Raw genomic sequence first — 101,813 nt, 5'->3', positions numbered from 1 at the left:
TAAAACATAACTGCAAATCAAAAATAGAAAAGATGTCCTGGTAGAATTATTCTATGGATGTTTTGTTGTGTCATTCTTTGAAGGGAGGAACAATTTTTAATACTTAACATCTAAAATATTCTTATGCTTCCAACATCTCTAAAATTACAGAACTTCTACGTTTGTGTGTAGAACTCTGTGTGCATTAGCCACACACAGAGTAGGAACTGCTTTTGCAAATCCGTGAAATTACATACGCTGTATGCCTTCATGGTCGCACACTTGTTTGCATATCCCAGCTCCAACCAGGGATTGCAAATTGTGTCTGTAAATGTAAATTAGGTGGATACGGAGAGTTTGCTGTCTTAAGGTGAAAATTCTGACAAGTTTTATGGCTTTTCCATAGGCCTATGAACTCCTCTGACTGAGGAAACTTTCTGATGTCAGAAACCGGAGTGGAGTATCTGCCCACTACACTGTAATTTGCTGGATCATAACGCAAGTGAATGCTTTTGTGATGTTGTTCTGTCTCAAAATGTAATAGTTCTGAGAAAAAAGCACAATATTTTGGAGAAAAATGCAACTACGTTGATATAGTTTGAGCGCATTGTGTTAAAGCGCTTTGTATGTTGCTTTCAGAAATCTTTACTGTGACGTATTTTGGGTGTGTGTGATCTAGTACTGAAAGTGTGATTTGTGCAGTGCTAGGAATGTGGTTATTGTATCTAAACCCCTGAAACTGCAAAATAAAGAGAAATGTAGTCACCAGGTGTGGCCGAAGAGCTTGCGTGAGCTGCATTACTAGCGTATTAAGCCATCGTGTGCATGTGTAAAGAAGGTAACTCTTCAGTGCTTTTAAAATACGTCAAACTACATTGATCTTTTTTGACAGGGTGATGATCCTTGAGCCCAGCAACCTGGAATCACTATGCAGATTTAAAACAGAGTGAAGAGAAGGATTATTTGACCAATAAATCTGCAGTGCAGTGTTTTAATTGTAGTCGAATCACGGCTTTGGGATACTTGTGTAACTAGCAAAAAGAAACAAAAGCTTCCGCCTTGGGGAGCAATGATTTTGAGCTGTGCTGCAGGTATAATGGAGTGCCTCAGTGCAAATAATGATTTCTCAGCTCAGCAACTCAATGGTAAAAGAAAATGGATTCAGCAGAAATGAAATTTCCGGTTTTTTGTATTACTTACTTTTTTTTTTTGCATAAGCAAAAAAGACCTTTCCCTTTTCTACCCAATATATAATTGTGTTTCATTGTGTTCCAGTCAAGTCAGATGTGTTTGGTTTTTTGGTTTTTTAAGTCCCAGGCCCTTCAAGCTAGCATGGGCAGAATTGGTTTTTAGAGCACAAGCTAGCAAGTAGCTGTTCCCAATTCCACCCTGCCCGATATTGTATATATGGAGAAACCTAGTATTTGGTGCAGAAAGCCCATAGAGTTTATTTCAAATAAGAAATCAAATCATCACAGGCAACTGACACATAAAATATATATTAAACAGAGAGATGTATCTCATTGTCTTACATTTGCATTAAAAGCTGTGAATGAATACAGCTTTGTATGAGGAAGCCTTTTGCCTGAAGTGGCAGGCAGCTGATTTCTGTATCACCAGTGAGTCAGTAGTAATTGTTACTTGTATTAACTTGTGAGAGGTAATGTTGTCAGAGCAAGGGAAATAACAGCCAAAGACAACCCCAAAATTCTTGTATAGAGCCTTCCATTTCACTGGCAGTCGCCTAGGGTAGTAGTGTTGATAAAACAGGTTACAAGATAAAAAGAGGGGTACTAGAATGTGAAAGGAAAAGGGTGACTGCTCTTCACAAGCTTCTCTCTATGGCTTGTACAATACAGCACTGCTTGTGCAGTTCTCCAGAAAAAGCCACACAGGAGGCTCTGGGTTAGACGTGGGTCTTGGCTTCCATCTTGTGGAGAAACCAAGCACTAAAATATCAGGTATACATACAATCTAAATTATCATCCCTGTATCTCAGACAGCCCCCCTCATTTGCATTAGCCTCTGATCCCTTAGCTTAGCTTTCATCACCTCTTTTGCAGTCAATATAGACTTACACACAAGCACACAAAATAGCTAACAGCACTGTTATTACAGGAATAGCAGACTACTGAACAAATGTGGAACGATGCAAAAGAGAAGTGATAAATGCAATGGCAAGCTTCCTAACAGCTCTCAAAGCCTTACAAGAAAAAGGATCCTGGCAATGTATGCCATTTGGAAACGCCAGCTTCAAAGAGCATTACGACAAGAGGAAAAACAGCATTCCTTTCAAGACTTGAAATTGCTATGTCGGCACTGCAGTTTCATAGGGGCGAAAAAAGTATATTCACAAATTGGAAAATGCTGAGACCTACTGAACTGCAAAGACTAGGCCATATCAAGAATAAACACAGTCTTTTCTGTTAAACAGTCATGGGTACAAACTGTAAACTATTAACGATACCATTAGAGGAAGAAAAAAATTTTAAAAAATCAGCAGTCAACAGTAAGCATGTACTGATCTCTCTGAAGACCAGCTGTACTGCTGGTTGAAATAAAATTGCAAACTTAAATCTAGCTCACTTAATTGTTGAACAATGCCAGCTGAAAGCTGGTGTTGCTATCGAATCAAGTCAGGCGTTTTGACGCCGGAATAGTCACATTTCTTTAAACTGATTCAATGTGGTTAGGTTCGGTTTTTCTAACGTCCGCTGAGGGCGGCTGATGACAGCGAGCCGTGTCTTCGTGCCAAGTTTCGGTCTCAGGTTCAGCGCGTTTGGCTCGACCCAACCGCCCGATTTCACTGCCGGCGATGTCCGCTGGCGAGCTGGGCTCGCAGATGGTCCCCGGCCGTGGTAGTTCACCGACTCGTTTTCAAGCTGGACCGGCGACGTGCCGGCCGCACGCATCCGCTGCCCTCAGGGGACTGCGCATGACTCCGCTGATTGGGCCTATCAAAAGTGAGCGACAGCTAATTGGCCCAATAGTTGAAGGAAATGAGAGAAGAAGGCTGGCCTCCACAAGCTGGCGGTTGGACTATTCCAACACAAGAGCAGGGGGGACAGCTAACATAGCAGGTGGGAATAAAAGTCGGACTGCGACGGGACAGAGAAGAGTTCCCGGGATCTGGCTCTATTCGTCTGTCTTTCCCTGCTCCCCCTTAGGTCTCTGTCCTCTCGGTTTGATTTCTGAAAGGGGCTGCATTTCCCTCCGTTTCTCTCCCCGTCTATGGTTTCCCCCACCGCTCTCACGCCATCAGCATTCTCTTCCCCAATCAGAGCCCCCCCGACCAAGAGAGGGCCTGGGATTGGTCCGTTTTCACCACCTGGCACCGCGGTGGGCGCTGACTGGCGCGGTCCGTAGCCGTCACAACCGTCACCGCTACTTCCTCGTGCGGCGGAAGCTGGCCGGGTCGCGGCGGGGCGGGGGCGGCTGGCGGCGGCGGCGCATGCGCAGTCTCGCGGCCGCCTTCGCACGGAGGGGCCGAACATTGCGGGCGGGGGCGGGGGCCCGCGGCCTGGCGGGGCGCGGCTGGCCGGTGGGTGCCGTTGCCCAGCCGCTGTGGTGCGGTGCGACCGTCGCCATGCCCGGTAGAAACAAGGCGACGTCCAGCTACAGCTGTCCGGAGCTGACGGTGGGGCAGCAGGCCGGGGAGGGCGGCCGGGACGCCAGAGGCCGCTCGCCTCACGGGGAAGAGGAGGACCGCGGAGACATCGATTCTGGCGCCAACCTTGGCGACCCCGACATCGTCAAGTCCCCCAGCGACCCCAAACAGTACCGGTGAGGGCCGGCGGCGTCGAGCCTCCCCCGGAGGCCGTTGGCCCGGGAAGGCTTAAGGCGGGGTGGCGGGAGGACGAGCCGCTGCCATTTGCAGCCCCCGGCTGGTCTCACGAGTAGGCTGGGGCCTCCCCTCCTCGCTTGCCTACGGAAAACCAGCCGCGGCCGGCGGGAGGAGGGGGGTGCCAGCCTGCCCCGTGTCCCGGGCACGCCGGGCGCTCCGCCTCGGCTGTAACCGCAGGCGCTTGAAGTCGGGCTCGTCTTGGTGACCGGGGGAGTTGGGGCCTCGCTGTGAAAACTGGGGACTGGGGCCTCGTGGGTGTATTTCTGCTCAAGATGAGCTGTCAGGTTTGTCTACGGGATTAGGCTTGGGGCTTGCATGGAAAGCGAAAATCAGTACTTCTTCAAAGACTCTGCTGTGGCGCTATGTTTTCGAGGCACAGCGATACTGAATTGTTACTTTGCAGCCCTCGTCCAGGCAGCCCCGTTCCAAAAGTGCTAAGCTGAAGTGTGAAATGCGGTTGAAATATTACAAAGCAGATACCAACTTTAAAAAAGTCTGTTACTCTTCCAGGTTTTAATGCAAAAACGTCTGTGAGTTGAGACAAAAATTACTTCTGTGCTGCCATTTTGTTTGTTGTTTTGTTTGTGTGTTTGTATGTTTCTGAGTAATACCCCTGAAAGTGCTAAAAGAGATCACCTTCCCTTGAGCGCAGCCCGCAGCGCCTGTGGCCTTCTCGCAGTGAGGGACTCCAGTGAGAACGGCCAGCAGAGGTTGAACACTTTGGATGCTGTAAGGCAGTCATTCTTGAAGGGACACTGTTATAACTTCTTTCTGTTAGACCCCTGTTAGAGATGATTATTTTTTTTATTGTTGCTCTTCATGATGTCTAATCTGTGCAGCCAGTGGAGAATCTGCCTAAGCCTGGGACTGAGTTTTGGATTTGCAGTGACATTGGTTGACGGGGAAATTCTCTGCTGGCTGCATGAAAAGGACTCTGCCCATTGGCTTAGGGAGAAACTTGCTCCCTCCCTTCTTGCCCTAATTCTTTGCTGCTTCCTCTGGCTCTCTGCCTGCCTCTCCTGCTGGCATTCTTACTCATGCTACTTTGCAGGAGCCTTGTCTTCCTGCAGAGTTCACAGTTACAGAGACTGTCAGCTTAGGAAACTTGTGCCTGTACTACTTGAAGCAGCGCAGTGATGAAGCTTGGGAAGTGCATTGAAAACTGTCCTTGGCTATCTATTTCAAGGCTCAGGAACCTTTCTCTGCACGTAGAGAATTGGCAAGTGTGTTTGTTTATAGCATAAAATAAACTAATACTGGTGCCTTCCAGAAATCCTACTCTCTGCGCTCAACAGATTTTTTTTTTCAGTTGGAAGCAGAGTCTCACATCTTTTCAGACTGATTTCCATTTGTGGGAAGTGAGGCTTGCGCAGAAAGACACAAACGTTGCCCTCAGGAAGGAGAACTTCAGTGTGGCTGAACATAAAGCCTAACTATGTCTGCTAACTATATACCAAACCTCCTAAGGAAATGTAATGGCAGCTGATTTGATGATGCATATACACTTTCTCCTCTGTTCATGCGTCAGTGATGATGTATACTGCAGACCAGTCACAGCGGGCTTAATGTGACCGTCTGTTGACATCAGTCTTAACTTAGTGGAAAATGTTATATTTTATCTTCTCAAATACAGTGATCATAAAAACAAAAGAGTTTTGCCAGAGACTGCAGAATGTATTTTCAAAAGTGAGTTTGTTGGGACAAAAATTATCATCATAATCAAAGTTGGTTTTGTTCACTAGAGCTATGAGTGGGTAGTTATCTTTACCAAAATGTATGTTTTATTTAAATTCATCCATATATGGAATTTCATGGGCTTGCATTGTTTGTTTTGGGTAACTTGGGAAATTAAAACATTTCTTTTAAGTGTTTACCATGCATTGATATGTATTTCAATATTTACTTAACTACTAAACAATTATCATTGATAGAAGACAAAACTTGGTATGAGAACAATCCTGTTTAAACGTGTCAAGATGTTTAAACAGTATCTCTAAGAATTTTAATTTTATTTTAAGCCATATTTGTATCAGTGCCTGTACAGTCCTTCAAAAAAGCAATTGGGCTGTGCTTGCTTCTGTTGCTACATTAAGTGATTGCATTTTTTGTACTGTATTTTGCATATTAATGGATACTCACGTATGGGTTACATTTGTCCTTTTCCATTGGACTGAAACATGGAAAAAGTAAAGAACACCTATGTCAGCTGGTGCCCCTGCTCAGTTTAACCTATACTGTTCTAGATTTTCCTGAAGTGAAATCTGATAGCCTGCAAGAGTGGCTTGGTTCAATTGTTGCCTTACTACTGGGTGCTTTCTGTCCTACCATGTAACACCCACAAGCTTGAAGACAAGTAATGTAAAATTAGTATCATCTGCTCCATTAGTTTAACAGAGGTATGTGGAAAGGATCAACAAGAGCTACTGGATACACCTGGATAAACAGCTTTTATGGCAAATCATTCTTCTGGAAGAATAGCGGTATTCTGTTCTCTGCTTTCCATGACTATCTATTGATCACGGGAAATGGGCCGTGAAAACCTGAAGAAGATGGTTGTATGCAGAGGTGAAGATGGTGGTTGTTTTGGAAGACATGCTGTAGCAAAGTTGAATTGTAGCTGCCTGGCGTTCTTGCTCTGAGCTCTCCAGGGGCTGAGGTGCCCGAGTGTACAGTGTATCTGTTTTTAGGACCCCTGTTGTGCGTCCAGAAGTGCTGCAGCTGCGTAATGCAACACATGTGTATGATGCAAACAGTTAGCAAACAGGCTTTCAGAATGTACGGATGATTAACTTTGTACCCAGACATTAGCGTGTATCTAGTACTATCTGTACCGCCTGCAGTTAGTCATAGCACCTCTGCAAGTTATGGACTATGTGCTGTCATTTGAATGAGCAAAAATGCACTTGTGCTTTTGATTGGAACAAATTTGTACTGCTCAGCGGTCCTACAGCAAGCAAAACGGGTGTGTTAATGATCATGCAACCCTGGCCCAGAGTAAGTGCTCTCAATTCCTGTTGGATGAGTGGTCATAATTCATAAGCTTAACATGACTATTAAACATTTGTTCTTTAACTTTTTTCATAGACTTGATAGTCCAAGAAGTGTGTTTTTTTTCTTTGTCCCAGAGCTGATTAATTCTTGTCACAATACCCCCTTTACCCCTTTCTTCCAAAGACGACCCCATGAAATTCAGTTAGGAGAGAAGTACTCGGAGTAATTTGTTAACAAGCTGGTCTGTGGTTTGCAGAGCCAGAGCTGGTGGCCCGCAGCTCTAGTAAAAAGCAAAACTTACACAGTCTTCATATTTTGAATTGGAATATCGATAGTTACACATGCTTTTATTGCTGGGAAACATTGAAATTGTGTAATGATAACCATGAGAAATCTCTTGTGAACAACTTTGGGAACCATGGCATTGGAAAACACACAACACGCCTTTCGTTTTTATTTTGCATACTTACCAGGTAGCTTAAGCTGGAAATCTGCTTTGAAATTCTGCTACTTAATTACGTTAGTGGCCACATTGCAAAGTTCTGATCTGATACAAACTTGGGGGTTGGCCTAGATGACCTTTAAAGGTCTCTTCCAACCCAAACTATTCTATGATTCTACGTTCTGTAACTCAGATTTTTCTGGAAGTGTGGGATGTGACCATGAGTTTGTTGCTAGCATTTTTTTTTGCTGGATCCGATACCACCTGTCTATGCCACAGTAGTTCTTAGGTTGGGCCAAGTATTTTCTGGATCCAGCATTCCTTCCTTTCTGCAGCTGGCGTACTAGCCAGCGCAACCTCCCATGGAGGGTGCTGGGGCTAATTTGACCAATTTTGACTGGCTATTCTGGATCTGATGGGAAACGAGTACTGCTGAGAGATCTTGTGGTGCAGAGGATTGGTGCTTGCAGTCCCACTCGGAAAAGTTGTAGAATGGTGCTGAACAGAGGGCTTGTGGATTTTTTTATATATATATATATACACACACACGTGTGCACACACATATAAAAAAAATTTCTATGTATGTATACACAGATCTCTCTGTATATTGGTTCTTAATAGGAACCCAACAAACCCACTGTGACTTACTAAGCCTGCAGAATAGCTCTGTCCTTTCTAACATATGCCTGCTACATCTGTGGACCCTATTTAACAGAAAGCATTGGTAGAATAAAATAAAATTAGGTTTCTGGGACCTATTTAGAGGCAAAGACTAAGTTCTTAATTTTGCCACATAATATATGTTTCCAAGAGCCTGAGAAACAACAAGCTATTGGAAGTTTGGGTTTGCCTATTCTAAGTACATGGAGTTTTCTCTGAGCGGGTGCTAGTAGCTTAAATATTTCACACAGAGAGAAATAAAAGTTTAAATCAGTGTCCCTGACCTTATGGGGAAAAGGGCTTCTGCTGCTACCTTTAATTGCTTCTTTCTTATTCTTACAGCTGTTGAATAGTGGAAGAGTGTTTTTACTTTCCCACTATAAAACTGCTCACCTTCTTAGCTACTATTAGATTTTCATTAGGAAGTCTCAGTTGAAGAGCACAGAATTATTATAGGAAATACAGAAATTTTTGCAATTCTGAAAATTCAGATTTGGGAAATGAGGGTTTTCATTGTAAATAATTATTCTTTCAGGTATATCAAACTGCAGAATGGCTTATGTGCACTTTTGATATCAGATTTGAATTACTTGGATGGTGCCCCAGCTGCTTTATCTTCAGAGGAGGAGGAGGAGGAAGACAATGACGATGATGAATCTGAAGAGGAAAGTGATGATGATGACGACTCTGGAGCTGAGATCGAAGATGGTAGAGAAGGTTTTGATGATGAGGACTGTGATGAGGGGGATGAGGATGAGGATGATGATGGAGATAATGAGGATTTCAATGATCCTGATGACAGTGAATTAGAAGAGCTAGCTGAAAAGGAAGAGACAAGAAAGAGAGGCTGTACAGAAAAGCAGGTATGTACTTAAAGCTGTAGGGTGAAAAAATACAGAGAGCTTTTTTGTCCTCTGAAACCTTATGATTAGGCATTCAGACTAGACCTTTTTTTATTGTGCCTGCCCTGATTGATTTATCTTGTACTTCTGTCACTTTGCTGAAGTATTTCTTGAAGCAGCTTTTACTGAGAGCATTGTATTTTCTCCAGTCTGCAGCAGCCCTCTGCGTTGCTGTTGGCAGTTTCTCTGATCCCGAAGATCTGCCTGGATTAGCACACTTCCTGGAACATAGTACGTATTTGCTCCTATTTCATGTTCTCCAGCTTCAGTGCAAAATGAGTGCTATCTAGCTCTGAATTTTTGTAGTATTTTAGTGTCATTTCCTATTTCAGCTATCCCAGAATTTATTTTCATTAGTTAAATAAATTTGTGATTTTATAAAAATACTGACTCAGTAAGGAACTCTTAATACGGGAGGTGTCTCATATACCCTTTGGCGGGCTATGAACTAATGTATATTAACATTCTTCGTTATCCATTAAATATAGGAGGAAGCATGTTACCTATGGCTTTATAAACTAGGCTGGAGCTGCAGACCTTTATCTCTCTAGTAAAGGATGATGAATTAGTAATGCAGGCACAGAAAGCACATGACATTTCTGACCAGATGTATCTTAAAATGCCACTCTGGACTGATTGATGCCAATCATGCCCAGAAAGGCCCTGTTATTTCCAGACTATTTGGGCCTCTACATGGGAACTGTGGGTCGGTTGTAGGTAGCACTGTGCTGGAGAGGAGTTACCATAGCTGCACTTAGGGATAACAAATGTCCTCTTGGTAATGTTGCTGATTTTTGTTCCAGTGGTTTTTATGGGCAGTTTGAAGTACCCAGATGAGAATGGGTTTGATGCGTTTCTGAAAAAACATGGGGGCAGCGACAATGCTTCTACTGACTGTGAGCGGACAGTCTTCCAGTTTGATGTGCAGAGGAAGTACTTCAAAGAAGCGCTCGATAGGTAACTTCATATAAATGGTGATTAAGTGTTAACAAATGTTTGTATGTGCATTGGTTGGGTGTAGCTATTCTTAATTTTGGGGTGATTAAGGCTCTTGCTGAACTTCCATAGGTATTCCTACTACTGCAGAGGATTTTAAATATAAGGAAGTATGATTTCCCTTTGGATATCCTACTGGTTTTCAAGGTAGTGCCTGTGTAGCTGCTGTGGGGTTACTTAGGATCCATGTGTAAGTCTTAATGCACGTAGCTTTTTGATTGTTTTACCACCCTTAAACTAGTAGCATTGATGACAGGAGAAATTTTATGCAGTGTGACAACTGTTCAGCGGGGAAGTGCTCCCAGAATCCCACCGATTCATCCTTTGAAATACCAGTCCTGGGAGAGTTAGTGGGTTTTTTAAAAGGGTTTTTTTTTTGGTTCCAAGTGTAATTCATCAAAGCGGGTGGAAGGGCAGCCTTGAAAGTTATGGTACAATGTGTGCATCAGAAGGATACGTTTAACCCAGTCCAGGTTATTCAGTCAAATATGTATCTTTTGCCAGAAAATATTTAACTTGCTCTTTTGTCGTGTGGGATATGTTAGTACAACAGAGCTCCACCTCTTGGCACAGTGAGCCTCTCCTTCAGTGAGAGGAAATTACTCGTTCGTAGGGGCATGTCAGCTGAGTATTCTCGATCTCAGGAGGAGAGTAGACTCCGCTGTGAACTTACTTTGATCAAAGTACATTCCTGTGATGATGCCAAGTGTTTGCACATTTTACCAGGTATTGCCTAAATTTTACTTTACTGGGCTAAATTCAGCTTTCATTTGCAAATTAGTCCAGTTTTTAGATGTTTGGAAGTGCAAAGAATCAAAAAATACAATTGCAGTCTGTCACAACAGCTCACTTAGTGGAGGGGAAACACAGAAATAATGAGTTCTGTAGAACAGCGTCTTATACAAAGAAGACAAACAGATGCTGCTGACGATTTCTGAACTCTGTCAACAATGTATTACTGTTAACCTTTTGCTTCAACAAGTTCAATGCATCACTAAAAAAACTGAACATATAAAATAGAAATATTAGATTTTCTGGCAGCCAGCTGCAGAGTCTTCATTCATTGAAGATTTGTCCCTTTCCATTGCTTAGTTCTCTGTCGGTACAGGAGATGTGTATCTGAATGACAACACTGACTTTTATAGTAGATAATAAAATTGTAATGGATATAAAAACTTATGTTTCAGGACATAAATCAACGGTTTGTTGCCTGGAGTTAGGAAGAAACTTTCCCTATGGTCATGTTGTTCCTAATGAACAACCAAGGATTTCCTCTGAGGCATCTGATACTGGTCCGTGTTAGAGCCAGACTAGATGGATCACTTGTCTGATCTGGTATGATCATTCTTAGGATGTAAAGGCAGATACTCCTGCATCCATTAGTGTCATACCCTACTGTAGCCAACCAATTTGTTCTTACTCTATTGAGCATGGGAGCCCTGCCCTTTCGTTTTTGAAGCTATCGCAAAACTGGCTTTTATCTTTCCTTAAGACAGTACAGTCAAGATGACATAATTTGTAGTAAGACAAGCAACGTTATAAACTAAAAATAGTGGAATTTGGTTTTAATCGTTGCGGTTTTTTGCCCTAGCTTAATAGACACTGAAGAAAAGCATAATAATTTTTCTGTTTCGTAGGTGGGCGCAATTCTTCATTCACCCGCTGATGATCAGGGATGCGATAGACCGAGAAGTCGAGGCTGTAGACAGTGGTAAGAGTATCTTTCACTGTGCGTTTACCCCATCTTCTTAAATAAATAGTGAACAACATGCTTATAGCTCCAGCATAGCCCCAGTGCTCTCTCCAGTCCTCTGTGGAGTAAATACAATAAGTCGAGGTCATTATGCTTGTCTTCTTTTTCTAACACCTTAATAACCACAAATTTGTTTCACAGAAGAAAATTGAGCCTGGCATAGAAGTGAGTGTTTACTTGATTTTCTAGTATGTTATAAATACTTCCAGGCTGCCTATAAAACTTCACTGTTTTGGAAAAAAAAATATATATTGGCAGATATACTAACTGTTTCAAATATGTATTCCACGTCTTCTTCATCTGTCCTCTGACAAGGAAAACTGAGCAATTTCATCTTTGAATTTAAATAAGTGTCAATATAAGCAAGGACCTGTCTTTGAGTTAAGGTGTGGTTTCTTCAACAGCTTAAGCCAACTTATGCCTTCACTTGCACTGCCTTCATCATGCAGGTCCACTCCTTCCCTTGTACTGACGCTGTAGTAATGAGCTGCCCAGTAAACTGTGTCAGCTTGATGAAGTGGCTGCAGACTAACCCAGCCAAAATAATTATTTTACAGCTTCCCTGTGCATGTTTCTTATTACCAGCAAAAAGAGGAACAGGAATATGCAGTTCGAGAGAGTGAATTCTTGATTTTGGCAGAATCCCATATTTAGATTAGAGTAAACTGATTGTAAAACTGCATTTCTGGAAACTGTCTTGCTCAGCTTTCAATTTCTTATTTTGTTACTAGGCTAGAAGTTTTTCTGTGTAATATATGGGAGAAGCAGGTTTGTAACTGCTCTCTGGCCCTTTCTGCAGGGCCTGACTCTGTAGAATATTGGTGGCCTTGTATTCCCATTAAATTTATTGGACTGAGAGCATTGAGATGGGACAGGTTGGGGCCTTACACACTTCCCCTTCCTTTCTGTACTTCTCAGCAATGAGCTATGGTTTTCCTCTTCTCCTGACTTATGTTTATTACTGCTAGCAAGTCCTGTTTCTTATCCTATTTCACTACTTCATCATACATTAAAACAAAACTATTTCAGTCTACATCTGTGTGGTATGTCTCCTTTTCAGTTTGGTTGGGCTTTTTGCTTTGTTTTGTTTTGTGGGAACGTGACCTCAAATTTTGATACATGCCACTGCAAATTATTAAAATCAACAGAGTATCAGCTAGCAAGGCCCTCTGATGCAAACAGAAAGGAGATGCTATTTGGGAGTCTTGCCAGGCCTGGACATCCTATGAAGAAATTTTTTTGGGGTAAGTTCTGAATTTATGTTCTAAAGTGGTGATAATACTTAAAACTTTTAACCACTTAAAAGATGGACTAACATGAGCTATCTTATTACAGCAAACACTAGCCTTGCTCAAAAGTGTTAGAGCAGTTCTTCATTTTACAGTAAAACGTTTGGGAATAAAAGCAGCTGTCTGCTTCTTGAGATACTTTTCATTCTGGTACTGCTTTTTGCTGATGTTAAAGCCCTAGGTGTATTATCATGTAACTTTCTGTTAGTGTAAAGGTGGTGCTCTCTGAGGCATCTCTGCTTGCTTAAGCTTGTTTTTTGCTATTAAAATTCCCTGGAAAGTAAAGTATTTCTGGATTTGTGTCTCAGGAGGCTTTTCAAAGTAAAGAATTCACTGTTGAACTTGCAGAAGTAGACCTTCATAGCCATGTGAGTGGCGCAGAAGGGAAATTTGTCCTTCCCCTCCCGGACATTACAAAGTCCTAGCTCCCTCACACTTGTGATGCTGGTGAGCATGTAAATTGCAGTGTGATGGGTAATAGAGATAGTCAGCTTTGAAATGTAGATAATTTTTATAAAATTCTGTAGTGACATGTACTGAACATCATATTTTCCTCTCTTTTCCCCTCCCCTATTCTGCAAGTTGTGCTGGTGAGGCTGGCAACACAGAGTGAGCTGTGTGATACACAGTATGGGTGATCTCATAATGCAAAAGGATTCTGTCCTCCCTTGTCATAGAAATGTCAACTGTCCTTATAATAGGAACTAAAAATTGGAAGATACTAAATTTCACTTAACATTCCTTTAATTCTGAATTTCTATTAGTTATTTTTAATGTCCCGACTATGACTAGACTCAGTGCCAGGGGAGGAAAAGAAATTCTCAGTATAGCTGGTCTTGATGTAACCGGTGTCTAGATAACTAACTACCTTTTGATGTTCGCAGGTAATGCGGATACACTCAAACATGAGCCTAAAATGAATAATATTGATACCTACACCAGACTGAGGGACTTCTGGCAGCGCCATTACTCTGCTCACTACATGACTTTAGTTGTCCAATCTAAAGGTAACATCAGTTGTTCCTTAAAAACAGGCTCATTGCTGGTGTTGGTAAAGTGCTTTTGGCACCAGTTCGGCTGTAGCCCAAGCCATTTTAGTGGGTTGTCCAGTCCTGCAGGAGGTATTTATATGTAGATTTTAGCCTGGTTTCCAAATGAAACTTGAGCAATTGTGCTGTGTTATTGTCATCCTGCCACTTCTTGAGAAACTTTTAACTGAAACTGTTGAATAGGTTCTAGATTAACACAGAATGTAAAATCTCAAAGATATATTTAAAAAAGAATCTTGTAGGAATGTGGAGTCAGACCACTTAAATTACTTAGAGCTGCTGGTTTCTCTGCTATCCACAGTGAATCTCCACAGAAAATAATGGGGAGACTGACACTGGGTCTCCCAGTTGTCTTGTTCTGTTTGGGGCTCTTTCAAAAGAGGTCTTAAAATAAAGCACGTTTCTCTAGGAAGAATAGATATTCTAAGTTTTTTTCTGCCCTGTAGCCTGAAAAATTCTATGCAAATGGAATTGAGTTTCATTTCAGCAAAGAACTTCAGACCTATGGGTTGTTTCTGCTGAGAAGAAAAGTTTCTTTAAGCATGTAGTAGACACCTGTGCTGAAAAGAAATAGTTGTGTGCTTTCAAGTTAGGTTTGTGCTTCGGGGTTTTGTTGAATGCTAAAACTGATCGCAGTTCCCATCTCTAAAATGGAGATTGTAATAATAGAGGTGGTAATTCTTTTCTTCTCCTATGCTTTTCTGTCTAGACTGTAAAATTCTTAGGGCATGGAATGCCTCTTGAATAATTGTTTACGTAGCGATGGATTGTAATGTTTCTTTTGATGATTGGGAAGAAAAGCATGGGGACTGATAGCAAGCCAGGCCAACTTTGTATTTCTATCTCTGTTAAAACAAAAGAAACTGTGAGTCCCGTGTCCTCCCCACTGCCTCCCCACCACTTTTTGTTGTTGTTGTTGTTGAGCATCATTTTTGGAATACAGAATGCTTGCTTAAACAAGCAATCTCCTATTGGTCATTTAAAAAAAAATTAAACTCCTGATTCTTGACACATTTCCTTTAGGAAAGAGGATGGGGAGAAGGAATTCTTAGCGCTGTAGGACTGTGTTTATGTGTGAAAACTGCTGCGTATGTTCTGGACATAGAGTCTAGCAAGTACTGGTGATCTTGTAGTTCCCTAAGCTGATAATTCCTTTTCGCAGTCACACCAGCTACTACTGAACTTTAAATCCCAGTTGTATCAGCCTGAGATTTCAGCAGTGTATACAAAACCAGAGCTATGACCAAAGATACAGTTCAATGAATATTAAGAATTGGCTCAAAGCAACAGCTTTGAAGCTTATAATTTAGAACTTTACAATTTTAAAATATAGTGACTTGCAGCCTCTTTAAAATAACTGAACTGGTGAGATAAGATAAAGAATTTGTCTTAGATCTTCAGGAAATTACATTTCAGGCTTTCTTTTTTTTCTCTCCTTGTTAGAAACACTGGATACATTGGAAAAGTGGGTGACGGAAATCTTCTCTGAGATCCCAAATAAGTAAGATTCTTTTGATCCATAAAGGCATTACAAATTATAAAATTATCTGTTCTTAAAGTAACCATGTTTAAAAAACATCCCTTACTGGAGAAGCTAAGGAAATCAACATCTGTTAATTAACATCCTTATCCAGAAAAAAATGGGCAACTTTGGAAATTAAAGACTGGCATTAATTGTTTCAGGTAGACTTTGTTTATGCTTAACAATTATTTAGCCTGCAAGCTGTGTGGTGCTAACTTGCAGCAGTGTTTGCTTAATATACACAGATACCTTGATTTTAAAATAAGTCATTCAAACCTAGATTCTAGTTTTACATTCTCATCTTTGCTTTATGTCAAAAGTAATTAGCAGCAAAATAAATTAAGACCATATCTTGAATTTAAGCGTCATCCTTAGGATGGTAACTGGTTAGAGCTTGGTCTTTTTTTTTAATAATTCACTCCAATGTGCTCTCTAAAAAGGGGGTTCTGCAAAAGCTTATTAACTTGAAAATCACTGTATTTCCCCTCTTTTTTTCTGCTTTTGCAAGATGTTTATTTCTTTGGTGCATGGAAATGCGCTTGTGAAAGTCTAATGCCATACAGAGACACACTTGTCTCTCCCAACCCCCATCCCTCTTGTTCCCGTTCCTCCTTCCCCACAAAACAATCCGTCAGGATTCTGTGAATCCAGGACCAACTCAGGAGGTTGCTTACTGTGCTTGGCTTTCCTTTCCCTTGTTGCGAAAGCAAGCTTTTTATTGTTACCGCCTTGGACAGAAGGAGAGGGAGGAGTTGATGTGGTATCTAAATCTTGAGTAATTACTCTGTTGTGTGGGCAGAGTACAAGTGAATCCCAGGTTGCCTTCCACTTCGGGCTGGGTGGAGCCTCGGCTGCACCCTTTGTCAAGGGCCATTTTCTGGTGTCCCACCTCTGTCATGCCAGAGCTATGGATGCTAACGTCTTGTGATTAACTCAGTGTAGCCTTGAATCCTTGCCAGTAACATCACATTTTAATTTTGCTTTTAAGTGGTTTACCCAAACCCAGCTTTGGCCATCTGACTCAGCCTTTTGACACACCAGAATTTCACAAGCTTTACAGAGGTAAGTAAAATAGATTTGTTTAAATGTTTTGAATACATAGCTTCGTATTTCCTCTGAGAGGTCTGGATACTTTGTAGAATAATTCTGTGGGGTTCTGAATACATTTTAACCATTCTGTCTGCATTATGTAAATTTTCTTATCTATGTCTATTCATGTATATTTATATTCAAAAAATGTATTTGTATTCAGTTGTTCCAGTCAGGAAAGTTCATTCATTGAGTATCACTTGGGCACTTCCACCACAAGAACAGTATTACAGGTACAGTGATGCTGCATTTTACATCTGTCATGTTTATGTTGTGAATATTTTTTTGACTTTCACAGCAGACCAAAGAATCCCGTTGATTTGTGGTACAGATTACTTTGGTTCCTGTAGGGGAACGTTTTTTTAAATGAATTAAACTGATGCAGTTACAGTTCCTTTTATAAACTGGGTGGAACTGGTACACAGCTGGTTTAATGTTATTCCTCACTGACTCAGATCAGTCATTAAGTTCTGAACTCCCACATTTTTAGCTTATTATCCTAATGCTGCCTGAAAATGTAAGACTTGCCATGAAGAAACAGTGTATATTTTAGTCATTTGTCTAGTAATTTGAGTTCTTTCTGTGAAACGTATTACCTCCTGGCATTTAATGTCCTTCAAATTTTCTTTCAGGGTGAAGCCTCTTCATTATATTTCCTGGTTGGTGGGACATGAAGGCAAAGGCAGTGTTCTTTCTTTCCTTAGGAAAAAGTATGTCTTTTTAAGCATAGCTATCTATTTAATGCTTTGCTGTCATTAAAATAAAGGCAAAACCTATTATTTGTGTGTATATTTTCTATATATATAAAAGCAGGCCAAGTCTGCTTTTCTCTATCAGCATTTTGTAGTGATATTCTCTAAATTGATGATACACCCAAGTAAGTTTCTGGTCTGTGATCCATGGATACATAGTATCTGTGACTGTTCTTTAAGAGATCTCCAAAAGGTAACTTAGTTTTTTCACTGTTTTTCTTAAATTCTGTATCCTGAGGTTCTTATGTTGGAAAAGCTTTGTGTAAATTGTGAACAGATTGAAAGCTATTGAACTAAAGCTGTGATAATGCTAATTGTAACTAAGCTCAAATAAAGCTGAAATGAGCACCTAATAAGTACCTTTAACTCTTCCATAGATTTTGGGCTCTTGCATTGTATGGAGGAAATGGTGAGACAGGATTTGAACAGAACTCCACTTACTCCATCTTCAGCATTTCTGTGACTTTGACTGATGAAGGTTACAAGCACTTCTATGAGGTATAGTTTACTGCAACTTGATTTTCTTACTGTTTTTCTAATGTTTGGAAAAATTAATCTGTTTGTTTCTGTCTGCAGGTGGCCCATGTTGTATTTCAGTACGTGAAGATGCTGCAGAAAAGAGGGCCAGATAAAAGGCAAGTGGTTGCCACTGCAGCAGATATTCGCGAGATTGTCCTTCTCCATTAGCCTTTTATTTGTAGTGTTTGCACTTTTTGTGGAGTTACTAGAGCATAAACAGCGAGTCAGTAGTAACATTTGTCTGTGTGGGAAACATACCAGTTTAAAAAAGTTTAAAAATTAATTTCCTAAATGTTTATGCATCTTTCTTGGTGCTTTTAGTTAGATTTATTGTGATCTGACTTCTAATTTTAATAGGCTGAACTATTGTAGATGTAAGGTGCGTTTTTGCATTTACTTAAATAAATTTGTGGAATAAATCTATGGAAGTCAGGTCTGTGGTGGTCTGGTGTTAGCCTTTATGACAGTTTGGTATCAGATTTTACCTCTGTAGTTAAGTCTCTTCCTCTTCGGAAAATAACAGAACTTTCTGCCAGTTGAGAAATGCCCTTTTGGGTGGATGGGAGGTGTGTGGAATACTGGCTTCTATGTCTCGTACCTGAATGAATCACTGAACTCACCCTTGATGTCTTTCCTAGAAGATTGCTTTTTTTCAGATTCTTGATAAGTGTTGTGCAATAATGGAGGAAATCCACTTTTATTCTGTCCTCCCTCCTTTACAGAATATGGGAAGAAATCCAGAAGATTGAAGCTAACGAATTTCACTACCAGGAACAGGTATTTATCCACTGTTTTGTGTTGATATATGTAAACCATAAAAAGGATTTCTTGTTAACCTTGAAACACATTTTCAAAGTTCTATTCAACCAGAAACAGATTATACACTTAATGAGGCTGTATTTTGCTGAAATTATTTGTATTCTAGGCAGAGAAATATTGTGACTTTTTCCTTATCAGAATTAAATGTTACTTTTTTCATTCTCTACTTGGTGGGTAGGCTCTTTTTCAGTTTTAATCAATAGGCCCTTGTGTGTGAAGTTCTGTGCCCATTAATAGTGCTCGGCAAATTGTTTGGGGCTTTTCAGTATTTTTCCCTAATTTCACTTTTAAGCTGCTTTGGCACTGCTGATTTCTGGGAATAGACAAGCAGCTTGTGTGAAGGGTGTGGCTTGCTGGTGACCTGGCCTCACAAAGGCTAGGATGCTAATGGCCCCCTTGTCTGCTGTTACAAGATTACACAGTTAAATGTGGTTTACTGAAATAGCAGTTAGCAAAACTCTTACTTGTTTTTATTAAAGAAAAAGAAGGGAACACCATTTAGATAATTTGAGAAGCCTCATTTCATTGACTTTCTTTCTTACTACAGTTAGCCGTGTTCTGTTTCTTATTAGGTAACTAGGTTTTTTGAATGGCACTAAAATTTCATTTTGGGAAAACAGATCCATATACAACATATATAGCTTGAAAACGTCACTGAGGTTTGTTGGTTTCCTTAAGGTACACAGATGCAGGAAGGAGGAAACAAAAATAAAATGGGAAATACTGAAAGTGGAGTTTTTTTCTTTCCACATGCTCCAAGTATTTTCAGACGCTCTAAGACCTGCCAGTCTGCTGTGAGCATCAGGATGTTAGAAATGTCAGTTTTAGCAAATCTGTGCATCTGTAGCTCTGCCTTCAAAATAGCATATGGAGGATATTGAGTGTCTTGAGTGGCCTTTGAATAACAGCAGTGGTATTTGCAAGTGATACAGACAGCAAGGACTGCTACCAACAGCCCCAAGTGATAGATAACAGAGCGGTGGATTTCTTTGGTAGGAACAAGTTTACACCGATTTATAAGTGCATTTTTTAAATGTCTTGTGGTGTTTTTTTAGTGGAATACAAGTTTTATTAATTCGTTAGCAAAGTTCAACTACTACAAGATTACAACAGATTGTCTTTGCCTAACAAAAGCTTTCCCAAGAATAGCAGGGAAGAACTAAAAATCCATGAAGTGTGGCTATTTAGTATATTGGACATAGCAATACCTGTTGCCCTACATACAGTTTTATGATTCTGTCTTTAGTCATTGCCAACAGAGGCTGTCCAATTTGAAGTTTGACTTTTTCATCAAAATTAAGCTATTTAGTCCTGAAAGGTTCTTGGTGGTCTTGGTTCTTTTTAGTACTCCCAGCTAGAATTTTGTGTTCCCCAAAACTGTAACTGCTCTAACAGACTATGTATTTCATGGTATCAAGCCAGGTGGAGGTAGAAAACACCTGAGTTTACACTGGAGAAATACCTCGTGTTAAGAGTCCTGTCTTTTTGGCCAGTTGATTTTGAGTGATCATTAAGAGATTACTGACAATTCAGGAATTTAATTCAAAAAGCAAGGAACAGACACCTGTATGTGCATTTGTAACAGGGTTGTGCCTCTCAGGGACAGATGAATGACTCAGTCATGGTATGACACTCTTCTGGTTAATGGAAAGAGCTGGTATGTGACCATCCTAAAGAATAATGGTCACAGAGGCATGGTTTGAGGATAAGCAGTTTTGTGCCCCAAGAGAGGTTTAATGTTTCCTCAGATGTACAGTGTCTTAAGAAATTCTTGGTCATGTTTTCCACCACATTTATAAGACCCAGATGTGTCAAACTCGCCTCTTTTCAGGCAAACTGTGTTCTGTATCTGGACACAGAGTCTGTACGGTGTGATGCTGGCTAGTTCAACAGAAAACCAAAAGCACTCAGCAAGAAGCTCTCCACTAGACAGTCTTACCCAGTTAAAAGGCAATCTATACTTTCATGTCCAAATAGGAGAATCTCTTCCTCCTCACACTGCACATCATGGCAGAGAACTTAGGAAAGAAGTAGAATTCGAGATACTCATGCAGCAGCAGTTCCTCAGCTTCCAGATCACTTTAAATCTTGAATTGTGTGACTCTGCTGATGTTCCCTGGAGGCAAGGAGCACATTCTATTGGGTTAAAGACCTAACCTAGTAGGTTTCATGACTGTGAATGCATGCTCAAGGCCGTTTCTTCTATAAAGATGGAGTCTGGTATTTTGGGATTCTCACAGGAGTCCGGAGCATTAGATATAGTTATGAAATATATTTAGTTTAATAACCAAAATTAAATGCCATAACAAGCACAGCATGCATCTCATGCTCAACATGCCTGACCAGTCAAGCTCGTCTCAGAACAGGATATTGGTATTTTAGTTGTCTGGTTATGTGAAAAATAGCTTTATTTATTTACTTACAGACAGATCCAGTTGACTATGTGGAAAGCCTTTGTGAGAACATGCAGTTGTTTCAGAAGGAGGATTTTCTGACAGGAGACCAGCTCTTGTTTGAGTACAAGCCTGAGGTAAATATTCTTTGAACCCTGATTACATGTTTTGATGTAAGGGAACTATAGGCGTACCATACAATGTGGGCACATATATAGGCATAAAATTAGGCACAATACAGGCACAGGTTTTGTATTAATGAAATCACTCTTTCTATACTCAGAAAGCAAATCTCCTTTTTTGTAAGCTTATTATGTCTTGTTCTTCATATGTTCAGACTAAGAAGTCTTTTCTGGGTCAGGCAGAGCCAGAGTTGTATTTGAACTGAAATACTGTCTTGAACTTGTAGATCATTGCTGATGCCCTTAACCAGCTCAGTCCTCAGAGAGCCAACCTTGTTTTGCTGTCTGCTGCCAATGAAGGCCAGTGTCATCTAAAAGAGAGGTGGTTTGGAACACAATACAGCGTGGAAGGTAAAACAGCAGCTGAAACTTAGAGAATGTCTGTTTCATGCATTAGAGAGATTAAAAGGCTGACAACACAACATCCAACCACACAGAAGCAGGGAAATGAATCCTCAGTGCTTTACTGACCTCGCCATTAGTCGAATACTCTGTCCTACTCAATAATTGTTCTTCTTTGTTTGATATCAGTTGATTCCCACTCCCTAGTTTACAATTGTTTTAGGAGATGGGGATCCCAGGGAGCCCTCAGCTTGGCTGCCGTTCAAGTCCTGAGGAGAACACAAACAATGAAGGACAGGGTGTGTTGGTAGCTGGATTGCTGATGTAGGCGGGATTGATTTACTTTTAATAGGAGTGCTTCAGTCCTGCTCCATGGGAGTTTGTAGGAAGGGATTTGGAAAGAGTTATGTTGAATAGGATGACATTAAGAAACTCCTATCGTACTGCAAATCTTCACGGAGATAGCCAGGTGATGAGATGACTGGCCTAGGAAATAGGACAGCATTACCTTCCTGTTGAACTAAATGCATTTCACTTTTTTTAATAGATATTGACAAGTACTGGAGTGATTTATGGGCCAGTGACTTTGAGTTAAATCAGGATTTACACCTTCCAGAAGAAAACAAATACATAGGTAAGGCATCTGAGCATGAGTGAAATCTTCCCCCAGTAATTTATTTGACAATTTGCTATGGTTTAGAAACAATCTTAATTTCCATCTGAACATCAACCTGTTTTTACAAATTAAAAAATAGAGCCTTCTGTTCACCTGAATTTTATTTAATATTCTTTATTTATAAGCTTGAGAACTGAGTTTTTTCTAGGGTGTAAACTTATAGATCGTGTAGCCATAACAGAGCAGGCCTTACGCAGTCAGTGAGACTTAACAACAGAGCTCCAGACACCTTAGAAGAGCAATTTTATTTGCTTAATCCTGCTGTTTTTGAAAGCATCTAGATATGATCTGGCTTTGTTGGCAAAACCAAATGAAAATAGACCCATAACTTGTATCCTGGATGGAATGCAACATCACCGTTTCTGTGCCGCTTCTGAGCCACTGGTGTGGAACTGAAAAATAAATGTTCTTTGGGTCCAGGAAAGCATTATCACATATAATTTAGGAATCTGGGAGTGGGAAAAATGTATTTTGTTGATAATTTTGAAGATTTTCATGCATGTAGTCTGGCTGTGTCTGTGAAACCCACTAACTTCTGGTTTTGGTTTGGTTTTTCTTTTTGCTAGCCACTGACTTTGCTTTGAAAGTTGCTGACTGCCCTGAGACAGAATATCCAGTCAAAACACTAAGCACACAACAAGGCTGTCTCTGGTACAGGAAGGATGATAAATTCAAAATCCCAAAAGGTAAATGCCATAGAGCTTTCTGAAGAATAGGAAGTCCCTGTTTTTACCAGCTGGAATTTATGAAGGCAAATAACCCATGACAGTGTTCACCATTTAAACTCAGTGTTTACTGACAGCTCTTCTGTGATCTTTTTCATATGTTTATTTGCTACAATAAAAGAGAAGCAGGTGAACTACCTTACAACAAAGAAACCCTGCGGATACTTCAGGTTAAAAAGTGGAATTACTGAAATATACTGACTTGTGAATGTCTGACTCCGGACAGAATTGGGCAGACAGAACATGATACTGAGACAATGACTTGAGAACGAAGGAACATGTTAATTAAAGAGACTATAGTCTCTTCTACTGAAAGAGGAAAATACAGCCCAGATCTGAGACAAACGTGGAAAATATATTGCTGCTTTCAAGCAGAGTGTCACAATTTTTAGTGTGTGTTAAACAGATGTTTTGTGGAGTTTTCTTGTTTTGTTTATATTGGTCACACCATGTGAGTTAGTATTCTGCAAAGCACAGCTTCGTATTTTCTAATATTTGGTATTTTTAAGGGAAGATTTTGGAATTAAAAAGATGATGTTTGATGAAGACTTAATATAAGCAAAATATATTCTTACAGCTGAATGACCGTTTTCATTAGACTTAAATTGTGACCAAAGAACAACCTAATGGAAACATATTTGACCTTAGAAAGCTGTCACTTTTTATACAATTGCTCATTTAAGTTTTTTTTTCCCCACTAGGTTATGTTCGATTCCATCTGATCTCTCCATTGATACAGCAGTCTGCAGAGAAGTAAGGATTACATTATTTATGCTTACCTTGCAGAGTAACTAAATTACCATGCCTAGCTGAAAAACCATGAAGAGAGATTAATTTTAAACTGGAATAGAATAAGGCTTCCTTTTCTCATGTTCTTACACACTTTCCTCATGCTTTTATCTGTAGCTCAGCAAGGGTGGTTCTGCAGCAGGTTGCTGTAGCAAACAGATGCATAGGAGTTTCATGGTGTGTTATTCCCCAGTGCAAGTTTTGAAAATTAGTGTAACAGCAGCAGTGCAGGTACCAGAAGGAAATGCTTAGAGGAGGTGGTCCTTAAAAGAGCAGTCCACAGTCACATCCTAAACCAGCAACTTAAGAGCCTATAGGAGCAGGTGAAGAGGGCGTTGGCAGCATTTAGAAACCAACTGTTCTTTACACAGACCTCGAGGTTATATAGCTGTGCACGTGCTGCGCTTCTGCTAGTCTTGTACTAGTATTGCCATTTATAACACATTTCATAGTGCTTTTACCATAAGCCTCCTGAGACCTGCACAAGTAATGTCTTGGGAAAGCTTTTATAAATCTGTTTTCATTGGGGCTTTCTTCGTTTGAACTTTGAATTGGAATCCAAGCAATAATAAGAATCTGAAAGCATGGACTGCAATTTCCACGTTGCATAGCCTGATTTGCCCTAGCGTATTATTTTTTTATCTTGATAGATAAATAATCCTTTCATTACTCAAGTCTTCAGCATAGCTGGGTCCATCTGTCCCCCATTCCTTTACACAAAGTGTAATAATCTTATTTTCTGTGATTATTCAATGTTTTGAGCCTTGGCATGTGCATTCCTACCTTGAAGAAATCTTAAATCATGTGAAGCTGGAATCTTATTCATTGCAAAGAATAGTTGAATGTCAAAATATTTTTTAAGTAGTGTCGTGTGCTTTCTGGACAAAAGGAAACTTGCATATTGTATTTCCAGGTTTGTTGAAAATTTCTTTTTGAATCTCACTTTATGAAGTAAAAGTTAAGTAAAGTTTAAAGTAAATTTCTTTATGAATCTCATATTAATTTCTGTTGGAGAACTTCTTGTGTGTGCCATCAAACTCATTGGGCTTGATTTTTATCTGTCTTCTATTCCATCCTTTTTTTCATTCTTTTTAACCCTCTGCCCTTTTCTCCATCCAGCATAGTTTTATTTGATACATTTGTAAACATCCTTTCCCACAATCTTGGTGAACCAGCTTATGAAGCAGATGTTGCTCAGTTGGAATACAAGCTTGTAGCTGGAGAGCATGGCTTAGTCATTCGAGTGAAAGGATTCAATCATAAACTACCTGTAAGTACTGCTGATCTTCTAAATGCTTTTATGCATGCTGCTTTTCTCCTTTTTCACCCAGCAGCTGGAGCCTAGCTGGCTGGGGCTTTACATGGGGTTTTTTAAATTGGAAAATTTGTGTCTCTGTTTGGATACAGGGTAATGCAGCAAATGCTTTTTCATGGGCTTATGTGTATAAAGGTGTAGTTTTATTCACTTACACAAGCTCAAATTACTGACCGTAGGCTCACTTAAGAGAAATCTTCCTTTAATTAATAACTGTATCTCCGTTAAGACTTTAACAGCTTTTCCTTTGAGAAAAGAGAGTCCCCTGTGTCCACATAGAGTGTTAGAGCCTCTCCATCTAGAAGCTAAGGCTTTTTACATGCTGTCTGGAGAAGTATGGGTGAAAATAGGTTTTGTTTACAATTTGGAGATACAGCTTCTGAACATAATCATTTTGGGTGCAGTTTTTCTTTGTTGGGTTGCTAAGAGCTCACCTTAAGAGGATTGGGGGGTCCCTGTTCCCATTGTCTAAACGCTGGACTTGTAAGACGTGGCAAGCACAAACAGAGAGGATGTAGTGATGGAAGAGGTGAGAAATGGCCAAGCTTCTGCGCCTTTCATTGCAAGAACTTGGCTGGAGCTTTAACAAGACTGTTAATTGTCTTACTGACTTATTAATGTGAGGTTTAACAGAAAAAGTCAGAGATGCAAAAATAGCATAGCCTGAATATTCTTTTTTTAAATGACTGTTGTTCTGTTGTGACGTCATTGTGCTGGTCGGCTGTAAAGGGAAAAAACTGGAGTATCTAATACAAAAATGTTGGGAGTTACAGGCTAGGTTTCTTTCAATAGAATGTGGAAACTCCTGTTGATTCAGGGTATTGAGCTTATTTCCTTCACTTTTGAAAAATGCTGTCCTTTTGAAACTGACTAATTTGGTATAGAATTGTTTAGTGAGGAACATCTAACAGAATTGAGGAATGTGCTTTAGTACCACTGCATGTCTCTTATGTTGACCAAATAATGATAATTTTTAAATTATATAGGATTAAATTTAAAGTGGTTCTTTAAAAAAAAAAAAAAAACCCACAAACAAAACCCCGCCAAACCAACCCCATCTTAAAACCATTTTCTTTACAGCTTCTATTTCAGCTCATCATTGATTATTTGTCTGACTTCAGCTTTACTCCAGCAGTTTTTGAAATGATAACAGAGCAGCTGAAGAAAACATACTTCAACATCCTCATCAAACCTGAGACTCTGGCCAAGTGAGTTCTGGGGGAGGGCAAACAGTGGCTGCACAGCAAGTGTGGAGGTTGAGCTGAAGAGCTCAGAAATTGCTGCTCTGTGCTCATGGAGGCTTGGTCCAGGGTCAGCTTGTGGCTTGGAGAGCTTAAGCAGCTCTGCAACCAGTGTATCAGACATGAGGGTCAGATTGGGCATCCAGGTAGCCACTGTTCTGAAGTGACCTGTAGCCACCATCAGGTGCTGAGGGTCCTCGGTGCTCCTGGGGACCACCTTCCTGTCTCCTGTACAATCCTCAGTCAGAAATGGGGTCTCTTACATTAAACAGCTCTTGACGGCCTGTGGTTTTGTTTTCCTTCTTGAATTGCAGGGATGTGCGTCTCCTGATTTTAGAACACGGCAGATGGTCCATGATAGATAAATACCAGACGCTGATGAATGGCCTTTCCATTGAGTCTCTCTCATCCTTTGTTAAGGCTTTCAAATCACAGCTATTTGTAGAGGGTCTCGTGCAAGGAAACTTCACGAGCAGAGTAAGTACAGCTTCAGCAGCTGACGCTCACTCAAACTTGTTCTTAAAATGTGCTTTAACACAGTTGCCACAACTCCAGCACTCGCCTGTCATCTGACTTCTGTACTGGCTGTCTGGAGGCTCGCTGGTACAGGGCAGCTTTACCTCTAACAACTCGGGAGTGCTCGTCTGGAGAAGGGAGTCTGTAGCTGCCAATTAGAACAGAGAGGGTTTTTTTCAGGAATTTGGATTTAAAAGGCAGAGAGGGGAAAATGGAGAAACTGGTGGCTCATGGCTTAGACAGATTTACTCTTCGCTGGGTGAGGAACTGGCTGGATGGCGGAGCCCAGAGAGTTGTGGTGAATGGCGTTAAATCCGGCTGGTGGCCAGTCACAAGCGGTGTTCCCCAGGGCTCGGTTCTGGGGCCGGTCTTGTTCAATATCTTTATAGATGATCTAGATGAGGGAATCGAGTGCTCCCTCAGTAAGTTTGCAGATGACACCAAGCTGGGTGGGAGTGCTGATCTGCTGGAGGGTAGGAGGGCTCTACAGAGGGATCTGAGCAGGCTGGATCAATGGGCCAAGACCAACTGTATGAGGTTTAATAAGGCCAAGCGCGGAGTCCTGCACTTCGGCCACAACAACCCCATGCAACGCTACAGGCTTGGGGAGGAGTGGCTGGAGAGCTGCTTGGCAGAAAGGTACCTGGGGGTGCTGGTTGACAGCCGGCTGAACATGAGCCGGCGGTGTGCCCAGGTGGCCAAGAAGGCCAACACCGTCCTGGCCTGTATCAGAAATAGTGTGGCCAGCAGGAGTAGGGAAGTGATTGTGCCCCTGTACTCGGCACTGGTGAGGCCGCAGCTTGAATCCTGTGTTCAGTTTTGGGCCCCTCGCTACAAGAAGGACGCTGAGGTGCTGGAGCGTGTCCAGAGAAGGGCAACGAAGGGCTCTGGAGCACAAGTCCTATGGGGAGTGGCAGAGGGAACTGGGGTTGTTTAGTCTGGAGAAGAGGAGGCTGAGGGGAGACCTTATCGCTCTCTACAACTGCCTGAAAGGGGGTTGTGGCGACGAGGGTGTTGGTCTCTTCTCCCAAGTAACTAGTGATAGGACAAGAGGAAATGGCCTCAAGTTGCGCCAGGGGAGGTTTAGATTGGATATTAGGAAAAATTTCTTCACTGAGAGGGTGGTCAGGCATTGGAACAGGCTGCCCAGGGAGGTGATGGAGTCGCCATCTCTGGAAGTGTTCAAAAACCGTGTGGATGTGGCACTTCAGGACATGGTTTAGGGAACATGGTGGCGCTGGATTAATGGTTGGACTTGATGATCTTGAAGGTCCTTTCCAACCTAGTGATTCTGTGAAATACACCTGTAACCTGTTGCCCCTGCTGCTCCTGCTTTTTTTATTGTTTGGTGTATTGATATAGTTGATTGAGAAATTGCCATGGTGGTGCCACAGGAGGGGGCTCCCTCAAAGAACATTTATCCTGGAAGTTTGATTGCGGGCATGGTTTGATCAAACCTCACTGAGGTTCAGTCGCCTTCAGTCGTGTTAAACACCTGCAGTATTTATCAAAGTCTTCTACCCTGGGACTAAGTCACACATAGTTCTGTCAGGCTTTTAAAAATAGGGTTGTAATGGGGCTTAGCTCCATGTATCCAGCGCCACTGAGTGCCTGTGTGAGGCATGGGAGAGAAACCTTTTGCCATTATGATTTGTGCCAAGAAGTTTGTTTTAGCTGGTAGTGTTTGTCCTCAAGCTGTTTAAAGCCTCCTAAAGAAAATGTGCTAATGTCCTTTGGGAGGTCAGATTCTTGTCAGCTGGCCCTTCCTGAGCTGTGGAACAGAAGGAGGCCTGAGAATCTATCATGATTTGCTAAGAACCTTCGTGCAAAATGCTTTTATTGCTGCAGCATCTGTGTGAGCTAAGCTCCTTTCACAGTGTGGCACGTGCAACCCTGTAACTCCTACCCCAGTTTTACTGTTTCTCTTGCCTCCGCACATTTTGTCTACTTAAGCTCAAGAGTCTCCTTCCCAGAGCTCCACCTTCATGCACAAGGGAGGGGCCTTATCTCCTCCTGTGTCCACCCTTTGCTGTTGTGATGGCTGACGCTATTTCTCTGCCTTCTGCGTTCTCCGTGCGGAGAAGTTACAGGGCAAGAGGGCCTGGAGACACTGTTTGCTTTGCAGCGTGGTGCAGAGGTGGCCGGAGGGACATGGGATAGGGCGAGGGGGCAGGGACGTAGGTGGTGCGGCAGAACTTGCCTGTTCTTTGCTTGAGGGGTCACTTTCTCAAGCGATGCTCTGTGGTGTGTGGCTGTGAATTGGGGTAGTAGTTCTCTTCTAAATAAAACTTACATTAATGCTTTCTCTCCTAGGAAGCAAAGGATTTTCTGAATTACGTTGTTCAGTGAGTATCTCTTGACTCTTGCACCGCTCATTATGTGGAAACCATAGTCAAGTTTAGATTCTTTCCTGGAGGAAGGGATCAGGGTGGGAGAGATGCAGAAATTCCCTTCTCCCCTCCTGGATGCGGTGCTGCTGGTGTTTGCGGGAGCTGACTGTTCATCATGGCAGTTTAAGCAGGACATTGTTCTGGTTTGGGGAGAGGAAAGTAGTGTCAGACTGAGTGTTGTATTGGTCTTGGTTAAGATGTGATGGGTGTTTGACACACTGCTGTCTGTGCTCCCTTCAGAAAGCTCCAGTTCGCCCCTCTGGCCCATCCCTGCCCTGTTCAGTTCCGGGTGGTGGATTTGCCAAACACACATCTGCTCTGTAAGGTGAAAACCCTCAACAAAGGTGATGCCAACTCTGAAGTGACAGTGTATTACCAGGTAACGCGTTAGCTTGGTGTGTACTCGTCTATTCCCTCTGGTAACTGCTGATGCTACGGTTGTACTTACGTCAGCCTTGAGAGCAGTCTCTGGACAGGGATGTTGCAGAGAGTGCACCGAGACCTCGTGTGAGCGCTCACCCTGGGCCCAGGAGGCTGAGCCCAGGCAGGCTCTCACAGAGTGTAGCATTCCCCGAAACCAGCATCCTCCCCTCCTGGCCTGTGCTAGTGCGAATAGCTGGGTTTGTCCCTTGGTGGTTTCCTGGTGTCCTCACCACTGATCGCATGGTCAGCGAGCCCCTCCCCTCTCTGCTGAAGGCCCTACTGAGGCCCCCACGGAAAACAAGACTTTCCAGCTGTCCCTGCTGTGAATTGTAGTTCAGGCTGAGGTGTGTATGCCACAACTGTCACCTTGGTCTGAACCTCATTTAACTCCATGAAATCATCCTAAATTCTTCATTTTCTTTCTAGTCAGGTGCCAGGAACCTAAGGGAGTATACCCTTATGGAGCTGCTTGTGGTAAGTTCGAGTTTGTCCCTCCTAACTCATCAAAGTGCCTTCCTGAAAACAGTGCTTGGAGCTAAAATAAGGCCATGGGGCTAAGTGGTACAAAGGGGACAGCATGTATATATTGCTCACTCTGATGAAACTTGTGAGTGTTTGGGACAGGATCCCCAAACTGCTGCGGTGATGGACAGTATGGAAGACTGTTCGCTCACCTACCGACCTGCAGCTGGAAAGGCAGCACTTCAGTTGTTTTCCCATGTTGTGATCACGTTTCTGTATGGAGCCCGAGGGGCGGCTGCAGAGGAGCAGTGCTTCTGCTGTAACGCATTTGTGCTCCATTTCAGATGCACATGGAAGAGCCTTGCTTCGACTTTCTGAGAACCAAGCAGACCCTTGGGTGAGTTCACTGCAGAAGATCGCTCCTACGCACCTGATTTTGCCCTTCCCTAGTATTTTTACTCTGGAAACCCTTCCGGCACAGTGGCTAATTCTTCAGTTACTGTAATGGAAACAGCAACATAAACACATCAAGAGCAGCCATTGATACAAGCTGCAGCCAGGTTGCTTTTGAGTCCTATAAGAATTGCATCTCTTAGCAGTGTGTTAAGTCAGAATTATTCAGCATCAAGTTGTTCCTTCTACTTCCTAAATCAGCTCCCCATTCCCCAGGGCTGTTTTTACAGCGGCTCTGTGGTGCGTAACAGCCGCCCTCAAGGCACCCTTCTACTGCAGGAAACTGGAACAAGCTTTTCCCAGCTGTACGTCTGTCACTCTGATGAATTAGTCTGCAGGAACACAAACACAGATACTCTGCCAAGCTTAAAAGGGTTTCCCTAAAAATCAGAAAACGCTGAAGTGCAGTGATGCAGGAAATAAAGGAAAGATGACTATTGAGAATTTATATCTGAGATTTTTCTTTCTAAAGTACCAATGCTATTTCAGCTTATAGCATGTCCTGTAAATGAAAATTTAATTTGTGCTTGTGGAATGACTATTATTACCCCCCCTTTTCTTTTTTAAGATACCATGTGTACCCTACCTGCAGGAATACTTCTGGGATTCTTGGCTTCTCGGTCACAGTAGCAACCCAAGCAACTAAATACAAGTAAGTAAGCGTGTGCTCCGTGGTTAATGTTTGTCACCTCTGAGCTGCCAGCGCCCAGTTCTGGTGACCGTACTGCACCATGTCCACCACGTCCTCCCGGCAGAGGCTCAGGCAGCAGGGCCTGGCTGATGCAGACCAGCTCTGCTGGAGGATGTGTCTCGGGGACAGCCAGGGGACTGGAGGAATCAGCTGGCTGTTCCTTGCTGTATTTTGCTGTGCAAAGCATCTCGGTAAATGGTAGCTTTTGCTGCTGTCATCTGAGTAAGAAAGACTTCAGCACAGGAAATTTATGGCAACTGGTTTTAGAAAAGTCAAGCTTAACAAGGTGGCTAGTGGACCTTGCATGTATTTGGCACTGAACAGCTGAGCCTCATGGGATGTAGTGGGGTATCAGACTAACTGTGACCATGTTTACATGTTGTATTTTGTGTAAGTGGTGTATTTACACAGCAGCCAGCTGAAGAGTTACTACTGAGAGAGTTTCACTTAATCTTCTACTTTTACTGCTAGATCAGGTCACAGCTGACTTCAGTTTGCTTTTGCTTGAGCTTTTCTGTGCACCTGCTCTCATTTAAGAGTTCACACCTGTTTCAGGCCATGGAGGGTTGGTTTTTATTCTATGAGGGGAGTTATGGAAGAGCCCAAAGGGAATGTCAAAAAGAGTCCTGGCTTCAGCTCGTGACACTGCTGACAGTTGTGACATAGTGACTGAAAAACAACACTTAAATAAAGCAATAGCCTTTAAGCTACTTAAAAGCACAGCAGTCCTGACTTGAATGGGGAAAAGTAATCCAAAGGCTAAGTAAAATATCCCACAGCCCTTTTGAAGCTACTCTGCCAGGAAAGCTGAAGCTGTTGCCAAGTAAACCCTGTATAGCTGTTCTTGCGGCTCAGTTCCAGTGGGCAGGACAATATTGGGGTTTTGTTCAAAGCTGGGGCTAACTACAAGTATTTGACCTGCCACGGTTGAAGGGGTATATGAAAAATATGCAACTGTGTCAGTGAAAGTTTAATTAGCACAGGGTTCTGCTGCCACTTCCATTACTGAGGTCTGTGTCATCTGTGAAGGTTTTAGTGTTTCAGAAAACTCACAGTCCATCGCATCACATTATTTTTCTTTTTTTTTGCCTTAGTTTGAGAGAACATGACTGTTTCTGTGGAGGGCTCAGGACTGCAGCTGGGGTTCCCAAGAGAGCAGGCCCTAGCGCATGCTGCGGTTGCGTATGCCACAGCTTAGGGCCCTGACAGCATCACAGCAGCAGCAACTCCTGCTGCTGGGTTACCTAAAGTCCCTGTGTTTGAACAATACTTCATATAGCTAAAAATGAGCGTGCTGATGTTATGCCCCAATACTAGGGAAGATAGAAAAGGTGGTGTTCACAGTTGCGTGAGCTTTTCAGGGGAGGAGGGAAGTGAGCCTGTCTAAGCATTCCCTTGTCATTTGGGGGCTGCTCTGCTACTTTACCCCTCACTGTTGTTTTTTTTTCTTTTTCCTGCCTAATTTAATTAGTTAACTAACTCTCTCTTTCAGTTCTGAATTGGTTGACAAGAAAATAGAGGAGTTTCTTTCTTGCTTTGAAGAGAAAATCAAGCATTTAACTGAAGATGCTTTTAGCACCCAGGTAAACTTCATCTTGAAAAGCTCTTCCTTGAATTGCTAAATGACACCTAAACTGGAGGATTTGGTTACATCTATCTGGCATTTCTGAGGTCTTTGGGTTAGAGGACTCACCTTTAAATCCTGCCTCTTACTCTGTTCTTTCTCTAAACGTTTCTCTCTGTCCCTTTACAGTTAAGTCTGAAAGCACTGAATTACCTTGTTAATGTAACTTTCAGTGAATGTGATGGTAAATAAAGGTAGTTTTAAACCCTTTGGACCTAATTGTGTTGTCTTTTTGAAACACAGGTTACGGCTTTGATAAAACTTAAAGAATGTGAAGACTCTCATCTTGGAGAAGAAGTAGACAGGAACTGGAATGAAGTTGTGACGCAGCAGTATCTCTTCGACAGGCTTGCCCGTGAGGTTAGTGGTCCCTCATTGTTAAGCGATGCCCCGTGGAACCCTCACACATCACCTTTTGCAGCACTTTTAAATGCAAAGCGTAAATCATGGGCTTTATGGTACTAGAAACACACTGATTCTAAAATGGTGCTATTTTGAAAAGGTTCTTCTACCTAACGGAATATAGTTTGCAGAGAAACCATTTTCATGTTTAAAATTACTTGAATCAGCACTGTGCTACTTAAACCTCATTCCTGTCGGTTTCAGATTGAAGCTCTGAAGTCTGTTACAAAATCAGATCTGGTCACCTGGTTCCAAGCTCACAGAAGCAACAAGAAGAAAGTGCTCAGCGTACATGTGAGTGTTTGGCAGCTCCGTGGTGCCAACTTTTGAAATGCCAAACTTTGATAACCTCAGAGAGCTCAGGAAGGCTGTGGTAGAAGAGCTCTGTAATCCAACTGTTAATGTGGTGGTTATCGACATTACTGTTTGTATTTTCTACATTTCTAATTATTAACAACCATTGTTTGAATTGCATTTAAGTATCTCTATTTAGTGGCAGGGCAGATGAACAGTGAATGAGAGCCAAATTTCTTCTGTGGTACCTTTTTTTCAGGTGGTTGGATATGGAAAACACGAAGGGGACTCAGAGGTTACAGCTGTCTCAGAAGTACAGAATTCTTCATCTGGTGAAATACCTCATCTTATTTTCTTGCCCCCGTCTTCTCTGATGACTAATGTTACTTCCATCAAAGACATCAAAGCGTACACATCAACTCTGAATGTTCTCCCTTACCATAAAATATTAAAATAAAAATGACATCTTGCCCTGCAGTGATGTGTAATACAGGTGCTTTCTGCAATGTAAACATTACAAACCTATTCTTATTAAAACAGGGCCGTAGTGTTAGCTGGGATGAAGATGTCCTCAGATGCTGAGGAAGCTTTCCTCAAGCAAGCTTCCAGCCAACCTTTCTCATGAACCTCCCACGTTCGTTAGAAACAGGCACAGCCCTGACTTCTAGCTGGAGCGAAGGGGGAGTTTCCCCCACCACCAAAACGATGCCGGGTTCGCCACTGGAGCTGGGGGCTGCGCCTTTTTGCTCAGGCTCTTGTGCATTATTCCCCCAGTGCTGTAGCAGTCGCTCAGCAGCGGCTTCATCTCCACCTGGAGGAGCTACAGCATGGGTGGAAGGGTAAAAAAAGCCTAAGGCTTCAAGCTCACACTGCTTGTGGGATTTTTTTTTTTCCCCTGTATGCACAACATAACATAGACAAAATTGAGATGAAATCAAATAAAAGCTAGATTTAACTGTGAAAAGAAAAATAGTTTGATTGCTACATATAGCTATTTAACCATTTTTTAACTTAAGGCAAAAGCACAGAAATGCAAAGATTCCCCAAGTGCTGGCGAGCTAGTAGAGAAGCAAGGCTGGATGTAGATTCCAGGAAAATTCTGCTGTGGGTGCTGCAAATTCTGCTCCTTTTGCTAATTCATTAACTGCTTTAAGAAGTAAGTTTAGCTAAGAGGATTCCCATGGGGAAAAAAAATACTACTAATACATTTCACAGAAAACAACTGATCATCACTCAGCTGAAAAACACAGTCTTGCTGCAAAGGTTTATTATGAAATAAATAAAAAGTCCATAAGAGAAGTTTGAAAAATCTATTTTATGAAGCTTTAAGATGCACTGAGTAGAATTATGTATGGTTACATTTTCATCTCAAAATAACAAAGTTATTTTGGGCAAGACACTGAGATGCCAAAAGAATTGATTATCATACAGGTGGAAGATAACATTTATGTAGCATTTTCTAACAAATTGTCCCCTCAAAGGAATCCTCATATTTACAAATTGCAAACATTAGCTAGATTTAAATGACGCCTTGCATTTTGTTTCTTGGTTTTTAAATATGTAGGACCCAGGAATATTACGCAACTGATACCAATGCCACGGCCTTCACAGTGGTTATACAAGGCGAATACGCTGCGCGGCCCAGGTGCCGCATGCTTTAGAAGCATCGGTAAGAGGGCTCCAGCTGCCCGCCTTTGAAGCCTGAATACACGACCAGTATAGCAGAGTCCAATGTAAGTTACTGCACAGCCAAGACGTTTCTTGTTTATTTAATTGCTTTATCTGCATCAGTAAGTCCAGTATCCCTGAGATAGGAACCACTGTAGTTGGAGGGGTCAGGTACTCCAAACGGTACATACGTGATAACTGATGACTATCCTGGTATCAGATGTAAACTTTGCTAAGCCAAGGCTTGAATGTTTTCTGGTTTTAGAACCCACTTTAATGTTTACTGGCAGCAAGTCGTTTCAATAGCGGCTCATCGTAAACCCAGCATTCTCCATCTTCATGGAATAACTAGAAAAAAGGGAATAAGCAGATGTAAGCTTTTCATGACTAAGTTGGAAAGGAACAAATGTGACAGGTTAGAGGGCATTTATTTACACTGTTCGAATAAAGCTCACCCTTGTTTCCCATGAGGTCTCATTCTCCTTTCTGGCTCTGGCTTCAGCTCTTTGTCTTTCTTCAAGCGCGTGCTTTGCAGCTGTGGCTGCATCGATGTCTCTAATTTTTAAGTTGTAGGTTACATCCTTCCATAAGCTTAAAAAGGAAATGTGAATGGAGACTGCTTTATAGAAGCAAAGTGCTACAAGGCTGTAGAAACATATTACTGGCTATTAGTCATCAATATTTGACCTGAGGTAGGTCTCACTTCTTGAAAGAGCAGAAAAAACCCAATCTGTATTAAACCACAACTGCACTGTCTATTGCCAGTGAAGCTCTCTATACCTCTCTGGAACGTTTGGTCCCGATGATGTGAGGGAGCACTACAGGTTTCCCCTTCCCAATTAACACCTGAAGCTGCTTGTACCTTGGCTCTGTCGTGCAGCAAAGGCTAACAAGGAGCACAGTTCATCCATGCAGTGAATGGATTAATTATATCATTAGTCAGGCTGTGTACTGCAAATGGGTCTAACTACAAAAAAAAAAAAGTCTTAATTTGCCCATTTAACTAAAGTTCTTACCAGCGAGACTCAAAGTCGTCTTGGTCCTCCAATTTCCTTACCTTCTTCTTAATTGTAGGCATTTTCTTGGTATCTATAAAGACAGCATTCTCCTACAGAGTGAGATTAGGGAAAAAAAAGTAAATAAAAATCTTTATCTGGACTTAAAATTTAAATACCCTCACACTCTTAGTACACTGGTTGTCAGAAAATACATGAGAAATGTCATTCTCTAGATTCTGTTCTTGCTATAAAAATGAAGTTACTTTAAAAATTCAGGACTTTTATCCCAAATTCAGCGTTCTTGTGGTCTTTGGGGCAGATTCACAGGAGTTCCCAACTACTAATGTTTGTTTGAAAAACGAAACAAAAAACCCCACAAGACACAACTCTTTAAGCACAATCTTCCATTTCTGATGAAAAGGAAAAAAAAAAAGCTGCTTTACCCCTGTTGTGTGTTTTGCGTACATGACGCCATTCCATTCTCCTTCAATTGAGCAGAAGGGTTTCTTGTCATTAGGAGAACTGAATAGAAAGAAACAGTCATTTCTCAGTTGTATTACAGTAACTGAAAGACCCAAAGGGATCAAAACTTTATGCTAGCTGCTGTACAGTCTGTTTTATATCAGCCCTTAAAATGTCCATCACCAACACAGAAAAGACGACTGTTCCATTTACAAGTGAGAAGTTTTGCATGAATTGGTTCAACTGGATAAACCTTAAAAGGAAGCGCTGTTCCAGGATAAGACAGGTCTTGCTTTAGGGCTGTATCCGCATTTAGAGTTCAGGAACCTAATCTTTCCAAACAGATCTACAGCGATAAGTTTAAGTTTAAAAAGGTTTCACAAACTCGTAGCTTCTTCCCTGGACTATTGGGAAACAGAAATACGAGTTCACGAATGACATCTATCAATGTCTGTCAAGAAGTGATTTAAAGCCAAGTTATGAACCTCATTTTGTCAGCATGACTTACTGACATTACAGCAGATCTCCAAATAAGATGAGAATTGCCACAGAATTCTCTGCTCTGGGCATGTGAGTCTAGCCAAAATCTGCCAAAACACAGATAAAAATAAATACGTAAAAGTCTGCAGCAGAACGTTGATGACACGCTGTGAACTGCAGTATTACAAGGCTTGCTTGCTTCAGTATTTTTATTTTAGGAGAGATAATAACTGAGAAATTTCGGACCATTCCTTTTGGTCCACAGCTGAGAATGTTTTAGAGCAGGATGAGGTAGGGCACAGGCCTAGGCAGGTTTCCCCTCTGAAATCTTGGCTGTAAAATGGCATCCCGTGACAGGTAATTGTGAGCTAAGGTAGTGCGTGTAGCTGTTCCAGTATTTTACACTCCTGACCGTCTTGAAAAAACACTCTCAGCATTTAAGTAGAGAAAAAGTGAGATTAACTGAAGAAAGCTGCTTACAAAATTTCAGCTGTAACTCTGTGCTTCTTTCCTCCATAGAATGGTTTTGTGTGGAACACGATGGAAGCACTATAACCTGTCTTTGAGCAATTAATACTGCATTCTCCACCAAGTTCTATCCATGGCACAGTGAGAATAGACCTGCAATTATAAATATTTGTATATATTTATGACCCCTTAACCTATAAATATTAAGCATGACATATTACAAGGCATTAAAAATGAAAATGCCAAATAGAGCATTTACTTGCCTTCCATAACCATTTGGAAAGGTCAAAATATAGTGTTCATCATAATCTAGGCATGTGACACACCCTATCAAAGAAAAATAAAAATAGATTTAAAAAGCATCCAGCAAAACCTCTGCAAAACCTTTAATAACGATCTCCCACAATAATTCACTAAAAACAGGTACCATAAAAAGGAGAGATGACCAGCTTTTTTTCATCAATGCTGAGAATGCCTAGCTTCTTGAGAAGGCAGAGACAGTTGTATTTACACAAAAAACTGGGCCCCAAGTGATTTCAGTGCACAAAGTGTGCAGAAGGAATCTCTGATTCCTAGATACAAAAGCTCTAGTTACACAAATTCAAACATTCCTTATGTTTAATAGGATGACTTTAAAAAATCCTGTAAAAGTTTCAGTTGCATAATGTACATTTCTCTGTTATAGTTAAATTTACACACGCATACCTTGCCCTATGTTATGAACCCCAATAGACATTCCTAAGAATTTTGACTTGGTCCATATGTGAGCATTGAACTGTATCCTCTTGCTAAAACACTCTGCGTAAAATGCTGAAACTGAAGAAAAAAGGTATTAAAAATTGCAGCAGAAGACATTAATACCATTGTTTCCAAATTCATTCATCAGAAAATACCTCAAAGTGCCTCATACTTCTGTGGCAACAGAGTTTGCAATTTGTTTCTCTCAAAAACAGTTTATAGAGAAAACCATCAGCTTTCAACTTTGGAGAGAAAAATGTAAATCCAAGACTTAAACCAAGAGCTGACTTTGCTGTCGCTCCTATCCAGATGCCATCTCTATTAGCAAAGTTATTGTCAACTTACTTGGAGGATGATGAGAGACCTGCTCTGCGACAAACGTTACGCTGCTTTTACTGACCCAAGGAACCGGTCCTTCTGAAACTGGTTCCTGCATGAGAGTAGAGAGCATTTTCATCACTGACAGTGTTTACAAAACACCGGATGCTTCCAAGAGCAGTTGCTTCCATGTTTAAAGGCTTCTATAAAAATGTATTGCAGTGATTTTAATGTATTTGTCAGTTTGCTAATTTGATGGGCAATAACCCTTCACTCCTGAAGCTATGATGCTTTCTAAAGAACATGCAGCTTCTACTCTCTTGTTCTTAAGTATAGATGTATCTGGAGATGCCCCCAGAGACAACAGTTAAACTGAAAGTGTCTTGTATAAACCCAGTTACAAAGTAGTATTTAAATCCACCTAATTTCTTATTAACTAATAAGAAATGGGTGGCAGAAATTGTTTCCATTTTTGCTTCTGATAAAGTCTGTTATGCATATTAATAATGATCAGATTAAATGTGTCACAAAACCATAAACCAACATTCATTTCCTGTGGCAAATCATGAAAAGTACAATTCAGCATTAGAAGCAATGGCAGCACAAATACAATATTGTCTTTATGCCAGCAAACGAGAGTCCAAACATTCACCCCTGAAACAAGAGAAAGAGCAAGAAACTAATTACCGGGGGCGGGGGTGGGGGGGGAGCAAATTAAATGGAAAAAAAACATGGTTTATATCTAAATAATCACGTTTAGATATACTACGCTGAAGCTACATGAAGTATCTCACAACAGCATTTCCCACATCATTCTTTGCAACTTCCCAAGGTGAGAAGCCTAAATGAAGTGTTAAAAAAGTAAAAAAAACCAAAAAAACAAAAACACGCCCAAAAAACAACCAACAACACTACAAAAAAGCCCACACCAGGCTGAACTGCAAGTGCTAGAGCTTTTCTCTAGAATCAGTGGGGCACTGTGTTGACACACGTAAGTCTGATTAATCCTTCAGTCTCATTGAAACTTGGGCAAGTAAGAGAAAAGCTCATATGCTGATAAATGATTTCAGATTACAGGACTGACACTACTGTTACTGTGTCCTTCACCTCACCAGACATACTCCAATAAAGCACAAAAGGAAGAGTAGTGGCCAGGCACAGATGCACAGCTAAAATATCCAAGCTCAGAATCCAAACTTCAAAAGTCTACAAAAAGATTTTAAAAGGTCCCACTGTGAAAAACGCAAGGGTTTAAGAGAATGATTAAAAAAAAAAAAAAAACACAGACCTTTGGAGAGAAAGGAATTTATACTCAGTGCTATGAAACATTTTCAACATGTCAAATAGTTCTTAAAAAAGTAATAGCTCAAATTTTGTCATGCAAGTATTTTAAACTTGTGTCCAAAGAAAAGGAGGGGGGTATGGGGGGAAATCAGTTAAGAAATTGCCATAGTTTGTCAATGTTACTACTTAAACATAGCATAAGCCATTTCAGTCAGTAAATTAATAAAGCTTTGGGAATTACTTGCATGCATTCTAGGCACCAAAAAACATACCACAAGAAACTAACCATATCGTCTTCACCTTCAGTGCCTGGTAATACCCAGTGACATCGGAAGATCTCACCCAAAATGGGATTGTAAGGCTTTTTAGCAACTGAGCCTTTTCTTCCTGCATGAAAAGCTGAGAGGTACCATTTAACCACTTGAACCATTCGTTCCTTTGGATCCTTCTGGTCGCTAATGCTACATGGGCCAAAAGAGAGAAAAGAAGGGCAGACAAAATGAAATACAAGCAGGTACACCTCAAATACAGGGAAGCTTTTTGGATGTTTGATTGTTTTACATCTAAAAGTTTGACTACTTTGACTATTTTTCAAGTTTAGATCAAAATACAAGCAATAGTCTTCGAAACTACCAACTTACTTTTGGCAGCCCACGTGGGCCATAAACAATATCAGGACTAGTTAATGCTCTACTTTAAAAATCAAATACCTGACAAATAAGTCTGGATGTGCAAAAAAGTCAGCATACATTTCCAACAGTGATCTTCTTTCCAGGATAAAAGTTGGAAGAACCACCTGGGTGAAGAAAAACAACTCTTATAGATCAAGATACTTTAACATCCTGCACAAAAGCATTCTACGTACTGACTGTAAAGAGCATAAAAAGCACCCAAGGCTTCGTGTGCCTGTAAGCTGACGTGTTCTCAACCTTACCAATGACTTCTGACATATGCAGGTCAGATGGTATCTTCTATAAAACCAAAGATTTAAGAGAAACTGTCTTGTCTCATGTATATTCTATGCCCACTTAGAGCATACCCAGCTGCATGGCTGAGCTTATCAAAAGCTGCTCTTAATTACAGTTACACTGACTATTTAATTCCATCTATATGTACACTATCAATTTTCAGTTACAGTAAAAATCTCATTCCATGCAGTCACATCGTCTTATGGAACTCTATCAAGCTGAAGGTTAATCTCTTCCCTCCTACTTGTCTTCCCCAACAGCACTTGCAGGTTGCATTCTTGTGGCTCTGCTGTCCGCTTCAGTGTGGTACAGACCACAGTTGAAAGCAGCGCTGAATACTGCTGTTGACTTTTAAAGTGATGTAGACAAGGTGCTTGCTCATGAAGCTCCCTGGCAGCTTAACTTGAGATCGGTAATTTTCAACTACTCCAGGAGTTCCCAAAACAGACATTTTGGATCAATTCCTATTCAGAACTGCCAGAAACCTTCTGAGGTTTGCTTGTGAGCTGCTGGCTATTTCTCCAGACAAGTTTTAGGTTTATCTTTTTATTGTCTGTTGTGAGTTCCAGACTGGACAGTTAAAGTCATCCACTTGAGGAAGCTAATGATAGGATTGATCTCTCCTACTCTTTTTCAATCTGGAATTACTTGATTACATTTAACCAAGCTGCCTAGAAAGATCAACACCTTCAGAATGCTGTTCATTCAACCTTAAGATAGACACCAATATGAATCACATTAATGAAAAATCCAACTCTTTACTTGCCGGACCTACATGTAGCATTTTAAAATACACAAGCAACTTACTCAACAAGATACCAATTAAGCAAAGCATTTCACTACAGGCTTAATTCCCCTTTTTATTTATGACTTGCTGAATGTCACCATACACTGGGATCTTGTAGATCTTTTTCTAGAAAGCTGAAGACAGGAGAAACATTACTACTCCATGGAGAAACATTACTAGTGCATACAGCAATCGTCTTATCTCAGCTTTACACGCCCTCCAAGAATTAGGTTCAAAGAGAACAACAACAAACAGCTACTTTCCATAGCAAACTATTTTCCCAAACAGATTTTAGCAGTTGGATACATTTATTCAGCATTCATTTTTCCCTTCCCAGTACGAACTCTTAATTAAAAAAAAAAAAATACCGTGCTAAAGAGATTATAGCTTAACTAGCTCTTAGAGCAAATAAACAATTAAATTATTACTTCGACATTGAACTGATCTACACAGAATTCAGGGATTAGTCTCCCTCCCTTCCCCACAAACAATCAGGACGTTTACCTTTGTTAGATCCATTCCTAATCTAACTTGTGACAACAGATGCATAATGACACTCTTATGTTCTTCCACTGATTCTCCTTCCCCATCATCATCTCGATCATCAGGAGGATCGAAGAGATCTGCAAAGACCAAATTGTTTTTGTTTGTCTCTAAACCTTCAAAGACTGTATTTAATTAGCATATATATTAGCTGTCAAATAGGTCTTATTTGTAAAATAAGGGTTTTTAAATCCTACAATTCATTCCATAAGTAAAGAAACAGTAGAGAAATCATTTTCTGTAAGTCCCTTGTCATATATATAATCATACATATATTGACACAGTTTACACACAGATTAACAATCTCAAGAGCTCCCTCCTGAAAGTTCACACACTCCCCTTACCAGCATCATTTGTCCCATTAGACATGGAAGAATTGAGGGACTCTGTGGTATCCGGACGTTTCAGACTACTTCCTGTGCTGCTCCGAGTCAGGACTGCAGCAGATCCTGAAGAACTAAAGAGGAGTAGTAAATTCTCACAATTCACAATGAACTAATTCAGACCAAATTATAATAATTTGATATACATAGACAAGGAGTTTCCTGATAGACATTAATATATGTGCTGCATGCTAATTCACCGAAAACGTAAACCAGACTGTAGCTGAATGAATGGGAAAGCCTGCAGTCTGAGATAATAACACCTGATGACGTAAAACAGCTGACTAACTCCTCTTTGAAATGTGTAGCATCTCTTAAAATTAGTTTTCCAATTCATAAAAAAGAAGAGTAAATAAAGATTTTGGGAAAAGGCAGTCAACTTCCAAAAATTTCTTTCAGTAAATGTGAGAGGGAGTTGGCTATTTACCTAAGGCTGCAACAAATGCATGTGAAACACACCACAGCCTCAGCTCCTACCTCTGAGCTGGTGGCTTTAAAAGTTTGGTTTACATTAGAGTTTTGTCAACTTATATACCTGATGGAACGGGAAGGAGCAGAGGAGAAAATGGCATCCCTCACAAGACAACTGTGCTGAGGGATGGGGTAATCTTACTCTGTTACACAGAGTGCCTTTTCTGCCCTTTTTTTTTTTTTTTTTAAAAGCCAGTGTGGCTTTTTTTCTTTTTTAGCTTAACTAACTTCTACTCGCAGGCAAGCCATGCCCTTGTACATAAAGATTGTATTCAGCATGCACTGCATACTTTCAGCTACTTACTCCATACATCGCTTTGGGGAAGAATTACTCTGATAGAATTCATCAGCATCATAGAACTCATCCTCACTGCTTGAGTAAGAAAAATCTGGGACTGTATTTGGAGAGAGGTTGACATGGCTTGGAGACGTGAGACTGCTGCTAGGTGCTGATTGCCCACTTCCTATGGAGTATTAAAAATTACAGACTTAATAAAAACAAACAAATTATTTCAAAATCCACCAGTTCTAACTTAGGAGTACGATTATTCAAATCAATAAAGACTAATGCAAACTTGGAAGGTACGAGATCTTACAACATTAGAAGCAATGATTAGTCAGGTTCATACCAAGTTTCATTTAACAGATAACAAAAGAAAGGTCACAAGGAAAATCAGGAACACAGAACAACAATAAAGTATAAGGACATGTTTTCCCCAAAGTTGTCAATTAAAGGCAAAACAGTAATACTGAAAACTTGTATAGATTCATAGTATAATTTGTGTTGGAAAGGATCTCTGGAAGTCATCCTGTCTACTCCCCACTCAAGGCCCAGAAAACTTCAGAATGAGACCGGTTTGTTCAAGATCACATCTAGGCAGGTTTTAAATATCTCTCAAGATGAAGATTCCATTATCTTTCTGGGGAACCTACTCCGAAGTTTGAACCACCTCATTATAAAACCAAATCATTTTCTAATATGTACTTGGAATTTAATTTCTTACAACTTGTGTTAATTGCCTCATCCTTCTGCTCTGCGTCTTCAAGAGGAGCCCAGTTCTATCTTCTTTATACCCTCGCAATAATTGGCAGAAGACAGCAGTAACATCCCTCTTTAGCCTGATCTTCCCAAGGCTGAACAAACCCAGTTCTGTCAGCCTCTAAGTACATGATGGGCGTCAGCTTCCTAATCCTGGTGGTCCATGTCTTCGTACTGTGGAACCCAAAACTATACATAGTACTCAAGACATGGTCTCACAGATCAGAAGTAGAGAGGAACAATCACTTCTCTTCATCTGCTCTTTACACTCTCACTAATCCAGCCCAGTATGCGGCAAAACCTTCACCTGGTACCACAAGGGCATGCTGCTGACTCATGTTCCACTTGTTGCTCACCAGGAGCCCTGGCTCCTCTCCTGCCAAGCTGCAGTTAACCCCGTGCAACAGGGCAGGCTGAGGGCTATGCTCACCGTACGTGGGGGATGGACTTTGCATATGCCTTCATCAAACTTCATGAGGGCCACTTCCCCAGCCAGTCACAGCCCCTCTGAATGGCAGCCCTGTCCTATCCACTGTTCTCCTCAATTTGGCAAGTCCCTGTCTAGATCAGCAGAGATGTTAAGCAGTATTGGTCCCAGTATCAACCCTTGAGAAACACCAATAGTCACTTGCTTGCCCTTTGGAGCTCATAGAGCTGATCCCAAGCCTTGGGCCCGGCAGTCCGGCCAGTTTTCACTCAACTCGTATTCTACTTACCTAAAATATCTTTTTCCAGTTTAGCTACAAATATATTTGTGACAAAATCTAACGAATACAGTTTCTAAATAGGATTACATGAATACTGTCTCACCGCTAACTGACCGTTTTTCAGAAGAGTCATAGCAATAAAGACAAACCAGGTTAACGCTGACAGACCTTTTGTGGAAGCCCAAGTCACAACAGAGGTTATTAAGCAAGCTAAGGTGTTTATACAAGCAACATCACCAGAAACCAACTAGAAGATGAGATACACAGAGTAAGACTCAAAAAAGGAACTTTCTGTCAGGAGAAAAAGCCAGCAGCGGCATCCTTCATTTTTCAGATTGGGGCAAATACAGCTTAACACACATATTAGTGTTCTCTGGGAAGGAAGGGTAGTAATAGAGTAACAACAAATCATTTTCACACGAGCTTAGAAAAAAACCTGGGAGGGAAATGAGAGTGTTTTAGCTTGACTAGACAATATAATCAATACAACTGATCAGGAAGTAATAGTCAACGTAGACAGATAATAAAAAATATGTTAAGTAGCTATGGTTTACAAAAAAAACCAACTTAAAAATATTATAGGAATTGTAAACAGACAATTATAGCAATTGCATATATATTAAAGTAACTTTTGCTTCAAAGCATCTATTGTAGTTTTAAAAAGACCAATGAACACTACTATTTAAAAAGAGGGAATCAATGAATTAAAAAAACCGAAGGCCACACACGATGGCCACGAACTGAATATTCTTGTGCTGATTACCGCAAGATTGAAATGATGGCAACAAGAAATAAGCTGGTAATACTCCTACGTATTATGTACACATGGCAGGGAGAAAGAGCAGAATAACTGATTTTAACACCACACCGAAATATGTATAGATTAAAAGCAAGATGTAGGACAATACAACGTCGTCTTAATAGCTAATTACATTAGGTTACAGATGATATATATTCAGGTTTTGTTTCTTGTACTTCAATAAGACAGTTACATGGAACTGTACCTGTACTATTTGGTGTTGGAGTCTGATTTCCAAGCGATGCTACTACAGGTCCCACTGGCAAAGATGAAGGTCGTTGCTCTGACTTGCACAACTGAGCAGGTTCTAGGGGACATTTTGATATGTTAAATACAAAACTCACATTTAAGTATGAGAATTATACTTTTGTTGGGAAGGAGATTCCACATTATTTCACCTCACCTTTAAAAATGAAATCCTTTTCTATAAAAGCCATTCAGACAGAAAACCATGTTTCTGTCACTGTTATCTAGCTCTTTTTTATTATTGAGCAAAGATGGCATTTTTAAAAATTGCAGCTATTTAGCTAGAAAGCATTTCTCTCTTCTGAAAATTATAGTTTCATTTATTTTAAGAAAGCGTATTAGAAATATAAGCTAGTAACTTAGAGCAAGTAAAATCTACCAGCTTATCCACAGAACTAGAGGCAGATTTACCCGACGGCTGAGGAAGCTCCATGCCTCCTGCTCCTTTCCCCGCCTTTGCATCACCGCAGTGATTGCGCACCTGTACTGCAGGTGCGGTGTGCACCTGTACTGCAAGTGTGACGCAGAAGCTATCCACCATTATGCAGCCCTCCGTCTCGACCGCAGTTGCATCCTGCTCTGCTCATGAAAATTTCTACTGAGGTTCTTTGTGTACACTGTACCTGGAGGTATAACCGCTTGGGAAGGCATTGTGCTGATCACCGACTGCTCCAAAGGACTGGGCTGATACACTGCGTCAACAGGGTTTATAGTGCTCTGAGATAAAAGAAAGAAAACCACATTTTTTCTCAATTAAAAAAAAAAAAAAAAATAGAGCATAGATAGCAAGAACATTGTGAGCACAAGAAATGCCCAAATGCAAGATAGCAAACTCCTGAGAGAGAAAGTAAAACACAAATTGACAGTTGAATACATGAGAAATACTTTCAAAGTGGTAATACTTTAATTCTTTACACAGATTTTAATTGTCCTATAAAGAATTCCTATTTCAAGTTCTAGCTTCTGGAATTCCTTCCAATGACGATTAATAAATATTGCATGCAAAGAGTAGAAAGTTAGACACAAATTATCTGGCAAAAAATTAGGATAGGTAATCTGTATTTTTAAAACCATTTTTGTCAAAAACTAATTTGTCCAGACCACAGTATATCGACCCATAAATTAAAACAAGAATCATCAGCATGCTTACAGCCATGAAATGGCTTTTTTGCCAAAACTCTTTCTAATGCAAGCTGACAGTTTTCAGTGCATCTCCAGTAGAGGACACTTCAATCTACTTATAAATATGGGCACTTTGACAGTGAAGCACCAATTCAACCTGACACTCACCGAAGTCACTGACTTCCGTGTATGTTCTTGGCTTTTATACAACAAGCCTCCTGGAAAACTAAATTGCAATGCCTTTTAATCCAAAATAGCTTGATTTTGCCTTACTTCACTGGCCTGTGATTTTGTATTCACCTAAGCATTTTTTTTAATATAAGTTTACATAAGACAACCAGAACTTCTACATTGTTCTGGGTTGTTAACTGGATAAAAGGCACATAAAACCCTTCCCCAAACATCTTGCAATTTAAAAACATTGATCTATGTCAGAACTGTGAAAATTTTTCCATCAATTTGCTAGGAAATCTTGCTACTGTAAGTCAAAGAATATCAAGTACAGGAAGGTCATACAACACAGAGTTCTACTTTTTAAAAAGTTCTGCTTTTAAAAAAGGTAGACGGAGCTTTGCCTTTTAATTTAGTCAATATGTTTATTCCTACCCTCTTTTTAGATCAATATTTAAAACAGAAGGAAGCCTCCAACTGCTCTTCCCTGCTTTTAGTCTATTAATTTCTATTTGCATACAGACTGAGGGAAACACTCATTTTAACCTTCCTCCTCCCATTTTCCTACAAAAGGAAGACTTCTTTCTTGCCTCCTTTCCTGGTTAGCTGTAATTCTGAACCTTATCTTACAGTAACAATCAGTGAAGTAGTGAATTTTTATTTTTTTATAGCACAGGATTTATTTAATTGAAAAAATCCCTATAATACCCTGTTTATCTTTAAAAAATCTCCAGTTTAAAAAAACCCATAAAAATCACACCATTTTCATTGGTGTTACTAACTAGTATACAAATAAATAATCCAGTACATATACTGTTACTCCACTGTATTCCAGCATAAAATCAACGTCCCTTACATATTACTTCAACTGCTTGTGCAATTATGCATGCAACACAGGTAGGTCTCTGTCCCACATACTTCACAGTTTAAAATCATGATCCCATTTTCAGAGTTAAGAAACTTAAAAATCAAGATGATCCTATGATACACAGGATGCTATTGCTATCTCCACCTCCCCTAGTTTTTAGGGAAACGAATAATATGTACAATACAGGTGTGATAAAAGAAAAAAACCAAAACCACAAAGTAACTTTGACTTTGTATGCAGGATTGTAACCTCATCCTTAAACAATTCTCCACACTGCAACATGGAGTTTCTTGTTAGATATTTTAGGGTATGCCTTTGTGGTTTAGAAACAGATTAAGGCAGTCCTGAAAGTTTCCTACTCTGAGTTTAATAACAACTTAAAAACAAGCACGCAGAAACAACACGACCATCATCCCACCATGGTATCAAACATTGATCATATTCCTGCCTAAGTTTAAAGTGAAGTCCTGACCTTTAGCCCAAGCTAGCATTGACCTCAATAGCGTCAAAATTTCAATCTTCACAATCACCGATACATCAGTTAATACAGAAAAACTTGGGGTTTCTCCCCAGTATAAGCCAGCCTACAGATAATTAGAATAGTGGCTAATCAAATTCAGACTACAGTAAGTTGTAATAGCTATATGAAATCCGAGCTGCAGATCTAATGTGCATACCAGCCCTGCCTGTGGCAGGGTCTAGTGGCACAACCTCTCTTTTCCAGGGCACGTAACAGACCCTGCTCCCTTACACTAAGACCTGAATTACGTGACTATCCACAGGGTAATCTTTCATCTTTTTACGATAAGCATGAAACCAAAATCTGTATGTGCTTCTTTACTCCAAAGTTCATATCAGAAAATCATACTGCTAGAACTGTATATAATGGAAAGGCAAATAAAGCTTGGGAATTATTGTCAGCTGTAATGAAAACACAGTATGACTTTTACAGTTATGCTTTACTGAAACCACTCTCCTATTAAAAGTATCTGAAATGTACTCAAGTGACAAAAAGAGAACGAAGAAAGAGAAGTCACATGTGACTGAAACCAGAGATGACAGAAGTTACATTAAAAATGCAGAAGTTATATTAAAGAAGAAACATTGCTTAGACATAATACAACTTTGCGTCAAATAAGCAGTGCTGTAGAAAAGACAAAACTACTTGAAGCACACGGAGAGCTGATCTATTTCATACATACAGATACTTCGGATGGAACACAAAACTATTTCTATCCCAATAAATTCCCTTTCATCTGTTCACATGGCAGATTTTTATCTAAGCGTTCAGTCATAACGCTGCCATTTAAGACACTCGTATAAAACTGATCACTACATTTTCTAAAAGCAAGGGTGTTAGCCAACCTCAGAAGCTAATGACTCAACAGAAATTTTAACAAGACACTTGAAGCGGTAAATTAGAGAAAGGAAGTATGTTGTAAAATGAGTGGAAATTCAGGTCTCTGTTCACATGTTCTGCAGAAATAAAGGGAGATAAAGATTAGATTTAAACTTACTATAAGTCCATCTGCGTGCTTCTCCTCATTATTTTGGTCCTTAAGGAAAAAATGTTAAAAATATCAACATAACAATCTTGTGTATTACTTTATCAGTTCTGTGTTAAGCGAGAACAGCAAGTTTCTCTCAGGAATGTTTACATTTTCAGCCACAAAATGTTCCTCATCATGTGATACAGTAACTGAACTTCGGAGAAACAATTCTATACATAGTCACTGCACCTCTGAAGATTCGCATTTTCTGAGGATGTGTCCACACAAGTTTGAATATCTTTAAAAATACCTTCTCTGCACTGTAGAGTACAATCACGCTTTACAATGTAGGTTCTTCCCAAATAGCTAAGAGCCCCCCAAAACATGATCTGCAGCACCAATGAGTCCTTGAAAACCGACATGAAGTTCTCAGTTTTTGAAGAACTGCAGTTAGCATACAGGTCAAGTTTTCAAAAGCACTTTTTGCTTTTGAAAAGCAGAAGTGTCTTTCTAAGTTAAATGTTTTTAACTTTTGCTTTTTGGTATCCACTAGATTTCAAAAAGTTTTCAGATTATTCACAATCTAGGATTTGGGCTTTTTGCGTAGAAGCATATGTGAAAGAACAGGCAAAGTATGGAATAAAACTGTCATCGGGGGAAATTACACCAGCAACAGACAAGTTAATGCCAATCTACAGTTAGCATAGTTTTAACACTGTACCAGCAACAGTATAAATTTTACTGAACACCAAGCCAAATCGCTTCACTTCTGCTGCAAAGTTCATATTAGCCAGTATATCCATCCGTAACTTTGTTTAGTGTAAACCTTAAGACGTGTCTGCAGAGTATTTCCCCAGATTTCCAGATGTTAATGAGGAAAAAGAAAAAAAAAAAGCTGTAAATAGTATTAAGAAAGTTGGCACATATTTATGTTTTGATACTTTATACACTCTTCCTTAGCTTATATAGTTGGCAATATGCTGCTCAAATTTCATGTCTGCTAGCAGATTCCCCTGCAGCCCCTGGTGAAGACCATGGTGAGGCCGGCTGTCCCCCTGCAGCCCATGGAGGTCCATGGTGGAACAGACATCCACCTGCAGCCTGTGGAGGACCCCGTGCAGGTGGATGCCTGAAGGAAGCTGTGACCCTGTGGGAAGCTCACACTGGAGCAGGCTCCTGGCAGGACTTGTGATCCTGTGGAGGACCCACGCTGGAGCAGTCTGTTGAAGAAGACCCAGGCTGGAGCAGTTCATGAAGAACTGCAGTCTGTGGGAAGGACTCATGTTGGAGAAGTTCGTGCAGGACTGTCTCCCATGGAGCAGGAGGAGAGTGTGAGTCCTCTCTGAGGAGGAAGGAGTGGCAGAGACAATGTGTGATGAACTGACCACAACCCCCATTCCCCATCCCCCTGCGCTGCTGGGGTGGAGGAGGTAGAGAAACTGGGAGTAAAGTTAAGCCCAAGAAAAAGCAAAGGGTGAGGGGAAGGTCTTTTAAGATTTGATTTTATTTCTCATTATCCTACTCTGATTTGATAGGTAATAAATTAAACTAATTTCCCCAAGTTGAGTCTGTTTTGCCCATGACAGTGATCGGTGAACGATCTCTCCCTGCCCTTACCTTGACCCACAAGCCTTTTGTTATTTTTTTGCTCCCCTGTCTGAGAGGGGAGTGATAGTATGACTTGGTGGGCACCTGGCATCCAGGCAGGGTCAACTCACCACAGCTATCACGCCTAAGGCCTAAGAAATAAAACACAAAGTTGCTGTACTGAAGCTTGGTATCCTATCTCGGCAATGCACTACCAGAAATGTGGCATGTTGATGAGATAAGGAAGGCAGAGATGCCACAAAACTAGGCAGGCATGACTGACCAGAAACGATGGAGTGACAAAGGGAAGGCAAAGATGCAAAACTAAATATCTAAATTATAAAAGCTACTGTAGTTTACCAAACCACTGACAGACCATTACATATACTTTTACAACACACACATCAGCAAAGCTGGACATCATCAACTGCCATACATGCAAAGGGGACAACACAAGGCAAATCCTCCCCCTCTCCATCCCACTTAGTTTATTTTGACTGCTTTTTGATAAGTGATGTATGTATTATAACATATTCCTAGTTACCTGGTATTTATTTCATTATTTTGAAAATGAAATTTGTACTTGAGGTGACCCCTCAAGTACAAGTTGCATGATTACACACTTGATTTACCAGTAAGTCTAATGAAAATTTAACTACCCAGGTCCTACAGCAGGTTGTTTTACAAGTCCATGAGACAGCTCAACTCAATTAAAAAAACCCCAAACAACAAAACACCAAAAAAACCCAAATTTGTCTCAATGTACCAAAATCATCTGAATAATAAATGGCTGTGTGTTTGAAACAGAGTTGCTCTGAGTATACAGAGAAGTGATAACAGTTTTCAAGGTATGCAAACAACCAGAAGGTAATTGTGAAGTCTGTCATTTTCTCCTACACTGTAGAAGTAAAAATGGCGTGAAGGGGTGGTGTTAATATGACTTATTTTCAGCAGTGTAAGTCAGCCGCCACACTTGCCTTCCAGCTTTGGGAAGAAAACTTGCAGAATCTTAAAAGTTTCTATACTGGAGAACAGAAAGCTATCAGTCAGACACAATACGTTTTTATGTATATAATGCTTCATATACATGCAACTTACAGAACTGTAAAACAGACCCAAAACCCCTGTATTCTTTATTTCCTACAGTAGTAAGAAATCAGGATACCAACACAGTTTATAGAAAAGGGGGGGATGACACACAGCGACAGAATTGCCATGTAGTCAACAAGTATAGTTGTCAGAGAGAGAGGGAGGATGAAGAGATGAAGCAGAATAAAGGTTATTAAAATAGTGGGAAGATTTATAGAGGGTGTATTTCACCCGGATGGATCAACATCTTCCACTTAGCTGTACATAAACCACCTTATCTTCAATAGCTCTACACACCCCCCCACACTCCTCAATGGATAAGCCCATTTATTTACACTAGTTAATATTTACTGGTACTGAAAGGACTTCAAGATCTGATGTAGCATAACAGAAAGCAAGCCTTAGCATCTTTGGGGGACCCAAATTCCACCTACCTTTATGCTTAAATGGTAGTTGGAGCAGTAAAGCGCTGGAAGTGATCAAAAACGACTATATCTGCCACTACAAGTTCAGTTTTGTCCATTATCAGCAAACCACCTAACCAAGATAAGCAATCATATTTGTCTATCCTCCAATAAACTTCTCCATAGCAGGAATGGAATTTGGTATTCAATAGAAACAAGAAAGCTAATTCAGCCACCTATTACCAGCTTTGATCAAGAACCTGAAAAGCAGATAATAATTCTGCTCTTTCAGATTTGCTAATTACATAGTAGAGCTTTTTTTAAAAAAGAGCAAAATTTCATAGAAATTAAACTTCTGTGAAAATAACAACTATTAAATGCATTTATATAGTAATTAAGAAAAAAATGTGCAAGTCATTTGTTGCACACAGTTTCTCCAACAGCTACCTTAATACGGCAAGTCACATACAGCTGTGTAAGAAAACTAGTGTACTACCATCTAATCTATCTATAACTGACTCCACAAAATCCTCAAGAATGACATATAGCCTACAGGTTTCATTGTACTAAGAGAATTCTAAATAAACCCAGTACTAAATAACACCGAATATTAAGTACTGACAACGCTCTTCTTGCTACCACTACAGTGAAGAATTCAAGTAGTATCACTGTATGTTAAATAAAGACTGTTCAAGCTCTAGATTCATGTGGCACAACACAACTTCAATGTAATTTCTAAATCTGTCAATTTTCACTAGCCTCAAAATTTTGTACAATGTATCTGGCATCTAGAACGAAGACAAACAGCTGTATTGTATTTGAAAGCTACAAAGAAAAAGTTGATCTAGACTACAGAAAAAAAAAATGAAGAGGCTATGTCTATTTCTGAATAAATCAAAATGTGTTCTGAACAAATTCAGCCTTAGATTCTGAAAATACCATAAATTAATTTCTTTGCAAAACACCGTTGTCTTTCACTTCGGTCACAAGATATAAATCAGCAGCTCATAATTAATATATCCTAAATACAGTATGTGAAGGCCTGTAAGAACAGAACTTGACAAAAAAAGTAAATCCAAATCTCACTAAATTTTAAAAAGTAACAAAACATTTAAGTGAAAAGCTGAGTACATTACGCATATTGCATCCTCAAATAACACAATTCTTACTTCAAGAAGTTCCAACATCATCATGAACTCAGACCCAAGAAAAACCTTGCCAAACCAGTTTGTTAGCATGACAATTTCCCCCTTTTCTATTTGTTACTCACATTCGTAAATAAAGCAGAAAGAAGAGTTAAATTTCTATTCTGTCACACTTATGTTTAAGTTCTTATTCAGTCTAATAGCAAAATCTGCAAAAGAAAGTTTATCTTAAAAGAAAAGATATGTCATCAACACGACTGTTACCATGAACATTAACAGGACCGTCTGCTATGGAACTCAGTATTTCAGAAACTTCATTAAAGTAGTAGCAAAAATGAACTCATACCAATTTTTTTTTATGTATCTACCTCCTGGATCATACAGAAAGCACTTTTAGACTTCAATTGTTTCCACACAGATTAATGCTGTATAATTAAAATTCAAAATAGTTTACAGTGTACTTACTTTAGCAATCTGTAGCAACACAATGCAGTGTTTTATTGATTCTACCATGCTCTAGGAAAACAAAAATAGCAGGGAAAAAACCCTGTATTACTACCCCACAATATTTTGTATTTACAGGTATTTTTGTTAGTTATACAAAATATTAACTGAAATATTGGGCAAGAACTAAACAGACACTCACTTACGTAGAAACCCTACTTTCCCTTCCCCTTGTTTTCCCAGAGACAAAAGCATAGCAGTAGAAAACTGAAGTTTCCAAAAGCCACACACAACACAAGTTGTCAGAATGAAATGGAGGTCAGCTTCAAAGTTTCAGAGAGCTGCAAGGAGGTAAACTGTCATGTGAAGAGAGGCTGAGAGAGCTGGGATTGTTTAATCTGGAGAAGAAAAGGCTCAAGAGAGACCTTATCAATGGGCATCAATATCTGATTGGGATGGCAAGGCGTAAAGAAGACGGAGCTAAACTCATCTCAGTGGTGCACAGTGAGAGGACAACAGGCAATGGCCACAAATCGAAATACAGAAAATTCACCTTGAACATAAGAAAACACTTTTTTACTCTAGGGATGATCAAACACTGGAACAGGTTGCCCAGAGAAGTTGTACAGCCTCCATCCTTGGAGTTACTCAAACTCAACTAGCTTTGGTTCTGGGCAACCTGCTCTAGCTGACCATGCTCTGGGCATGGGGTTGGACTGCAGACTTTCAGAGGTCCCTTCCAACCTCAACTATTCGAGGATTTTACGATTCTAAGGTGCTAGACATAAATCCGAATACAGCACCAGAACCAGGCTGCCCCTGCCATCATACTGTTAGACCCAATATGGATTCCCACCTTTCTGTAAAAAGTTTTAAAAGTCTTCCCAAGAAAATAAGCTGAATTTCAGAATCTGTATATAATAGATATTAAAATGAAAGAAACTTACACTGGTTGTTTCTTTGAGACTTTCAATTTTCTGTAAAAGAAAAATCAAAATAGTGGTGTTAAAGAGACTTTCCAGCATCTAGTTTGACCTAAATACTGTACAAACACTATATTTTAATCTTAAATTGGAGGAGAGAAAAAAGCAACAAACATGTTAAAGACTATTTCTTTAGTAGAAATTTGTAGTAGAAAATTGTAGATACGATTTCCATTCTGTAATTAGCAAGACAGAACTCAAACTGATAATTAAAGCTTAAAGATGACAAGGTTAGGAATTTCTGAGCAGTGACATTATACGTATTTACCCATCAAAATCTACACTTCAGTTTTGCATAACATCAACAAAAACGAAATGCAGTATGAACATTTACTCTAAGTTCAGTTTGTATCCTTATATAATGTACTAAATTCTGGCACAGTCTAACAATCAATATTACTTGAAATTACCATCATTCAAGTATAATAAATATATGCAGTTAAGCACAGTTTAAAAAAATCACAGACAACGACAGGGCATTGCGTTCTTGCTCTTTCTAAGCCTCCAGTAAAAGTGCATCTGGATATCTGCCTACTTAATTTTATCTAGAAACACTGGTTCATAAAGATTTCCTGTGTGGAATTGCACTTCAGGCATGCAAAAGGCATCCGCATGCCATTTTTCACATAAGCATGACCTATCTAAGAAGCACATGTATCCTGTTGATGTCCTTGGGTCCGTCTGCAGAAGGCAAAATTATTAAATTGGACTCACCACTGAACCTCCACTAATTCAATTACAGGACCTCTTTGTTTTGATTAATATGAGTGTCTCACATGACTTGAGCCACAGTCTTTTGGACTCTTGAATAATCAAAGTGTGTAAAGGAACTTTTTTCCCCACACAGCATCACAAGCCAAATTCTATACCATAAGAAAGCAACATGCATCTAGAAGTCTAGAAGGAATGAATAGTCCCAGCTTGTAGATTAATTAAAAAAAAAAAAAAAAAGGCAGTGACAGCTTCCCAGCCAATACCTGGGGGAAATTTTTCCTGTTACGCTCTCTTCTATATACTACTCCTAAGGTTGCTATACATTCTCTTCATGATTAATTGGCAAGAGGTGGCCAAATAGCACCCAGCCTCAGCCTTTTCCACTGGAAAGACTGGACCATGCTGATCCAGGAAACAGCATACCAGGGATGTTATATCACATAAGTTATATTATATTTACTTCTGCTGCTAGCAGGGAAATATGCCAATAGCTAAAAATTCCTTTGTTTTGCTTTTTTTGTTTTTCGTGTCCTACTATACTTCCAGTCCAAACTTTATCAACATCTATTGAAAAAAGTATTTTCAATATAATGACAGCAGTGAGTTTTGAGCCTTGTAGCACCAAAATAGAATACGCAATGTACCCAAACATACAGCTCTTGTCAGATGAAATATGCATTCAGTACAGTGCATCTTATGCAGCTGAAATAAATCACTCAGTCTCAAAGCTGTATAGGCAACCGCAGGCAGCCATCAGCAGTTTTGATTATCTATTTTTTCCCCCAACATGTTCTAGAGTATTTACACCAAATAAACTGGTATCTCATTCCCTTTACTGATATAATCTTTCCTGAAAATCTGAAAGTGATGTCAGGCCATACAATGTAATTCAGTCATACTGGTTTCCCCCTACCCATTTGTGATTTTCCAAGCAATAGACTAATTAAGACATTGTTATCCTTACACATAGGTACAGACAAAAGGGTAATTTGTCCAGGATCACACAGAAGATCTGAGATAGGAAACACCTCAGGACACCTCGTTTCCAAAGCCTATCTACAAATTACACAATCATAATTTTTTCCTCTATGGAAATGAATTCTTTGTGAGCTGGCCAACTTAAGTGGTAACAGTATGCATTAATCCAATATTTTTCACATTTGTGCTGTATGGCTACCTTGCAAGAATACAGCACATGGAACTGGAATATTGTCTTCATACAGACACAAAATTACGAGAACAATGCAGGCAAGACAGATAGACCCGCCCCTGGGAAGACCCTTCTAAAGAGCACCTGCCCTGTTCTTTAGGGCTAAGCAATCATTGATATGGAAGTCTTTGTATTTTCATGAGCGATGTGTTATTCTAGAATGGTGATGTAAGCAGCCATAAAGTGAAGTTTGTGAACTCTCCCCCTCTAAGATCTTATACAAACACATTATAGACATGACACTGGGGAGAGAAAAACAAGCTTACAGGAGTGGTTGGTTTGGAGAAGAAGTTAGGAGAATGCTTGTACCTCATCTCATCAATTGTACAGAAACACACTGCTGTGTATACACACTGCTGCAATCCTTGTAACTTCAGTTTCACTATCTTTTGTTTAAACTTGCATGAAAGTGATATAAATAATTTAGAAAATAAAAAATTGTAAGGAAAATCACAGGCAGGCGGAAAGAGGTATGCTGAAGGTAAAAAATATTAACAAAAAGATAAAATCAAAGAATAGAATTTACTACTAAAAATTATCACAATTTTCTCTCTTCAATAACCCTACTCTTTGAAAACTGATGAAGAAAAATTTTAATAAGACAGTTTCCCTAGTTTTAGGTAATGAATACACATATTTGCAAATGAAATATCAATTTCCTGCAGAGTCACATTTGCAGAATGCAGCCACATGCTACATCTAATCAAATTGCAGGTTGCCACTGAAACTACTCCTACTTGCTGCTTGTTGCACCTCCTTGACATCTGATTTTTATGAAGCCACTCGTGATCCAATAGAAAGCTAATCTTATTTCACTGAAAGTGATTTTTGCCTCATTCAACAACCATGTGACTGCAGAGAGTTGGATCAGCTCGTCCAGCAAAGAGAGGCAGCAAAGGCTTGTAGGGGCAGCCGACGCGTGCTCAGAATCAGTACGGTGCAACCCGCATCCATGCGCTCAGTCTTGGATTTACTTCACAAAAAGTACTTGTTGTGAACCAAAAAGCTTGAGCAGCTACTTAACAAGATTTTGGAGGGAGGTGTAATGTCAGCTTTGTTCCAGCCTGCCAAATATACACCTCTTTACTGTTCTGGTACTTTTGAATGCTTACAGTATAGTTCTCCCTACTACGTGTGGTCGAGATAGTTTCACAAAACTCAACAGAAAAGTTTACTTTGAGTTCTCACCAGTCACATTGCTAACACTATAAGCAAGCAAAGGTCCTATCCTGTCTTCACCTTCAAATGCCAGTATCCTCAGATTATGCACCTTCCTTTACTTCCTATGTAATCAGATATACATTGTACTCCGCTAGTAGATTCAGGAAAACTGACAGCACTGCTAGTTACAGTATGTTTGCAAGACAGTATGATCCCACTATGCAGTGCTAGTTGTAGTTTTGCCAGGAGTATCAATATAACACAGGGAATTAATGATAATCACAGTATTTCTCAGTCTTCAGAATTCATCAAGTCTACATCCGCACTGTATTCTCCAAGTTCAACAGTTTACAATGTCTCAGAAAAAAGATATCCAAGAGATCTTGAAGCATCTTGGAACACCTATACCCTATACCATTATCTTCAAAAGACCAAATATACTGTAATTAAAAACCACCAGATCCAATGCTCTGTACACTTGCAAAAACAATAGCTCAGGTTTGAAATACCTGGCCAATAATATTTGCAGAAAACAGTACTCAGCTAGTTGGGAAGCGTACAACACAAATAAGCAAATCTTGTTTCCTCAGTGGAAAAAACTATGGGTTGGATGGAAGTATCCTGCAGGTTACACTCAGCTTATAGTCTGATAGCTGGACCACACTTCCATAACAAATAGGAAAACTGCTAAATACAGTATCAAAAAACCTCTTGGCTGCTTCACTACAGGAAAAGACAGGATCAAAAAAGTGCTTTGCCAAGTCTTTTTCACTTTTAATAGAGAATAAATGGAATCTATAGCAACAACACCACTCATCAAGATTTAAAATCAGAGCGAGCTGACCTCTTCTAAACAAGCCTCCTGCTTTCTCTATAAAGTCAATCTGTCTGTTCCATAGTTACCTTGCAGAGATAAAGCAAGCAATCAGCACAACATGCAGAAAGTCTCCAGGGATTAGAAGCACTGTGACAGGGAAAAAGAAAGTACTGCCTGATCTGCAAAGTAGCATCTGGAGGGAGGTCAGAATTGAAGGAGAACTCTTCCCAGTAGGATGCACCGAAGGAGAAATACAAAATCTTTAGATCTTATTTTTTTGGTCAGTTAGTCTACAGATTAAACACACTTACACAGAGATGCTTGTACTTCAAAGTTATTTTAAAAGCCTGTACATGCAAAAGGACTCCAGAAAGACCATCACTTGTGAAGTTCCTAAGACACCACATAACACATCAAACAAGACGGATAACACATGAAAGGTCACCACCATTATACAGAAGTAAACTAATCACACAAAGCATCAAACTGTTTTCAAAACTGAAACCAAACACCAAGAGAACATCAGCTTGTTTTTTACAGTGAAATGGGGGGGAGGGAGGGAACGAAGATGAAATACACCACTACTTTATGATATTGAAATGACTGCATTTTCAGAAAACAAAAGCAATTCCTCAGTAATAAAGCCTTCATAAGGAAATGTTAAGTCCCTCCTCCGCACCACACAGATTAACATATAAAACCAGCATGCTACTTAATGCCAAACCCACACAACCAAAGGTATGTGCTAGCCTTTCTTAAATGTAGTGATTGAACTCTGACCTACAAACTTGACTTTGAAATGGAGTAAGACAGGATGCAAAAAAATACAGAACACTTAAGTGAGTTACAACCTCACTAAAATGTAGTGCTCTCCACATAGTAAGTAACATTTCTGGCATCCTCACCTAAGGTGAATGAATTGCGGTGTTCTCAGACTTCCAACATGTGGCATGCTCATCACAGAGCTATGCAGGACACAGACTGATTATGTGAAATACGTGATTCTTAGTATTTATTTTCTTTCCTTCAGAATAGCTTTGCTATTCCAACAAACATCAAACACATCCTTGTTAAAGATGAAAAAGTAGCAAATTTAAGTTAAAAATGCTTTTGACAGAGGAGTCATCATTTCCTACAGCCTAAAACTTTTTCTAATGTTATGACATCCAGTATTACTAAAAATTCTATTTACCACCTATTCACAACAAAAATGTTACCAGTTATTCAAATTGCTTTAATGGATTTTGACAACTTGAGGAATACAAAAATAGGCCAAGAATGTTTACATTTTTATAGACTGTAGCAAATTGAGGCACAAAACCATCTGATTAAGCAAAATAAGTGATATTTAAGCAAAATGTACTTGCTTTTCTCTGTTCATCATCTTTGCAGTTCTGGAGTTTTTCATCAAAGAGCTAAAAGACAGAGATACTTGTGAAAATACTGAAAGTGTTATTTTTCCATATAAAATCAGGCAGAAACACCAAAACTTTAAAACTAAAAGCATTTAATAAGTACTTAAATTATATGATCGTGGTATTATGACTCAAAGCAGGTTTTGCCTAATATTTCTTTACAGCATTGGTGATACAACAAATTTGTAACTAATTTCTTACATTATCCCATCCTGCAAGAGACCAAATCTCAGATCCTGGATAGTTCCACAGCTCAGCCTCACATGATTCTACCACGGTTTGAACAAAAAGGTAAGGTTAAGTAATAAAAGTGACACTCATCAGAAAACCTTAAACTGCCCTTCTTTTAGTTCAGCAAAGACCTTTTTGGCATATAGAGCACTTACCAAAACAGGCTCAACCCTTACCAGCCCTTCCAGGTACATGATTCAAATCATGTAAGATTTTTAAGTACTTCTTTTGGGAAGATATATAGTGATTTCCCAGCATTAACTTCTATTTATTTTCTTAAAAGTGGAATATGAGATGCAGCTAGGCAAAGTGAAACAAATTCTCACCAAAAAGCTTGCATGTGTATTTAACACAAGCTGAGCTGAAACAGAAGTTGCCTCCAAGAGCACTCGAAGGTGCACGTACAAGTATCTATTGAGTACAAGTTGCTCAAGGAAGAAAAAGATGAAGGGTAATGCTCAAAACTTCATCACATCCACCCTTGGCTTAGAAAAGAGGCTGTAATTTTTAGTAGGTGAGCTACAGTTCTTCACTTAACTGCTTGCCTAAAACCTACTCATGTGTTCCCCTTCCCTTGAGGCTGATTTCTGGTTCTAAAAAACAGACCATAGTCGTGGTCTCTGTCCCTCCTCACATTCACTCTTCTTTCATTATTAGCTAACTCCTATACCCCCTCCGCCCAGTTGGCCTGAAACAACAATTAGAAGGTGTAAAGATTTAAATACCTTCCTTCAGTGAAGCATGCTAGATGGCTCTGGAGGCAAAGCTAACTCCTGATCAAGTCTTCGCAGTTCAGCCTTGAATTTTGTTTGCATCTCTTTTGCCTACCTCCATTTTTGTTCGTATGCTCTTCTCCCTCTCTGCCCTCCCCTGCAACTGAATTTTTGCTGAATATCCCACATGCAATACTTGCCCATTATATCAGGAAAAAAAAAACCCTAAACCAGCAGAACTGATGCAATCTGAACAGCAATTTTAACCTGCTGAGTCATGGGAAAAAGTGTCCTAACCAGCAGCAAAGACTGTTTTTCTCAATAAGGTGAGTACTGAGAGCTAAGACCTCATCATTCCTCACCTTCCCACCTACTCTTAAAATACATGTACAAAGTGTAAAAGAACTGTATTTGTACAAAATTTCTACATAACGTTTTCACTCGACAAAGAACACATTATCTAACACTACTGCAACAAAGTCCAAAACTATCTGCGACTGTAGTTACATACTACTTGGCAAAATTTTCTCAAAATAAATTCCAAAATGCTATGAGCAATACAATGATTTAATTATATTTTAAAATTAAACTTAAGTAATCTCTGCCACTTCCATGAAGCTATACGTACAAAAGAAACTTTCAGCCACTGTAAACCATTCTATAAAATCTGTTTTGATTTTCTAACTTTATTTTAACAAGTCGAAGACCCATTATAAGAGAAAGGTTATAACTTTTAGTTCTTATACTTCTAGTATATATATCTCTATTTCAGAAGTACTTACAACTTATGTAACATCCTAAGCTAAGGGGAAAGAGAAAATAAAATTCTGTCATCAGCAGACTTCATATATAAAAAACGTAAGTTTTCTCCAGTTCACAGCTCAGCCAGATGAACTCTCTGCCTCACACGTTGACCAGATCATGTGCCAAACATAAAACATGACTCCCTCCCTCTGCTGAGCTTCCTTTCAACCTGACCTTGAAAACCACACTGACAAGCAGACTCCCAATACAGTAAATACACCAGTTCATTACCATACCTTCAACTGGTCTATCAAGATCTGTAAGTAAGCGTCAGCCTCCGTAAGTTTCTTGTCAAAATCATGGACGCTGGGAACAAATCCTGAATCCACACCCTAGACAGAAACAGATAAATAAATAAATAAAAATCAAATATATAATGAGAGTTTCAGGAGAGGAAAAAAGAGAACAAAAATATGGTTTTGCCTGCTAATGAACTGATAAAATTTTGCCTTGCCTCTCATCCTGCCATGTGCAAACACAGGCACACAGCTGAGCACATTTCTATTTGCAGCTAAATCAGTAACAGAAAATTGCTACGCATTTTCAGTGGGGGTATAATCATCACACATCAGAGTATTTCATTACTTATGATTGAACAAATCCCCTTACATTACCCTAATGAAAAGTTTCTTTGGAAAATATAAAGGAGAATTCAATTTTTTCTGAGAACTGTCTTGTGAGTCCATATTCTCACTCATTTTAGTTAAGGAAGACAAAACCATACCAATTGAATGCCTGCATTTTTCACGCTTCACACAATATTGCTCAGCTCACAGCTTCTTAGCTAAGAACTAATGAATGCTAAATCTCTTATTAAATATGGACCCACCTTTGAGCTCAGAAATTCAAAATTATTATTCCTAGCTGCCCTAGTTCCTTTACAGCTATAAAGATTTGCATCCTCGTCACTATATTTGATTTCTTACATTTTGCTGCATACATGCCAACAAGAACAAAGTATCAGTGCCATGCGAATGATTACTTTTATATTTTCTTGCTTGCAAATTTGTTTCCCTTAATAATGTAAGATTCAAAGCACACTTCTGCATGTAACATAATCCCTACCTTTAAACCGATAAAGCATGTATTTAAAGACCTGAACAAGCTCCCACTGGGTTACCACATCTTTAATTACACGAAAGAAAAAGAGAGAGGATTCTTGAAATTGATTACTTCTGTCTTCGTGCACATATGCTATGTAAACACATTTAAGGTTTATTTATATAATACCTTTAATGCAAATGGATTTGCAAAACAAATATTGAAGCACTCCCTGTTTAAAAAAATTGTATTATGCAAGTTAAATACGTAGGAGGAAAAAAACCCATGAAGGATAACAAAACAAACATCAGTTATAACAGAAACATAATGCTGAGAACATCACAGCAGTGACACAAATATCCTACTAGCCTAAATACTTTCACGCATATTCACACTGATCCAAAATATGACATCTTCACTTCAAACTCTTACAACACCATTAACTCCGCTGTTTTGACTGCTGAGAATCTCCAGAGTCTGAATGTGTAAAGATCAGCCAGTGGCGAAAAAACATTTTGTATGGGGGAAGATAAGTAATGCATATTTGCAAAATTCCATGTTAGCATCACATTTTCTTTGACATCGTTTGCTTTGTCAACACTGATAGTTTATTTTATTGTTGTATGATAATAGGCCATTATATTAAGAGCTTTATTGATGGCTCTTTAAAGTGAATATTTGCGTACAATAGAGGAATGACTTGCTCTTTCTCATGTGTGTCAAGCTGTGTGCACAGTATTGTGCATACCCTAAAACATAAAGCCATCTACTGACTGTAGAAGTTATTATTCTTTATTAATTTGCCAAATCTTAAACTGTGCTACAGACTAACACCCAGATCTTGACAACAGTTCTACATGAGTAGATCTATCCATACAGATTAGTTTGTAAACCAGCATAAAAAAAAGGTACTTCACCCTGAATTAGACAGTCAACACTGGACAAATTTGGAAATAGGGGAGGGGAGGGGAGAAGAGCAACCATTTGACTATGCCAGGAAATTAAGACAAAAAACAGCCAGTGTAACAAGTTATCAAAAAGAAGCTAATAGGCAGAGAGTCCTCTCAACCAAGAAACTTTTGACGCTCCCTCAAAGTAGTGAAGTTTAAATTACACTGAAACTAGATTTGAAACTATATGAAATTAGTATTCCATTTCCATGTTGAAAACAGAATTGTCTGTACAGCTAGCAGCCAACACCATAATTTCAGCAAATGGTCTAGCATGCTCAGTTAAATTCTGGAGGCCAGGTTTCATATATCAAAACTGCATGAACCATACAGAAAAATCATACCATATGCAGAAATATAGTTTATGATGCAAGTTATCTGTATGCTACATCAAAATGCTGATTTTTATTTCAGTCATCAGCCTGACTACTACTATGTAACAATCTGGTATTTTTAGTGGTGGCTTAATGATAAAGCTCCGTTCTTAAATTTCAGCCTCTTCACACTAAGGAAAAGCTGATTAAAACATATAGTGTTACAACTGAGCAGACATCCACATCAAATACAGAGTGAAAACTGTGACCTAAAAAGTTCTATTAGAAAGTTAAAACTTCAATCAATGTAAAGAGAAAGCCATAAAACCAAGTATACTGTCAAGTTGACAAAGCACAGAAATGAAACATGAACATAATTTTTAAGAGAAACACAGGTGCTTAAAGCTGTAGCACTTCACTGGTTTGCTCTTGGTTCATATAAAGACAGTTTAGATGAACTTTGACAGCCTACTGAGCAAATCTATCAATCTGTGTTCTATGAGATTAGGTTAATAATTTTAAGTTCTCACCTAGTTTTAAAATTGAAAACCAAAAGATAACTGGAAAGTTAAAAAAAAAAAAAAATCAAGATTAGCAATAGCACAGGAAAAAAACACTGCATAAACAGCAAACAAAATGAATCAGTATTTCAAACCCAGCAGTAATTTTGAAAAAGCATATATGCAAAGTGCCAATTTGCATAACAAATCCTTATTTCTTCATTATCTGGTCACCCAAAGACACAGTAGAGGAAAAAAAGCGGTCTCCTTCTCTCACTTCCCCTTTCTTCCCTCCCCTGTCATGTAGGAAATGAGGCTTCAAAAGAAACAGGTGAGCAGAGTCAATAGAATGGCATTTAACAACTTGTTAAACATGTAAATTAGGAAACTACACATCTGAACTAGCAATCAAATTTTTATGAGAAACTTGTATTATATGCTGCTCACCTACTCATAAACTGACAAAAGAGATTGCCTGCAGATATTGTTGAACTTCCACCCTTGAAAGACGGAGTTCAAAACTCAACTGGATTTGACCCTAGACTATCTGATGTAACGTAGAAGTTGGTCTCGCAATGAGAAGGGGCTTGGACCAGGTGACTTCCAAAGGTCTTCTCCAGCTTAAGTTATGCTGTGATCCTAAAATAAGTATCTTCAAATTACAAAAAAGAATAGGAAACCAGACTATTTTAGATCTTCGGAAATACACTGATTCTTTCCTACTGTCAATACCAATTCAAAGTAATACAACCTGGTTTTCCATTGAATAACTAGATCTATCAGTAAGTACACTTTATTTCCCTCAAATAACAACTACTCTATGATCATGTAGGTTTTAAGGAATTAAAGATTATACTACCAGATGAAATAGCTGCAGAAGCAAGTAATTGATATAACTTCTAGTCTGCCCACCACCTCTCAAAACAATGCTGGTCTGCAGTTGAGTAAAGAACTCTCATGCTAGGAGTCCTGCAAAATTACTCCCTTCATACACAGCCCTTTTTTTGGAGGGGGTAAACAGGAGGGCAACAACAAAATATAAACCAATTAAAAACACATATTATGAGCCTTGTTTCCATTACAGAACTGTTAGCACTATGGGAGTTTATATGTTGTTTCCTTGTCCTCCACCTGAGAAGTCACACATTATCACTAATGCATTTTTATTCAATACTTCTCCATGTGGAGAAGTAATTCCAGCCTCATTTAAACTAGTTCTTTCAAACTAAGATGGGATGAAGAGATTGCATCATCCTTAGAAGAAGCATATCAGAAAAATTCAAATGTATTTCTCAAATAAAAGCATTACACTAATGACCTCTGTGGAAAACGAACAGTAATGAAGGCAGGGAAACAAAGAAAAAGAAAAGATGCAACAGCAGAGACTTGACAAGAGCTGTCCTTGTAGAATAGCTTTACTGGGGGAGGAAAAGAGAAAGCTGTACACAGCAGACTTTCTTATCTGTCTGAAGATACTTATGCTATATTCTTCACCTAATCAGGATTCCAAATCCAACAAAAAAATCTTGTGGAAGTTAAAGAAGTGAAGAAGAGTGTTCTCCCTCCACCCGCAATACCTCATCAGAAACACATGCTCTGCCTACAGCATGTTTGATTTTGTTGAGTAGGACATTGCCTGTAAGAACCACCAACAGAAAACCGAAGAAAAAATGACAAATTGAGTAATAAACCACTCAACAATTGCCACAAATAAAAAGACAAGAAGGTGCCAATTTTTTTCTCTGCTAGATTTTTAAGCACTATTTAAAGCTCAGAATGTAAATGTCTCAAAGTTTAAAAACAAATGTATGAGTTCGGGAAGGCATACAAGTCAGAATATTGCACTTGTAAAATTTTTGAAGTATTTCTGCTTTGCAAAACACAAAATGCTTGGCCAAGACTGTGTAGTTATAGATATTATCAGGTCTTCTAGCAAAATAGGAAGAGTTCAAAAACCAGAAGTATTTACATACTGATGTAAAATTCTGTCTTTGATGCATTCTGAAACTTCACAAATACTAAGTCTTTCCTAGAATACCATTCATCTACATCCATAATAAATTATGTAGGTAAATAACGGACAGACGCTAACGTGCTTATTCACTATCATAGTTACTTTGTTCACAAAATTTGAAAAAGGGCAGCACGCCTGTTAACTCTATGCCTTTCCACTAGCACTTGAAACACATATATATTGGACATATTCTTAATCTAAAAGAACCTGTTCTTAGTTTTATGCAAGCATTCTTGGCTCACACCAGGAATAGTGTCCGAAGGCCAGTGAGTCACAATATAATATACTTAAGAGAAACATATACGAAAGTTTTACTCTATCTCTTATTCTTGTTTGAAGATTTAGAAAGGTCATAAAAAATACTGATTTATGTGATACTAAGTGAACCGCTACTAGCGGTTGGTTTCACAAACATTTTACACGGGCATAAGTGAATGAGAAACAAGCAAGTTCCCCTGTTGTTTATTCTCACCTTTACTCTGCTCTTTCAAGTCAGCGTAAACATTTACCTTGAAGCATAATCAACTCAGTGTGGAAATTAATCCAAGTTAAAACTGAAGTTGGAAAAGGAGGGCAGCAGGAAAAGTAGTTTTAATTTGGGCCAGTTCTGAATCCAGTTCCAAATTCAGCTATTCTTGCTGCACTGCCTCTTCCCTTTTACTAGGAGAAGCGAGACAGGACTGCTTCCAGCAGCAGTACCAACTCCTAGGTATCAGTGAAGTCATGGTATAACTCTTCAGATTTAAACCACTGCATCACTCTTCACAGCAACCACCCCAGATCCACATCTTAGAATATAATTTTCTTACTCTACTATTTGCTACTTATGAAGTAAATGTCTTGTTTAAATTATGAAGGTATCAAGATACAGTGAAATTTATTTTTTTTTAATTCCTTTCACTTTTATTGTGGTAAGAAATGGCCTATCTTTGTACTGACTGTAATCTCAGTTCCTTTGTCTCTACAGTGAGTCCACTCAGAGGCTGAAATAGTTTGGGGCATTACCTGAAGGGTTTTCATAAGTTTGGGTAGGAAATCCTTTGTAGCCTGCAAGCATTTAAAGACTCTCTAATGTGGATTCTCATTGTTGCTGTCATATCTACTCAGAAAGCATAAAAGACATCTTTATTGCAGAATATGCAAGTTTTAGCTTTGTATTTTTATTTATTTTTTAAATCAAGTTGGTAATTAGCTGTCTTTCATGCAATTCTCAACAGCCTCTTTAGTTACCACTTTAAGACACTTACCAAGATGCTCTAGCAGCACTAGAACAGCAGAGGGGAAAAGAACGTTTCAAGGCAGAGGATTAAGGCAAGAATGAGCATGAAAGCTTCAGCTGACAGGAGGAAGAATAGGAAAAAAAAAAGGGGGGGGGAGGAGCAAAGCTCATGATTCCTACAGACAGCATCCTAACACTACCAGGATACATGCACACATTCAGCCATTTAGAATTTTAAAATTTATTCAGTTTTTTACTGAATTCCCTTAAGGCATGAGAAGAGTATAGTTACTGGCACTTTTCAGGTAGATTCATATTTTAACAGTGGTCTTGCACTTTTCAGACTGAAGAAGAAAGTTACTGTGGTCCTAAAAGACATGAGTTATCTTCAAGGGGTTTTCACACGGGAGAATTCCAGAGCCAAAAAGTGCACATAGCACTAGGGTGCCACTTGAAAGACAGGAAAGAAGGACATTTATGTTAAACAAGATGATTAGAAGCATTTGCTGTTTGAATGGGATTGCTGGTTGACATAAGATGCTGGTGAGGCACAGAAGAAAATTTGAGTTAACTTATCACCTTCCTACCTCTGCCCAGACAAACAAGAAACCCAAGCCACAATATACCTTCACCCCATGCACACCCTTCCCCTTATCCCTTGTGTGTATGAGGCAACTGCCGTGCTGCCACTGCAAAGCCACTGACCTGGTAATGCCATGACATCTTGGAGAGGGGTAAAGGGAAAAACACTGGTGGATTCAGAATGGTACTTCCAATACTATCACACCATCAAGGACCTTCCAATTGACAAAGCGAATACTGAAAGAACTATGCCTATTTTTAGTAATGCCTTTAAAATAAGAAGATACAAAAACACAGCAAGCAGAACAACAGACTTCAGTTTCAAAATTTGGAGAAATTAGTTTACAAGTGTATCTGAAACACTTCCTCCCTATTCTTGTTTCATTTGAACACAACATTACTAATTGTCAGCCCTCTGGACAGCTAAGATCCCTTTACTCATTCTACATACTGACCCAGTTCTTCCTTGGTTCCTTGACTGTAGCTCATTCTTGCAAGTTTAGGTTTGCTGGGGGGTGGGGGTGGGGAGGTGTGTTTAATTATTGTAAAGTGTTCCAAAAATACTTCCATTATAAAGACCGAAGGACAACACAGTAGGACATTTAGGCCAAATTAGCAAAACTAATCAGACTAGAGAACACCCAGGTGCCACTTCCCCTCTCCACCTCGCATTAATTCCTTATCCTTTCTGATTTGGTTCACACAACACACAAACTACCTAGGTTTCAGTACACTTTCTCATGTCTAGCAGATGTGCGTTGACACTTCATGTGACACTATGAAGAAAACTTAATCAAAGTCTGACTCTCCAGATTTGAACACTCCAGTACTAGGAAAGACTGAAAATGGAATGAAAAACTGAAAAAAGGCTCAGAAAAGATACATCATTTTAAACAAAAACAGATGCATGAGGGTTTCATATGACAGATAACCACACTCATGTTTGCGACAGAAACTAAGAAGCTAAGAAAATACCCTTATAGAAAATAATCTCTGCCACAGCACTCAAGCCCCCATGCATGCCCGTCGCGCCAATGATCCTCCCAAAGAACTCATTTGACTTCATTGTCCAAATAAAAAGGAAAGTAAAGGAACATCAACTGCCTGAAGTGGCGTCTTGTTTTAAATGTTAACTGAAGCCACGGCGCGTTTGTATACAACGGGCTCCTGTAACCGGATGAAAGCATCCCTCCGGGCACGCAGGGCGCACCGAAACTCGGCAGCATCCCGAAAAGGAATCCGAGCCATTCCCGGGGCTTCGCGCGTCCCCCTGCGCAGGAAGCCCATGCCGCCTTCCCCGCGGAGCCCCGCTGCCCCGGGCGCTGCCGAAGGCCGATCGCTGTCGCCTGTTCCCCGCGGCTGCCCCGAGCACCCGGCCGGGCGGGGCAGGGCAGCGGCCAGAGCCGCTCAGCCGCCGCGGGAGAGGAGGCAGCGCTCGGTTTCCAGTCAGGGAGGCGCCGGGGGCCGCGGCGGGGAGAGGAGCTGATCCCGCGGGAGCAGCTGGCGGCCCCGGCACCTGCCCCCCCCCCCGTCCTTCCCTCCCCCGTACTCACACCGGCCATTCCTCCGCGCGGTGCGGTGAGGCGTGCGGCGCGGCGGGGCTGGCTGGCTGGCCGCCCGCCGGGCCCCGGCAGCGCCGCCTCCGGCGGGGGGGCGGAGCGGGGCAGGGCACTCCGCCGCCCGCATCACGAATAAGGCGGCCGCCGATTGGCTGGCTGGCGGGCGGGGCGCACCCTTCCCTCCGGAGAATGGCGGCCGCCGGGAGGGGGGGGACACCCTGGAGCGGCGGCCCCACCGTAAGGGCAGGCGGGCCGGGAGGCTACGGCGCGGGTGTGAGGGCGGGCTCAGCGCCGCGCGGCCTGTCACCTAAACAAAAGCCGCCGTGCGGAGCGGGCGAGGCCCCTCGGGCAACTGGCGGGCGGGGCGGCGCGGCGCTCTGTGCCGTGCCGGGGTGCCGGGAAGGCGGCTTCGGGGTCACCCCGTCAAAGGCAGCGCTGGCCTCCGCAGCGGCCGAGTGGAGAGCACGCTCATCAGGGCCAACGGGACCTGGCCGGCCATCAAAACTGAGAGGTTTCTGCTGGGCGAGGCAGCCGGTGCTCGGCCCTGCAGGCGTCCCCCATAACTTCAGCCCAAGCTCCACAGAGCTTGTTCATGCCGCCTGCACCTCGAGCGCCCTGCAGGTGAACAGTCATTGAGGCCTTTTTTCCTAACTCATGAAAGAAACATATTTTGCAAGGAGGCATAGTCTTGTTTCATTCTTACACCACTAATCTTAAATCAGCTCATGCCCATGAAGATGGTGAGCCTTGACAGTTCCCGAAGTGGTGCGTAAGTGAACGGCAGTGGCACATGGAGTATTACGCTCAATGCTGAACGTATTTAAGAGGGATGAGGATATGTTTCTTAGTAATCAGTTCTAGATATTTAATTATTCCTTCAAACATTATTAGATAAATTACTAATTTAGGTTGTTTGTTTTTTATCCAAATATGCCTTACTTGTTTGAAAAACTCCAGGAACACGAACAGGTTATGTAACAGGAAAGAGTGCCATTATTAGCTGCAATCGTGAAACTTGTGTCTGCCAATAAAACTAAAATCACCATTTCTAGAGAGCGTGGAAGTGTACATTTTGATAAAACCACAGTATATTCTCCTCGTTCATTTCTGTACTCTCTATCTCCAAGCCATAAAAAGTCTTCCAGGTAGAGAAAACTGCAGAGATTACTTTTACTTCGTTTCAGACCCTAAATAGGACTGCTTACGTTAACGTATTCACTTTCTCCATCCAAGGGGAGGATAGGGAAAGAGGCATCCCTTGGGAGACAGCTCAGCCCTTCTAAATCTGTATGTTGTCCTCTAGATAATCTGTCTCCTCACACCCACTGCCAAGCTGAGTTTTCCAGTCTGTGGTCAGCTACTGTGTCCAGATGGAGAGATTACTTCTAAAATATCCATGACACGTTACTAGGGATACAAAGCTGATTGTCAAACTTGAATTTTTATCCAGGGATGTGCTATCCACTAGAAAATTTGTAGTGGTCTTTAATAAGTCAAAAAAGGCTGAAAACCACTATTTAGCAGGAAATTAAAGTAAATTGACTGAGGTTGCACAAGTGCCTAAAGTTGGACGGGATAAATTCAGGCTTGTTCTAACTCTTTAGATTGGGCAAATGTCATCTATATTAGTCTTTATAAAATTCTTCTTTTTGTGATATTAGGGATTTTAATGTACTTTTCTTTACACAGTGTCAATTGTTGTGAGACCTAATTCTCTTACCATACTCCAAAAGCATACCAAACCTTCACTCAACACAAATAATGAATACCTGGTTTAAGATTTCCGCACTGTCATCAGACACCTTTGTGGTACAAATCTAGTATGAGACAATCCCTTTCATGAAGGGTTTGGGTTTCTCTCCAAGACAAAAATAAAGGATTAGTAACCTTATAGACATGTCCAAGTCCAGAACATTGCCAGAAACTCATCATAGATAACTCATGCTAAGAACCATCCTCAGTCCAACCATCTGTCTTCAGAACCAGAAAACTACCAATATTCAGCTTACACAGTGGATTCAAACATAAGCTGTTTACCACTTTTGTCATCCAGAAAGAGGTTCAATGCTACCACCTCATTTTAATTTCAAAATTAGGTGGTGTACAAGCACACAATAAGCTTCCAAATGTCTCATTCTGCTTGATGCAAAAAGAACTAACTCCCAGTATTTAAAAAAAAAGAGATTAAAATAACTAAATGTGCAACATCAGTCTGGAACCACCAACTAAAAATATGAGTTAATAAAAAGAAGTCATATACTGACTTTTCGTGATGGTAAGATAAGAAAATAGTAACAGAAAGACTTGAACCTGAACTCAGGTACCTATACTGTATCTGACTGTATAGGTCATAGAACAGCCAGATGTCACACAAGACACGTTTGATATTAGCAGTCATGCCATTGTATTTCATTGCTTTGAAAAAAAGAAAGTAAAACAAGTTAAAAGTGAAAGTGAAACTTGCCTGAAGCTGGAGGGTATGGCGGAGAATGGTGTCCTCTAAAGCATGGATCCACTTCTCTCGCTCATCCGCATCTCGAGCTGAAAAAGTATTCAAAAGACATTGTTAAATTATATCTCCCCCCGATACTGCTTTTCTCCCCTCCTACCCCCGTACTGAGAGCCATAGGCAAACAGATCTGATGTCCTCACTAAATACGGAAATTAAACCATACTACCTTTGTTAAGTCACCAAGGCCATAATTCCACAGTTGTCTAAATACCCTGTTCATTTTTCTGTGGTTACAGCTCCATAACATTATTGTGTTAATCTACTCTGTGATACTGGAGAGATGTGTTAAATAATCATGCATGCAAAAAGCTTTCATGCTTTGATAGAAATTTTATTCTACTAATGACTCTGTACTATATGTCAAATAAAAAAATAAATATAAGAATATGATAAATATAAGAAAAGTCTGCATTATTGCTACTTGTGATTATCTGTCCCTTGTCCATCATTAGGAGCATACATGAGACATTCCTCACTTAATTCATTAAGTCATTTTTAAATTTTCTTAGTTACAAGGAGCTATTTGGCCTGTAATAAGTTATCCAGTAATTCTGCTTCAGTGTGGACATAGTAACTTCGAATAAGTTAGACTTTCAGGTACAGATCGTAAGACAGGCCAAACACCAACTCGGAACAGGTCACTAGTGTGAATAATGAAGCACAAAGAATAATCTGAAATATATAGTAAACATTTTTTAAACTCAAGACAATCCTAATCTAAAACTGAATAAAACCCGAATTGTATGTTAACAACAACACACACGATAATATTTTCAAACTTCTGCAACAGACCACCATACAGTTTTAATTAAGAATCCAAGTCAGGAAGTAATGACAAAAGAAGATTATTATGCTTCTCAGTTGCAGATGGTGATACTTAAGGAAGCGATATATTAAGTGATGGTTAAAAGAGATAGTGGATGGCTTTCAGAACTAGGGGAACAAGGAAGAGAAGATGAGCTGGAGAAAGGATGAAAAACAGATCAAAACAGACTAAGTACTATCATCGCCTTTTTTTTTTTTTTCCTTTTCTTTTCTTCCCCCCGATACTGCTTTTCTTCCCCCTCTGCCCCCAGTACAGACATGCCACCTTTACTTCACTAGTTTCAAACTTCAAGAGTTTCTTGCTGTGCTCTAAGAGTGTTTAAAAACCACAGGAGCAGCCTCAGTGGACTCCAGGTGAAGAAAGAAGAGAAAAATCCAGTCATTAAATAGACTGTAAACAAACAGGTCTATATACATATTTAGAATAGTTATAGACAATTGTTTCTAGTTTCTCATTCAAGTGGAAGGTATTTAAAAGAAACAGGAAGCCTGCTAAAAGCAAAGAAAGCTTAAGTGAGCTAGCACCTATTATGAATCAGAGAACTAAGATTCCTATCTGACTTATTTGTTATGGAGTTCAGAGGAAATATCTGTAAGTTATTATAACGAAACGTACTCTCCAGCCTCAAAATGCTTTGTTTTCAATGTTCCCTTTCTCACCCTTATATTTCCATTGCTTTTATTCTCTGGAATTCTGCAGCTCAAATCCATCCATACTCAAAACCACCACAGGTCTTCCAAATATGTTAAATAAATCCTCCTTTAGGAAATAATTTATTACTGTTTCACACATCCACTCCTATAAAGGGTATTTCTTTGGCCAGAGGAAGGGACAAGGAAAGGAGAATCCAAAATCCACAGAAGAATCTCTCTCTCATGCCCCCCTGCCTCGAGGAGGAGGAGGATATAGATTTTTGTAGACTCCCCAAAGAAAACCCTATCAATATCAAGATAAATGTACTGCATTGTTTACTTCAGTATATATACACTAACTGTGTCAAACTAACAAAACCATCAGGAAAGAATTTACAATTTATGTGTTTTGTGAGACATACGTTAAGAACATGAAATACAAACTTGTTCCAAGTCTAACTGATGAGGTGGCCTCACAAAATAGTGGGGCAAAACTTCCACTATATGCAAGGTAAAAGTCCAGCTTGGAATCCAGCTACTTTTTTAGAAAATACATATTTTCCCAGGTACAAAAAGTCAATCCCTATTCATCGTTCTTTTAAAATAGTGAAGTGGGATCGATTGCCACAGGTGTTCTGGTAATGATACCATTAACCTGCACAAATAAAAACTAGATGTAAGGGAAAGTGACTACCCAAAGTGCACAAAGGAAGTCTGTAGGAAGAAGTTAAAGTAATTAAATGTTACTTGGACCAGCAGGCAAATGACCTTACTGCAGGAACTGCAGCATGTATTAAAAAGCTGGATTTTGCCATCTGTAATACTCTCAAAAACTCATTAGAAAGAACTTCTAACTTAGAGGGGCTCTTCCTACTAGTTCTCTGTATTTTAATTGAAAAGCTGAAGTAGGTACTGAGGACAATTTTATAATGCAGTGAAACGAGACAGGATGAAGGGACAGAAAACCTATGAACTCTGCCCAGATGACTGCATTAAGCCACATATATTTTGCAACATGCAAATTGTGATTTTTCTTTTTACATTATGTACACACATGCACACACAAACACCCTGTTCTTTTTTCACAGCATACTTTAAGACTAATTTCAATTACTGAATTAGTCAATTAGTCAATTAGAATCAGGTATATTTTCATCTGACAGTAATTTTAATGCTTATTAGCCTCTTTAGTTCTACTTACCAAGAACAGGCCCCTTTGCCTAGTCCTGACAGACATATTAATCAAGTTTATGCTTTTTATACCTGTTACCACTGAATAGTAAACATATAAAGTTACGGTTGTCAATAATCTATCAGTACTTTAAATGTATCAATGCTTCAGCTTTTCAAAGGTGTGTTCAAAGTGGCGGTGGTTAACGTATTTCAATGTGTGTAAGGTTCCTTGGGTTTGTTTCCTGTTTTTCTGTGTTTTTTTAACCAACCATCTCCCAGTCCCAAAGAACATCTTACTGGGCAACCAGGGTACAAGTCACTGAGGAGCTACTAAGTAATTCATGGGATACAAGAATCCCATGTTCAAGTTTTTTTGCCCACAATTATTTAAACTAAAAAAGGAACACTTGAGCTGCAGACCAGTGAATTAATCCTTGTATTGCAGCAGGCTTCCTATGATCTTCCATACTGCCAGCAAAAAATAGGTCACTGTATTAGTTAAATACTAATCTCAATATACAGCAGCTCATTAATAAAGGTTATCACGTTAAGATTTGTATAGGAAGCACTAACAGAACAGAGAAGGCTTACAGCACCAGGGAAGACCTAGAAACCAACCAAACAGTACAGTTCAAAAACTGAACTGGCTTTCCCACGCACATAAATAAACGAGACTTTTGAAGCTTCTATTCCTCTAACAGCCCTTTCATAGCTCTTTCTACCAGGGTTCAGCAGAAGGAAAAAAGCTGTATTTTTTCCTCATATGCTAGACATCGTAAACTTACGGCATAGCATGATCAATTGTTGGGTAGAACACATGAATCTCATCAACCCTGCTACTAAGACAAAGTCTCAGCCACGATAAATCCAGGAACACTGCCATGAGAAGACTGCTTACTGCGTGGAAACACAGCCTTGTAACCTTTTAAGCAGTCTCTGTTCAGGACACTGGTTTAACTTTCAGACCATCTATCATCAACAGCAGATCCTTCTGGCCCTCCTCCATACACTCTTTTAAGAAAAACATGGAGAAAACAGTAGGATGCAGGTTTTAGTAGAGCAAGCTGTGAGAAAAGTTATATTAAATCTAATCAAAATGGCTGCTGTGAGATTAGGTGCAAGTAAAAGCTCCCTAATGGTAAAAGCAATTTAGAACTGAACAGCTGCCAAAAGATCAGATGGAAAAAAAAAAAAAAATCAATGGGAACATTCAAAAAAGAGATTAGCCAACACACTCAGAAACAATTTATGGGAAAAATCTACACACAATAGTTAGAGATCATTATCTACCCATCTGTAGGGAAAGCTAGATATCGGAGCTGCTTTTCATTTAAAGAGGGCAACTTTGGCCAAAGAAAAAGCTCTAATATCTTTTCAGCTAAAAGTCTGTGATGCACACTACAGAAAATCCACTCTGCATCAGCAAATGCTGGAGGCTTTCCTCAGCAGATAGGGGACAAGAACGCCTTGCTTATTAGTCCTATGTTCCTGTCTCAAATACCCTGAAATCACTCCAACCTTTTTCATTATTTGATCAGGCTCCTTTTTAAAGTTCATTTCCCCTCATTCCTATGGGAAAGCTACTCCAGAATTTCTTTCTGCCAACATATTTGGGATAAGGCAATTATTATCACAACCAAGGAATTTCACTAGTATCTGTGCTTATATAAAAATGGAGGAATGATACCTGGTCCCTCCTGACACAAAACTTCTAGAAAGAGAAGATGGGAAGGGGGCAAGAGAAACAAGTTACTTTTTCCTAGGTTGACTCTAGAATAACAGTATTACAAAAGATAAATAAGAAACACTGAGATCTACATGAGAAATGCCTGGCACTTAAAAAACATTAAGGTGTTACTTCAGCAGTCTGTAAGTGGTTCCAATCTTTTTATACTATTAGAAAGAGAAATTAAGTAGAGGAGCCCACTACACAACATGAATATTCATTGCGGTTCTCAGTCTGAGGGCTTAATGCGATAGTTACCTTGTCAGCTGAAATTCAAATTGTACTAGGGCATCAACTATCCATAAAAATATCAATGCTGTCTGCAGTTGAGAGAACACTAACAGTCCCTATGCTTTTCTCTATTTCAACTTCCAGAATCATTAACTCAGTTTTTACTGCAATTTAACAGTGAACATTTGCACATGGAACCAGCTAGATCCTCATAGAGCTATATATTCACTGCTGTATGCAAGAGACTGGAATCATTAATAGCTGAAAAATTGCAAATTTACCATGATTATGACAGTTAAGCTACTGTTACATTTTTCCAGTAGAACTAGTATCTATGAACTCGATTACAATTTGTTCCTATATGCTTAACCTTTTACTCCTCTGTGTCTATAGCGCATCCTTCGAAAGGTACCTGTATAATTTATTGTGACATCTCGAGCATGTCTGAGGCAACCACAGAGTACTTAACACAATCACAGTCCTGTTTATGACTAGCTCAGAGAAGCACACTTGAAAAGTATGAAATTGCATTACAGTGAGATTTAATACGTCAATAATATATTTAAAGACGTGCATTTTTTGTGATCTGTCTGGTTGAGCTTATTTGCAAGATATTTTAACATCCATTTTATACTAAAAAAATTCTGAACTCTTTCCCAGAAGAGGTACAAAGAAAAGCAATTATTTTGCCAAGGAGAAAATTACAGAATGAAAAAAGGTACTGAAGACAAGAACCACTGCTTCTGCTGAGGAATTTCTGTAATTAAGAAAAATGATTTTTTACAACTCCTAAAATAGTCCCTTATCTCTGAATTTCCCAAACTGCCAAGTCAGATATGGCAGGGATTTTTAAAAATTCTATTCTCTGAGGATAAAAAGGCAAATGAAATGCAACTACATTAAATGCTCTCAGTCTCTACTAATTTCCCAAATAGAGAATAAAATTTGTAATTTAGAGTTCCTATATTACTTACTTTCTTGTGAAGAGATTATATGTGTTTATATAACATATACCAAATGTTAAAGTACAGCATAAAACAGATTACTTTTTCCAGCCTAAGCTTGATAGCATCCAAAGATTAGATACAAACAAGTTTAACAACTCTGCGCCACAATACAGCATTTACCACTAGCATTTCTAGGTCATGCATAGCAGTACTTGGAAGACAGAATATACAAAACGTAGCACCTCAGACTTAGCATACTGGTGCTTTTTTTTTTCTGCGTGCATCTACATGGGCATCAGGATGAAAGAAAAACCTCAAGAATTAGTTAAAAAATCACTAGATTACTTATAAATACACAATTCTGTCACAAAGCAAAATGCATATTTTATTTTCATTCACTGTGACCTACTTACAGGCAGAACTCAGTAAAAACAGTCTATTACACCCACAGAGTCAATAGAGTCAATTATGCAGCCTTCATTCGGGCAAAACTTCCACTGATTTTTATGCAAAATTCCTGTATTTTCTCAGCCAAGTGCAGAACTAATGTAGTACCTTTACAAACAAATAACCAGATGACAAAGGTGAAATTCTGACTATATTGAGATCAATAGGATTTTTGCCACCAATCTCAATGGAGAGAGATTTTATCAGTAGTGCCCAATAAGGTGGAAAAGTCACACATCAATGAGTTGTTCCATGGCTAAATAAATGTCTTTTCAAAGTCACTGAAGGCCTTTGAAACCATAGAAAAACATGCAAGATGAGCAGGGTTCCATACATGCCTACCAAAATACCATAGCTTCATTGCTTACAGATACCCTTCTAACACATGCAGCTCCAACATCTGTCAGTAGGTTGAATGTAAGTCTCAGTACCTTATTTCCTCTGTATCATAATTTTTGAGTTGTCACAATCATTATTCTCCCTTCTACTAATCTTCCTCCTGAAGCCATTCTCCACCCACACGTTAAATCAACCCTCATTTTCTTCTGCAGGTGTTTGACCAGTCTGATCTTCCTGTACCTATCGAAGATTCGAGCACAGTCACAAGAGAAAAAGATAAAGTCTAATCTTGTCCAAAGAAAAAGCATCAAATGGTCTTCTGTGTACAATGTATTAGTAAGATTAAGCTGTTTCACTGTCACCTAAGCTCAAAAGCTTTTTTAGCAAGCTTTATATTACAATCAGTCCACAAACATACCTTCAGGTGGAAACTTGTGTGACAAAGGAAATACACAATCAAGATGCTATTAGTTCTCTCTTGGAATTCATACATAACATGTCATTTCATAATTAAACATTTCTGAATGTGGGACAATCTGCAAGTATCTAGGTTTTCACTAGAAAATGTCAATATCATTAATAGTAATACTAGATAATACTTTATATAGTATATTCTGTGTAAATGGCTTTCAAGGTATGTTTGCATTTAAAAGCCATTGCAGATCACACTGAACTAGCTCAGAAACTAATAGTTTAAGGCAGAAACCGTATTTTGGCTTGAATTTAAAAAAAGCAAAATAGAAGAACAAAATATAACCATTTTCCTTAGCCAATAATATAGTTCTCACTTTAAAAGGTCAAACTCAAGTTTATTGCTAATTGGAACTTCTTGTCAAAACAGAAGGAAAAGAGTGTTGAACTCCTCAGTATCCCTCCCCTCCATACAGCGAGACGTTTTCTGACTATTTCCCCCCTTCCAAAATAGTTGCCATGTATCATATATACAGTTGAGATAATAGATTCATACTGATGCCAAAAGCAATAAGCAATAAATATACTATTTCTTCCAGAGGAAGGAAAAAAGAAAATGGACACATCACAGATACTGTTTCAAGGTGTTATTTCCTTTGCTACTCTCAAGTTTAACATACATTTTGAAATCTGCTACTTCAACCTCAAGAAATGGAAAACCAGGAGGTGTTTATATATGACTGTAAAAGCTGAGTGCAGTTAGCCCCACTAAAAATGGCACACTCATGGTACGATTAGAAAATAGACAATTATAGTGCAGGATGCTGCGGGTGCGAAAAGGAACTGTGTGAAACAGTAAAAGCACAACCACGCACCATTCCCTGCGCGCTGGTCACAAGTTCCAACTGCTCAAGAAATTCGTATAATACATTAGTAGCAAAAAGGAGGTAGATGGAAGAGAGAGGAAGACAGGAAAATCATACTGCAAAAGCTAAACCTAGTTCTGGTTCGCAGCGGAATTTCTGCAGCGTTGCCAATCGGGAGAGGACGAGATACAGCCCAGAGCTTTGTGCAGCACAGACCTGGTCAGGATCAGAAAGCAGAAGTTACTTTTGTATTATGAAAAGGAGGAGGACAGATAGCACAGCTCTGATGGAAATGTATGAAGAGACAAGGCTGGAAATTTTACATAGCTGCTCATCCTCCTCTGCAATATAAAAGCACCACAGAGCATAGCATAGAGGAATCCACTGTTTCAGCATCACCAGAACCCCAAAAGACCCTGAAAAACATTAGCTTAGGACAAACGACGTGGTCACAGCAGTTATAAACATCGTTGAGGAAACCAGCACAGACCAAAATTTCACCCCAAAGACTCTTTCTAGGTATTTTTCAATATCAAATTAAAAAAGCTCTCAAAACTTTTGGGGAAAAAGGCTGCATTTTATGAATTGTTATTTAAATTGGATAATGTGATAGACTAAAGTGCCTCTTTATACCACAAGGGCAATCAGCTTCCTGTCATCCATTTGGTGGACAATGTTAAGGTTTTATAGACGAGTATAAATATTGACTATTTCCCCAAGTAGTGGTGAAACGCAGGTCTGAAACCATTATATACTTAATTTTGATACTTAATACAAATACTTAAAATCTCAGATTCTGATACTGCTCAGCAGCTAAGGCCTTTGTGAACCCCAGTATATCCTTAGTAATAGCTGTGTCCCACATTAACAAAAAATCCCTGCTTTTATAACATCAAGGCAACGTCTTGCTGTGTGTATCCCCCTCTTACCTCAGCTGGGAGGGTCGGCAGACACAAATCAAAGTAGAAACTGGGGCAGGATGCGGAAGAAGGAGAAATCTACCTTTACCAGCTGACAGCTTTCATGTAATAGAAGACTAAGTTGCACAGCAACATTCATGCTTCATTTCTCAGGTACTTTTGTGGCAGGAATAGGAAAGGGAAGACAAAAGCTAAAGCAAAATCATCTCAGATCAATGCACTGAACTGCTTCCAATCTTTCAATCCTTTATTACACAAAACAGTGGAGATCAGACTGATTTGCCTTCCAAGGAACAGTGCTGCTGTAAAAATAAGACCTGGGTTTTCAGGTAGGAGTTTAAAAAACTGAATTCTTGTTTCTGCATACAGTGTGTGTTTAGTGAAGTATTTCAGTCCAAATAAAAGCCATTATTGCTTCAGGTTAGACAGCAAGTCACATATCAAGAAGGCAACAATAGCCTTGCCAGACTATCTTGGACATCATGTTCCCACTCTTGAATTTAAGCCATGAGCATCCTAGTGAGCAGAAAGAGCAGCTAAGTGATATGAAGGATAGAAGAACTGACTTTCCAAATGGAAAGAGCTTATAGCTAGTTGATGATATGATGATGATAAAAGGAAAAAAAAAACAAACCCCCCTAAGTGTTTGAAGGTTATGGAACATTTAGCACAGGGACAGGTATTACAGCAAGAAAAAAAATATTATCAAGAAAGAGCTTCCTGACAGGAAGGTACATTAGACTAAGAGTATTATCCCAAATGTCTTGCAGCAGCTTCAATGGATTTTTGCATCTAATCCGAACAAACCCATGAGGGAGCGCATTGAGACCTACCTAATTCAGAAGCCTTAGAATCAAGTCATGAAACTGGATACAGTATGACCAAACAAGGACCAACTGGGAGATGAAATACATTACTTTTGAATCTATTTTAAAATTTCTGTGGCCATTCTACCCCTCCCCCCTCCAGTGTGAACAGGTATGAATACAGCCGTATGTAACAATAAAATAAAGGGAAAAAATCTGCGCGGCACTCTGGCAGAGCTAAAGTTAAGCTGACAGTAAAACCAACACATGCTGTTTCTTTTATTGCCCATATTTATTCAATTCACTTCTTTCTTTTATACCCAAGCACTAAGTATATGGATACATTTAATACGTACGCAGTCATCATTCAAAGCCTACATTTTCTTTACAATAAAAACTTGTTAGGTTTTACTAATGTTCAGTACAGTGATGGCCACTAAGAAGCACAAATGCGAACAGAATGGAGGGAGACCGTTACAGGCAGCAACAAAATATGAACTACACACTGAAAAGTCTCAGAATTTACCAAGATCCACTCACAGGCAAATCTTAGTGGGAGATGCTGGAGATTTAGCACTTTAGAAATTCAGTTACACACATACACACACCTATAGGAACAACACCCCTGTGAGAAGTTTATCAGACATCTTTAAATGACTTATTTGCCCTTCATCTCATTAGTTATATCTCTAGAGTGTTAGACAGATGTGCAATTTTGAGCAACAGACATTGAGAAATAATTAATCCAGTATGAAGTTTTCCCTTCTTTTCCCCAAATTCAGATTCTATCACTGCCTGTCAGCAAAATTTCGCTGAGGCCAAAGAAGATTCAAGTCTTCACCAACCACTACTTGAAGTCTGAGCACATGAAAACATTTTTCCTTTGGAACCTGAAAAAGAAACCTTTCCACTGCAGATGGGACCCTAACTTAGACACACGTCAGCAGATCTTTCAAATCTTGGTATTTTTAAAGTTTTGTCATTTTCCCAACTAGGCCTCAGGTTGTTTGGACCCCTGGCTATCTTTGAGAATGAAGGCAGGCAGTAAGAGGGAAGGACAAGATTGTATCTTTTAAAAAGTTGCCATTTCTGCAGCAGTCTTCTCTTGTACAAGACTTCTTTTAAAAAGACAGAATGTATTTATAGCTATGACTATCTCACAGAACAAAAGCTCTATTTGGATCATGTATAAAAAAATCTTAGAAATAAATTGTTAGGAATACTGTATGTTTTCTTGGATTATTCCCAGAACCTGTTCTACATATCCTACGTAGTCTCTGAATATAGTTTATAGTATTTACATTATTACCCATTCACGATGATAGTGACCTATATTCCACGTAAATTAAAGCCTGTGTAATACTGAATTAATTTAATATAATGAACATTTTATACATATATGACATAAGGGTTGCATGAGGTGAGAATACATTTACAGTGTCTGTAAGAACTACAGATATAGTTTCACAGAGCTGTTTTATACTGTAATATCCCAGCACTAATATCTCTACCTGTCTTTTTACATTTTCACATTAGAGCCACGTCTATTAATACTGTGCTTGTATCATTACAATTTTCTGGTTATCAGGGATGTTCTCTTCAAAATATGCTAATAGAAGAAGTATAATACAGAAAATAGTGTACAAGATCTTAGTTCTACACTAAAGGAGCACACACAAATGCTGACCTGATATGAAATGCCCACAAATTGAGATTACAAAGCATGAGATGTTATGTGACAAAACTGGTGTTCAAAAATTCTCAATATTACTTAGAGCAGAACATTACTTGTACCAAATACTATCAGTCTTTTAACACAAGTGACTACCCAAAAGGCAATATAGCATGTAAGAAATCACTGCAAATAAACGTATAAAAAAGGTATATCTTAGTAACGAAAGATGAGAGATTTCTAGATTTACCTGTATCAAGTTCTCAAATATTCAGCAGTATTTAGCTTCATAGTACTGACAGACTGCCGTAGTACGGCATTCCATTTCTGCATTAGCAATTAGATTGCATTTTATCAGTCATCCTTGGGAACAGTAGATTTAAGTATTACTGTGAGCTCAGCATTATGAAGATATGTTTATGAGGCTTAATGCAGTGAAAAGCCAGAGTACAGCAGCAGCATTTAGGAAGAACAGTAGCACAAGGAATATAGACGCCAGTGACAATATGGTGTACAATTAATATTTATCATTAGAAATATTCTCACAAACACAGCAGTATTAATGATAACTCCCATTTCAAAATCACTGATTTAAAAATATACATAGTACATATAGGTTATAGAATTATTCCAGTTTATATAAATTAATGTGACTGCTGAAATGCAAATGTGCCTCTTGGATGTTTACAGTTTCCAGCTCTATGCAAAGCAATTAAATGATTTAGTCATGACATTTTAGAGAAAAAGCAAAAGGACTAACAAATGGTAGTTGAAAAATATTTTCATCACACTTCCCTAGGATTTTAACATTCTGAAAAGATAAGTTCTCTAGTCAATATTATCACAGTATTTTGTCCTACTGTTGCAAATAAAATAATTTAAGGAGTACATAACAATTATATAGTACCTTACCCTTTCTACCGGTGAACCATAGCATGCAATGACGAAACATAGCAGTGGCAGATGGCATTGGTGTTAGTAAATGTGAATAAAAGGATTATAGCAGAGAATTGGTGACTGGCAGACAAAACACAGAAATGTAGATGAAATGAATGCAAGCTGGTAAATCTTGAAGCAAAGCTCCACCTTTAAGCCAAATGTTGCCTCTAGTCTCCTCATAATTGAGCATTAAGTTCTATTTGGATACAAATTGCAACCTTCAGACCAGTCTTGATTCTCTTCATACAGAAATGCACAATTGTATCTTGATAACGAAGATCAGAAACATTTTGTAAGCGAAACCCATAATCAAAAGCCCATTACTTTCTCCCCTTGAGTGATTTATTCTTTACATTTTTATCTCCAAATCCTGCCAGAGCTACAGTCTCTTACTAGCACATATGTATCCACTGCAGATGTAAATCCCTGCCTAACCTGCAGCACCCCTGGATCCAGAATGTTCTCAGTGTGCTCATTCATGCTGTTCTGTTGCCAAACATTTAAAATCATCCATCAAATACAAGTGGAATCTATTATAAGAAAAAAACAATCTCTTCTTTCAGCTCACCCTGAAAATGGAAGGTTTTCTGATCAACAGTTATAGTGAAGGTGCTGTCGTCCTCATCGTCTATACCAATCACAGCTCCCTGTGAAACAAAGAACAAAATCCTGATAAGGCAAGCAGTGACATCAGCAGCATACACTCTATCACTACACCACTGGAATTTAAAAGCATTGACAAATTAAAGCAAACCGAATACAGCAAAGAGCAGACAGGTTCTCTGTTTAGTCATCAGATGCAAGTCAGTTCTTTGAAATAATAAATTTTTAGTTGCAGAAAAAAACAGTAATTGTTTATAAAACTGTTATTTTCTGGACAATGATATGAATCTTTTATTTTTGTAATGGAGGTGGCTTTATGCTACAGCATCATTGTAGTAAACAGTTTTCTACTACATTCCAACTTGTATTTTAAAGAGTGGGGAGCAATATTTTGTAAGTACTTTCCATGTATAAAAATACTAATTCATAGGTACTCTATAAAAAAAAGCTCTTGACCTGATTTTATCTACCAGTCTATAAAAAAAATAATTCATCCTAGCAGAATGAATTTGGCCCATCATGTCATGTCACTGGTACATGGCATGATCTAATTTTCAGTCCCTAAGTAAACATTAACAGTAAGTCATCGGGACATATCAAAAGCAGTTAGCTTTGTCTTCTAATTTCTCACGAATTATTAGAAGGAAAAGTAAATAAATTAGATGAGTTAAAGGCCATCTATGCTTAACTATTTACAAATCTATCCACGTCTTCATTCCTGCCCCCCAAACACTTAATAAATAACACTTTCACCCAGGAGAAGATGACACTGAAAAATGAACCATTCCAGACCTCTGCCAACCCCAACAAATTGTAACAGTGAGTTCAAAAATCACCAGTGGATTTTCTCAGTTTCTCTTCTCCTTCTCCAGGAGACACACCATCAGGATCTGTTTTATCCTTCCCCCTCCCACAATACAGACAGACATTCCTGGAAGATGCACATATTTAAAGGGTAAATTCTGCCCTTCCTGTCAGAGCAAACAGCAAGTAACAGTAGTACGAGCCCCTGCGAGTCAACTCTAGCACGTGCTTCATTTCATTCAACCAAGTATCATACAGCAACTGCAGAGTAGGGGGTCAGGTATGTATCAGGCTGGCCAAAACATAAGAATTGTTTTGGTACAGAGACATCTGAATCAATTGTATTCACACACATTCTTCTTGTAACACCCTTATATGAGGTTTCTGGCCAATGGTAGCAGCTTACGTATGGCTAGGACTATCACAGGCACCACAAAACAGAGTAGAAGGAACAGGTCCTATTTAAGAATAGCACCAACCATATGTAATTCAAGGCTATATAGCAGGAAAGGATAGCTCCAGACTATTTTTCTTCCCTCCACTGCCAAAAATGTACCACTTCTCCAAAAGACTATCTTCCATACAGGCTTTTCAAGGACAGCTCTGTGATCATGATAAAAGTCACCTAAAAAGCATACCCAAGCCACTATAATTCTGAATACTTTTAGTGCCAGTACATAACAACTAGATGATTAGCCATTACATTCGGAGACTATCTGGTAATCATGCAGTGTGCCAGTAACATGACACGATGAGCAGATTCATTTTGCCAGAATGATTTTTTTTTTTTTAAATGTACCAACAGATTAAAAAATGTCAGACAATTTAAGTACATGTTTTGCTAAGCAATATATCAGAAGATCACTGCAAGTTGTGCAATATCATTCTCACCAGCTATATCAAAAATCTGTAAGTCAGACACCAAGAACATGACCAAGATATTCTCCCCAGAGAATATAGGTAAAACTAATGTAAGGCTAAAAGGGTCAGAATAGGACAGCGAAGTCCTGCCTCCATCCTAAGTGGTGGGAGGAAACTGAGGAGCAGGAAGAGCAGACACCACCATCTGTGAACTCAGCACAAAGCTGCGTAAAGTGCACATGCCCTAATTGCAACGCTGGGGCAAAAGGTCTGAGTGTAAGCATAGAAGATGCTGCTGTTGTCATGTAGATAATACATATGGACAAGTAAAAGAAAAACTGAAGTGTGAGAGATGAAGTGTATATTCCAGAAAACTTAAGCAGGACCTAGGCATATTATGGGTGATATAGACTCCTCTATGAACACACCTTCCTAAATACATGATGACAGTCAACAAAAAAAACCCTGAAGATGAAACTTTAGGCCTATGAAACATGTATCAAGAGCAAAAAGGTGAGGAACAAGATTTTAAAAATCCATTCCAGAAAAAGGAAGTATTTTAGCCAAATTGCTTAAATTATGTGTTTGTTTATGTTCACACCTACAGTTACAAATCAACAATCACTCTAAGCAGAAAACCTCTCTGATAGAGTTTCAGACTGCAGAAGCCCATCTGTTCAGTATCACTGTCATCTGCCAGAAGAGCTGCTTCACAAAAGCAGAAAAAAGAAAGATTCCTTCCTCCCTCACAAAAAAAATCCCCAACACACATTCAGAGAAAGGATGGAGGAGTCAGCAAATCTTCAGAAAACTCCAAACAGTAATTTGGGGTGGGAAAGTTGCAGATGGGGGAAGAGAAAGGGATTGTTTTATGTTCAATACATGTAAAAATGGATCATGCAATATTGAACAGATTGTTCACTTTTAGTATTTCCTAAACTGACAGGCTGAGACCAACCTCCACATTAACAGACTCACAACACTATTAAAGCAGGCATGTTTTTTCATACTAAATTTTTCTACACAATGCAAAAAACATCCTCATGAATCTTTGGGAATGTAATTCTAGACAGTAGTTTGAGTTTACATTACCCTTAAAGAAATTGTAAATTAAGATACCGATACATTAAATAGGGGAAAGTGCAAAATAGGCATTTGGAATCCAGATGAATGGAGATTCTCTGTATGAATCTCAAAAGGTTATTGGTACCCCTTTTTCAGGCCCACAGAAAGACTAGAAAAAAGTAACAAGAGAAGGAAGGAATAACTGGACAAAGCAGAGTTCTCCTGCAACACTCATAACATTGTGTATCAGACCACAGATCACCTTCCCTATACTTCTCTTACTTCAAGACTCAAAAAGCTCCCATGCATACCCATCACCCTCCTGACTCCTTCCCTCTATTTACATCAGCTCTTCATAAAACTGCTGCATACTGGAACCAGAGCTTCTGTGAGGAACGGGAAAATATATAGAAAAAGGACTTGTGCAAGAAATATTTTTGGTAAGTGCACGACCACAGAGTAGAAACTGGGCATATGCAAAGACATCATAGCATTCCCAGCTCACTTCAGTGCTGTCTCTTCAAGCTACAACAGCAGCATTCAAGGTTAAGTGTCCCAAGCTGGACTGCCTCAAACAGGTGACACTCAGCTTTCCCACTCTGCATCTTCTTACTTCTGTTTCCCCAATTTGTATCACGCCCCAGCTGATATTTCAAAAACTTTCCCTGCTATGTTCTTCCTTCCCTTTCCAGACCTTTGTTTTACTTAGCTCAAGCATAGTCAAGTAGCACGCCTAAAGAGTGTCCAAACTGGCAGAATGGAGGGCACAGTAAGAGAATAAAAGCAGATCAGAAGGCGAGAAGGAAACAGTTTTGCAGTGAGTTCTGTAGGTACAGAACATATATATATATATATGCACACAAAGAAATTAAACTGCAAACAGCAACTTTTTCATAATGTGCTACTACTAACCCATCTTACTCTGTCATATCATGCTTTTTATACAATGCATAAAATATATAATGTTTTTATACAATATATAAAATTATAGAATGTAATTAGCCCAGCATGTCACTCGACCTCTAATGTTTTCTTTCTTCAAATACTTTCACTATTTCAGTATTTAGCTGAGTCAGGAATAGAGCCCAAACCTCAAAAGTCTCCTTGCAGTTCTCTCCATTAGGCCATATTATACACAGTAAGTCATTAAGTACACTTACCCTGAGTCTAACACACCCCCGGCGTGATCCTCTCATCATTTTGTCTTTTGACTGAAACAGAAAAAAACAGATCACTGGATTAACAAATATAGTTAGAACCACAAAGAGAAAGTTATTCAAAGCAACTGAGAAAAGAATAAAGCATTTTTGTATAAAGTTTTATTGACTGATTAAATGAGATGCACTTCTGTTACAAAATAGGCTAGTTCTCACACAAAAGAAAGTACATCACCATGGTATAAAAAAGTAATCCTTCAAAAAATAAGATAGAATATCCCACTTCAAGAAGTTTTGCAGATAACTTGAAGAAATACTTACAAGATGCAGTCCACACCTTTACAGAAAGTAAAAAGAAGTGAAGAAAGGAATTAGGAAATATTAAAAATTGGCAGTACACTGATTTATACCTTCCTCTCTTCTCTCTTACTCTCAGAAAAGTGTCCATATCACAAAATCCAGCTGTAAAAGCAGAATTGTACAAATGAAATTGTTTCTCTGTCAGAAAGTTTCCCAGATCCATACCCCTTTTCACACAGATACAAATTTTATCTTTAGACAGGTTTCTATGTTTACTTCCTAGATAATACAGCCTGCTTTCATTACAACAGTTATGTTAATAGCCATTTAAGCTGTAAGACCCCAGACCAGAAAACAGGATACCTATGTCCATAACCAGTGCTCAAACCTGTAGACTAGCCTATCTTGCAGCTAAAATACTGAATCTCTTCTTTAGTATCTGTTTGAAGCAGTGACAAGGGAATTCCAGGGGAAAAAAACCTTGACTTCCCCAAATAGGCAATTCTAAACAGCCAACTCACTTCAAGCTTGAAATTGTGATACCCTGAACTTTCAGCTATTCCCAGCACTGACTCAGGTAGATTTGTCAGGAACTTTCTGCCAATGCTGTAAGTGTTATTCGGCAATAGTGACCAGCCCAAGTAGCACACACACAAACCCTTTAAGATAAAGAAAAAAAGAAGACATTTTGATCATCCTAAATACTCAGTTTTCTGACAGATGCAAAACATCTTATGGTTTTTAACACTACACACACACTTTCTGTTTTTTAAATGATAAATGACATGCCATTGCAGCCTTATCTGCAAAGGTAGTCTTGTCTAATACAATCCTTTTTCTCTTACCATCCAAATATTCAAACTACATTCTTTCAGGTCACAAAAACACAGCTATCACTGGTGTCTCAAGAACAGATTCTCTTGCTGTCATCTTCTGAAATATCCACTTCTTTACAACAGTATCTTGATAATTCCATCTAGACAATATATTGACGTGATTATGACCAGCCCTATTTTCACCAAAGCCATTAGTCAATGAAATCTTATTGATATCAGTGGGGAAAAAAGACAGGAATGAGAAGTATCAGTCTTAACACAACAAATTATTCTTCATCTGCTACATATTTGAGATATAGCTACAAGGAAAGCATGAAGCATCATAGCAAGTCCTATTCACTAAAGATAATTTTAAAATATAGCAGTCAGAGCTTCAAATAATGTTTTTGCTGATCTCTCATCCAATTCAGTCTCTAGTTTGTCAGACTTGTCTTATGATGTTAGAAACCATCAGTAGTAATCCACTTGTTTTCACATGAATACAGGTTAGCTGGTCAAAAGGAAATGGAAGACCAGCAGTGCATCCATAATGTATTCTACAGATATCTAATTTCCTTGTAGATTTCTTGAATGAAAACTTCTACCTAGGGAAGATTTTTTTAAAGTGTTTGTTTCGGTTTTTTTTTAAAAAAGCTCAAAATCAAGAAAGGCTCTAGAAACAAAGTTACTCCAATAACTGCCTATCAGAAATTGTATATTCTTGGGGCACACCTCACTAGAGTACGCTTTTATTTTTTTATGTTCACTGCCTTGAGAGTTCTCCTAAAATGGGAGGACACTACTGAGCGCTAATTACTCCCTCTGGTGGTTTGCAGAAGAAATATTGGCATCATCTGAGCAGGGAAGAAAATATCTGGGCTGAGGATGCAACTCTGCAGCAGCTGAAAGAAACCTATGGGGTCTGACTGCCTGGATCACACACTCCAGGCGCCCTGGCGTGCCAGGCAAAGCACTCCCAGCTCGCCGTACTGCGCACAGGCAGGCAACCAAATCAGACAAAAAGCAAAGGTAGCAAAAGAGACATTTGGTTTGGCTTGGTTTAGACCCCTCAACCAGCTAAGTGCAGGGAAGATGACAGCTAGTCCCAGCACAAGGCAGGGCAGAATTCCAACAACCCTGACTTCCACTGTGCAGGTTGACTATCAACTCAACTGAAAAGACAGGGTAAAAGCCTTCCTTTTTCTTGTCCACCACATTTTAATGGAATGGAAATTAAGTTTAAACATTATAATGTTCTTGGTTTGCAAAAAGATTCACAACATGAATCACAGGTTTAGAGTGTGGTCCTATATACTTACAATTTCCTCATCTTCAGACAGAGCTTTAATTGGTTAATACCAATTATAATGAAGCCGTAAATCTAATTCATTCTACCTAAGTGGAATAAAGCAGTTATTGTTCCAGTATCTGAACTCCCTGTGCACTAAAGCATGCAGCTATCATCGCACATAGCGCTGTATTCTCTCATTGGAATACAGCAAATCTTTTACTGATTGCTGCAGAAGAGTACTTTACAACATAACTCAGCTGACATTTTAGATTTGCCCCGCCCCCGACAAGATTTTACAAAAAATACAATTCAGACAGCTTCAGCTTCCCCTTAGGGCATTACGTTTGCCCTTTGGTTAAAGGGAAAACAAAATAGGCATGGGTATCCAGTATGTCCTATACTTGGTTAAGTATTCTTGGATAAATAAAGCCATCCCATAACTGTTTTGAGGAATGGTTCATGAACAAAATCTCATACAGCAGAAAGATATCTTTGGCTAATAAAGAAGTCACATCTTGCTTTCTTTTTATATTTAAATATTTAATATGCAGCTATCTTTTCAGTGATCAGTTTTATAACCAGACAAAATGACATTTTCAGTAAACTTTCAATACACAGTGTACTAATTTTGATGATAACGGACTTGAATAGGTTACAGGCAGACAGCAACATAAGATAAATTTCTTATGAAACTTGGATAAAAAAATTTGTAGAAATTAAAGCTACAGTATTACTGCAGGGGGAATGTAGGTATCTCACAAAAAAATATGGCCTTTATTGGTTTCTTTTTTTACATCCAGACTGTAAAGTTGATCAAATACAGAACTGATTTAACATAAGGCATTTCAGGTAACCTACAACTTCTTAGAGAAATGAAAATAATGCCTGGGTGTATTTAAAAAAAAACCCAACAAAATTAAAATCCTAATCCCTCAAAGGCCCACAGCCCTCCTCCATCTTTAGAACTACTACTATTTCATTTGAGTGTTAGCTGTTGAACAGAAAGTTTAAGATTTCAATATAAAACCCAGCTGCTGCCTGCGTCCAAAGCTTCTCAGGCACAAGTTCTGCTTCTGCAGAAGTGCACAGAACTTGAAAAGGTACCTTCTTGACTCACACAGTGCTGTCAAGGAAATCTCTAACAGAAGTACACAGATGAGCAAAATCACTTATGACATTTATTTCCCATCAGGGATGAAGAACCTGGAGCAAGCTTTATAAATAAACAGTGATTTTTGCAGTTTAACTCCATCTACAGGAGAGGCTTACATCGCTTTCCATAACAGTATTGTTCTCATCAAATGCTAAGGCAACCCTCAGTTTTCAAGCAGAAATACAACCCAACAATTTAAAAACTTAATATGGTGTTCCCAGCTCACCATTCCTCCAGTTCCCTTGCAAGGCACACCCCACTCTCAGAGGGCCTCCTTGAGCACGGGGACGCCATCTAACAGCCATGTTATCGCTGCAGCTAAAGCTTTGACGTTTGTGGATGCAGTGATAAAGCAGGAACGAAAACACTGCAGCACTAACTCAGGATGCTACAGGGGCACCAGTAATTCCTCAAGCATGATCCAGGATTGTAAGAAAAATGGAAATTTTTTCTTTCGTATTTTGAGAGCATAAGAGATGGAAGAAACTCATGTTCAGTAAAAGTACACAGTATAAGCGCAAGCCACCATTAAAAAGAAAGTAGAAACAAAATATTTTAAAAATCATTCCATTTCTTAAGTGTTTAGAGACTCAGTTACATCAAATCAATACATTTCTTATCTGATAGTGCATATATAAAAATTTGCACTGAAATAAAGGCTGCAACAACTGGCTTCCTAGAAACTGTTTTCAGACAGTTCTTAGAAAACTCGATTTTCTTTTTGAAATGAAAGTGTATGCAGCTAAAGTTAACAGCAACAGTAGAGGAAACCTTGCCTCATGTAGGCTGTAAAACTCTCCTCCCAGAACAAAAACACTCTCTAAACTTTGTCTTCCCAAAATTCAAATTTCTAATGTTTAGATTATGCATCTGTTCCCAAATGATACATGACACACATTACTGTTCAGTCTACATATCAATGGTAGGAGACCAAGCTTGTATTTCTGGAGATGCAATGTGTGTAAAGAGCACTTACTATTCAACTGTTTTTCAAGAAACAAAACAAACAAGAAGACTCAGGTATACTGCATTATGTTGATTGATTCCTAATTACTCCTTTATAGCAAGAAAGCAACTATATGTCGGTGCTTTACAGATGTCTTGAAAGAGTAGTTATGCAAATCTGAGAAAGGTTCCGCTTTAGTTTAAATGTTATGAGCAAAAACTGTAGCAAAGCTTTACCCACATACCAGGGAGCAGCTGCTCTTTATGGGGCCTATTTAACTCAAATAGATGCCATGTACATCTGAAAAAAGTAAGGCAATTTATGGTTCCTGACATGGAAAAGCATTACACTGCTTATAGAATCTTACAAGAAATTAACACGAGAGGCCTTAACTGGATCAAGTTGTAAAAGATACAGCACAATTGTAGGACCCTCCCTTCAGCCTATTCCCCAAGAAGCACAGCTACAGACTAAACAGCCGATATCCGCAACGGGACTGAGTATCTGATCACTACGTTGATCTTTTCAAATTTCTAAATACTGGAATTGCTATTAAAAGTTCACACTGTAAAATTCTAAGTTACTTTAAATAAACCTTATTCATTAAATTATCTCTCTCCTCCTGACAATTCATTAGCTCATTAGACTCAGCTTAACTGCTCCATTCCCAACCTGCAGTAAGGAAAGACTTTTAAATCGCTAGAAGCCTTAACCTAACACAAAAAAAAAAAAATTTGATCCTCTAGATTGCTACTGGTTTTATTTTGCACGCTGTACTAATAAAGAAAATATAAAAAACATGCAACAGATGAGATTTTGCAGGTAAGTGAACACATTTAGTACTGAAGTGTTTTTCTTTGGATCCACAGTTAGCACATGATCTGTACTCTACTGACCAAACTGATCTTGAAAAAGATGCTACATGAGCACCCAACTACACTTCATCAAATTAGTGGAGCAGACAACATGGCTGACTTTGAGAGCACAGATGAAATGCAGTTCAGAGTGCCAGTACAAAATTAACCCCTCAAATATTTTTGAACAAATCTGAACAGGCACAAAATGTTTATATTGGATCAGAAATGCCACAGAAATGCACTGCAAAGTGATGATCAAGTACTGGGCAACCTAAAACCATACCCATGGCCTAACTACTAAAGTGGAGTCAACTTCTTAAATTATAATCCTATATCAATTTATTCAGTGCATCAAAACCTGTGGCACAAAGTCAAAACTATGTAAAAAATTCAATTTAGTGTTACATAACAGTCAACAGTATTTTTTTATCCTGTGTCCGCAAATCAGAATGCTTTTTCTTATTATACCTAGTTTGTTTATAGTTTTGTCTGATTTTGTTAGACTCACTGAGCTGTTTGTAGTGCATGTGACAGATCAAGTTATTACAGGAAAAAGTGTCACCTCAGCTGAGAATGGAAAGCAGAGACCTCGAGGGGAATGTTTGTGCAAAAGCAGATGTTTTTTTTCCTGTTTCCTTGGTATTGTTGCACAGAGCTGTTGATTGAGAATCTGTATTTGGAAAAAGCAGGAAAATGTATTCTCTACCATAGGGGCACTGAGCTATTGACTCCAGCTTCAGAGGCATAATTTGAAATCAAGTTAACAAGATTTGTTTTCACTTCACCACCAAACGTTCATGAAACTGCTGCAAAATCTGAGTCCCTCTCCTCAATATCTGGAATGTACAATCCACAAGCAGTTCTTCAATATGGTACAACCAGTGTTAAAATTGCCAACTAGCAGCAATCTTTAAAAAGCAAGAGGAGAAAAATATTTTTACACTACCACAATGACTTCTTCCTAACAACTGTTTTCACACAGATTTTGCTTCTGAAAGCATTCAACCAGCATATGTTTTTAAAAGTAGTGTGATGGAATGATTAATTAAACAACAACAGTATATCTAAGCATTTAAGTCTATTCTTTAAGCATTTATTGGTGCAAGAACCATTAAGATGATGAGAGGCTACCCAGTTTTCTTTCAAGAATACACACTATGGAGTTGTCATACACAACAATTTTTTCTTGCAACTGTCATTCTCCATACAAGGCAGCTGTTTAAGTCTAACAGTTTGAACAGTTCTCCTTTCAATACCAGAATCGTCAAATATCCACAAAGTTTTAAAACGTTTAAGGAACTGACGTCCCTATGTACTGGCCCTGGTTTTAGCATTGTTTGCACAGCTATGCCAGTTCTGCTTTCAATTTATGATACAATTAAAATATTTATTTAAAGAGTACACTTAAACCAAAAATTTAAATCAGATTTTCAACCTTTAGGGGTTCTCTAGATTATTTCTACAGGATTCCCAAGGGTAATCAAGGCTATAGCTGCTATGTATTTAAGACAGCACTTCTGCCAGAAAACACAAACAAAAAGCAAATCGCGTTCAACTCCTTCTTCCTCCCTAGTCATTTCTTTGTCTCCACACTATCTTCCAGTATAATGCCAACACACATTTTTATACTGACATGCAGAGAACAAACTACAGAACAAATTCAGCTGAAAAAATAAATCAGCAGAAAGTTATTTTTCCACTGGAATCCAGCTCAGAGAACAACTTTACAGTTCCTGTGCCAGCAGAAGGCAGAAATGAGCCACTTTGCAACTTTTCTGTTAAATATTGTCAGTGCAGCCAGCTACCCACCATAAAAACCACAATGCTTCAGTCAACTTACATTTGCTACATCTCCAAGATAAAACATTGGTGAATTCACAAAGCAGAGAATACTGAGGGGGGAAAAAAAAAAAGTAGTAATTTGTTAAACCATTGGTCAAACTGATCCAAAATGGCACACAGTGGTTTATTTCCTATTTTGGTCTTCTAAAAAAAAAAAAAAGAAAAAAGTAACCATTTACTGCTACTAGACAATCATTTATTTGAGCGAAACCATGTAAAGACAATATTTGGATGACAAGTCCAGATCATACTCTCTGAAATATATAATTCATAAATCCACTTAAACAAATGTAATTAAAAGCAAATTTGAGGATTTTTTTCTCCTTCAGAGTAGAAACATACAGACACAAACTACAGAAGAAGAAAATGGAAAAAGGAAAAAAGCAAAGAGTTTGGCATTGTAAAAAAATTTTTTGTAAATCAATTTGGAAATGTGTGTGAGTAACATTTGCATTCACACTTTCAAGTAGTACTACTAGTATTCACCGCAATACAACTAAGTAGTGAGGAATGAATACACAGTTTAAAACAGAAATAAGCATGAACATTAAGTTCTCATTTTTAATCTGACCCAGACTTGTAAAATCTTTTGCCTTGCTTCTTAAAAGTTCTAATCATGTCAGAAATGTAAATTTAATTGAATTCATTTGCTTCTGATGTATGTATCCAAAACTTATTTAGTTTAAGGTATACTCATGTTACCAAAAGACAAAGCATACTAATTTAGGTGCTTTCTTTTTTTTTTTCTCCCCACAAGTGCAATACTATCGCACACTAACTCGGTTCGAATGTTTATTTTACATTAGGGATACTTTTCTAAAGTCTGTTTTAAGTTACTACCACAGAAGACTAAATACAACAGTGCAAGACACACCTATGAAAAGAAATGTTTTTGGATGTAGGTCTGATGGAAAGTTAAGCTGCATCAGAAGTTAATACCCTGCAGTATTCCACAGCTCCTCTACTGAAGGTTAATTTGATATTGGATGTACTGGAAAAAGTGTGTCCTGCATGTGCAGCTTTCTGAATTGAAATGGGCTAAGGAGTCTGCGAGTGGTGATGAGCAGGTAGTTAACTCTAATCTCTCCTATCAGCAAAATTGTTCCCAGATTGCATGTCTACACCGCAGCCTACCCAACCCATGCATTCCACACCTAGGGAAGGGCCACTTTCAGGCTCAAAGATCATTCAGTTAGGCTTACACGAGCAGAGCAAGGCAACTATATTGCTTCAGACTGAAACTGGCTCAGGGGGAACGGAGTAGGCGACCATACGCACCTGATCACATGGATGGGCCTATAATTCAACATGCAAGTTTGCATATACAGAATCACAACAGGCTATTTCCCCACATAAATAAAGCCCCCAAACCCGCCAGCATTCCAAATGAACGTTGCTTATGTACCGCAGCCTTATAAACTACCATTCAGGAGTTATTACTCTAAAACTAAAGGTAGAGCTGAAAGAAACAGTATCCCACCACCTTCCCGATGCTAATATTAGTATTTGTGAGGCATGTGGTCAACTGGGATTTGATCTGAATTATCTTTCAAAGCCATGCTCCAGCTGACGCTACAGCCCTATGAGTAATCACACCAGCACACAGGAAGAAGCGTGCGTGCTGAAGGACCAGCACTTTTGGCAGCCAGTCTTTCATGAACTTAAGTTCAACACGATACACATCCTTAGGTACAAGAATAAATTCAGATGTCTAGAGATTGGCATAACACGTGCTTCACAGACATATGTGTGGAAAAGATAGTACATGGATAAAGAAAGCATTATAAAAGAAATGTTAACTGCAGGAGTTTCTTAGTGGTAAAGGCACACAAAGCAGAGAACGCAATTTGATTTTTTTTGATCCCAACTTGAATTTTTGGGGACAGGTAGTTAAAGGATTTTTAAATTTCTGCACTAAAAGTCACTCTAATAACAGAGAACATAATAAATTATACAAAATAAAAGTGTAATGCATATGTAAGGATACCTAATTATAGGAAATAATGAACTATAAGAACTGATTTTTATTAAACAGGTGAAGGCCATAGAATAATAATCACTGTAGTAACCAGAATTATTATTATATGCACTAGTCATCGGCAAATGTTGCTATTTCTGTAGCTGAGCATTAAATGACTTTGCACCTTGGACCTCTACTCGGACTACACTCCCCAATCCATCTCAATGGACTGACATTTGAACAGCCATTAAAAAGCAACTATAAAAGCACTCTCATTTCTTCATCTCTATTCCAGGTGAGGCATTTTGAACCTACATGAACCAAAATTATTTGACAGACCATAACTGTTTAATACTGTCAGCCTTATGAACCCCTAGGTCTGGAGAGATAAGCTCTCTCCTCGTAGGGCTGGAAAACCAGATTTAGGGGAAAAAGGTTTATATGCAATGCTTCGGTATGCATCTGCCTCCACAGACAGCATGATACTCCAACTTATTTGCTGTAAATCAATTACAATTTACTATAGGTTAAATTTGTGTTTTATCCAGACTGACACACTAATAATAATTGCTCCATGCTAAGAAAACTTAACTGTGCATGTGGTTCAGCCAGTTAGCATCCTCATTTAAGGGCAGATCCTTGAAAAAAATTAATTTGTACTGCTGAAATAGTTGTAACAATTCACATTTTTCTATAAGAATCTGAACAAGCTAGCAAGTAATGATCCATCAGTGGTTACGCAAAAACAGAGTCAAGAACAACATCACCGTTTCTTAATACACTGCACTTTAAAACTTGGTGCTTGAAAGTAGGAAGTCTTCAACGGAAGCAGGAAAGTCAGTCTCGAACTGGGAAAAGCAACCTGCCGCTGAGGCACCGGCACTGCCCCTGGCCCGCGGCTGAGAAGTGCCAACGATCGCTGCCCCGCGCAGACGATCCTGAGGCGAGCCGCCCGGGAAGGCGACACCCACATGGGCCCGTCGCCCCGGCAGAGCGGCCAAATCAGGGCGAGAGCAAGCTCCTGCTGTGCAGAGAGGGGGCCGCTGAGGCAGCGGGACCCAGGAGCCCGAGGCCATCACCAAACAAGGACCACCCGGAGCGAGCGAGCCGGCCCCGCTCCCCTGGGAGCGGAGGCGTCGCCGCCCGAGGGTGGGTGTGAGGCCCCAGGGGGCGGCAGGAGCCACCTTCGACTTCCGAGACCCCACAGGGGACGCCGGCTGCGGAGCCGCCGGGAAACTCCCCGCGAGGCGGCAACGGCCGCTCCCGCCCAGCGACCCCGCCCCGGAGACGCCCCCCCCCCCCCGCCGGCCGCCAACAATAACAACGCCGCTCGCCCCCACCGATCAATCTCCCCGCAGGGCCACCCCATTGGCTGCTCCCGCCGCCTCCTCCTTCCCCATTGGCCACCCGAGCACTTACACCGCCCCGATCCCCCCCCCACCCCCACCCTGCGCCTCAACCGGTCTCCCGGCTCCTCACCCGCCCGGCCCGCCGCTGCCCCTCACCGTGTAGTAGGAGAGGAGCCCGGCGTTATAGTCCAGCACGAACCAGCGGTACTGCCAGCCCTTCATGACATTGGTCCATTTGCTCAATGGGCCCTCCATGATAGACGCCATCTTAGGCACCGAACCGGCACCGCCACTACACACACCGCCCGCTCGGTGAGGGGAGCAGGGGAGAGACACAGCGGCCGCCAGGAGGGAAGGGGGCGGGGCACGCAGCGAGGGGGCGTGGCCAGAAGCCACACTTCCCGGGAAGGCGGGCAGTGAAGGGGCGTGGTTTGCGCGCGCAGCGGGGACGCGCGTCGCGGGAGGGGCGGGGCAGGGGGCGGGGCGCGGTGAGGCGACGGAAAGGCGTTGGAAAGGCGGGCGGGGGCGAGGTAGAGTGTGGTGAGGAGAGCGGTGGGTGGGAGGATCCTGGGTGTTCGGAGGTCTTGGAGTTGTGGGTGCTACCTGAGGGATCTGGTCACTGAAGTTTCGGGGCTTCCCTCGCGCTTCGGTTGTGTGCGGGCGCGAGGGCGTTATCCTGTCCCCTGGAATACTGGGCGCCGCGGCAGCTTTTCGTTTCCCTCGCTGTTGTGCTTCTCCCCAAAGCGCCTCTTGGGCCCACCAGTCCAGTCCGAGGGCCTGGGCCTTCTCCTGAAGGGGCTGTGTTGGCCAGGGTCCAGGGTGTATAAAAAATGTTCATGACTTGAGGTGACCTTTTAAGGGTAAGGCCTATTTTAAATGGGACACAGCTTTCCTGTGGACTGATCCAAGAATGTGGAATGAATTCCCCAGGAGCTGTAAATCTGTTGTTCAGTGCAAGGCATGTTCTTTGGCACTGGTCTTCTCTGACATAAGCACGTAACTTCAATTGTACTTTAACATAAAAATATCAAAGGACCTATAGAGATACTCAAGTTACTTCCAAGGGATCAACAGTATAGCAGCAGAAATAGTGCTTTTAGCAAGATGTTTGTGTTTGTCGTGCAGTCTTTACAGTATTCATTGAATAACTTTTTTTCCTTTTTTTTTTCCTTTTCATGATTTTAATATTAAAAAACCTTCATAGTAGGGTTGAAGTAGGTCTAGTGTCTTACAATGCTGTAACTTTATACTAAGTTAAATTAATTGTAATAGGAAAAATCACCCCATTACCCCTTTTGTGAAAAATAATCAAAGGCAGAGCTTCTGTGTTTGATTTTAGAAAATAAGAAATACTTCCATATTTTCTAATTAATCTTCCCATTTCTCATGTCACATTGCTTATTAGTTTGTTACCAAGTGGAATTTATAGCGTTGACTTTATAATACCCCTTGGAGTCACCTGGAGGTGTGTTTATGCATGGTGTTACCAGTTTAATCTAGTTCATGCAAAAGTCAGTCTCAAAACCCAGCTTGATAACATTCTTTTTTCAAGCTGCATATGACCTTAGTAGTCTGTTTTCTTCTTTAGTTTCACTGACTAAACAAAGTGTGGCTGCCTAGAGATTATACCCAGGCAAGCAAAACAAAAAACATCAGATGGTGCCAGAACATTACTAGTACTACCATTTAAAGCTGTAGTTGGACTGGAGCTTTATTATCTCAGATCACTACTTTGTATTATACCACAAGAGTTGAAACTATGCACAGAGCTGGTGCAAAAAACCTCTTGGCTTAACTGTGAAAGGGCTGTCTGTACTCAGAGCATTCTCTATGAGAAATTCTCGACAGAAGAGAATTGGTTTGGTTTGGCCAGAGGCTGAATATTCAGGCATACACTGAATATCTTACTAGTTCTTTGTTCTCTTCGACTTTT

The 101,813-nt window shown here is 39.6% G+C and overlaps 2 protein-coding genes across 4 annotated transcripts; one reads left to right on the top strand and one right to left on the bottom strand.

Moving 5' to 3' along the window:
* Window positions 1–3,550: 3,550 nt before the first annotated feature.
* NRDC (nardilysin convertase) lies at window positions 3,551–33,981 on the top strand (the record flags this gene model as incomplete). The annotated part of the gene is made up of 31 exons (XM_082002865.1): window positions 3,551–3,762; window positions 8,452–8,779; window positions 8,968–9,049; window positions 9,622–9,775; window positions 11,452–11,525; window positions 12,716–12,811; window positions 13,741–13,863; window positions 15,349–15,406; window positions 16,416–16,489; window positions 16,680–16,749; window positions 17,149–17,226; window positions 17,646–17,766; window positions 17,845–17,903; window positions 18,510–18,564; window positions 21,032–21,136; window positions 21,409–21,532; window positions 22,071–22,157; window positions 22,766–22,885; window positions 23,626–23,677; window positions 24,833–24,983; window positions 26,109–26,236; window positions 26,584–26,746; window positions 29,099–29,130; window positions 29,416–29,554; window positions 30,025–30,072; window positions 30,405–30,457; window positions 31,082–31,165; window positions 32,697–32,787; window positions 33,072–33,188; window positions 33,435–33,524; window positions 33,784–33,981. The coding sequence occupies exons 1-31, from the start codon at window positions 3,566–3,568 to the stop codon at window positions 33,979–33,981; spliced, it is 3,351 nt and encodes a 1,116-aa protein (XP_081858991.1). The 5' UTR covers window positions 3,551–3,565.
* A 1,484-nt stretch (window positions 33,982–35,465) lies between these two features.
* Window positions 35,466–100,147, bottom strand: OSBPL9 (oxysterol binding protein like 9; the record flags this gene model as incomplete). Of its 3 annotated transcripts, XM_082003032.1 has the most annotated exons (24): window positions 35,466–35,540; window positions 35,648–35,783; window positions 36,209–36,300; window positions 36,634–36,712; window positions 37,613–37,753; window positions 37,864–37,927; window positions 38,306–38,416; window positions 38,684–38,768; window positions 40,227–40,401; window positions 40,651–40,736; window positions 42,200–42,318; window positions 42,583–42,695; window positions 43,397–43,556; window positions 45,843–45,944; window positions 46,507–46,600; window positions 49,562–49,600; window positions 54,225–54,275; window positions 55,151–55,180; window positions 60,456–60,503; window positions 62,488–62,583; window positions 72,895–72,971; window positions 85,446–85,524; window positions 89,371–89,421; window positions 100,037–100,147. In XM_082003032.1, 24 exons carry the CDS (start codon window positions 100,145–100,147, stop codon window positions 35,466–35,468), a joined length of 2,214 nt encoding a protein of 737 aa, XP_081859158.1. The 3 variants fall into 3 exon arrangements, with proteins under 3 accessions (XP_081859158.1, XP_081859159.1, XP_081859160.1); XM_082003033.1 differs by lacking the exon at window positions 49,562–49,600; XM_082003034.1 differs by lacking the exon at window positions 89,371–89,421.
* Window positions 100,148–101,813: the final 1,666 nt, after the last annotated feature.

The sequence above is a fragment of the Phaethon aethereus genome (genome assembly GCF_964289735.1).
Source record: "Phaethon aethereus genome assembly, chromosome: 8".
Taxonomy (NCBI): Eukaryota; Metazoa; Chordata; class Aves; order Phaethontiformes; family Phaethontidae; genus Phaethon; species Phaethon aethereus.
This window is presented reverse-complemented; position numbering and strand designations above follow the sequence as displayed.